General features: G+C 41.0%; 6 protein-coding genes across 11 annotated transcripts; 2 read left to right on the forward strand and 4 right to left on the reverse strand.

The window, feature by feature from the left end:
* Window positions 1–9,819: 9,819 nt before the first annotated feature.
* Window positions 9,820–40,503, reverse strand: mlip (muscular LMNA-interacting protein). The gene is made up of 12 exons (XM_015976381.3): window positions 40,334–40,503; window positions 36,069–36,185; window positions 23,743–23,880; window positions 21,991–23,535; window positions 20,392–20,463; window positions 18,259–18,336; window positions 18,104–18,187; window positions 17,957–17,992; window positions 17,302–17,346; window positions 16,995–17,057; window positions 16,754–16,876; window positions 9,820–10,201 (listed from the first exon to the last, which is right to left on the reverse strand). Exons 1-12 carry the CDS (start codon window positions 40,361–40,363, stop codon window positions 9,980–9,982), a joined length of 2,553 nt encoding a protein of 850 aa, XP_015831867.3. The 5' UTR covers window positions 40,364–40,503; the 3' UTR covers window positions 9,820–9,979.
* Window positions 40,504–54,520: 14,017 nt separating this feature from the next.
* LOC129166752 (uncharacterized) lies at window positions 54,521–55,447 on the reverse strand. Its single transcript, XM_054750012.2, has 3 exons — window positions 55,106–55,447; window positions 54,860–54,937; window positions 54,521–54,754 (listed from the first exon to the last, which is right to left on the reverse strand). The coding sequence occupies exons 1-3, from the start codon at window positions 55,364–55,366 to the stop codon at window positions 54,608–54,610; spliced, it is 486 nt and encodes a 161-aa protein (XP_054605987.2). The 5' UTR covers window positions 55,367–55,447; the 3' UTR covers window positions 54,521–54,607.
* Window positions 55,448–61,920: 6,473 nt separating this feature from the next.
* lrrc1 (leucine rich repeat containing 1) lies at window positions 61,921–89,606 on the reverse strand. Its single transcript, XM_015976377.3, has 14 exons — window positions 89,215–89,606; window positions 77,643–77,760; window positions 76,636–76,714; window positions 75,878–75,967; window positions 73,597–73,653; window positions 73,438–73,501; window positions 72,007–72,081; window positions 71,723–71,867; window positions 70,504–70,622; window positions 69,776–69,859; window positions 67,677–67,792; window positions 67,289–67,461; window positions 66,090–66,232; window positions 61,921–62,599 (listed from the first exon to the last, which is right to left on the reverse strand). Exons 1-14 carry the CDS (start codon window positions 89,371–89,373, stop codon window positions 62,441–62,443), a joined length of 1,581 nt encoding a protein of 526 aa, XP_015831863.1. The 5' UTR covers window positions 89,374–89,606; the 3' UTR covers window positions 61,921–62,440.
* A 1,140-nt stretch (window positions 89,607–90,746) lies between these two features.
* Window positions 90,747–100,014, reverse strand: eloal (elongin A, like). Of its 4 annotated transcripts, none has more exons than XM_015976385.3 (11): window positions 99,880–100,014; window positions 99,046–99,102; window positions 98,856–98,968; window positions 97,883–98,768; window positions 97,709–97,805; window positions 97,473–97,640; window positions 97,306–97,403; window positions 93,593–93,773; window positions 93,037–93,151; window positions 91,962–92,068; window positions 90,747–90,958 (listed from the first exon to the last, which is right to left on the reverse strand). In XM_015976385.3, exons 1-11 carry the CDS (start codon window positions 99,955–99,957, stop codon window positions 90,897–90,899), a joined length of 1,962 nt encoding a protein of 653 aa, XP_015831871.3. In that variant the 5' UTR covers window positions 99,958–100,014; the 3' UTR covers window positions 90,747–90,896. The 4 variants fall into 4 exon arrangements, with proteins under 4 accessions (XP_015831871.3, XP_054605985.2, XP_054605986.2 ...); XM_054750010.2 differs by having other exon boundaries at window positions 93,551–93,773; XM_054750011.2 differs by having other exon boundaries at window positions 97,883–98,771.
* Window positions 100,015–100,964: 950 nt separating this feature from the next.
* On the forward strand, window positions 100,965–104,604 carry klhl31 (kelch-like family member 31). 3 transcript variants are annotated; one of them, XM_070542473.1, is made up of 4 exons: window positions 101,037–101,088; window positions 101,207–101,268; window positions 101,798–102,997; window positions 103,092–104,604. In XM_070542473.1, the coding sequence occupies exons 3-4, from the start codon at window positions 101,829–101,831 to the stop codon at window positions 103,822–103,824; spliced, it is 1,902 nt and encodes a 633-aa protein (XP_070398574.1). In that variant the 5' UTR covers window positions 101,037–101,088; window positions 101,207–101,268; window positions 101,798–101,828; the 3' UTR covers window positions 103,825–104,604. The 3 variants fall into 3 exon arrangements, with proteins under 3 accessions (XP_015831869.1, XP_015831870.1, XP_070398574.1); XM_015976383.3 differs by lacking the exon at window positions 101,207–101,268 and having other exon boundaries at window positions 100,965–101,088; XM_015976384.3 differs by lacking the exon at window positions 101,207–101,268 and having other exon boundaries at window positions 101,024–101,088; window positions 101,801–102,997.
* Window positions 104,605–105,573: 969 nt separating this feature from the next.
* gclc (glutamate-cysteine ligase, catalytic subunit) lies at window positions 105,574–120,961 on the forward strand. Its single transcript, XM_015976378.3, has 16 exons — window positions 105,574–105,955; window positions 106,610–106,722; window positions 110,750–110,932; window positions 111,046–111,159; window positions 111,260–111,318; window positions 111,501–111,637; window positions 111,793–111,867; window positions 112,007–112,123; window positions 114,387–114,525; window positions 114,604–114,716; window positions 114,818–114,910; window positions 114,987–115,091; window positions 115,192–115,273; window positions 115,346–115,455; window positions 120,135–120,255; window positions 120,333–120,961. Exons 1-16 carry the CDS (start codon window positions 105,806–105,808, stop codon window positions 120,512–120,514), a joined length of 1,893 nt encoding a protein of 630 aa, XP_015831864.3. The 5' UTR covers window positions 105,574–105,805; the 3' UTR covers window positions 120,515–120,961.
* The last annotated feature ends 935 nt before the right edge of the window (window positions 120,962–121,896 follow it).

Raw genomic sequence — 121,896 nt, forward strand, 5'->3', positions numbered from 1 at the left:
CTGGACGTTACACTCTCTAATCTCTGGAAACACTCAGCTTTTGGAGCGTATGCGTCTACACTAAACATGGGATGTGGCTGCTTAAAAACACAACTGTTTATAAATTACAAAATAATCACAGGAACCCAAAGCTAGGAGCAACAAAAACAGATTTATCACCTAAGTCCCCCGTTGCAGAAAGCACATCCTGAACATGCGTCTTATCCAGTAGCATCGGACAAGCCTTCAAACTCAGTCTGCTGACAAACTGTTGAAGTCAACAGCTTGTCTTAATATTAACCTGCAGACACATAAAAACACAGATGATCCTCACCCTGAAACATAATTCAGACACATCATGCTACAGATGCTTGTGTTTGCAGTGCAGAGAAGAATCCAAGAAAACCTTTTTTCTTATTCCACCAGGGAGTCGTTCAAAGCCCATCACCTTCAGCAAGTCCTCAGAATGAGTTCCAGTAATGTATCCTTATCTTTTAGAGGGGATTGCCTTTGCTCTTACCATCTCCTGCTGACTAAAACTTCCTTGTAAATTCCAGCAAAGAGCACAAGCAGCCAATTCAATTCAGTCACAGTCCAACACCAATTTCTTTTTCAAAATAGGATTAGCAACCAGCAGCGGAGACAAATTTAGATGATTTTGTTCTGAATGATATTACCTGACTCAAACAATACCTATTTAAATAGCAGTGATAAGTATAAATGTACTGAGGGCGTTTATTTATTTACATGGCAGTAATAATCTGTATTTCTGTGGTATTTTTGGCTGTTTTACTGCAGCTCAAAAATTATTTAGTCTGATTGTGGTTCTGAAGGTTTTGACAGCAGCCCCAAGAGGGGACGCACGAGCATGCAGGGTGCGCAGGAGGAATGCTGCTTTCCTGACATCCTCCAGTCGTTGTTTGGAGTTGAGTCCTGATGACTCTAATCTCAGGTTCATGTCAGTTGAACATGTGTTCCTTATCAATCAATCAATCAATGAATCAATCAGCCTTTATTTATAAAGCACCTTACAGGCATGAGCATGCCACCAAGGTGCTGTACAACAGAAGAATAAAACAATAAAACACATAGCGCCACAGACATAATTAAAACCACAAATAAGAATTGCAAAATATAAAACATTAGCAATCGCTAACCCACAGAATTAAAAGCCAGATAATAAAAGTAGGTTTTCAGCCTCTTTAAAAACCGCTACCGATGGAGAGCGCGTAATGGTTAGGGGCAGTGCGTTCCACAGTTTCGGACCCGCAACAGAGAACGCCCTGTCCCCTCTCAACTTTAACCTGGCCTTAGGAGCCACAAGCAGCAGCTGGTTCTCAGAGCGGAGTGACCGGGCTGGAACATATGGCTGCAGCAACTCCGTCAAATAGACTGGAGCCACACCATTCAGCGCCTTAAACACCATTAAAAGAAGTTTTAAACGAATTCTAAAATCAACAGGTAACCAGTGGAGAGCAGCCAAAATTGGTGTCACGTGTTCATGCTTCCTTTTGTTGTCCAAGAATCTTGCTGCAGCATTCTGGACAAGCTGCAGCCGGTTTACAGTACCCTTACTTGCACCAAATAAAACGGAATTATCACCGCATGTTATCTGTTTACTCTGCATCCTGACATTTTTGAAAGGAAAGTTGAGTTTGAAAGTATAGTGAACATCTCATGCTTCAAATAGCTTTTGTTCTTCAGCATCTTTGACTCCATTATAACCATAAAAAGAGGGAGGGATGGAAGCTGAACCATCCTTTATTTTTTTGCAAGTGGTTTGTAAAAATTCTACATAAGCAAATTTAATTTGTGCTCATTAATTCTTATATCACCTCTGCCATGTTTATCAGTAACCATCTGAGAATTTTTTTTTTGCTCATTTTATGGGAGTCATTACAGTTTCCCTGGCAACAGCCTCTTCTGTCTTCCCCACCTTCTGTCAATAAGTTGCTTATAGGGAATATTGGACTTTTCATTTCACATTGTCAATTTGGGAAAGCCAGTCCCACGGCCAAACTCGTCTGCTGCATTAAACTCCATCTGTATTCTGACTATAAATAATAAATGAATATCGATTTGATGAAAGGGATGTTTAGACACATGGTAAATATGGTGTGAGAACATGTTCATTTGACTCGCATAACGCCTGTTTTTGTTTTTTTTATGCAAACACACACATCAGAGGCACTGATGTTATGAAAGATATATTTTTTTCTTTGCTAGCAGGAAAAAATTGTGAAAGAAGCTTTTTGGTTCAAGTTTTTGGTTTGATGACAGCCCATAAAACACACTCGAGCAGTTGTGAACACTTGACTGATGCTCAAGTTTTGGGAAATTATTTACAAGATGTTCACATCCACTTCTCACACTGACACAACCAAGATCTTCGAGGGTAATCAGAAGTCCATGTTTATCACTCAGAGTTCAGACACCTTCTGTGCTTGATCCGTTCCTATAACCAGAGCACAAACTGTACAAAATCCATTAACAATTGATAAAACCACATTTTGTTCAAAATCTTGTTGTAATTTTGCAGGAATGATGATATCACTTCTTTTTTGCCATTCACGATGGCAGCAAACGCTGTCATGGGTCTTATTGTTTTTCTGACATAAGGTCACTCAGATTATAGCATGAGGCTCGAAGGATGGGGCAGTGGTATTTGACTCAACTTTATCATAAGACAGCAGCTTACCTCCAGAGAAATCAAATCAAAAATAAAAGCCTGCCCTTTCTAAAAGAAGGAGTGATTAGCTAGTTGATGTGTCGTTGCATATTTCAACATTTCTGGACAGAAATGACTTTAAAATGTGAAATAAATGGGTGTGTCTAAATATATTGCATTGGTAATACAGTTGTGTGCATTTTATGAAGAAATGTTTTTCCATTTGTGATATTTGTAGCAATCTGATCTTCATGAAACCATTAAACAGTTGTTCCGCAAGACTTTTCTGCATCTGCTGCCGCTTCATTTTTACCTCTGAAAATGTAATCTAACATAGAATTTTTTTAAATGAAATACAAATAAAAACTGTCTTACAAGGTGACCATTAAGCAATTTCAGATCAAATGCCAAAACAGACATTCAAGGATTATTTTAAACCACTTTTGTAGTTTCAGTTTGACTCGTTGCGTTTAATTAAGATGCCGATGAGTGAATGTGGGGGACCAAGGCTGAAGGATGCTGCAGTCGTCATTCAGGAAACAGTCAGGTAAGACCTGACTGGAACAAACAGCAGCGGGTCGACGAAGGGAAAACTTTATACTGATCCTTTCATCAATGCAAGGTATTGTCTTTGGGAAATCCTTGATGCTCAACATCTTTTCTTGTTTAAACCACCAAATAGTTCCCGGGCGCAGCCACTGCTGCAGCTCAGCGTTCCCTACGGGGATGGGTCAAATGTGGAGATGTAATTTCACCATTGTGCGATGTTGACAAATGGGACTTTAACTTTTATTACTTTTTGTACCTTTTAATGAAAAACCCCCCACTATTTTATGTTTTCAAATGTAGCTGTAGAGGTTGATAAATAAACTGCAAGGACATCATGCAAAAACCAGTGAAGGAAAATGTTTCACGATCAGAGATGTGTGTGTGTGTGTGTTTCCCAATCATGTAGCAGAAACCACAGACAGCTCCATTATATTTCCATTCAACTGTGACTGTTTCTGGGAGTTGAGTACAAGTGAAGTCTGATGTATGAAGGGGTTCATCCACTGAGAGCCTTGAAATTTATCAGTTAGGCTTTAAACTGGATTCTTCAGTGAACTGGGAGCTGATGCACCGGGGCAGGAAGTGTGAAGATGAGCTCCTTTTCCCTTACATAACTCAGCGTCTTTATGGAGTCACCTGTGCTTGAGCGTATGAAAACTCAGTGAGACCTGATGTGGTGCTGTAATGGAGGCAGTTTGTACCTGAATGTTAGTTTTTATAAGATACCAGATTTGAAAGCTACAAATACATTTTTCTACTTCTTAACTGTAGCATCAATGAGACAAAATACAGCTTGTGAAAGTAAATACGCTGAAAATAATTACAAAAAGGAAAGTGAAGATAATTTTGGGTTGAAAAATAAATCATAATCCAACAGCATGCATAAAGATGCAACCAGAGATGACTATTTTAGATTCATTTACTCTACTTCCAGACCACCCCCTTTCAACTCAGACCATCTCTTCTTTGTTTCAGCCAGAATTATTGTTTAATAAATCATTATTTTTCCTTACCTCCGTGTCCTTGCCTGATTCTGCATGTCGTGGGTCAAAACATCAGTAAAAGATCAGAAAAATGTGTTACTAGATTTGCTTATTTAAAAGTAAAATATATGCGTCTTTAATAGCTGCTACAGCTGGCCGTTTGTGCCCTGAGCACTGAGCGCTGCACTCAAGCACACAAGTGTAATTGAAGATGAAGTGTTTGTAATCCAGTAGAGAAACATCTGAGAGACAAATCATCGAGATGATGCTCTGTCTCTGAATTTAAAAACAAATTTTAAATCCTACTTCAGAATTTTGTGTATTTCTGGTGAGGAAACTATTGTATCAGCATTTTACTATTTTACTGAAACTGGATCTAAATCATAATATAGCAGCAAAAATTGTTTAATGCATGAATTTTATTCAGTTTTGTTGTTTAGCAAATCAACTGATAACATACTAAGCTGATATATTTGGGGGCTTTTTTACCCTCTTTTAATATTTAGTATCTTAAAGAACAACCATGAAAGTTTGATTTAAAGCCTGTCCCCTAGGTTGTCACTTTACAAAGTCAGACAAGTCCTCCTGCCTTCACATTATCATCTCCACCCACTGCCTGACCCCTCAACCCCTATGAGGTCTACTCTGATTACTTCTTTTAATCAGTGGGCAGAATATTGATGAGGTAAGTTGCACATACAATGTTTTGTTATCAGTGGGCACCATGGATCCTTAATTAAACTTCCAACTAGAAAAGCTCCTCAAAGTTTGTGTTTATGCAACAAACTGTTTGTGTAACAGCCGTTGTTTTTTTATTTATTGTTTTACCAGGATGGCACAGTTTTTGAAATATACAAAATATACTTAAATACATTAAAGAGGAATTTTACTTATATTTTTAACACATTTGCAGTGCTCTCTAGTAGGAATGAATGCCTCAAGATGTACTCAAAGGAAAAAAAGCTCTGGTGCAACTGTTTGAGGAAAGAGATTTCAGCTGGAGGAGAAAGTAGCTTCAGGCGGCAGAATTTAGAGTCTTATTTGCTTATATTTGGACATCAGCCGTCAGCATTTTTGTCGCACACGGTTGTGAAACCTAAAACTCTGGTTATTTCTGTCCACACAGAAACGCTTAAAACAGGGAAAACACAGATTTTCACTTTGGCCGGAGTTCTTAAAAAAATAGTTTTTGCTGCGTAAATCTGTGTTTTTGTGTGGATGACAGGCCGAATTGTAGAAAAATATCTTAGTTTTGGGAGAAACCCGGCTATGTGTGGTCAAGCCCTAAGTGACAGTGTGACATAGATCTGTCAGGCTTCTCTGAACTGAGCTTTTTTCCATTATCTTCTATCAGAAGGTAATGCAGGAGAAAGGTGTAGGACAAGATTTTGACATTGAGCCTGCATGTTAAACTCAAAGTGACCAATCATTTTCTAAAATAATAAGTAAAAAATGGTTTAGTGAAGCTCCTCTTTAAGGAGCTGCTGTTATGGAAGTCACCCAACAATACCAACAACTGAGCCTTACCAAGAATATTACTCACCAGTTTTAAACAAGGAAATTAAGGCCCTGTACTTACAATATTCCACAAACCAAAGAGCTTTTACTAAGGTTTGACCTTAGTGACATAAAAGTGAAGATAAACCCTAACACCCCCCCCCCCCCAACCAAAAACTATTCCTTCAAAAATGTCAGCCAAAGTGCAGATTTGTGAATTCTCTGTTGTCAGCGCCTGTTTTTGCAACTCAATTAACTGCTCTACATAGTAGACCACAGGCAAACAAAGACTTTAAGGAGAGTTATTGCCCACCACCTTATTGCACGTCCAAGGAAGGAATATGCAGAAAATTTGGGAAGCTACTGCAACCTACAGCTTTGGCATGCCTATGACTGTGCTTCACAATGCAAAGGACTTTTTGGCTGCGGTGGAGTGAACCCACGTTTTTTTTTTTCTAGATGGGCGGGGAAGGATGTTCTGTTTTACAAAATCCCGACTATGTATGCACGTGACCCAAAACTATGTTTTTGAGTCTGGAAAAGGAAGATACCATACCATACCAAATTTATTTATAGAGTACATTTAAAAACAGCATGCCAGCTGACCAAAGTGCTGCACAGGAAAGGGGCACTATGAATTGAAACTGACGAGATTCAGATGCAATCACAGTGGTAAAGTGTCCTGAGACTGGGAGATTGGGGTTCAAATCCCGGTCGGGTCATACCAAAGACTTTAAAAATGGGACCCAATGCCCCCCTGCTTGACACTCAGCTTTGAGGAGTTGGCTTGTGGGGTTAAATCACCCATAGTTCCCGAGCGCAGCCACAGGTGTGGCTCACCACTCCCCACAGGAATGGGTCAAGGCATAGATGGATTTTACTATTGTGTGATGATGACTGGTTTAAAGAGGGACTGCTCACCATCAGAAAATGTAACTCTGCCCTTAATTAAGATTAGAAAAATACCATGAAAGTGGGCATTGCCAGGAGGCACAGAGTGGCATGGCCAAGTGTGGAGAATTTTGAGAGGCACCTGGCTGCAGACCTCCACTGTCAGGCTGCTTCCGGTGGAGGCTCCACTGTCAGGATGGGAAATGCACAGGATACAAAATAAAACGGCAAACGTACTTACGGAAAACGGCGAACATACTTACGCTTGTAATTGATAGGTTTCAATAAAAATATTACGTAAAATCTATCAGTTTTTACTCCATAGTTCATATGTAGTTGTCATTTAACATACTTACGGTTGTAATTTTTCTAAATGAACTAACGAATGGCCGGGGATGGTTTCAACATAAAACGCTAACATATGCTAACATACTTCCGGTCGTCATATTTCTAAATAAAATCCCAAATGCGGTTTCGGTTGAATTGCTCTCCTGAGAAATACATTCATTTTTTTATATTACGTCTTAGATTATGACAGAATATATCATAATGACCATGTTGTGCAACAGTAAAGGAAAACACAAAAAAAAAATGACAAACAAAACTAAGGTTTACTAAATAAATGACAACTGTGTATGAACTATAGAAAAATAATTGATAGATTTTACGTAATATTAAAAAATAAATGCGTTTGCGAGGAGAGCGATTCAACCGAAACAGCATTCGGGATTTTATTTAGAAATATGACGACCGGAAGTATGTTAGCGAATGTTAGCGTTTTATGTTGAAACCTATCCCGGCTATTCTTTAATTCATTTTGAAAAATTACAACCGTAAATATGTTAAATGACAACTACATATGAACAATTCAGAGAAATAATTGATAGATTTTACGTAATATTTTATACTGAAACCCATCAATTACAAGCGTAAGTATCTTTGCCGTTTTCCGTAAGTACGTTTGCCGTTTTATTTTGTAATGTATCCCGTGCATTTCCCATCCTGACAGTGGAGCCTCCACCGGAAGCAGCCTGACAGTGGAGGTCTGCAGCCAGGTGCTCTTGGGAATTTCCATCCTGGGAGGGAGGGGGAGTGGGAGGAGACTGTACCGATGACATGAAATAGTTCCAGCCCCAGTCAATCACAAGTCTAAAATGCAGTAGCCGCTGTTCTGCCACAGGGGGCAGCACTAAGACGTCTTTAGACCTAGATTCTAGATCTAATCAAGTTTACACAAACATGTCAAGAAATGCACAGAAACAGAAAGATTGCATTTGTAAAGACCCAGTTATACATTTAATTAGCAAAAAATATATATTATTTTGGGGGTTAGTTACTCTTTCACTTTAAAAACAAGAAAGGTCAAAAAATGAAGAAAAAAAGACAGAATAAAAGCAGCACATAAAACAAGCACGCACCGTAACCAGATAGCTAAAACCAGAAGCGGGGCACAAAATAAAAAAACACAAAGTTCACTGACCAAAAGCTAATTAGTAGAAATGTTACTTCAGACTGCATTTAAACCACACAAGTGGCGGAGCATGTGTTGCACAAACAGAGGTACTAGAGGGAAAAGATGTAAAATGAACAAACCATAATTGTTCTTCCTCACCACAGTAATCAGGAAACTGCTGCCTTTCAAACTTGTAAGGCTAATCTGAGGGGCACTGAAATACCGTTTGCTTAATTTCCCAGAATTAGCAGAGAATTCATCCATGATAATAATCAGTCATACATTGTCTGCTGCCAGTAGCTTCTGATTTTTACATGTATTTAATAAATGTATTAAAGTTTGGAGTTGCTTTTGCCTTCTCTATCTCCAGCTCCTGTTTAAATGTGTTCTCTGATACATTTTTCATCTTGTTCTTTTTTCCTCACTTGATCCTAAATTGTATTCAACCACAGAGAAAGAAAGCACCCTGTTGCTACTGAGATGAGATGCATCCTGCTCTAATTTTTCCTTCACCTCCTTAAAAATGACTAAAATGAGAATCACCAGTTTAAAATCTGGGGGCTGCTAGTATCAGATATTTCTGTTCTATCATTTCTCTGGTTTGAGATTCACGAATTTCAGGAAATCTTTGGTGCTAATGATGCCGTTATTGTCCTCTCTAACACAAATGTTGGCTTCCAGCTGCTGTAGAAGTGAAAATAAACACAATGCAACAAATCCCACATCCCAGCTGTTAGCAGCGTGGTGCAGGTCAGTTTTAAATGATTCTTTTATTCACAATGCCAGTTTTGTTCAGCTTGAGCAGAATAACGATAAACTCTTCACCGTCAGGACAATGGAAAAGTTTAAGAAACTAATTGATTGTGTTTTTTATGTTTGATTTGAACACAACAGAATTTGTTTTCTTTACTCCAAGTTAAATATGTTGTGTGAAATCAGAGGAAAGTGTTGTGTTTTGATGCCTGTAACAAAAATACCAGACAGGAAAGATTTGTCGAGAAGCTTTTCATGTTTAAAATGCAACACACGTCAAATCACATTTCATTTCTCTGTCTTTATGTCAGCAAATGACAAATTGCTCATTTCTATAATTCCATTGTTCCGCTCTTCAGACATGCTGATGCTAATTGTTGGTGATTTATGTAATCCCACTGCTGTATTTACTCTTCTCAGTACCTCTAATTCTCTTTCCATTAATCTGGCTGTAACTGAACATGTCAAGAGCCACATTTATTACTTAGGCTCGTGTTTAGGTGCTTAAACAAGATGTTTAAGGGCAGCAGTAGCTCAGTAGGTAGAACGGGTTGTCCAGTAATCAGAGGGTTGTAGGATTGATACCGGCTCCCACCAGGGAATGCTGTTGTGTCCTTGGGCAAGGCATTTAACCCGCTTTTTACACTGGTGGTGGTCAGAGGCAGCGGTGGCACCAGTGTTCTGCAGCCTTGCTTCGTCAGTGCGCCTCAGGGCTGCTGTGGCTACATTGTAGATCATCCCAACCAGGGTGTGGACGTGTGTGAGAATGAGTGGATGACTGATTGTGTTGTGAAGCACCTTGTGGGGGGGGGGGGGGGGGGGGGGTGTTGTAGAACCTCAAGAAGGCATGTTACAAGCATATACAGGCCATTTACCATGTTAAATCTCTATTTGAAGCAGGTTAAGTGCTAAAAGGATGTAATTTGATATGCTCAGGATGTAAGGACTTATTGTTTGACTGAGATTATGAAATAATAATTAAACAACATATGTATTTTACAAATAAAATAGTAGAGGGATTCAAAAAATGAGCAAAGGTGTCATTATTTGGTGATCAGATCATTTTTAATCACGGCTTTTGTTAACCACACACAGTTACTCCATTACAAACTCTGACAAGGTGCATTTAAACTTTTTTTTCATCCTTAGTCCAGTTGATCAACAGAAAACTGTTTCCTGGAACAAAAAAATAAATAAAACTCTACTTTAAATACAAGCTTCAAATGCTTCCACATTCTTCTGTGCAGAGCTGAAAGATGTCACTGCTTCTTTTCCAGGAGGACAGATCGGCTCGTCGGGCTCTTTAATGTGCAGTTCACACACCGAGAAAGGACCTGTTCTTTTGGGCGTCATCTCTGCTTTCAGCACTTTTTCTTCTGAGCTTGTAAACAAACGCGTCCGTGCCTCTTCCATACTAACATTTTCCACCTGAAGAAGAAGAGAATACAGGACATGCACTGCCTGGTCAATTATACTTATGTTAAAATGCACCAAGGGGAAGTATACGATATAAATATAAGAGGATTCTTGTACAGTTGGTTATCTTGGGCTGTGTGCAGGATAAGTGTTCACTGATGTCTGAGGCAAGAAAATTAGGCAGATTTTGTTACCACAATGGCTCTAAAAGTAATTTTATCAGATATTCCTGTCGTGTGTGGTGTGTCAGGACCACTCTGGTCTGCTCGGGAGGATGTCAGAACCGCTCCAATAAAAAATCAAAGCTATTAAATTAATGTTTTGGTTTGTTTTAAAGATAAAGTACATTGCATGCTCCTCCCCACCATGTTTGTTTACGCCAAAGTTATGTTTGATCTTCAGATATTTAGCAAGATTTCCCATCTGAACGGAGGGAAATTTGCTAATTGCAGTATTGTAGGTGAAGGTCCTACCTTGAGGCAAAATAGTGCCATTTGTAAGTATTTCATATATTTTGAAACCAGGTAAGGCACAAGTGTGTTTAGCCATATGTAATCTGCTTTTAAGTAGACCTAAACCTGTGATTTAAATATATTCGCCTGTCACGATATGAGGAGGTTAGGACCCAAATATGCAGTAACCCAGGATGACACGAGGCAGGAGATGATGAAAAGTAAATCCTTTATTTTGGAAGGAGGAAACAAAAATAAATCCAGGCAGCGAGCCCAAAGTCCAAAACTACAGAAGCTGAGAAACAAAGCTCACCAAGCGCACAAACGAACGCTGAGCCTAAAATCCAAAACTCCACGGCTGGAGAACACAAGCTCACCAAGAGCATGAGCAAACACCGACAGAATACAAATACAATGGACCGACACAAGACAGACACAAGACAAAGACAAGACAGGGCTTAAATAGACTGGGAGACAGATCAAGGAAACAGGAAGCAGGTGTGTGGAGTGAGGGCTGGAGGGAAGGCAGGTGACAATAATCATCTCAATGGGGAAAACAGAAACAGAGGAGGGCAAATACCTAAACACAAAACTAAACAACAATTACCTAAAGACAGGGGGAAGGGCTCACACAAACTAGCTGGAGGAGGACATAGCACATAAACACACACACACATAACCACACACACTGAGCTGGGGACAAAGAGGCTGGAGCTGACCTGGGAGGAAAGAGTAGAAAAGGTAACAACATAAGACACTAAACTGACACGCAGACAAAGGACACATGAGGGCACCAAAGGGCTACAACATAAGACACATAACAGGGATGCAGACAAGGACACATGAGGGCGCTAAGAGAGCACAAAGGGAGAACCTTGGGTGGAGCACAAGAGGAGCTGGGGAACAAAGGGACACAAAAGGGAATCTAGAGAGGGATAGAGGACACCAGGAGGCACAAAAAAGGAAGGGGCCGATGCAGCCCATGGCATCGCCGTGGTCTCCAGTATAAATAAATGCCTCGGGAGTCGTTCTCTGAACGGGAAAAGCGCTGGCGCTCCGGTTTCAAGAAGTAGAAATTAGTCGGAGGAAAGGGGAGCAGAAAACGTTTGTTATGTGCCGTGGATTTCACATGTGATGTCTGCAAATGTTAAAGACACATTGTGAAGCCTAGAAAGTGTTTATTTTCAAATGAGGACAAAAGTTATTTTAGGTTTTATGTGAAAATACGTCCCGGACTACAACCGCACATCACCAAAGAGTGACCACAGCTAGCCCCAGCTGCCTCAACAATCGCAGAGCGGAACAAGGCCTATTTGGACTCAATGCCCCCCACTGCTCTGGGGGTGTGGTCAAAGCTCTGCTGGAGGTGGGAGTTGAAGACCATCTTCACAGCATCTTGAGGTGTTCTCAACAGACCCTCACTATACGTTTGGGCCTGCCAGGTCTGCACGGCATCTTCCCCTGCCATCTGATCCAGCTCATCACCAGGCGGTGATCAGTTGACAGCTCTGCTCTTCCCTCGAGTGTGCAAAACATACGGCCACAAGTCAGATGATACAACTAAGTCAATCATCGAACTGCGACCTACTGTAGGGCGCCCTGGTACCATGAACACTGATGAGTACGTTCATACGTGTTTCTTATGGCCAAACTGAGACTTGCGCAGAAGTCCAATAACCAACCCCCACTCATGTTCAAATTGGGAGGGCTGTTCTTCCCAATCAAGACCCTCCAGCTCACACTGTCATTGTCTGCACGAACATTGAAGTCCCCCATCAGGACAATGGAATCCCCAGTCGAAGCACAGTCTAGATCTCGTTTCAGGGACTTCAAAAATGGTGGGTACTCTGCACTGGTGCGTAAGCACCTGTTTCCTGACCCAAAGACGCAGCGAAGCTACCCGCTTGTCCCCCAGGGTAAATCCCAACAAACAGGCTGAGAGTTTTGGGGCTAAAAGAAAGAAAACAAAGCTTTTGTTATTATTATTGTTGTTATTATTATAAATGTCTTTTTTCTTTAACATAAGAAGAAACTCTTGCTTTTGAAAAAGAATAAAAAGAACCGTCACGTCTGTAATTAAAGGAGCTTTATGAGGAGGCAACATGGGTAAATTGTTGTGATTTCTTGTTGCATCAGTTGCAAAAGGACCTTTTAAATATGTTAATGAAAGACGCTTAGCTTTCGTTCACAACTCCTAAAAGCTTGAGTTATTTGCAGATTTGTTGTTCACATCTCCACCAGTGGTGTTCCCACTTATTTTCACAGAAGCCATGTAATTTTGAAAACTTCACCACAGTAGCCTGGCAAGCCAGACTAAATAAATGTATTATTTAGTCTTGCAACGCTCCATTGACGACTCTCGGTTGTGGGGCGGGTTCTACCATTGTCTTTCAAATGATCTCCGCATACTACTGGACAATGAATGTGACATACTCTTGTTTCACTCTGTTGCATCATCCCACCCACCAGGCATATAGAGTGCCCTGATTGGCCCACAAAGCGGATAAAGCTCTGTGATTTGTTCACTAAGCAGATAGAGCACTATGATTGGCCCACCATTATGGACCAATCACAGCTCTTTATGTGTTTGAAACCCCTCTAGAGAGCTGTGATTGGCCAGCATGCTGTTGGGGCTGCAGAGGTTCCAGTGGAGCATGCCTAGACCAAACTTTGCAAAGCAAGAATTTGGTCTAGTTCACTAGGCTATCACCACAGAGCATCCAGTGACAAGCAGCAAATGTTTAGATGTGCAGACTTAAAGAAGTAAGAGGATCTTTGAGCATAACGCCAGCTTTAGTGTCTGACTGAATTTTCATTTCTGTTCTTTGTTTTCACTTAAAGAAACTGCAGTCCTATTAAGTCATCATCAAATTTCATAACTTGCTCACACATTTTAAAAGTTTCATCAGTTCCTTGGTTTGTGCCTTGAGATGAGCAAACAGCTTTTGAAGCATTACAATAAATTCATTTAACATGAGCTCACAGTGATTGCAGATGGCTGTGTGCTATAAATAAAAGATGTTAGATTAATTACAAACAGCTGGATAAGTAGCATACAGGCGGCTTTGTCATAATGAAGAGCAGAACGGATAAAAACTCCTCAAAGTCTCACACCGTCTGCATGTTATGAAGTTCATCATGATACTAATTATCAAGCAAAATGTTCTAAAGCTTATTTAAAAAAAGAATAGACCAGCAGTATTGGAAGTGTTGCTATTGTTTGTTTCTCGTGAGATGATTGCCTGCCTTTCATGTGAGCAATCAATCATTTTAGCGTCAAAAGTGTCGAGAAGAAGGATGACTAAATCCTCTTTTTTCCAAAAACATGTCATTTCTGGGACGGGCACATGATTGCATCTCATGTTGAGTTTTCTCAAAGAATCATTTAATCTCTTCTTTATTCTGGTTGGTAAACTTTACCAGTGTGTGTGTGTGTGTGTGTGTGTGTGTGTGTGTGTGTGTGTGTGCATGTGTGTGTGTGCGTGATTGTTTGTCTCTGTGTTGCCCTGCGATGGACTGGCTCTCTGTCCAGGGTGTACCCCGCCTGATTGCCCATTGACCGCTGGAGATAGGCACCAGCCTCTACAGGTCATTTTGTGTTTGCTTTGTTTAATTTTTCAACCTGATCTATTTATGTTTTCGTTAAAAAAAAAATTCCAAGTGATCCTGAACATGTTAGTTGTTTATCAGCAGCACGTTCCCATGGTGACCCTAACATACATGCAAACAATCACCTTGGCTCAGTTCAACTACAACTTTTGGACAGCATCAGGAAGCTGTTAAAGAACCACAGATCATGTTTTAAACTTTAAACTAGAGCTTTAATACTGATCTCGGTGATTGTTGGGTTGGAAACCTGACCACTTTCATATTTGACAACACTCTGCAGGCCTCTGCTGACCAAAAACCACAATAGATAGACTTGTGGAGCAGGTAGGTGTTCTAGGGGGTGCACTATACTTGCTTTAAGGCTGTTAGCTGTAACACTAGCAGTTAGCTTTTTCAGTTCACCAATCATCAATAAAAAGCGCAAGAAGAAGTTTGCTGTTTCAGCTAGCACCATGGCGGAGCCTGGAAGTAAAAGTAATGTCTTTGGAGGGGAGGCAAAAAGCAAAAACAAAGTGAACATCGACACGGCCTACACTAGTTTGAAGGGGCTAAAGTAGGCTACAAAATCATGGAGTGATGGTGACCTGGCTTTGTTGTTACTGGACTTGTAAGTTGTTGTTTTTTGTTTTTTGTCTCTTTTTTTTGTCCAACAGTCTGGATCTTTTTACTTTGTGGTTTATTTTAATAATAGTTGGCTCATGTTAGTGTTAGCCTATTGTTAGCGCTAGCTACAGCAGGGTTGTTTATGACAGTGTTTTTCCACTTTCAACCAGTAGGGTGGAGGAGAAGGAAACTGCTCACAGATACCCTAACTCACAGTGTTGGAGTATCACACTACCATGATGCAGATAAATGATAAATTATAAATGACCCGCACTTGTATAGCGCCTCTCAGAGTAAGGACTCCAAAGCACTTTACACTACAGTGTATCATTCATCCATTCACACACATTCACACACTGATGGTGATGAGCTACGATGTAGCCACAGCTGCCCTGGGACGCACTGACAGAGGCGAGGAAGGTGATGATTTAGCAGAGCCTACATCCAGGGGTGGACTGGCCTATCTGGTATTCTGGCACTGTCCCAGTGGGCCGCTTAGCCATGTGGGGAGCTTGCCCAGTCCCGCTCTCACATTCGGTGGCATAGAGACAAGTCAGCGAGCAGCAGTGCTGGATAAATTATTATAAAATAAGGATTTACCCTTATTGTGCACCCATTGTTAAAATGTGATTTATTGATCACTAAAAAAAGGGATTTTTACAAAGATAAAATCAGTTTCCTTCCGATCATCAACAATCTGGCTTTCCAGTTTCAATCATCTGATGAGAAGGTTGGAAACAACAAGACAGAAACTGAACAACTTGTGAGAGAAAAAAGGACCCATCCTCTATCTCTAAACGCTAGCTGATTTATCTAGAACAAACAAAGGGAAAGAGCCGATAAGACACAGCTGAGGAGGATCAAAATCCCTGAATGACAGTATCCCCTTTCTGTCAGTTGGAATGAAAACAAGTGTCTCTGACTGGAAAATGACATGTCAAGACAAACAGTCACCTAGATGCTTGGAAGGGACATTGGAGAAGTACATTTGTTGATGCAGCCGCATCTGTGATAATGCTCCTCTTTGGGGGTAGGATTTCATTTCGTTTGAGTCTTCTTGACAAAGCTGACATCATAATTTGGTCACAAAACAATGCAATGATGATTTAAACGTGTAGCTTTATTAAAATCACTTCCTTTGACCTAGAATATTTGTATTTAAACTCTAGGAGACGATTTCATGATTTGTCACTCAGATTTTCCATCTCTCTCTTCTCTCGTTCTCTGCCTTTCAGTCTACCTTAAAATGTCCTGTTTTGCCACGTAAGCCCTTCACCTCACACTCGACCTTCTTTCTGCTCATAAAACCTGTCAGTTTGAAAATCTCAGCCAATAGAGAGCCAGATATGACTCTGACATTTACCCCTCCTTGCAGGAGCAATTATTTCAACCCAGTTAAAGATTAAACCAATACTGAGCAGAAATAGAAGGTGAAGACACGCTACTAACCATCTGTGGAGAAGGTGCAACGGTTCAGTGCTTCAGTTTTCACCTTCTTCTTGTTTGGCATAAGGAAGATGGATTTGATTTATTGTTTTTGGCATGCTGCTGCAGTGGGTGGCAGTGGTGCATTGCAGTAAAAAGGTTGCAGGTTCAAATCTCAGACATATTTCTGCGTGGAGTTTGCATGTTCTCCATTATGCATGCTGCTTTTTATTTATTTTTTGTTGCATTTATGGTTATGCAGCAATATATTTAGATTTTATTTTTGTTTATTTTAATGTTTCTAAGAAAATCATTTTTTAAATGAGTAAATTACTGGTAAAATTTTGAAAATTTTTTTGTATCAAAATAAAGTTTCTTGGTTTTTTATCATTTTTATTACAATTATTATTTGTCTTTATTTCTCTATGGGAAACAAAAAAAAATGAAAACAGCCAGACGAATTCAACCTTCCCACCTTTTCCTTGTTAGTCGTCCTCGGCTTTAAAAGTTGCCATGAAAGCTTTGAATAAAATTCCTTTTCCTCCTTCACCGTGAGTCTGGGAATGGCCGTCATCGGGCGAATGAGCCCAGGTTTCCCCTAAGCAAGAACAGTTTGACCACAAAAATTGGGTCATTCTCAAAAAAGGCTTTCAAAGACACACAATCAGCTTCATGACAGCTGCAGCAGAAGTGTGATTAGACAAAAGAACACGTACCTTTTTATGACCCGTTAGTTTTTTATCCTTATTGGCTGACAGGTGCAAGCTGCCCAAAGATGCCTGAACAAAGAAAAAGCATCAAAGGCTGCTTTCAAATACCAACAGGAGAAATCATATGAAGGGTGCATAAAATGTCAGATTTCAAGAAAAAAAACTATTTATTTTTCTTTTTGTGGATATTTTTGTTTAAAAGAATACAATTTATTAAAATGTAAAAATAAAATACATTGTTTATTTTATGTTCTCCTGTCTGGATGAAATTTGTAATCAAATAATGAAAGTAGATGAAAACCTACAAACTCACATATTTGGTTTCACGTCCCAAAGATTTTGACAATGAAGAGTCTAGCTGAAAGAGAAAGAAATATAAAAAATAAACTAAAAACATGTGTTGTACAAAGGAAATAAACACTTAAAATAAAAGACAATATTTCCAAAGAGACAAATGATAAAAGAAAACAGAGAAAAGAAATCCTTGATGAAAAAAACCCCATGAAGGATTTGGGCCAAATTAATTGCTCTTGTTGTTCTGTATCTCTTATCGTTTAATATTTCTACTGGTTGATCTGTTTGGATCGGTTTTCCTCATTATTGATTGAAATGCAAACATTTTCATCACCCAGCTCTTGCACCTGGAGCAGATTCAAAAGCACGGCCATACATCTCGGAGGAGACTTTGAACCGCTCTTGTTTTCTCTGAAAACTGCATGAAAGCATCTCTTTTGATGAAAATTTTACAAACGCCTCATGCTTTTCTGTGCTGATTCTTCTAAGGATTTGTTTAGAAGAAATTCACAGTTTGCAAAAGCAACAAGTGGCAGAATTTACATAAATGAAATATTTTCCTCATTTATCTATGAGGTTTTAACTTTAGGACTAAAACCTTGACCCAGACTTCATCCTAAGGTAACATCTCTATAAATTTGTATTTCTAAACTGTTTGAAGCCAAATGTCTTACCTGGAAACCAGCTTTAGTCGATGACTTGAAGGTCTTCTGTAATTTTAAAGGATGTAGGAACGTTACATTAATTACAATAAATCACATCTAACAATAAAAATCAATAATATTCTATCAACGCTTCTGATGAAAGAAAAATGAACCCACTTCTGGATTGGAGTTTGCCAGTATCTCATCAATCACCGCGTAAAGCTCCTCTGACTTTTGCCGGAGTTCAGCAGGTGAGCACATCTACAGGAAGAGGAAAACTTTTATTTTGAAGCCTTCATATGAAAAACCAGCAGTGATGTGTGCAGCAGAACCTCTGCGTGTGTGTCCGTTTCAGGTATGTCCAGGCTCTTCTTCTGGTTCTGCTCATTCTCCACCTGCTCATCAATCGCCTGTGAGGGACACACACACACACACACACACACACATACACACACAAAACGATCAAACTCATCTGTTTCTGTCGGTCAGAGCGTTCTTCAATTCAGACTCACTCTACTTCAATTAAATATTAAATCAGCGTGGAGTGTTTTTAGTTTTCTTTAAGTTGGGTTTGACTTTTAAAAGCATCATCATCTAACAAATGTGCTATTTAAGTATTTAACACATCTATGGAAGCCCTGAAGGGCCAGCTAAAACTTCAAGGCAGTTTTTTTTTCATACGTTTTACCAACAAGATTTTCTCTTGACTTTATGACTTTTTACCAGCAGGAATTCTCAGATGGGGAAAAAGTGAATAATGAGGGGAAATTATTTAATATGAAAAGCCAAAATGTAGAAACGGATGTCTTAAAGGGTCAAATTTACTCCTAAAGGTGTGGAACAATGTATTTAATTTAGGATTTGAAAAACCTGACAGACCTACGCTGTCACTTAAAATTCACGGGCCCAATCCCAATACTCCCACTTCCACACTTGCGCCCTTCAAATGCACGATCCCGACCAGGGGTGCGAGTGAGTAGGGTGTCCTGATTCTCAAGTGCGGCGGTTGATCACACCCCTTTTGCACCCTTGATCCGCACTTCACCCAAGTCTGCATCGATGCAGACTTGGGTGAAGTGTATTACCCACCATCCATCGCTGCGGGTGAAAAGGTTCAAGTTCCTTATCTGAAAATATGTATTTTCTCATGAAAGTAGTTCATTTTAGGATGATTAGTTGATGCTCTGAAACTTTTAGGCAAAACAGCAATTAATGTCAATTTATTTTGAATAATTGTTTGGTTGTTTTGGTTGTTTATTTGAACGTTGTTAGTAAAGGTATTTTAAAAATCATATCACAGCCAGCACCTAGCATCCCAGCATGTGTTGCGGTCGATTACGCAATGCTCAGTTCACCACATGGCAGAACTTCTTCGGATGAGTGTTCCACACCTTTAATACATTTACGACGTTGTCGCCCTCGGCTGCCCACAGATAAACAGAGAAGGAAGTGACGCCACCAACAGCATCACAGCTCTGAGGATGGCAACAGGAAGTAGCTGAAACATTAGCGTACAAGGTAAAGAACAACTTTTCTTTTCTGTGTTTAAAAGGAACCAAGAAATACAAGTTTTTCTGTCTATTTTCTATCAGTGGGTATTGAAGGAGATAGCGGTAGAGGACTTTTTCACATTCAGCCCGAATTGTTAAACTCAGAGTGACCGGTCATTTTAAAAAATATGTCAAAAATGGTTTCTCAGTGAAGCTGTCCTTTAAATGTCTAAATAGTACTTTTTTTTAAGTACCAGTAAAATGAAAAAAATCAGGCAATATGGTGTTTAAAGCGGATAAAATATGTATGTCTAACTAAAACACCTAGTTCTTTAATTTAGCAGGGGAATTAAATGTAAATTTGGTTAAATGTGGTAGAAGACTTTTTACTTAAATAAAATAAATCATGTATTCATTTCTTCTTTTCTTCTTCTTTCCACTGAGTTCTTGAGAGCTGTCTGAGAGCATCAGGAAGCCCACTGTCAAAGAAACTTAACAGTCCAAATGCTTCAAGGACTGAGATGCTGAGTAGAGACTTGATGAGAAAAGTTATGGTGGTGATTGTTCAACAAGCACCACAAAAACATAGAAATAGCTCCAGGGTGACTCTGGGCAGATTTAAGTATCGGTTCTCCACCCAAACCACACGCAGCACATGATCGAGGGCTCAAAAGGGACACAACTATTGAAAAAACTTGGGGAAATAGAAACATTTTCTCACTATATTGAAACTAAAGTAAGTGTTTAAAGAGGAAATAATTTTTAATTACTGTAAATGAAGCCTACATCTAAAACAAAAACCCTTGCTCCTAAAACCCTTTCAACATTTTAATTCAACTAACTGCCTCGCAGGCACCAAGACAATTTTCCTGATCAACCCGCTCACAAGTTTTCCTCCAGCTTCACACAATCTGTGGCCGTCAAACAAGGGAACCGGATAAAATTGCTGGATCAAAGCTAAACGTGCACACTCACTTGCTGATCCAACAGTAGGGTGTTTGTGGGAATCGCAGCCAGCGATTTGTAGCTCAACTTGATCTTGTGCGTCTGGTGTTTAAGGGGAAAGGGAGAAAAAACACACGGTTAATTAAAACTAATTGCTAATCAAAGTTTTGCTGTTTACCAAAGAATACCAGAGCTGAATGACTTGACTTTACTTCTGAGGAGCGTTATCTGACTATGCTGGAATCTGCCAATAATGCAGAGCAGCTCAGCACACATCAGATGCCCTGCAGTCCAAACAGTTCTGAAGCATCTTGAGATTCTTTCACAGCGCCAAAGGCTGTTTTACTTTGCTGATGGGTTTAAATGTAAACAAAGTTGGACTAAAATGATCTCTTGCTAACTCACATTACCATGTTTGTTCTAAGTTAATTGAAATTCTTAAGAAGAGGGTTCAGAGTTGTGTGCAGCATTGCTCAACTTCTGCCTTAACCCTGACTGTCCACTGGATGAGTGAGCGGTGCGTAACGTGATAGACTCGCTGACCTGCGAGCTCTCTTTCCACCGGGAGCATTTCAGACACGCAACGTCACAAAATCACCAGAGAACTGCAGAACCGAGCGTGATTTGGGCAGTCTGCGTGATAACAAGCAAGGAGAAAGATGGCAACAAGAATCCATGTTCATGTCTGCTTTCTGTTCTTCAAAGGTAATGAGGGACGTTTTTAAGTGAAGCAACTGGAAATTTGCTCTTGACTTTTATTTAGAACGTTTCCAGATGTTTTTGTGTTCAACTTCCTGTCTGGCCTGATCTGAACTTCTGGGCTTTGGAAGACTGAAAGCGTTGTGTTCCGACGGTTTTGGGACGCATTCAAAACATAACGCTTTGCGGTCGGTGGAAATGCACTCATCACCAAATGTGACAGATCATTTGCTGCTGCGGCCCCCAGACTCTGGAACTCTCTCCTCCTGAACCTGAGATCAGTGGACTCAGTGGTCTCCTTTAAAAAGCAGCTGAAAACTCACCTGTTCAGGCTGGTTTTGGTGTGACCTTCATCACCACCATTTCCTCATTCTGCTCTTTCTACTGATTCCACCTTTCCTTATTCATTTTCTCTCCTTTTCCTTAGATGTTTTTTAATCACAATCTAATTTATTTTCTCAATTTTAGCAAAATTTTAATTATTTTTTAAAATCTTTTTTATACTTTAATTGTTTGTTGTTGTTTTCTTTGTTTATGTGAAGCACCTCGTGATTTTATCTCAAGAGGCGCTGTATAAAAGATCGTTTTCTTTCTTTCGCTAATGGCGGCTAGCCGATTAGAACAACGTTTTGCACATTACGTATGCATCTGGTGGAAAGGTCCAGTTAGTAATGCATCCTTACGCTTTAGGGACGCAACCAAAACATGACAGTTTGGAAACACACCTATCCACTATCCAACACAGGCTAACTGATGTGTTCAGCATTTTGCAGATGGTACATGACACTTGAGTGTCCAGTGGAAAGGCCTGATTTGTTCAAAGCTTGTTTTAATTTCAAGATTTGTACCTTGTGAAATTATGTAAATACCTGCTAATCCTCAATCTGCAAAAGACAAGTAAAAAAGGGGGCACTTGTTGGAAGACAATACCTTTCTTTTTTTGACCTCCCAGTCACTGCAGTCTGAAATTCCACTCCCTGGCCTTGGGGAAGGCGTGGAGCGCAGGGACAAGGAAGGAGACGGTGTGAAGTCTCTGATTGGTGGAGCAGGAGAGGGCGTAGGTGTGGGTGAGGCGGAGGGCGACGACCATCCTGAAAGTACGATGGGTTTGTAGCGAGATGGAGACAGGTGAGTTTTGTGAAAGGCCTGTGAAGGCGTAACGCCTCTGGGAACAGAGCCGAACCGCTCCGACTCACTTCCTCCGACCTTGGTGTTCTGTTTTAAACAGGGGAGGGGGGGCGCCGTGTTCGGGCGAACAGGGGAAGGGGTGAGGCGTGACTGGGAAGGCTGAAGTTGAGGAGAGGAGATGGGTGGAGATCTTAGCTGCTGGGAAAGCATCTGGAGCTTTGAGAGGGAGGAATTTGGTCGACGAGTTTCAGGATCTTTGATGTGTTTAAAAGCTGGAGAGACGAGGTTTTTATTGTGGTCCTTGGGGCGGGGGTAGCTTGCATGCAGCTTGGGGTTTGGTGACGACGCTGAAGATGGCTTTTCATGTCTTGGTGAAGAAACTGTTTTGATGTTTGAGAACTGAGGATGCTGAGGAAGCATGCTGCTCGTCACTGATGGAGGTGAAAGCGCTTCCTTCTGTCTGAGGTCGCCGCTTGAGCAAATATGCTTAGAGCATCCTTTCAGCTGAGTTTGAGGATCTATTCTGTTGCAAACAATGGACTTCATCGCTGGAGGAGCTGTGATGCTCCTGTTGGGCTCTCTCCATTTGTTGTTTTGACTGTCTATAGACGTAGTGGAGGAGAACGGAGAAGACAACTCAAGGGGAATAGAGGCTACACTGGAGGCAGCTGAACAAGCATTACAGAAGGATAAAGTCACAGGATTCACAGGCCAGCAGGGGGTGTAAGGCCTCTGCAGTGCTGAAGACAGGACAGGAAGACGGCCCTTCCTGAGGATGGCAGTAAGGAGGGACAACCTGGTGAGAGGAGGCCGGTGCCTCATAGGCGGCGTCTGCGGACAGGCAGATGACAGGCTGTCACAGGAAGAGGAACTGGTCTGAGAGATGTTAACCAAACTGGAGCCAGGAGCCAGAACGTGCTTCTTAATCTGAACTACGGCAGGGGAGAAGACTCCGGAACGGATAGACGAGCAGGGAGAAACAGTACGGCTGAGAGACGTGGGAGAAGTTACAGAGGAGAGCCACATTCCCGACCAACTCCGGTCTTTATCCATTCCCTCTGAGAGGATGGACTCCCTGGATGAAGCCGGGGTGGGGAACAGGTCTATGGAGCTGGTGGGGCTCGCTCTGTCTTCTGTCAGAGACGCTCTGTTTGCAAAGCAACCCAAGCTATCTTCAGAATGTCCAGAGGTATCATGACACCATTGCTGCTGGGAAATGTCCCGGTGTTTATTGGCGGCTGTTTCCTTGGGGACCGTCACCATGGCGGCGTGGTAGGGTGTATTTTCAGACTGAGGGCTGTCTAAAGAAGGATCCCTGTTTTGAGCTGGGCTCGTAGTACCCTCTTTCTGGGGGAAAAGGAAGTTTTATGTTACTTTTCTGTTTGGAAAAAATAAAAATATATAAGAAATAAAACTGGAGATTACAGATTATTGCTTTGATTCAAGAAACTCATAAGAGAAAACCTTTATTAAATCCATGCACACATGTTTAAACCGTTAATGGAACCTGTTGCACTCACCAAGTCGCAGCAAGAGCGTTTTTCGTGTACTCACTTGAGGTTTTGCTTCCAGTTGGATTATTTTTGCCCTTTCTGCTTCCACAAAGTCTCGGATAAAAACCATCTCTGCTTTGAAAATGTCCTCTTCTGACATGGCTTCCCCGGGTGTCCTCTCGTGGGACATGGCTGCGTTCTGACAGGAGAGACGGGAAAAATAAAGTGTTTAGAAAGGAACCCGAGCAAAGCAGAGCTGAACTTCAGGGTGGTTCTCTGATCTGCAGGGGCTGAGCTGGGTTTCACCACACCACATGCCTCCCCACTCGTATTATTCACATGCACGTCCACATGTCCCGCTGACATTTACATAGTGCATGCCGAATCTTCAGCACTGACCCAGTTGTGTACCCCGTCATCTGTGACCCCGTCACAGATGACTTACAAGCATCAAAATAAGAGCATGACTGAATTAAAATCTTTTTTGCAGCTTCACTGTTTAATCATCAGTCAATATTATCTGAAATTTATTATCCACGTGAAGCATTTGCAGGATGTTGATTGGCACTTCTTTCAAAACTTTATCACAGTGTTCATTTTGTTCAAGTTAGCAACTATTTTTTATTGAAACTTGCTAAATCTGCTGTGGTGCATTTTTTAGCAGCTTTAGTATCAACTAGAAGCAGTGGTGCTCCCAGAAAATGTTCATAGGGGGGCAGTGAAAAGCTTAGGAGGCACACCAAATTGTTTGCTGATGGCCTAGACCAGTGGTCCCCATCCTTTTTTCATGAGGACCCCCTTTCCTGTGTCGAAAACCAGCCAGAGCCCCCCAACCTCAACTCCTATCAACAAGTACACAATCAAAAGTGAATCATTACAAACTTCATACATGCAGAATTGTGGCTTTTACAGAGTTTTGATTTTACAAGTGGGTGTGTTATTGGGATTTTAAAAATGTAGTCTTGGAAACCCCCTGCAACAAACCCCAGGTTGGGAACCCCTGGCCTAGCAAGCAGCAGAGACTAAATGAATTTCAGCAGCAGGATGACGACAGAGTGGAACAACTAAAATGGTGCGTGTGAAACAGCTTGGGTATCAACTCTGGACTTGGGATATCTGTAGCAGTGTGTACATCAGTGTGTTGTTCGTTGTCCAATAGAATGTGGAGACAGTTTAAAGGACAACCAAAGATTCCGTCCCACGACTGAGCTTTGTCCATTGGTCGTGGCGAGATATTTATAGGCTTGTCAGACTAGGTTCCTGAGATTTTAGCCTGTAGCTGTGCACTGCATTGTTCGTTCATTCTTTTTCATTAAAAAAAATTAGGCCTAAGCATGTATGTAATAGATTATTTATTGAAAAGTTATTTTCTAATAAATTATTTTACTGTTTCAAATTAATGTTTTTTATTTTTCCTGGGATGGCCATGGCACCCCCTGGCCACGTCTTGGGGGCTCCGCCTGCTACAAGTGATCAAGTATCCTCACCGTGTGTTAAAGCGTAGAAATGTAGAAAGAGTCTCTGTTTGGAGAATCAGGACTGAAACGCTAACATCGAGTGGGAGGAGAACCGAGGCCAAAGTGCATTGATGCCCTTTGAAAAATATCCCATAAATCTCAATTTTGCAAACCATGGTTATTGACAAGCACACAGCAGAAAAATGCAGCATTTCTGGTTGATCCAGACGTTTGATCTGGTATTAATGGTTTCATATTCAGGCCAGCTGCAATTCAAAACTCATCAATTTCACCTTTCTGCAAGTGAGTTTAGATCCTTCCCAGTTAATATGCTCTCGCTGGTGACTTGTTTTCAGTGACTCGGTGACATTTAGGAAAAAAATAACAACTATACTAACATAGTGACCCTAAAACCTCATAAACATCTGGCACGATACTTTAAAATGCTAATAAATGCTACAATTTAAAATGCAAAAACATAATCTTGTGCTTAAACTTGCAGATAGAGTCAGTAGTTCCAGTCAGAAGAAAGCAGCCTGTTTAAAGATGTATTTCGGCATAAAATTCTCATTAATTTTTGAAAGTTTCATTACAAATGGACCAATCAGGCTGCAATTTTCTTCTTTCTTCCCCCCCGTGTCCTGTCTGGCTGTGAAGCAAACAGAATTAATGTCTGAATGCTGGTGACAAGCCTTACAGATTTACTCTCAGGTGGAGCATCAAAGCTTCTGCTTTTAATGTCAAGCCTGATACGTAAAACTTTATTGTTATTGTTTTTTGAATGCTTGTAAATCCGACCGGACACTGAGACAGAGGTGAAGAGACGGGGGGGGGGGGGGGGTCCACAAAGATAAAAAATCAATGATGAACAAGAGTCAAGAGTCTGCTTCTAGGCCTGAAGAAGGAGAAAACACGAAAAGGGACACACAACAATACCACAGGAGCAAACAATCACTGCGCCAACCTGATGAGGAAATATAAAATCAAGATTGTTTTACAGAACAATCAAACGATAATAAATCACAGTGCATTAAGTGCCAACCACAACCTCAAGACATGTGTTGAATGTGCCCAAGTCCATACTTATGAGAGCACCATAGAGCTCCTGACCCCACGTGACTCTCAGTTAGTGGACGCCATTTTGGCATGCAAAAAGGTAAACAAGCACGGATGTAACCATGAACATGAACGGGATCCGCTTGGATTTTACTTCGTCGGAGTTTACTTCACACTTTAAAACAGAAGAAATCGGTTTATATAGTCAGAAATTAAATAGACTAAACATCTACGACCCTTACCGTGCCCCTGGGATACTTTTTAAAAACGCCAGAAGCTGTCGTAGCGGACTTCTTACCGGCACAACACCGGACCTGGCCGGGGAAACCCCTTGGGATTCCCCCGGCCGGAGGAGCTGGGGAGAAGGTCTGGGACTCTCGACTCTACTGCCCGCTCCGACGCCAGAAGCTGTCGGAGCGGGCTTCTTACCGGCACAACACCGGACCTGACCGGGGAACCCCTTGGGATTTACCCGGAGGAGCTGGCTCTGGCGGCTGGGGAGAGGGAAGTCACGCTACTGCCCCCGCAACCCGACTCCAGATACGCGGATGAAAATTGATGGATGGACGGACAAATAACAGATTTACACGTAAGTAGTCTCGGTGAGACAGATAATAGCAATCCAAAGTGCTTTTTATGTGTGATCTGACAATTGATCAACCATTGCTTATAAATTAAATACAGCTTAGCCGGTTAATTGCTGTCATCATAAAACACGGAAACGGCAGCACGCAGAACTCACGAGGCAATGTTTTACGTGATGTTTACTTGCTGCTGTGAGTAATAAGACAGAAAAAGCCACGCCAAAATAAGTTTAGGAAGCCCACTAAGAATCATAATAAAAGCATTTTAAATAAATACCACACACAGTTGAGGAAACATTGGTTTAAGTACCTGATATGAAGTGGTCGCTGCATAGGCGAAAACCTTTACTCTCGGGATCCCACAGCTTCATTTTCGTCCGGTCACTAGTGCGTTTTATTACAATGATCCAACGTTTGCGGCGCTCCGGATCTTGGGGAATCCTGTAGATGGCTCATTCCTTATGTCGTCCGCGTCTGTTCTGCATCCTGGGGCACAACAGGAATCTACCATATTTCCCGTTTGATAGAGTTTTCTGACAATAACAAATAGTCCAGCTGCCGGCTTCTGCATGCCAATATGGCGCTGTTTCGATTTGAACTGTTGCATGCCGGGAGAAGTGATGTCAACTCCCGGAGCTCTATTGGATGTGTGTGTGAAGTGAAACTTCACTCAAACTATCACACCGCTTCCGGTCGGCAACAAGATGGCGCCTGTGCTTGGCTTAGCTGCAGTCACTGGCCACTTTTTCAAACTTTTCTCCACTAACCTCCTCTTTTCCACCTTGCTCTTGTCTGCGATCCTCTTCAGTAGTGTCCCTGCTACCATCTCCTACAATCGACAGACTCTTTTGTCCTTCCATTCGTTCACTATCGCCCAAGACGCACCGAGGACGTACCATCCTGTTTGTTTACCTGAGTGGCGCACTGGCCCGGAGCCAAACGACGGTCCCGAGCTGCGCACCTCCAGCTATGTTTGTCCGGTCCCGGGAAAACGTCGAAGGAAAAGAGGTAAACGAGCAGGAATCTAGGTGAGAATAAGACTTCTCTTAAAGCGTGGTTTATCTAGTAAAAATCGGCGCGATCTTCTAGCTTCTTGTCCTTTGTTTGGTGACCTGAGCGCCACTTACGCATTCCCGCCAGGCCGCGTTGCGACGTGGTTCATCCGTCCAAGTTTTTTAAGGTCAGTTTATCCTCATTCCTCAGTGGTTTCTCCTCCGGTTCCCTCCATAAATTGTTTTTATAAATACCGTGGATCTAACCCCGCTAATTTACGTCCACTAACTCCAGCTGTTTCTGTAGTTTCTGATTCCTCCACCTCACTCAGCATGGCTCTATTAAATACCTGCTCTGTTAACAATAAGTCCTTCCTGCTCAATGATCTAATTCTCTCTAAAAACCTGGATTTTCTGTTTCTGACTGAAGTTTGGCAGCAAACATCTGATTATTCTGGTCTGATTAAACTCTGCCCGAGTGGTTATTCTTTTCTTAGCCAGCCCCGGGGTTCTGGTCGTGGTGGAGGCCTAGCTGTTGTTTTCAGAGACCATCATCCATGTAGCTCTACAACCTCTGGTCGCTTTGCTTCCTTTGAACTGCAGCTGATTAAAGTCGGGCGTAAGGACCCGTTCTACTGTGCTGTGGTCTATCGTCCACCTGGTCCAAACGGTTCTTTCCTTCAGAAGTTTAGTGACTTTATATCCTCCACTGTGAAGCTGTCCAGACTGGTGATTGTTGGTGACTTTAACATCCACCTTGATGATCCCTCTGATCACTTTGCCATGAATTTCTCCAGCCTCATGGACTCCTTTGGCTTTACCCAGCATGTTTCTGGCCCCACACACACCAGGGGGCACACTCTGGACCTTGTTTTTACCCTGAGACTAAATGCTGACAGTGTTTGTCCTGAGGACGTTTATATTTCAGATCACCATTGCATTTTCTTTAACTTGTCAGTTTCTGCGTCCCCACCTCCTGCTCGCCGTATGGTTAGTTCTAGTTTTCTTAATGAGAGCACAGCTAGAAAGTTTTCTGCTGCTTTTGATCCACCCTGTTCTTCTGTATAACGACCCAGATTCCTTAACTTCTCAGTTTAACGAGCACTGCCTCTCCATTCTGGACAACATCTGTCCTGTCAGAACCAGATCAGTTCCTGCAGTGAACCCTACTCCCTGGTTTAATGACAGCCTTTGCAGCCTGAAGCGCCAATGCAGAAAAATTGAGCGCTTGTGGAAGAAAACCCATCTCCACGTCCATCTGCTGCACCTAAAGGATCTTCTGACATCCTTTAGCTCTGCAGTCAGAGAAGCAAGGCTATTTCTCCAACCTGGTGTCCCAGAGCAAAGGGAACCCCAAGGTGCTGTTTAACACCATCAGCAGCATCGTCTCTCCTGCCACTCCTACAGCCTCCATCCACTCTGTTGCAGACTGTGAGAACGTTCTGTCTTTCTTTGTGAACAAAGTCAATAAGGTTTGATCTAGCATCTCTCCTTCAGCATTATCGCTGCCTCTCCCGACTCCAACCAGGCCCATCATCCTAGATAGCTTTGCTCCTGTTTCTTTGCCTGAGTTAACCAAACTAGTTAACTCTATGAAGACCTCTGCATGCCCCCTCGACATCTTACCCTCATCTTTGTTTAAAAGTGCTTTTCAGTCCATCGGTCCCAGCGTGCTCTATAATTACTTCTTCTCTGGTTTCTGGTCAGGTCCCTGCTTACTTTAAGAATGCTGTAATCCACCCACTTCTTAAAAAACCGAGCCTCAACCCCTCTCTCCATAGCAGCTTCAGACCCATCTCTAAACTTCTGTTCATCTCTAAGATCTTGGAAAAGGTTGTGGCTAAACAATTCAAAGCTGCTCTTGATGAACATAACATCTATGATAGCTTCCAGTCAGGTTTTTGTAGAGCTCATTCTACTGAAACAGCCTTACATGGACAAGCACCATCTTACATTGGTGATCTTCTTAGTCCCTTCACCCCCAGCAGGTCCCTGAGGTCCAGTGATCAAAGCCTACTGGTTGTGCAGCACCAGACTAAAGACCAAAGGTGACAGATCATTTGCTGCTGTGGGCCCCAGACTCTGGAACTCTCTCCCCCTGAGCCTGAGATCAGTGGACTCAGTGGTCTCCTTCAAAAAGCAGCTGAAGACTCACTTGTTCAAGCTGGCTTTTGTATGACCTTCTTCAACCCCTCTCTCTTTATTCTGCTCTCCCCACCTAATCACCTTCCTCAGGATCCACTGATTTCCCTCTTTCCTCTCTCTTTCTTAACATTTTTTTAAATCACAATTGTCTATTTTTGCCCATTTTAAATATATTTTTAAACATTTTCTAAATGCTTTTTTTATATTTTTACTTTTTTTGTTTTTGTGAAGCGCCTCGTGATTTTTATCTTGACAGATGCTATAAAAATTATATTTTCTTTTTCTTCTTCACCATGAGAGCACCATATGAGCACCTGTGTGTGTGTACACACACTTGTATATGTAAGGTTTCTCTATAGGAGCGTCCAATAGAGAGTGTGAGGAGCCACAGACCTGCCCCCAAAGACGTGTAGGAGATGGAAGGAGCTCCAAGTCTCAGAGATCCAGGAGCTGCCCCAGAGCGCAGGGATCCCAGGGTGACTGGAACCAGAAAAGCCCCTGCCCCCCTCAAGAGGCACAGAGGATTGCCCCGGGGGACCACAAGCCTACACGCCCGCCCGCAGCATCCAACCCCCAAGCCGGCAGAGCCCAGAACCCAGCGACTCGGGACCCAGAGGCGACCAGCCCCGCCAGGGATCCAGCAGAGCACAGGGACCCAGATCCCACCAGGCAGCCACCAGGATTGATCAGGCAGACGTCAATCACAAGTTTAAAATGCAGTAGCTGCTACAGTTTTTCTACAGTAGCATAAAGAAGTATGACTTTGTTTAGCCATTATGTGAGAAAAAGATTTATTTATACAATTTGGCTCATCCAGCAATTTATAATATAACATAATATAGTATAATATAATATAATATAATATAATGTAATATAATATAATATAATATTATATTATATTATATTATATTATATTATATTATATTATATTATATTATATTATATTATATTATATTATATTATATTATTGGGGCAACGGTGGCACAGGAGTTAAGTGCTCGCCCCTTAATCGGAAGGTTGCAGATTCGAGCCCCGCTCAGTCTGTCGCTGTCGTTGTGTCCTTGGGCAAGACACTTAACCCACGTTGCCTGCTGGTGGTGGTCGGAGGGACCGGTGGCGCCAGTGCTCGGCAGCCTCGCCTCTGTCAGTACTCCCCAGGGCAGCTGTGGCTACATTGTAGCTCATCCCCACCAATGTGTGAATGTGTGTGTGAATGGGTGAATGACTGATTGTGTTGTAAAGCACCTTGAGGGGTTCTAGGACTCTAGAAGGCGCTATATCAAATACAGGCCATTTACAATATAATATAATATAATATAATATAATGTGATATGATATAATATAATATAATACAACGTATAAATGTCTTGCAAAAATCAAATTTCCCTCAAATGCTGCAGCTGTGTAGAGCTGAAGTATTACCCCCTCCTTAGGGTAATAGTGATGGAGGAAGTTCAGAGATTGATGGTGCTACCCCCCTTGGTGAAAAGACCTTTGAAGTTGATATGCAGGCAGCCAGCAGGCTGACTTCAGGCATCCAGCTCTGTGTTGCTGTCCTGATGCTGGATAAAAAACCCATAAGCACTTATTTTCCTTCAGCAATATCCTAAACAGGGGGTCACAATTTGCCCCCAAGAGAGACAGCTTGACACAGTGAGCATTAAAGTACAAGAATCTGGACCCACGTTCAGAAAAATGAGCTTTAATGAACATATTTGAATGAAATTATCTGTTTCTTTTAGGTAATGATTGCAATTTAAAATGTTTAATGCCTTTCTGAGCTAAAGTGGTAAGGAGATCTAATTGGTGTTGATCTATGGTGCAAAGAGATTTGGTGCAAGTGGATCTCCAAAACTGTCTCCAAGTGTATTGTGGGTAAAATTCATCACCAGCCTTCAACCAAGCCATTATCATCATCACTCGTCAACAGATAGCAAAGGTGGATGGCTAACAGAGAAGAAGAAATTGATTTGGTCTCGGAGATTATTTCAGTTCCATTTACAAGACAGACTTTTTCAGAGAAGCTGGACATTAAATGAAATTAAAAATGTATTTGGCCCTTCGTGGAGCGCGAGTTGTAGCAGGATGGGCGGCGATGGGTGGCCTGTGGAAGGCTGATGTCTGAGAACGGACAGACATTTTATCAGAAATCTCGGAAATATTGACTAATAAATTTGCGGAAATACTCAAAATTAGATGTGGTTGTACCAGTCCACTTAAGCAGTGGGTGGGAAGCAAGACATTCCCGCAGCCTGGGGGCTCACCAATAGGTGGGATGGGGGGACAACACCGGCCCTAGAACACACTGGCCATTCTGGGATTCTCCATAATTCACAGCTGGCCAGTCCACCACTGTTGTAACATCATATTAGGTCAGTAAACTGGCACTGAAGGTCCCAAATACATGGCCACCACTGCTACAATCATGTTATCGTGACCTTTATTGATTGGGTTTAAAGGGCCTGGTCATTTGCTCTGCCCTCAGCCCAGCTCTGATTTGTTCCGCTAGTCTCCCACCTATCTTCTGCGTTAGCTTCTGATAGAAAACAGATGGTGCAATGCTAGGATCTGAAAATCCTCACATATATGTCACACAATGAATTTGCATTCATGGCTTCACCCATCTTGGCTTGCAGAGCGGAGAGAGAACAGAGAGTGTCTTGGTGATAGTGACTTTGCAGCTGGCTGACTGTTAGCCAATCAGAAGCAAGGTGTGTACGCATCATTAATAATAACGAACAATCCTGCGATTTTCAGCCCACCTCTGCACCAGCTCACTTCTGCATCTCAGAACAAAGCATCATAGGTTTTTATTAATGAGTCATGAGGAACACCAGAGGACAAATGTATTGGATTAATGAGTAAACCACACCTTGCTGCTCTGATTTTTTTTTGTGGGAATGACCGATTTGACAGATTTTCTTATTATTATTATTACTACAGCCAGTTATTTTAGATAATGTTTGACCCCAAAGATGAGTCATAATGACAGGAAGTCCTACAAATATGCAGCAGGTGAGACTGAGAGTGAACATTTCCTTAGAGCTAAGAACTTTAATCCTTCAGCTTTGACACAATTGATTCTAGTGAATGTGTCTCAATAAATAGAATAATAAAGTGTTCGTGTCTGGATCTTCATTTCAAAAGAAAAGATGATTTGCATTTAAATTTCTATTTTTAAAATTAAATATTACCACAGAATTATTTGGTCTGCTTGAATCAGTCCAAAAAGTCACTATTAAAGCAAATCAAAAGAATTTTTTACACTTTAAGCATTTACTTTTAAACTTGTTTCTATCGTTTTTGAGTCATAAACTTGAGCAACTTTGCACTGGACAGCAGTCTGTAGTCTTCTGCTGAGCAGAAACTGCACTTAACAGTGGCAGTGGTTCAGGTCAGAACACCAGTGGGAGGTCTCTACCTGCGTTAAAATAATAATAATAATAATAATAATAATAATAATAATAATAGCCTTTATTGTCATTGTACAGGATACAACGAAATTGGAGTGCCACTCCCTTGGTGCACAATACAATAATACCTCTAAATATAAAGGTCCCTAAACCAAAACAGTAGTAAGTAACAAAACAATAGTAAGTAACAAAACAATAGTAAGTAGCAAAACAATAGTAAGTAGCAAAACAATAGTAAGTAGCAAAACAATAGTAAGTAGCAAAACAATAGTAAGTAGCAAAACAATAGTAAGTAACAAAAACACTAGTAAGTAACAAAACAATAGTAAGTAACAAGACAATAGTAAGTAACAAAACAATAGTAAGAAACAAAACAATAGTAAGTAACAAAACAATAGTAAGTAACAAGACAATAGTAAGTAACAAAACAATAGTAAGAAACAAAACAATAGTAAGTAACAAGACAATAGTAAGTAACAAAACAATAGTAAGAAACAAAACAATAGTAAGTAACAAGACAATAGTAAGTAACAAAACAATAGTAAGAAACAAAACAATAGTAAGTAGCAAAACAATAGTAAGTAGCAAAACAATAGTAAGTAGCAAAACAATAGTAAGTAACAAAACAATAGTAAGTAACAAGACAATAGTAAGTAACAAAACAATAGTAAGAAACAAAACAATAGTAAGTAGCAAAACAATAGTAAGTAGCAAAACAATAGTAAGTAGCAAAACAATAGTAAGTAACAAAAACACTAGTAAGTAACAAAACAATAGTAAGTAACAAGACAATAGTAAGTAACAAAAACACTAGTAAGTAACAAAACAATAGTAAGTAACAAAACAATAGTAAGTAGCAAAACAATAGTAAGTAACAAAACAATAGTAACAAAAACACTAGTAAGTAACAAAAACACTAGTAAGTAACAAAACAATAGTAAGTAACAAAAACACTAGTAACAAAATAATCGTAAGTAACAAAAACACTAGTAAGTAACAAAATAATAGTTAGTAATATATGCCGACTAGCACACCATATACAGAATAGCAGCTACCATATCAGTTAAAAAAATGGCATTAGAATAGCAGTATAGTAGTTGACGGTGACCTTGACAGTCGCTAAGCAGTTTTAATTGTTTTTATGCTTATTTACTATAGAGATCGCCCTGGGAAAGAAGCTATCCCTGCTTGCTTGACCTGGTTTTATGTGACCTGTACCGTCGACCTGATGGTAATAGTTGAAAGACATGATTGCTGGGGTGAGATTGGTCCTTGATGATATTGCTCGCTCTGCTGAGGTACCGAGAGTTTGCAATTACCTCCAGGCTGGACAGAGAGCATCCAGTGATCTTCTGGGCTGTGTTGATGACCCTCTGCAGTACTTTCCTGTCTGCAGCTGAGCACCCTGCGTACCATGCTGTTATGCAGTACGTTATGATGCTTTCTATGGTGGCTCTGTAGAAAGTAACCAGCAGCCTCTCCTCCAGGTTGTTCCTCCTGAGCACTCTCAGAAAGTGGAGACGCTGCTGGGCCTTTTTTACCACTGCCGTGGTATTTGCGGTCCAGGAGAGATCCTCAGAGATCTGCACGCCCAGAAACCTCATGGAGTGCACCCTCTCCACACAGTTTCCATGAATGTACAGTGGGGCCGGGTCTGCTCTGCCCTTCCTGAAGTCAAAGATAATTTCTTTAGTTTTCGTGGTGTTCAGTTGGAGGTTATTTACTGAACACCACTCCGTCAGTCTGTTGACCTCATCTCTGGAGTCCGTCTCATCCTCCTTCGAGATGAGTCCGACCACGGTGGTATCATCCGCAAACTTTATAATGGTGTTCGAGAGATGGAAAGGGGAGCAGTCGGATGTGTAGATTGTAAACAGGAGTGGACTCAAAACACATCCTTGTGGAGCCCCGGTGCTGAGTGTGATGGTGCTGGACTGGTGTGGCCCGAGTCTGACAGACTGTGATCTATTTGTCAGAAAGTCCTTAATCCAGAGGCAGATGGGGGTGGAGAGTCCCAGGTGAGACATTTTCTATATAGCAATAGTTGTTTACTCTGCTGGTAGCTACCCTGCTAGAAAAGCCAGCATATGGGGTGTTTTGGTGCTGGTTTCGCATGGTCCAGAGTGAGATGCTGGGAATTTTGTGCTAGACCAGCGAAACCAGCACCAAAACAGTGAACATCGTCGTGTCCTGCGCTCTTTTTGTGGTTTGCCTAAAGGAGGCTACTGAATCACGGACTGATGGTGACCTGGCTTTGTTTCTACAAGACTTGTGACTCATAATATTTTTTATCCAACAGTGTTGTTCCCTGGCAAGCCATCCTATATGTGATTATATAGAATAGTCTGGCCACAGCATTCAGAGCAAAATCATTTTGCTTCTGCTACTGTTTGTCCAAATTTCTAGGCCAACAGTGTGGATCTTTTCACGTACTAGCCTATCTAGTGTCCGTTGGCTCGTATTAGCGTGAGCTCGTTGTTAGCGCTAGCTTCAGCTAGCTGCAGCAGAGTTGTTTACGGCTGTTGTAATTTTGCTTTCAACCAGTAGTTGGTAGAACCGAGAAATTTATTCATTGTTGCTTTTAACCAATGAAAACAAACAAAAGCTAATAGTAAACAAAGATGATTTTTTTCAATGCACAAAATAAATGTGTTTTCTGTCAACAATAGCTGCAAAAATCATACTTGATGCTGAAAAAGCCTCAGATTGTCTTGCTTATAGATGTGTTCTGCTGCTGTACCTGCTCTGCTGTCAGTGATTCACCCTTCTTCTCCTTTAGAATGACTTTAGTTGGGAACGTGTGCATCACCGGCACAAAAGTGAAGGCACCATGCCCAGCAGGCACCTCTGCTAAATCCTGCAAATCAGAGAGCAGAGGAATGACTCATTTTTATGCCACTTGCTTGTGCTAAACTCCCCCAGAAATGTCACTGCTACAAAAGTAGCCTAATGACTGTTGAAATAAATAAAAATGGGACATCATCTGATTTGTTAAATGCTTTTCTTTTTTTTTTCTTTTCAGAGCCGTGCTGATGATCCATTCATACACATATACACACACAAATCAGCTAGTTAGGCCGCGCCTCTGTGGTTTGGAGCTACGACACACCCAGTTATCAGCTGCAGTGAAATCAGCTCATGTTCTCACCCGCCTCACTTTCCCACACCATGATGAAAAAAGTCCTGCTGATGGATGTGAGCTGCATTGTTTTATTTGACAGCAAGCGTGTGTTTTATAGAATTTATTTCAGTGGGAGGTCTCTTTCTTTGAAACAATTTCTACAAAGCTGTTTTCAGGAGAGGCTGCTGTCAGGCAATGATTGTTATTTTATTCTTTAAAGGCTTATGGCTCAAATCTGACCAAAATGTAAAGGGAAATTTTATGTTAGAGACTGGCCTTATCTGACCCAAGCATTTCCTAATCCATTTTCTTTTGGCAGATAATGCAGGAAATGGAGGTTGAAGACTTTTTTCACGTTCAGCCTGCAAGTAATACTTAGAACTGGTTTTGGACCAGGAGTTTTTAGACAAATGCAAGATAACCACTTTATTATTTTTGGTTTTATTTTAGAACATTGCTAAGAGGTTTTTGTGTGTGTTTTAAAGAGACAATGTGTAGTTTTTACCATTAATCTCTAGATATCCATTGAAATGTTGAAAAAGAATGAAATGATGCCCAGCTGTTGAAAAATATTGGTGGCTTTGTAACATAAAGATTTTGTTTAAAATACATGGGAGCAGATCTAATTTTCTGGGCGACACCATATTAGACACATTGTTTCTATCTACAGGAGCCCATGAGGACAAAACACATTTACTGATTTGCAACAATCAGTTAGAAAACTTTCACCATTCATAAACACACATTTACCTCTTTGCTCATTGCCAGTGATGAACAGGAGTCTGATGTATTTGTCATTTTGCTGGAGGTCGAACGATCTGACAAAGTACTTGTTCAAAAATTGCGCACCCAGGGATTTTTGACCCTAATGGCTATCTGTCAGTAATGTCTTACTCAAACACAAAATACAGCTTGGTTGCAATGATTTAGGAATGTGCTGATTTGCTACTATTGTAGCATAATGCTCAGTGTTGGGTGCATCATGTTTTTGTCCAAATTTTTACTTTTACTGTAAATGCTAAGGAACAATGTACTCATTTATTTATTTTATCTTTAATGAATTTTATGATACTTTCATTTTATTTACTGGACCAGTGTTTCTGTTGATTCAGTTCATATATAATAAAGAAATAAAATAATATTATAGTAATACATTAATTACCTTGTAAGTATTGATTGTACTTACCCTACTCTCCCTCACCGCACTGCAGTAGGTATTGGGCTGTGTTGTGTAGTACTACCTTTTTTTTTTACTATGGGTTTAATTTTATCATGAGCTTCTTCATACACATTTCTTTACTTGTACTGAATTGTTTTAAACATTCCCTTGTTTCTGTTTGAATTGTAAAGGAAGATCACATTTGAGTTTAAAAAATGTACCTCTTTGGTAGAAAATCACTCTGTTCCTGCAGGAACAACTGAGTATTCAGAGGGGATTAAAGCAGGGACGTAGTTGTCTGGGGCGAGGGGGGGGGGAGGGACACGACATGCCTGACATTGCATACAAGAGCCTCTAGGCTGTAGTTTCATACATATTTTTGTATACTTACTGTAAAGAAACCCCCCGGTCCTCATACCAGTTGTGTGTCCCGTCCCGAAGTAGATAAATAAATGATGTTGCCTTAAACAGAATTATTGTAATGTAGGTTTGCACATGACTGTAATCGTTATTTTAAGAAACAGAAGTGACACATCTCAATTATGTAACTTGATTATTTTAAAGTCTATTATGATAAATATTCAAACCATTGCTTATTTTATAGATTCATAAGTATTATTCTATAAAATTAGACAGAGCAAAAAGCTTGATATTTACACCATACTAAAATATTAGTTTGACACAAATAATGCATAATAAAATATTTTCTTGGGTAGTTTATGATTGGAATGTTTTTTAGCATTATTTGCAACAGTTATGAAAAAAATTACTTGAAGTTGTAAATGTAAGTTACAGTAAATATAAATGTATTATATCCTGAATTTAAAAAACATTCTTGCCTTTTAATCACTAGCTAAATGCATGCTTTCATTCTTTTTTAAACACAGAAACAGTTTTGTTTACCTGTTTACCTGTTTGTCTGCAGAAACTGTTTCTGTGTTTAAAAAAGAACGAAAGCATGGATTTAGAAAGACACAGCAAGAACACACCTAAGACTAGCTAAATGCTTTTTATGTTTTAACCCCTTACAATATTTACTTATTTCCTCTATTTTTAACAGGATTAGTACATTCCTCAAACTTCTGCTCTTTTGAATTATGTAAGTATTCTGCCTCCTTGTGGAAGATCTAAGTATTACGGGAGAAAAGTACCAATTATATTTTGTTATTACTGTTGTAAAGTTTTATATTTACCTACTGAAATACTTTCAATAATTTAACAATTATTTTATTGACATTGGCCTATTAATAGATCAATCTTTGAAAACAATTATCTTACTTTATTTATCAGAAGGATAAAATATAAAATATAATTAAAGAACATACAATGATTTTAGCATTTAAATTGTTCTTCTTTAATATATGTTTATGCATTTTTTTCATCTGTCTGATTTGAAAGTTAAATGCAGACTTTTTTCCTCCACTTTGCTCAGGCAGCTATTGACAAGCTGTCCGTAATGAGGTCTAAATTTAAAATGATCTCATGATTAAAATAATCATGAGTCATTTCCCGAAACTGTTTGTGTATTTATACCAGCACAAAACCACCCCCTCCTCTTGTTTGTGTGGCTTCTGTGATCATAACAGAGTAAGTCTACACTGTCAAAGGTTGCTCGTGCAGCTACTTCTGAACACTGATCACAGCGAGCGATGCCGAGATCATGCCGTCCTCGTGGCTCACATTTCTGTTTGGTTTTGCTTTACTGTGCCAGATGTCCCCCTCCTGAGCACAAGTCCAGGCTCGGTTATTCCGTTTGGCACGTTAGTCTCGTCCCGAAAGTACTGAATCACTCACTGGAAGAGGCCAGTCAGACTGGGGACTCACGTCACCAGGAAGGGACAAAGTATAAACTACTCTCACAATATCCTTTTATGAACTTTCTTATTTTTCTCATATCTGTGCTTGTTATTAATTCATCTCCATAATTGCAGCTTTGAGCTTGAGGCTGCTGTGCTTCATGAAGCCTAAAACCCTCATGAAGGGGGTTGGACCCTGCATGCAGCAGGAGTAAACAGTTTGGCGTGTCACTAAGTAAAGAGCTTAATTACAGAGAGATGCATGACTCCACCTTCCAGAGTAGATAGTGGGTGCAAATTTAGACCAATGGCAGCTGCTCCTGAGCACATTTGGCTCTCTCTGAGGACTATAAACAAATATCTGATGAACAGAAAAAAAGACAAGAATCGCAATGTGCACAAAAAAAGAATAGTAAAATTGTTTTAGTTAAGTACTGATTTATCAATATGTCCTGTCTTAAAATAGCATTTGGAGTAATAACATAGCAGTTTTTATAATGATTAGTTCTAGTTTATTGGAAAAAAGCAGATTTACTATCAAGTCTGACTGTGTGTGTGTTAGTGTGTGTGTGTGTGTGTGTGTGTGTGTGTTAGTGTGTGTGTGTGTGTGTGTGTGTGTGTGTGTGTGTGTGTGTGTGTGTGTGTGTGTGTGTGTGTGTGTGTGTGTGTGTGTGTGTGTGTGTGTGTGTGTGTGTGTGTGTGTCTGATAGAGGTTACATGAGAAGGGGGGGAGGTTACATCAAAGTGTCAAAGTATTCAATTCTGATTGCAGGTATCTTTTTTTCTCAGCTGAAGTATTTTTGAAACAACAAAAGTTTGCCAAGGGCAACAGACAGGTGAGTGATGTAACAACCTTACATAAACACCTAAGTGGGTGTTCTCAGGCTTTCAAACAACAATGCATACATTCATGTTTTTTATTTTCTTACCTTCTCCACACTTTTATTCAGACTTTCCATTTCTGCCTCTGATTCCTCTGACTCGGACTCATCACTCCTGCCCCAGGTTTAATAAACAAGTAGTCCAGACGTCATCAAAGCAGTATTGGGTAGCAGCACTTTTCAGCTCCTCTCATAAACTTCCCTGAGTATTTGTGTTGGTCTGTGTCGTCCAGCAGGTTTCCTTTTATAGATGCCTTATAGCCACAAATAGATTTCAGACGGGAGTCTGCACGCTGGAAACCGACAAACAATTTCCCCATCAGAACCCACATAGAACTGACATTAAAATTTGTGTTTTTTATGGGTTTTCAACACCCGGTGCGTCCTTACTACATGAATGACATAGGTGTGTGTTTTATTTCCCAGTCTTTCATTCTCATCCACAGCTAAACTAAACCGTAGAAAACATGACAAACTTGGCCAGCCGGGCTTACGTCTCCAAAAAATGGAATAAAACTGGATGAAGGACAAAAAAAGAATGGCTAAGGGCATTCAGCTTTCAAGAAAGTTTCTGACTTGATTGTTCTCTTTTGTGTGTGTGTGTTTTTTTTTTCAGGGAAGAATTTAAAAAGGAATTCATGCTTGAACTTGAGAAGAACGCCAGCTCAGTTTGTGCAGCACAGTATCATTCTGAATTGTACACTCTAAAAAATAAATTTTGAATTTGCTCAAAAGTGCAAGAAGTAAGAATATACAGTGAAATAATCACTGAACAGACTAATGTTACAATCAAGTCGGAAGGAATGTTAAAAAAAAGAGTTCTATCCTTAACCCTAATGTCAGCTAAAGAAGGCTAACATTGAGCTAACGTTGAGCTAATGTTGAGCTAACAAAGCTAATGGGGATTTAGAAAGAAAAGTCGGCTCTAAAATACAACAATACAACCAAAGACGTTTGGACCTAGAAAACGTTGACTGGTGTTTAGCACTATCTTGTTTCCTCTGGTATTGTGGGTTTCTGGTGAACCAGTGAAGATACCCGAGGGGGAGGGGAGAGTGTTTCGTGACCGTGTTTGCGTTCAAATCTAGCTTGTTTGCAGATTCACTATAACAGCTTTAAACAGATGTTTAACCTCAGAAGGTGTTTGTTTGACTTCCAGAGGATCTAAATCCTTGAAGTGAAACGTGAAAGAGATGGGTGGTTATTGTTTCCTCTAATGAATTATCTGGCAGCTTGTTGTTTGTGTACCGCCGTATCGACTCCTCCGTTCCCTTATCAGTGAGTGAAAGCAGACCTCTGCTCTAATCCATTACATACACCACATTCTTCATTCCTGTCACAGCTGCGCTTGTCTGTTGTCTGCCGCCTCCCCTCCGTCTCACCCCCAACACGACTGCCACACACAGAAATATTACAATAAATCAAAGCACAGTACAATACTGCCACCTGTTTACATGCACGCTACCTTTGGTGTTAAATTTAAAAACCTAAATGAAGACAGAGGTCCGGAGGCAAGCGGGGGAGGTGAAGTGTTATTTTTAGTTAATCTAACAGAACAAAGGGTGTTTGAAGGGAAGTCTCGTTTGAAGACAAGCTTCAGAGAATGACAAACACATGAACATTTCCTTAAAAAGCTACTAAATGACAGAAAGGTGGAGACATAAACACTAGGGAGATGCACTTAGTTTGGTTTGAAAGCAGAATTAACAACTGAAGCCACAACAAAGAGAAAATCACAAGCAATTCAATATAAGACATCTATCCACAGGAAATACTCTCAACATAATATATTAAATCCGTTCAGGTGGGGGGTTTAAAAAATAGAAGGAAGAGCACCATCTTTAAATTTTTACTACAAACAAGCATCATTCAGAGTTTTACTTGGGAGTGAGCGTACTCAACGGCATTTGGCAAGGGGATCCTTCAGCCTCACCCCGAGAGCTGGTGCCCACTTCCAATTTTAAACTGTACTTAGACACAGAGGGCTGTGGGGGAAAGTGGGGTTGTGTGGTTGCATCAGCTTGTGTAGGCCAGATACCTGCACTGCCCGCTCACCACAGCCATGGAATACACCTCCTCATCAACACGCACTAACGCTGTAATGGAGCAGAAAGAGGGAGATTAGGGGTGTTAGCACACCTCTGTTGTCTCTTGGCTTCCCGGGGCTGGAGGCTAGGAGGGGGAGCTTGCCATCATGCTGGGGTCTGGGCTGGTGGGATGGCTTGCTCAGCGTTGGGCGGGGGTGCCTGCTCATCATCACCCCAGCAGAAAGGAGCGAATTCTGGTAACCGGTGATGGTTGTACCCCATGTGCAGCAGCACCAGGACCAGAGTGAATAGGGTGTGTTTGGGGCATGTGAGTGGGTGTCTAGCGTTCATTTTTGTAAGTCTTAGGTTGTATGTGTATGTGTGAGCATGAGGGAGGGAGTGCGTGACTGTGTCTGTGTATGACTGTATATGTCAGGTGGGGTCTTTGACTCCTCCCCTCTCCTGGGACTTCTTGTACTACTACACATCTTCGCCTACCCACACCCTGCCACATTTGGTGTGGAGTGTGGTGCCTTGGTCTGCCTGAGTGTGGATTAACAACTCACGAGCAGCTCACGATCAGCAATCGTGTGCTTGCACAAAATTCAGGCGTGTTTGATATTTTGCTCATTCCTTGTGAGTCGTTGCACTGTTGAAGCAGTAGCGCTGCAACCCAAAAGTACCAGAAACGCCCACACATCACATGGGTCAACACGACTCGTCAGCCATTTCCCAATCAACACACATCGTTTGTTTTTTATTTGTAGGGTTAGGGTTAGGGTTACCCCAGACCTGGGCATTTTACGGCCCGCGGGCCACATACGGCCCTTTGGTTGACTTTGACCGGCCCGCGTAAGGTTAATTGGATATGACAAAATAAATGTATTTTCTCATTTTACCTCATGCATGGGCTAAGGCTGCATTGCTTTTATTTTGAAGTTGGTTTTTACGTGCACAATGACGCAATACGTATAGCAACAAGTGCCCGCGGTTGACATGGTGATTGTAGCCCCAGAAATGTCCGCTCATGCAAAAAAAAAAAAAAAAAAAAAAAAAGAAAGAAAGATGCCAAATACAGGATTTTCAACAAAAATTGGACTGCTAAGTATTTTTTTTTTTTACTGAAGTCAGAGGCAAAGCCGTGTGTTTGGTTTGCGGGGAGGAGATTGCCGTGTTTAAGGACTACAATTTGAGTCGGCATTACGACAAGAAACATTCGGAAAAATACAAGAACTTGTCTGATGCTGAGAGGGAACGGACGTCCGAAGCTTTGCTAGCAAAGTTGCAAAAGCAGCAAGGCTGTTTTACTAAGCTTCACACATCCAGGGATGCAGCAACCAGGACCAGCTTTGTGATATCCCACAAAATAGCTAAGAACAGCAAGCCGTTTTCGGAGGGAGAGTTTGTCAAAGAGTGCATGGAGGACTCTGCAGCACTAATATGCCCTGAAAAAAAAGGCGCATTTGAGCAAATCCCACTGTCCAGGTGAACCGTGGGGAACCTGGAGCTTCAGCTGCAACGTGAAGTGGCAAGTTTTGACTTTTTCTCATTGGCCTTAGACGAGAGCTGTGATGTCGGGGGATAACGGAGCTCACAGAGGAGCTGGCAGCAATGCGGTCGATGAGAGGGACAACGACAGGGAGTGATCTTTTTACAGAGGTAAATGCGTGCACGGACACTCTGGGATTGAAATGGGAGAGACTGTCAGGTGTCACAACAGACGGTTGTCCAAATCTTACAGGGAAAATGTCGGACTTTTGAAACGCATGCAAGATAAAGTGACAGAAATCGATGCAGATCAAAAATAGGTGTTTTTGCATTGAATTATACACGAACATGTGTTGTGCAAGTCAGTGCTAAAAATCAACCATGTTACTGATGTTGTTACTAAAATAATAAACTTCATCAGGGCACGGGCAATGAATCACAGACAGTTTGTCGCTCTTTTGGAGGACTCCACACAGCTGTCAGATGGCTCAGCCTGGGGAAAGTGCTGAAGAGGGTTTGGGCCTTGAAAGCAGAGATTCAGGATCTCTGCTGGATTTCTACTCTTCTCTTAAGGAGGAGAACTTTCCAAACCTGAGGAGACATGCTCAGAAGATGTTGGTTCTCTTTGGCTCTACCTACATTTGTGAACAAACATTTTCAGTGATGAAGTTTACAAAATCCAGGTATAGATCCTCTCTCACTGATGATCATTTGTCAGCTGTGCTTCGCGTCTCCACCTCAGACATTCAACCTGACTTTGATGCACTCGTTAAAGCCCAGCAGAGACTAGATTACTCTCACTGAATAAGAAAAAAATCGCTTAAAAACACAAAATAAGGTGTTTGGACCACAAATGTAGGCAACTAGCAGTGAACTTGGACACTTTTTTTTGAAACCTCTTTCTCAAGATCACAGTTCAGTGATTTTATTTTACAGACAATACTGTGTGTCTGTAGAATGCTAAGAACCTCTTTCCAACAATATTTGAAACTCAAAATGTGTTTTGGAGTGAATGTGACTGAAACTGCTAACTAATATAAGTCACAAATGTTTAACAAAAACCAAATGCGCACTTTGTTTACCATTGCCTTGGGAAATTTGAATAAATCACATTTTTGTAAGCCAACCTCACTTTTTCCTTTTTGCTCATTTATAACATTTAGTCTACTCTTACCAGCTTGAAAAAACGATGGTATTTACTGCTTTTTATAAAGAAATACCATTAATATTATGCATAATTGACTTCAGCCTTTTGGCCTGGCCCTCCACAATATTTTCTATTTCTCATGTGGCCCCATGGAAAAAATAATTGCCCACCCCTGGGTTACCCCCATAGTTCCCTGTGTGTCCTCCTACATCACGGGGGGCTGGTGGTCTGGGGCTACAAAGAAGGGCGTCGTAGGCCGGACCTGGCCTGCGGGCCGCCTATTGAGTGCCACTGGTCTAAAGAGTCCAAAATGATTTTAAAAAATGTATCTCAATATTAGTTGGAGCATGTAAGTTAATAGAGAAATAATTTATTCCATACCTGCTGGTGTGTTCAAATAACAGCTGGAGTCTATGTACTCAAGAATTAGGTGTGTTGGTAGCACGTGTGTGTGTGTGTGTGTGTGTGTGTGTGTGTGTGTGTGTGTGTGTGTGTGTGTGTGTGTGTGTGTGTGTGCGTGTGCGTGTGCGTGTGGGTGTGGGTGTGGTCTGATAACCACAGGAAAAACTCATGTTTGACTCGATTTTGATTGACATGCAAGACGATAATAAAGCAATTAATAAGTGTAACAGACAGATGATAAGAGTCTGAACAAAATATGAAAAAGCAGAACTCCAAGTTATCTGCAAGGCCGGGTTATAATATGGGCAAACTGGGCACAGGCCCAGGGGCCCACAGCCACAAGGGGGCCTTCCCAAGCAGCAGTCTTTTTTTTTGTGCAGCAGTCTTAACGTTGGAGAAAAATGTTGAGAAGTAATTAAAATTGCGCCCACATTTTCTAAGTTAACACACATTTCTTTTAACAACGGTAGTTTTTGCATCTTTACTGTTCCTGCTTCAGCCCACTCCCCCTCCCCCTGCGCAGTCGCAGCAAACTCACTGATGTGCCTGCAGCCTCTCAGAGTTCCTGCTGCTCTAAACATAGAAAGAATCATTTAATTTTCTGTTCCTCACTTCTGATTACCTTCAACGGTGTCTGTTTGTTGCAACCACCAGGTAAAAAATGAACTTGTTTTTATTTGTCTATTTTTTCTGTCCTGTCTGTTTATTATCTTCCTGCATCTCCTCTCAATCCTAATGAAAAACTGTTACCTGCCTTCATATATATTCACCTCATGAGTTACCTTTGAACTGCAGTTAAAAAAGATCTAATTAAACTGTTTCGCTCCATGTAGGCTAAAAACATTTCACCTGCCGTGGCCCGACCGCTTCTGGTCCACATAGACTTTGTGCGTAATCAAATGTCTCTACAGGTGCTTTCTGAGCTGAAGAGGCTATTCTACCTCAGACAGAGTGCGTCATGCGTCTCCATATTGGAGAAGGGAACAAGCGCTATTCAGCCAAAGTTTCATAATCAGAGAACATTGGGGCAGCAGTAGCTCAGGTGGTAGAGCGGGTTGCCTCATGATCGGAGGGTCATGGGTTCGATTCCAGCTCCCGCCAGGGGTATTCTGCTGTTGTGTCCTTGGGCAAGACACTTCACCCAACTTGCCTGTGTTAGTGGTGGTCAGAGGGGCCGATGGCGCCAAATGGCAGCCTCGCCTCTGTCAGACCTCCCCAGGGCGGCTGTGGCTACAAGTAGCTTACCATCACTAGCAGTGTGTGAATGTGAGAGTGTGTGAAAGCATCTTTGGGTGTCTTGAAAAGCGCTATATAAGTTCAATGCATTATTATTATTATTATTCCAAGTGATGGATCCCTCCGAGAGACAGGGTTTCCAGACCGCTTCAGTGGAAGGAAATCTTACTGCATCGCTGTGGTTCTGCGCTGCGAACCCCTCTACAGATCTTCAGCCCACTGTCCACCGTGTGCGCTGCGAGCTGCTCTGAGCACAGTGTCCAGCATAAAGCTCTGATGTTCTGATGGGAATCTTTTCTTGATTGATTTAGTTACCTCTGCAATGTGCGTAACGATTAAAATGTCAGCTCATCAGTGTGCGTCGGGGTAATTCTTTCATAACAACCAGCATCCTTGAGTTTATCCGTCAAAACAGTCAAATGGAAATATCTGTAACCTGCCATTTAACTGTTTTGCCTTCTTGTGAAGATTGTTGCAAAGAGAAACAATTAAACTTGATTAACCCCAGAGCCATGCGCTCTGCGCTGTACTGACTGTAAATGAGGGGAAAAACTATTTAATCGGATCGTTTTCTTACCTTTTCAACATGGTTTAATGTAAAAATTTCATTGAGTACAAACTTTAGTCTCACCAATCTAACGAGACAAAGCCTGGATTTGTATTATGAACAGTTTAAACATGTTTAAAACGGAGACGTGTGACGCATCTAAAGTTCACACTTACTCAGCTGTTATGGAAATTAAACTAACAAGATGAATAACATAATTATTTCAGGCACAGACAACATCCCCCACACTTTTGAAAAGCTTGCAACACGCCTGCTACCAGTTACTAATTGTGAAGGGGAACGATTTTCACAAATGGCAAGAATAAAAAATGAACTGAGAACAACACTAACTCAACAGCGCCTCAGTGCAATGTCACTGCTGGCAATTGAATCTCAGCTTGTCAGGAATCTGGACTTTGATGACATTGTAAACGAATTTACTAATAGAAAGGCCAGAAAGTAGTTTTTCTGAAGGCAAGAGAGGAGACCAACAAGAGGAAACAAAAAGAAGAGGAAGGAGCCAGGAGTCAAGAGGAAGGAGACAGGAGTCAAGAGGAAGAAGGAGACTGTAGTCAAGAGGATGAAAGAGACAGGAGACAAGATGAGGCAGGAAACAGGAAACAAGATGAGGAAAGAGACAGGAGACAAGAGGAGGAAGGAAACAGGAGACAAGAGGAGGAAGGAGACAGAAGATAAGAGGAGGAAGGAAACAGGAGACAAGAGGAGGAATGAAACAGGAGACAAGGGGAGGAAGGAAACAGAAGACAAGAGGAGGAAGGAGACAAGAGGAGGAAGGAAACAGAAGACAAGAGGAGGAAGGAGACCGGAGACAAGAGGAGGAAGGAGACAGAAGACAAGATGAGGAAGGAGACAGAAGACAAGATGAGGAAGGAAACATGAGACAAGAGGAGGAAGGACACAGAAGACAAGAGGGGGAAGGAGACAGGAGACAAGATGAGGAAGGAAACAGGAGACAAGAGGAGGAAGGAGACAGGAGACAAACAAAAAACATGCAGACATTTAACCCTTGTAAATGATAAATGATAAATGACCCGCACTTGTATAGCGCCTCTCAGAGTAAGGACTCCAAAGCGCTTTACACTACAGTTTATCATTCATCCATTCACACACACATTCACACACTGATGGTGATGAGCTACTATGTAGCCACAGCTGCCCTGGGGTGCACTGACAGAGGTGAGGCTGCCGAGCACAGGCGCCACCGGTCCCTCCGACCAACACCAGCAGGCAAGGTGGGTTAAGTGTCTTGCCCAAGGACACAACAGCAGAATTCTCTGTCCAGAGCCGGGATCGAACCTGCAACCTTCCGATTACTGGACAACCCGCTCAACCTGATGAGCTACTGCTGCCCCAAGCAGTAAGTGTCTCCTTCCTCCTTGTATCAAGATAAGTAAGCGAGTTTTAATATTGACAATGTTATGAAATGTCTAAAAAGTGCTTCTGGGTGGCAGTAATGTTGGGGGAGGCCGGGTGGGGGGGTGGGGGGGGGGGGGGGGGGCTACGCACATTGTGCCCAGGGGCCTCTGCAATGCTAATCCGGCCCTGGTTATCTGTCTGAGTTACTCACTCAATAAGAACCATCCCATGAGCTTAGGTCATCACAGCAAGACCTACTAGCTGTTCCAAGAATAAAATGCTCAACTAGAGGAGGCAGGGCTTTCTCCGTTTTGGCCCCCAAGCTGTGGAATAGCTTTCCACTCGCGGTCAAACAATCACCCTCAATGCCACATTTTAAGAGTCGGATGAAGACTCACTTTTATACCGTGGCGTTCCCTCAGAACGTGAGCTAGCCATATTTCTAGATAATTTAGCTCATTTTTATCCATTTGTATTTTACTTATTTTGTCTTGTTCTTTAACTAACATTCTTTGCTCTTATCTCCTGCTTTTATTTATGCGTGTACAGCACTTTGGTTCGCCTTCTGGCAGTTGGAAGTGCATAAATAAAGGATTGGAAGTACATAAATAAAGATGATGATGATGATGATGATGATGATGATGATGATGATGATGATGAAGAAGAACTTGATAGCAAACATAATGAGCCAGCAGCTTGTCAGATCTTTTCAGGATTGATGTAAAATCTCAGGAATATGTTGTTAATGTTATTTATCTTTGCAGCATTTGTCACTTGTTTGTTTTTTTCTTCTTTCACAATTAAGCTGAACTGAGATTAGACCTGATTTGTTTTCTTCTGTGTGGGATTAACCTCGTTCTTCCAGGATTATGACAGAGGGTGTTGTTAGATTTGGTGTGTGTGGAACTGTGGGAATATTCAGATAAGTCTTTGATCTAATCTAGATTACCCATTTAGCACTTCTTCAACTCTCAATAAGTAACTGTCAGCCCAACAGCCTTTCCCAACCGCTCCTCCTTTGTGTCAACACTCTGGTAAGGAAGGACACCTCAGCTCCTGCAGCTATTGCTGTGGATTGTCAGCAAACTCGAAGAAGCAGAAACCGGTGAACAGCTGAGTTCATTTCCAGTCGAAAGACCTCACATCAACTGAACGTCTCAGTCCGTCTGCCCTCTCTATTCAGCTCCAGAATCCCAATTCAGACTAGCTAGTTGGACATTCTTGACACGGCTTAGCGGTGCAGTGGCACATGTTATTACATTTAGCACATCCTTTACAATACCCAGGCAGCAGCAGGGATGTTTCATCAAGAAACACATTTGAGTGCAGGAGACACAGCTGTCCTCTCATCCCATATTGAAACATTTGCATACTTTTCTCATTCAAACTTGCTCCACTCTGTTTCTGACTCGCTTCTTCCTCCAAAACTGAAGCATTTAGCTGTTTATCTCCCTCTGAATCTTTCACTCCCGCACCCCCATCATCCCTAAAACCATCATGCCTCGCTGTTAAATCTCCTGCTTCCAAAGGGTGTCAACAAATGAGGACAGTCAATCCTGCAGCGCCGAACTTCAACCATCTGGGCTGCTCTCCTTCCAGAAGCAGATTTTTTCATGTTTGCTCTTTCAGCAGAGAGAGGCCCTTACTAGAAATGTTAAAGCACAAGCAGAAATAAACCAGCAGAAGCATAAAGTTCACCCTGACTATTCAGTGACAGTAATGTAAGCATTTTCTCAACGTTTTTTCAAACTTTCAAATCTTTTTTCCTCAATTTTTCTATTTGACATTAAAATCATGGGAATAATACATTTATAAAAAGTAAATTTGATCCTGCCAAGTTTCTCTGTTCGCTGGCATTTTGTTTTGTACTTCATTATAGGCCTTTTTAGTAACAGGATACAATATAAATATAATATTTTACTGCTTCATAAATCATTAACAAGTTTTTGAACATCTTAGGTGTGTTCTTGCTGTGTCTTGTTTCTAATTTCATGCTATCGTTCGTTTTTAAAACACAGAAATGGTTTTGTTACCTGTTTTTTCGCTACGTTTCCCCTGCGGCTGCAGACTTCCTCAGGCTGACGCTGATGGTGGCGTCACTTCCTTCTCCGTTTATCTGCGAGCAGCAGAGGACGTTGTCGCCCTCTGCTGCCCGCTCTCTGCTGCCCGCTCTCTGCTCTCCGACGATGCAGTCCCATGCGTGGTCCAACGTGTACACTCCGTCGTCCCTGTATGAATATATGGAACGCCAAAAATACATGAACAAAACACCCCACTTAGACCAATAGTTGACAGCATAGGTACACCAACATACAACATGGCAAGAGATATCAGCAAAATCATCAGCCCGTTATTAGGGAACACAGATCAACACTGCAAAAATAGCTTAGAACTGGCAAAAGAATTAAAAAAGACTACAATAGAAGACAACGACATACTCATCTCACATGACGTCACATCCCTGTTCACAAAAACACCAACCCAAAAAACCATAGACACAGTAGTTAACAGAATCAGACAGGACAAAACTTTACACAAAAGAACAAACCTCACAGCAGATGAAATAGCACAACTGATAGGACTGGTAGCTAACTCCACTTACTTCACATACTGTATGATGACACAATATACAAACAACTGGAAGGTTTCGCCATGGGTAACCCGTTATCAGCTACCCTGTGCGAGTATTTCATGGAAGACCTAGAACAAAAAGCCATAGCCACTGCCCCCCCAAACTGCAAAATAAAACTCTGGAAACGCTACGTAGACGACATACTGGAAATTGTACCCAAAGGACAAACAGAAACACTAACACAACACTTGAATAACATTGACAACACAGGCAACATAAAGTTCATATGAGTCAGAAACAGAAGGCAGTATAGCATTTATGTACATGAAAATAAGCAGGCAGACCGACGGGACCCTAAACATAAATACACATAGAAAACCAACACACACAGACCAATATCTAATATGGACATCAGAACACCCCACCATACACAAAATGTCAGTAATCAGAACATTATATCACCGAGCAAACATGGTAGCAGAAGAAAGAGACCGTAAACAAGAGGACAAACACATACAACACGCTTTAAAGACCTGCGGATACCCAACATGGGCAATAAACAAAGGAAAACAACAACAGAAAGAAAAGAACCAGAAACCTAGAAAGACAAGAACCAAAACCAGTGATAACCTTACCATACATCAAAGGCATAACAGAAAGAATAAGAGCAACAATGAAAAAAACACAACATAAACACACCAACAAAGCCATACACAACAGTTAGAAACAGACTAGTACACCCAAAAGACAAGATACCAGCTGGACTTAAATGTGGAGTCATTTACGAAATCCCATGCAAACTGCAATAAAACATACATAGGAGAAACCGAACGCCAACTCAACACACGAACAATAGAACATAGAAAGGAGTGTGAGAAAGAGGCAAGTCGAAAACACACAAGAGCAGGAAAAGAAGCAGAAAGCACAATAAAGAAGTCAGCCGTAACAGATCACTGCACAAGAGAAAACCATGTAATGGACTGGGACAGCACAAGGATCATAAACACCGAACAACAGAAATACAAAAGATGGATAAAGGAAGCTATAGAGATGAGGAGACGTGGATGTGGGACCATGAACAGGGACGATGGAGTTTACACGTTGGACCGCGCATGGGACTGCATCGTCGGAGAGGGGAGAGCGGGCAGTAGAGGGCGACAACATCCTCCGCTGCCCGCGGATAAACGGAGAAGGAAGTGACGCCACCAACAGCGTCAGCCTGAGGAAGTCTGCAGCCGCAGGCGAAACGTAGCGAAAAAACAGGTAACGAAACCGTTTCTGTGTTTTTAAAAAGAACAATAGCATGAAATTAATAAGTTTTACTATGCATTAAATAAAAGCAAGAAAGAGACAAAACTCACTAGTTTCTTTCCAAATAGTGAGCCAAATCTGTTCACCTATAAAGTAAGAATGCCAGCAAGTAAGTAAAGTATAATTATACTGTATAGCACCTATCATAGAAAAATAAATATGCTCAATGGGCTTAAAGTGTAGTAAAATTGTCAGGAATGTTTTAATAGCAAATCTTGACAGATTTTATAAAAATGAATGGTTTGGGCTCACTATTTGGCAAGAAGCCAGGCATCATTTGGTTTTTTTACTGAACACAGAATAATAGAGATTTGTTATTTACGTTATTTACCTTCTTGCTGAAGTTTCGGCTACATCTGAAGCTACATCTGTTCCCCCTCGAGAAACCTCTGGACTGATGATGCTATGGTGGTGGCCGCAGTGTGATGGATGTTGAGAAGGTCGGAACGGAGATGAGGACGTGGAGGAGTTGATCCGGCCCTCCAAGGATGGTGAGGAGGCATCAGTAAGGTCAGCAGGAACAGAGGTGGTAAAAAAGACAGCATGGTTAATTGAGGTGATCTTGCCGGTTAGAACTGACAGGTGAGCAGTGGGGGAACCAAAAACAAGTTTAAAAAATAAAATCCTCAAATTCCTTAGGCGATTGGGGTGAGCAGATAACAAGGAATCCACCCAATCCAGAGCTTTATCTTTAGTTTAGTGAAGGATTTGATCATAAGCAGGGAGTTGTGTGTGTTACAGGTAATGGAAGCACGATGGGGGTTGGTCACTTCTCTGGCTGTCATTAGTGTCTGCATTCGGTTCCTTCACCATGAACAGAGTACGGATGCTGTTTCTGTAAAATAGCTCACAAAAAAGTCAAAGGTGCAGTATGTAAGAATATGGTGAGAACTTTACAGTGGGAAAGTCCCAAAAGTTTCAGTCATTTTGGAAGGAAGGTTATACTGAAACACATTTCATATCCAGCTGGCTGCAGAGACTGTCAGTTTTTCTCATTTTAAAACAAAGGAAGAAGGGACGTAACTGCTGCTGACCATCAGTGAGCGTGGGGTTGCCGCATCTCCTGCCTGATACTGCAGCGCCAACCATTGTAATTTGATGACAGATGTTTAAAGTGGTTGCAGTAACCAGATTTTACCACAGGATGTTATTTTTACATCACTTCTACATAATGCACCTGTATTGACCGTCCCATAACCTCTTCATGACTCTCACCTTACAAGCACCATCCATGTGGCCTCAGCCCAAGTACTCATCACAGCATTCTCCATGGATGACAGGGCAGGCCTCTTCGTTTCTTTCTCAAGTCTTGGGTCGATGCTGCACTTCAGGATGTACGAGGAACCGCTGCTGTCTTCTCAGAACTGAATTCAAAATCTTCCTAACATTTCTTGTGCTCAGAGGACTTTCTGCATCAGAGTTGTTTCTGCACAACGTCCAATAACACAAGTACTGTTTGTTATGTTATTTGGAGATGTGTGTAATTTAGCCCTTTTGACAGTTGCAGTATGATGTTAGTGGTGTTTTTTTTTTGTTTTTTTTTTACTGCAAGCACAAAAAATTTCCTGTTGCAGAAGCCGGTGATTTTCATAGAAATGGAAAAGGAAATGTTATAATGAAAAAAGTAAACAGCAAGCAATTTGCCCACTTCCGACTTTGGAACAAATTTAAGGAGATCTTCCTGAAGTTTGTTGTGTTTCTCTATTCTGTCCTTTTTCCTTTTGTGAAGTTTAATCACATGAGCTGTCATTTATCTCACACAGAACTCATGTGAAGCAAGCTCGTCTCAGGACTTGGAAAGACTTGAATTCCCTGCTGTGTAACATTTTTGACAGATTTTTATCACAGTGGAGGCAATAAAACAGCTAAAAACCTCTCACTAGCTACTCACAGCATGTGTCAGTGTCTTAAACACAGCCCTGTGGAGCAGATATCAGTCAAACGGAGTGATGTGTCACAGTTTCACAACAACAATGCTGTTTTGTTTTTAAAAAAAAGTGCTCAAAATCACTTTTCACTCTGTAAAATGTTTATTAAAAACTATTAGCAGCACTTAAATTTATCAAAGAAAAAAGACACCAAAAGTACACATTCGAGTAGTTTTAGAATAAACTTTGGTCATCCCTGAAAAGGCTGCAAGCCAAAACACAGCAAGTAAGGGTTGTGTTTTGGGTCATCAAGGGTTTCTGCAGCAGGCAGCGCTCCAGGGCTGGGATCATGAAGGGTGGGAAGAACATTCAGCATGAGCTCGCTTGTCAGGACCTTCTAAGTCGCGCAGGAGGTCTCTCCCGGGGAGGATCTGTGTTAAGATCTCCACGTCTTCGTCTGAGGTGGAGGGATGAGTGAGGATGATCCGGGGAATCTGTGAGATGATGGCACAGAGGGGTGAAATGAATGAATGAATAAATCAAAAAGGAACAAATTAAAGTTTGAAGCAGCTGGCGTCTACTGTCATTGTGTGTTTCACCCCTTGAAGTGAATCCTTTTTCAACACCTCTGCCTTCAGCTCTGACACAGTTCTGATCCGATTCTTCTCCAAATCAACCTGAAACACACACACACACACACACACACACACACACACACACACACACACACACACACACACACACACACACACAGGATAACATCTAGCTTGAGGCTGATAGTAACACCCAGTCAAATTTTTAACAGTTTGTTCTGTACGTTTTCGCCATTCCACCAAAACACCCACAGAGCTGTTTCCATTGCAGACAACTGTTTCCATCTCCTTGGACAAACACTCCTCTGCTTTCTCCAGCTGAGACCGTTTGCTTCTCTGGCCTTTGACATCCATCTCGCGCGGCTGTCTGCCCGGCAAGTCTGGAGGTCCCTGAGGCACGCCTGGGTCAAACGCCTCTCGGTGCACCGGTTTCTCTCTCAGCACCATCATCCTGATGCAGCTCCCAGCATTCCTTAGGGCGCTGACTGCTTCATGGTGGGCCGCCCCCTGCATGCTGAGGCCGTTGACCTGGAAGGACAGAGGTCATGTCAGAAATTTAGGGTGAAAGCAGCAACTTGTATCGCAGGAGGACACTTAGAGATGAAACATAGGTTTTGCTCTAAAAATAATAGATTATTTTTCCGTCTCAGCTTGGACTTGTCTCTGAGGGAAACAGAGTCGAGCTCTCTCTGTTAGTCATATGACACCCCCAAGTGGAGACATGAAAAACTACAAATTTTAAATCAGTTTTAATTTACACAGGATGTTTTGGAACTTGTTGGTTTTTTTCTTTATGGAAAAGATCATCCTACCTCCAACAACCTGTCTCCCACATGGAGTCCAGCCTTTTCTGAGGGTCCTCCTTTTGCTAGTCTAGAAACAAAAACACCCTGGAGGAGAAAAACATCAAACTCCATCGCCTTTAACGGTTTTCATTCAGGAAGCCAAATACTCTATACTAGTCTAGAAGCTCCTGAACTCACCTCGTCCTGGTCTTTGTAAGGCAGAGACCCTCTCCCACCAGCGATGCTGATTCCTAAACGGCCGCTCTGTCCAGACACTTTGATCTGCAGCTAAGGGTAGAATTTGTTTCTTTGTGAAAAATTATAACTTTATGTTGTTGTGAGGCCTGATAGAACCTCGTTAAGATGACCAGAGAATTAAAAGATGTTATAAACATTTGACACACATGGACACGTTTTTGTTGCTGCATAAAACAGAAAGACAGCAGAGATCATTCGAGATTTTTGTGTGATTGTGCTTACACTTAGGGGTACATGAGAGGTAATCTCAGAAGAGTCAGACCCATCTCTAAATTTCCGTTTATCTCCAAGATCTTGGAAAAGGAAAAGGTTGTGGCTAAACAACTGTAATGTCACGAAATTGCCTGATTTTGAGACCAACAGATCAAGATCTACAGCCAAGTCAACATAACCTGGCTACGACTCCAACCTACAATATTTTCCCTCACTGGAGACTGAAAGTCTGCACGTAGTCCCTTTAAATCAGAGCCTGCCTTCCTCACACCAGCTGGAGTCAGAGCCTGATGCACTGACAGAGATAATAAAATCATAACATTCTCTCCTACCAAGGTCCCTTTACAGAGAAACTCATTAAATAAACTCAACTCACAGACGATCAGAAGAAAAGAAGATTTCAAATTTAAAGATAATCATGAAATAAACGTTTGTTTATTGCTACATATAATAATTATAAAACAATTACCGTAAATCCTCTAATATTAGCCTGTATTTTATTAACTGCCGGGTATCATATGTTGGCCGGTGTCGGAGTCGGCGGAGGTGAATAATGGCCGGTTTTTTATTGTGGCCAGGTGGAATGTGGTAACAAGCAAGTACGGGGGGCGGTTGTGTCATCCGTCTCACTTTTGATTTGCCAGTGATAGACCGCGAGGGTAACTTTAACCATGCGGAGACGAAGAGGAGGCGAAAATTTGATGTCAAGTTCAAAGACAACGTGCTGATTATGCTGCAGAACACTCTGGGGAGCAGTAGCCGGGGTTGTATGAACTAGTCACTAGTCGACTTCACTGCTCTATAGTGACATTTTATGCCTGTCATCGACTAGTCGCTGTCACGTGATAATGACCGGCAAGATGCAGTCCACTGAAAAGACAGCAGCATGTTGTCAGCAGGTGACAAGCTCCTGCGCTCGGGGGGGCAACGCGCTGTGCCAGAGCGTCGGTAGGTACTGACACCCGCCGTAAAACGGACATTCAACCAAATTGTGACGTTTACCCTCTTGCAATTTAACCTTCCCCTCACCCCCATCCTAACCTTAACCAGCTTGCGCATGCAAAGCTCTGATTGTTGACGCGTTCCAGAATCTGCGTCCTGAGCACGGCCACAGTAACATTATCAAATCAGGTGTCGCCACCTCAAAAACTAATTTAACATGCGATTGTTCACGTCAGCTCATTTCCTTTTATGTTTTCTGTCTTTTATTCTTTTATTTGTGCCTGATGCGTTTCGCTGCTGTGGAGCGGGGCGCATCACCTGTTCTGTCCTCAGTGACGCACCGATCACTGATGCGGCCGCCAAGCAGCGAGCACTCCACTGTTTTTGCGGTCGGTAGATCTTTTAGAACTGCAGTTCAAAGGTAACTCATCAGGTGAATATATATGAACCCAGGTAGCAGTTTCTCTTTAGGATTGAGAGGAGATGCAGGAAGATAATAAACAGGCAGGACAGAAAAATAGTCAAATAAAAACAAGTTAGTTTTTGTACCTGGTGGTTGCAACAAACAGACACCATTGAAGGTAATCAGAAGTGAGGAACAGAAAATGAAATAATTATTTTAATGTTTAGAGCAGCAGGAACTCCGAGAGGCTGCAGGCGCATCAGTGACTTTGCGGCCGCTGCGCAGGGGGAGGGGGGAGAGGGCTGAAGCAGAAACTACCGTTGGTAAAAGAAATGTGTTTAACTTTGAAAATGTGGGCGCACTTTTAATTGTCAAAAACTCCAGTGAACCATTAGTTCATTTTGCTCAAATTGAAATAGAGGCCTGCCTCTAATTCTGGTCCTCCTTCCAATAAAGGCCTGGAGCTTGATGAGCTTGAGTCTAATACAGGCCCGGGCCTGTATTAGAGGATTTAAGGTAAATGTTTAGCATGTTTACTTGACGAGGTCATCACCATTTGCACAAAGTTAAGTTAAGTTAAACGCATGACACATGGTTAACCTTTTGCCCAGATTCAGAGCCTCCGAATCAAAGAGGGTGTGTCTCTGAGATTCTTGGTAATATCCCTCAAACTTGTCAACTTTTGGTTGGCTATTTATTCATAACATCAATGTATTAAAACTAGATTACTCTGGTTTTAAGTTTAGTTCACAACAGTTCGAGGGTTCTAGAGAAAAAGCTTCAGACCGGCCGTCTGAGCAAGACCTCTTTAGCCAGCAAAGATTTTTACGTCATCAAAACCTTTTAAAATCTTTTTCGCACCTGCAAAGCTGACAACAAGATAGTTTCCTGCAGAACAAGCTGATTTGTTCAACTCCTTCAGTTATTCTTGAGACACAAACTAGTTCCAACTGTCGTTACCTGGAAGATGACCCTGGACTGACCTGGTCGTACTAGGAGTTAGCCAACGGACTTCGGGCCCAGATATGTAAATACCAGGCCACCCAAATATGTAAACAACCTACGCTACCCGGCCCGGTACAGATGGGAATGGCCCATTGGTGTGACCTTTGACCCAGCTCTCACCCTGGATTCTCATGCCAGTTCTCTTGTTCGCTCTTCCTTCTTCCATCTTAGGAACATTGCTAAGCTGAGTTCCGCTCTGAGCTTGAGACAGTTATCCACACCTTAATCTCCTCACGCTTATGGGCCATTCCCATCTGTACCGGGTCGGCCCGGGCCGGGTAGCGTAGGTTGTTTACATATCTGGGTGGCCTGGTATTTTTCCGGGCCAACCAAGGCTCATTCTCAGTCCTCTTCTCGAGGGGGTCTGCTTCAGGCCGACCAGGGCCAACACACCCACTGCTGACAGCAAATTCACACCTTCCATTAGAGCAAGCCTCTGATTGGTGGGTAGAATCAGCCCACATGGGCTTAAGACAAGGATGTGTGGAATCAACCGGGCCAGGCTGGGGCCGACTGGGGCTACCCGGCCCGGGCCGACCCGGTACAGATGGGAATGGCCCTTTGGACTACTGTAACACTCTTTTCACGTGTCTGAGCAGAACCTCCCTGAACCGTCTACAGGTGGTTCAGAATGCCTGTGCTCGGCTTCTGACCAAGTCCTCCAAATACACCCACATCACCCCGCTTCTCCTCCAGCTTCACTGGCTGCCAGTCAACTTCAGGGTTCATTTCAAGATCCTGGTTCTGGTCTATAGGGCCTTACATGGACAAGCACCATCTTACATTGGTGATCTTCTTAAGGTTGGTTTATGCTTGATGAGTCTGCGAGGTCCGCACGGCTCTGTGCGGAAAAGTTGAGTCATTTTAACAACCACGCCCCTCCACGGCCCAAACTTTCCGCACCGCGCACCTAGGAAATTTTCTAACCACGCGGACGGTCGGACACGGAAAAACATGGCGGACCGGCAAGAACTTGTATGGCAGAGGTTCGTAAATACAGACATTTGTATGATTCAGCTCTCAAAGATCACCGTGATCAACATGTTAATAATTCTTGGAGAGAAATAGCTCGCACTGTCGGAAAAGACGAGGACGCTGTTAAAAAATGCTGGAATGCCATGTTGTAAACAACAGTAATTTTTACTTCTACTACGGTTTAGTGTTGGAGGCATGCCGTAGAGCTCCATGCTGCCCCGTTCAGTTTGAGAGAATATTGGCTCACCGCAGAGACAAGCCGCATGAACCATAAACGCTGCAAGTTGTGAAGCGCATTCCATCCGCGAGCCGCATCACCAAGCGGAAAGTGAATGCGTCAAGCATAAACCAAGCTTTAGTCCCTACACCCCCAGCAGGTTCCTGAGGTCCAGTGATCATAGCCTACTGTTTGTGCATCGCACCAGTCTTAAGGCCAACGGTGACAGATCATTTGCTGCTGTGGCCCCCAGACTCTGGAACTTTCGCCACCTGAGCCTGAAATCAGTCAGTGGACTCCTTTAAAAGGCAGCTGAAAACTCACTTGTTCAAGCTGATTTTGGTGTGACCTTCATCACCCTCTCCTTGTTCTGCTCTCCCTACCAATTCCACCTTCCTCAGGATCCACAGATTTCCCTCTTTCCTATTCCTATCCCATAAGATCACCAATGTAAGATGGTGCTTGTCCATGTAAGGCCCTATAGACCAGAACCAGGATCTTGAAATGAACCCTGAAGTTGACTGACAGCCAGTGAAGCTGGAGGAGAAGCGGGGTGATGTGGGTGTGTTTGGAGGACACTTTGCAATGGTCCTGAGATGGAAGAAGGAAGAGCGAACAAGAGAACGGACAGATCTCTGATATCCAGAAGGAACTCTTGAGTAGCTCTTTTACACATTAGGTGGTTCTAATTTCCCCATTTGTGATGTCACAAAGAGACTTTTAGTTAACGTCTTTAAGCACATAATACCTAAAACCAAACACTGACTAAATGGATGGACATGTTTTTTTCTTTTTATTGGAATGTTTATAGGCAATAGAGACCCACATGGCAGCACAAAAGGATGCAAAAGGTGAGTTTTGCATTTCACTGGTATATTATGCACAGTGGACCATTCCTGCCAATTGTTGAATCTCATCTAAAATAGGAAAATAGCCAAATGGATTTGGTGGAAACCAACAGCAGGCTGCTATCAAACATGAATGTCTAGAACAGGAACTTATGACTAGAAGTGGAAAACAGACCTCCTCAGAAGACTGAATTTTCTCTGTGCTCCTCTCTGAACCGGAACAGCGATCAGACGCTCGACTGTTGGCAGGGAGTGTCGGTGGTCTCCCATGCAGACTCTCCTTGTTTGCCAGCCAGACGAAGTACTGGTTGACCTGGGTTTGGCAACTGGTCCTGGGGGACGGGTTAGTATGATGATTTCTACAGTCCTGGAGATTGCCAGGAGACATCACCTGCTGCTGAAAATTCAATTTTGGTAAAAAAAATAATAATAATAAAATAAAAAACCAGTGACTGTAATAGATCAGTGATGACAAAGTTCATCGTGTTAAAAGATGTGTTCAGCTGTCAAGGGTAGGTATAAAGGAGAAACAGCATGCTCCGTTATTCAGAGGGTATTCTTATTCGTACATCTGGAGGTGGTTAAAACTCTACGAGGCACACAAAAACATTGTTCTCATTACTGCATGCAGAACATGCAGAGCGGACATTGTGCACTATACCAGACACAGAACAAGGAAGAAAGGGTCTGGGTTTTGTTTTAGCCTAAAGCCAAATCAGCAACATTTAAGTTTATGCAGCAATTATTCAACTACTGAGAAATAACATTAAACCCACTTTAAAAATATCAAAACAAATAACACGATGTGGTTTAGTGTTGCACTCGTTTTTATTGATCAGTGGTTAAAAAGTCCCCAAATCTCAAGGCCCAGAGCTGGTTTGAGATCAGTTTTGTGCAGTTTTATCAGAAAATAATTTTGAAAAAAAAGAAACAATATACAAACCAACTTATATGGTTCACTTTAGTCAATCAGCTCAAAATCAAAACATTACAACTCAGCGAGTACCAAATAAAAGAGTAGGATTTGGGCTTAAATCGCAGTTTTTCATCCATCCTTGTGGTACAAAGCTCAAAGTATACCTCTGCACAGTACTCTGTTAAAAAGAAGAATCCTTTAAAATACAATTAGAGCCGTTTTGGCATCTATTTGTAAAATGATAAAAAGCAGAGGAGCACATGAAAAAGAAAGGCTTCTTAGGCGGATGATTTCAGTTTGACGAGCAGGACTCGAGTCTAGATTTTAATAACGACTGAATCAAGATCCAAAATATCGGTGTTGATGTTTGACAAGTGAGCTCACTCAATACCAACAGATCAAATAAGACATTAGTGACTTTTTTTGTTTGTTACTTAGATTTAAAAGAAGAATCGTTTACCAAGGTAGAGAAAAGACGTTTAAAAATCTGCAACAGATTAAGATGAAACTTGCTATACATTTTATTTACATCCGAGCTGCCAAAAAAATATAAAAGTATCAATATTCACAAGAGATTTACAACAATCGAAAGATCAGTAGGTTCAAAAACTGGTTTTGTTTGCCCAAAATGTAAAAATTTTCACCCAGTGTTCTTTTGTTTAAATAAAAATGACAAAAAATGATTTAGAAACAAAGTAATTTAACATTTACGATGATTTATAGTGCTGCTACCCAATGGTTGCTTTTAATAAAACTTAATATATCTTTAAAATATGTGTAAAATGAGAAATTTTGTGCAGATTATTGCTGCAGAACTAGGAAGGCACAGTGGGCCCTGGGTGTTTCCACAGGAGTGGAGGTGGAGTAAGGTCACAGGCAGTCCAAAACATAATCAGACCAAAGGGAGGTCACGCTGGGATTTATGGGTAATAAAATAAAAAACAACAGAGGGCTACAGGGTTGTGCAGGAAAATACAGCAAGACACAGTAGGCAAAAAAAATTAAAATCATTTGTGAGGTAAAAGTCACACAGACGTGGTCACTGTCTCTGCAGCATTATTGACCTCGTTTTTGTTGGAGTCCAGGCCTTTGGCCGCATTCAGGTCATTGCGGAGGTTCTCTACGACTTTCTTCATGGTTTTCAGTTCGCCAGGATGAGGAGTGGCCCGCCGAAGTAGTGTTCCCTATGTAGAGGACACCAATGGGTTAGAGTGGGAACGCCTGCTTTAACAGGGAAGCTCGGGGAAGATCATCAGAAGCACAAAAACATAAGAAACACATCTCAAATCTCCAAGTAGTAACTTCAAAGGACCTTATTGTAGATCAGGATGTAGTCGTGGCCAAAAGTTTTGAGAATGACAAATATGGGAAATGGGAAAAATTGCTGCTTAAAGGGGCATTATGGAAGTTTGACAGCCAAAACATGTATAGAAATAATACATTTCTTCTTCATACATTCTCCTGCAATGCCCTGGTCCTGTAGAATGAGCCCTGGCATTTTTACTGTGATTGCCTGTTTTTCTGTAAAATCACAGGAAAAGAGAGTTGCTCGGGTCGAGCAGGCTGCTTCATGCGCATTCACGCTCAGGCATAGCCCGTAGCATTTGCTATCCGTAGCTTTAGCAGCAGAGAGAGAGGCAGTGCCAACTCAGCGACTTTGTCGCTGTTCCTAACGCCTAGTGATGAATCTAGCTACATTTCTGAGGACCCTTAGCTACTTTCTTCTAGATATTTCCTGCAAATTAGCAACAAAATAGCCATTTTCACTCCAAACCGTTCTTTGAACGTTGTTTTAGCTGTAATCAAGGATATAAATATTACAGATACCAAAGATATCATCGGTGCTTTGGCTCACCTAGTTAGACTTCGGACTCTCACCCGGGTTCGATTCTGGATGTGAACATAGTTTATTTAGAGTTTCCTTTTTACATTAATGGTATATTTTTTACAGTAAGATGCCCAAATTTGTATTTGAGACTCGCCGAACGGCATTGAATTCACAAGATAAAAAAGATGTGGGTTCAACTTTCATTTTGGAACAATTTTTCAAGCAAGGGAAGGGAATGATCTGAGCATGCAGGAGGACTGACCCATCTTAAACCTTTGTCGGCTGTGCTGAAGAGAAAGGACCAAATTATTTAATTAATTAGCTTCGTGTTCTCCTGTCCTCTGGGCCACACACACACACACACACGGGACTGTCTCAGCAGTTATTTTCGTTAAGGAGTGTGCACGTACAGCATGCGCGCCTCGTGCACGAGCCTACTATTTAACGTTACGCTTTTGGCCTGAGGGGGCAATCGCGAGCATAAAAATTCAAAACTCTGTAAGTCCCTTTAAGCTTTCATAATAGTAATTTGCATATACTCCAGAATGTTATGAAGAGTGATCAGATGAAATGCATAGTCCTTCTTTGTCATGGAAATTAACTTTATCCCAAAGGACCTGATGAGATCAATTCAGTAATTGTCTTGTTAACTCAGGTGAGAATGTTGATGAGCACAAGGCTGGAGATCATTATGTCAGCCTGATTGGGTTAGAATGGCAGACTTAACATGTTAAAAGGAGGGTGATGTTTGAAATCATTGCTCTTCCATTGTTAACCATGGTGACCTGCAAAGAAACACGTGCAGCCATCATTGTGTTGCATAAAAAGGGCTTCACAGGGAAGGATATTGTGGCTACTCAGATTGCACCTAAATCAACAATTTATAGGACCATCAAAGAAAGAGGCTCAATTCTTGTTAAGAAGGCTTCAGGGCATCCAAGAAAGTCCAGCAAGTGCCAAGATCCTCTCCTAACGAGGATTCAGCTGCGGGATCGGACTGCCACCGGTGCAGAGCTTGCTCAGGAATGGCAGCAGGCAGGTGTGAGCACATCTGCACGGACAGTGAGACGAAGACTTTTGGAAGATGGCCTGGTGTCAAGAAGGGCAGCAAAGAAGCCGCTTCTCTCCAAAAAAACCATCAGGGACAGATTGATCTTCTGCTAAAAGTATGGCGAATGGACTGCTGGGGACTGGGGCAACGTCATATTCTCGGATGAAGCCCCGTTCTGATTGTTTGGGGCATCTGGAAAAAGGCTTTTCCGGAGAAGAAAAGGTGAGCGCTACCATCAGTCCTGTGTCATGCCAACAGTAATGCATCCTGAGACCATTCATGTGTGGGGTTGCATCTCATCCAAGGGAGTGAGTTCACTCACAATTTTGCCCCAAAACACAGCCATGAATAAGGAATGGTATCAAAACACTCTCTGACAGCAACTTCTTCCAACAATCCAACAGCAGTTACGTGAAGAACAATGCATTTTCCAGCTCGATGGAGCACCGTGCCATAAGGCAAAGGTGATAACTCAGTGGCTCGGGGGCCAAAACGTTGAAATTTTGGATCCATGGCCTGGAAACTCCCCAGATCTTAATCCCATTGAGAACTTGTGGTCAGTCCTCAAGAGGCGAGTGGACAAACAAAACCCCAAAATTTTGACCAACTCCAAGAAGTTATTATGAAAGAATGGGCTGCTATCAGTCAGGATTTGGCCCAGAAGTTGATTGAGAGCATGCCCAGTCGAATCGCAAAGGTACTGAAAAAGAAGGTCCAACACTGCAAAAACTGACTGTTTGCATAAATGGCATGTAATTGTTGATAAAAGCCTTTTAAAACATACAAAGTACTTGTAATCATATTTCAGTACATTACAGAAACTACTGAAACAAAGATGTAAAAGCAGTTTAGCAGCAAACTTAGTGAAAACTAATATTTGTGTCAAGCTCAACACTTTTGGCCACGACTGTAGAAGTTAGTGGGAGAAATCAGGGGCAGAAAACGGCAGGATTTAGAGTTTAACTCATTAATATTCAGGATATCCGGACATCTCACCTTTGATTGGCTAAGAGCAACAGCACTCTTCCACTGCCGCCATTCACTTTGCAACATTAATATTTTATCTCTACACATAACACAAGCCTGAAGTTCTGCCATGTTGTGGAGTTGCTAATGCTAACAGTTAGCTTCCACTAGCTGAAACGTAGTCTGCCGTTTCCTGGATGCTAAACCAACAACAGCTTTCCCCGTTGCGAGTCAAGACAGGTGAGTATATGAATGCTAATTTTCAGTGTGACAAAAATATCCGTTTTTTTTTCTGACACGAGCATTTCCCCATCCATTTCCTGTTGAGAGACCAATGAAGGAAATAAAGATGGAAACCTGTTCCCCGTTCAGCCTGCGTGTGAAATTCAGAATGACTAATCATGTTTTAAAACAAAGCGAAAACAATAAAAAGGCTTCTCTGTGAACTTACTCTTTAAATTTTGGAAAAGTTTATGTGATCCAGACAGAACAATGAAAAGCTGCAAAGTTTCAATCAGCAAGAATGAAAACCATAAGATTGTAGCAATTTTCTGTGATTGTAGCGGAATTATTGTGACTCAGATTTAAATAACGTCTGATTTAACATTAAATTGTTCTAGGAAACTTTATCTGTCAACTTGATTAATAAGCAGCTTTTATAGAAACCAGCTTCATAACTACGGTGGCATTTGATCCCTTCATTTCTCACTTCTGTACGAGTGGATCACAGCTTTTAAATTTTAAATAAATTTTACACAATAAAACACAACACTGCAGGTTGAAGCACGCGTTTCCTTTCATCACATTCATTCTACTCCACTGATCTCACCCTATCATCGTCCTCATCCTCATCTGCATCCACATGGAAGTGAATGACACTGTTTCTGTTGATGGCTTTGTCATCCCACGTGTCATCAGCCATACCATTCACCAGGCTCTCCAGGGCTCCGAAGCGGGCGAGATTGTCAGAGGCTGGAGTTTTTAAAGAGAGAAAGAAATAGAGTTTTAGTCTTAACTGAGCAGAAATTATTTAAAGATGTGTGCCAAAACCAAGAAGAAAAACCTTTCACTGGATTTAAATTAAAACAGTTTTTACAATCAGCAGTCAGAGCAGTAAAAGGAAGCTGCCGCACGCCCTGCTGCTAATAGAGACACGGAAACTGCCAGATCACAGTTTCAAATCCCAGCTTAGTCACAGGCTGAAGGCAACACAATCTCCCCTGCCCCCAACCTCACGCTGCAACACCGGTTTAATATTTGCATTTCTACCGTATGAGAGTGAGAGTGAGAGAGAGAGAGAAAGAGAGAAAGAGAGTGAGAGAGTGAGAGAGAGAGAGAGAGAGAGAGAGAGAGAGAGAGAGAGAGAGAGAGAGAGAGAGAGAGAGTAAGAGAGTGAGAGAGTGAGAGAGAGAGAGAGAGAGAGAGAGAGTGAGAGAGAGAGAGAGAAAATCAAACAGCTAAATATAAACATTCCGTTTATTTAGGAGGTAAAAAATATTTTAAAAGCACCAAATATAACCAGACGTGTGGCACAGGAAGAAAAAAACGATACAAGATGGCAATAACCGAGTATCTGAAAGAAATAATGCCTGCCCTCGGTCGCATCAAGATAACCAGCGGGTGAGTTTTTAACGTCAGTTGGACAGCCGCTGTTAAGCCTCTTTAGCGCTCCAATCCACATCATTTCTGACAAACACAGCCAAGGAAGGCCTGAAGGGACGAGAGAGGGTCAGATCTATCAAAAGGCACTGAAAGCTCTTGCAGGACCTCATAATCGACAGGATCAGAGGACTCCGCCAGCAGATCGTGTGATAATGCCATCAAAGCTGTGGGGCGGTGAATACTCAGACACGATGGAGGAACTGAGCGTTACTCAAATGTCAGAAAGAGAAGGCACCGAGTCAGTAGCTCAGCCTATAGCTGACTGATGCTAATAGACACTTTAAGCTACCAGAAAAACTTATTTGATTTTTTGCTTCAGAGAATACATAATTCTTGATTATTTCTTAATCCTGCAGAACACATCACCTTTAAGGTCCAGTTCACACGGCTGCTGAGGCAGCAGAACGCAGGTGAGGACTTTCTCGCCTGATTCAGGATCCGTGTCCACCTGAAAACTGAGGAGCGGCTGAGACTGGTTTTCTGACAACCACAGGGCCTTCAGCCGCAGCGTGGTCAGTGACATCGGCAGGTAGGAGAGGCTGAACGAAATAAATCACAACAAGGGATGACTCCTGGTGCACAAACACAGGTTAAACAACAAACAGTTTTCAGACTGCAGCTTTCTTTAAAGACAAAACATGCAGCAAAACAGAAAGTGTCTAAACAAATCAGAATAACATTCTCAGGTAACCGTTTAGGGACCGTGGATGTTTGGTTGTCATTCATAGGCTTGCTTTGGAGCAGCTGATCTTACCGGTTTCCAGAGACATCAAGCACGTGCAGCTCTGTGGCTTGCGACAGCTCCGGCGGGATCTTCGTCAGCAGGTTTTCTCGTACACAGAAGACATTCAGACTGCTGCAGCCGCCGATCTAGACGATGATGTGATGAGCATACATGTCATTCACAGTAAAGGAAACGCTGTCAGTTCATTATTTCAGTTAAATCTATTCAAATACATTTAGAAAACAAGGGGTGTGTGTGTGTGTGTGTGTGTGTGTGTGTGTGTGTGTGTGTGTGTGTGTGTGTGTGTGTGTGTGGTGATTTTCTCTTAAGGAAACACAAGAAAGAATAAAAAGCAGGTCACAGAAGAAAGCATCTGTCATCGTGTGAGGGATTTGTTCAGAATTAGCGATCGTGAGGACAAACCAATTACACGTCAATGGGACACAGCAGAGGGGTTGAAAATTAGGAACAATTACACTCAGAAAAAAAAAGGCAATTTGGAAAGCCAGTTGAACTCCTGCTGCAGCCAGTAAATGTTTGTTCATCCCCGCAAACAGTCTACGTCGCATGGACGTGCAGATCACGTCTATTTTGGGTCCGGTGGTCCAGAGCACGTGTGTAGGACATCCTAATTAGGTCTTTGCACAGTGGGTCATGTCTCAAAATGCATAAGAGCCTAAATTATTGCAGCTTTAAATGTAAAATCAGCAGATTCCCAGCTATAAATACATGTTATAAACAACTAACACATAATCAATGGAATCAATGATTTTTCTGACAATGATCAAGCTACTTTAGCAAAGGTCCAATCGATAATTAGGCCATTACAGCATGATTGGTGTCCAATATCGGGTTAAAAGGGACAGAAAAGAGGCATACTGTTGCTTCGTTGTTCGGCCAAATTGTGTTGAACTATTGGTTTTCTCCGCATACTTGCACGCGTCGGTTCTTTAAGATACAGGCGCCTTTTACAATGTTTAAAGAAGCCTTTCAGTTCGCAGCTTTAAGCCAAGCGTGACTTCACTTTAACAGACAAGAGGTTGAAGAAGAATGTTGCACTCTAACACAATGGAGACACTCACAGCACAGCTGAGGCTGAACAAGCAGGAGACTGAGCAGAGAGACAATACAGGACAGGATAGTGCATGGAGGAGCCAGTCATAATTACAGCAGTGAGGCAAAACGTTTGCAATATTAATATATTTTAAAGCAGGAAATTGTCTTTGTAGTCGTTTTGAATATTTCAAGCTGACTTTTAGCTGAGCTGTAGCAAAGCTGCCACTGATGTGTTGTCACAAATAGCAAAGCACTAGAAAATAAAACTTGAGACTTGTCATGCCTTATTTTCTCAAGCTATAATAGTTCTAGGGCGATACAAAATATGCTCATGAAGTTCTTTGCATAAAATCCATCTCAGATTAAGCACTTTCAACCGTTTTATTCTTGACAATTTCAGTACCTTCCAGAATGAGCCTTCTCTGGGCTCTGTTGACACCCCCCCCCCGGCCCACCCAGGCTGCTATAATCTGAGAAGCCCTGATATCCAGGAGAGGCTTGTAGTAGAACAGCTGCTCCTCCAGCAGCTCTCTTGCACCAAAGAGGTGGTTCTTCTCTAATGTTCTCATTTGTGACATCACAAATGGGAACTTTTTGAAATGGCTTGTCTTAGGCACATCAGTCCTAACAGCTGATTCACATGGACTATGGAACTGATGCAGTCCAGTTTCCATATGGCTTCTGGAAGATCTGCCATTCACACAGACTGTAGTCCGTCTCCGGAAATTTGCTCCTGGGAGAGCACCAATTCTTAGGTGTTCAAGCGAGTTCACGTAATAACTACACATATGTAGAGGAAATCTGACACAGTACATTTAGAGATATACGTGTGAAAAACTGAGAACAATAATGCATTGAAAAACTGATATCGCTGTCCTTAAAAGCACGGTCTTTGTTCTTGGAAAAAGCCGTTTACAAATACCAGAAGAGAAGCTGGAGAAAATACCACACTGTCATAAAACGGATGTTTTGTTCTCAAGTATGGATTGTTTATTTATAGAGGCTGTATGACAGCACAAAAGGATGCAAAAGGTGAGTTTAGCATAATACGACCCCTTTAAACTCCTGCTTACCTCTTTAGGTAGTGTTGTCAACCGGTTTCTGTCACAGTTTAAATTGGACAGGTGCTTCAACTTCCCAATACTTGCAGGCAAACTCTATAGGAGTAAATAAACACACAGATATTTTAATAAATACATTTATAAGCTCTTCACACATTTTTGGGAGTTTAGATTTAATAATGAGTTTGTTTGATTGATCAGTTATTTATAAAAAGAACAACATAGTATAAAAATCGTTCATGTTTCAGTGTGATACAATGCTCTCATGCACTGCGTTAGTCACACATCACTACACAAAACAAAAAGCCAATAAAACGGCAGCGGCGGCCATGTCTGCCTCATTTGTCTCTGTACATCCACCCGGAACGATTCCTTACTGATCATTTATTTCACATTTCTGAATTCTAAAAGGTTGTTTAACTCTAGATTTTTCAAACAAGTCATTTTCAAATTCTTATTTGGACTTTCAAACAACATTTTTACATTTGGAGATGTTGTAAACTAGATTTATGTTGATAAAATGTCTAATTTTAACTTTAATTTAATTGAAACTGACTGCATTCATATAAATATTTTAAAGAAATTATTATCTTAAATTAAATGTACGTCACAAACGTGATGTTTTAATAGCTTCATGTCCTGTTACCAGTCCAGCCTCTAAAATAAGTTCACATGTAGACACTCCTACAGGATCCCGGTTACGTTTTTAAGACCAGAAACACGAGTGAGGAAAAACAAACCTGTAGCTGGTTTTCTGTGAGCACAAGTTCCGTCAGACTTTCACAGCTGCCAATGCTCTCCGGAAGAAACATGATGCTATTCTGGTCAGCCTTTAATATAGAGAGTTTACGTAGTTCTCCTGCAGAGAGAAAACATGCATGTTACATATGATAGTTACATGAAACTAGGGCTGTCGCGGTTGAGGAATTCCCCCTGCGGTGATTCAGGGTGGCTTAATATTGCGGTGTGCGATATTATTGCAGCACTTTTTTATTGCAGTACTATCTAAACATAATGTTTACACATTTAAAAAAGGTTAAAAATTGCCGTGCCTTCTTTAATAACACTTTACTGAATGCAGATCAAAGGGCAGTAACAACGCAGATCGCAGTAACGCTTGTTTCTCCGACAGTCGGAGTCCGACTGAACTTAAAAACAACAAAATTCAGGAGCTTAAACTTTTAAATGCAAATTTGGCTGCAGCATCTAACAAATAAGAAACAAGTCCCCATTTTGTTTAGTTGTTTAAAATCAAGCATAAAAAATTACATGTACCGGGCGCGCGCGCCGGGGGGCGGGCGCACTATCATTTCACTTTCACACACACGAATGACGGTGATTTATAGCTCGGTCACGTCCTTGTTACCTACAAGGAAAACCAGCATGTTAACTACTGTTTGAGAGAGGATCTGAGGGGGGCGGCAACATTTGCAGCAACACTGAAAAGCCTCTCGGATGGTGCGCTCGTTGCACTAACACACACGTACTTGCGTGCGACTCTGGCGAGCAAAGGGAATCTCCCGTTTGTTGCTCCACCATGTCACGGGGGTTTTCTTTAGGGTGGATGCATTCCTCCTGCAGGTAGCGAGTGAGCTCCAGCTCGGCTCAAACTCTCTTTGGGACGGCTGCAGAAGCAGTGCTTGTCCGGGACTTCAGCAGGTCTCCGAGCGTTTGTTTATTTATTTATTTGCCGATGGCAGCTCTGTCTCGGCCAAGGACTCTGGCTGCGCAGCAGCTGACGTACTGAAAACCAAAGCGCTCCCACAGGAGCGAAGTAACGTTTCGTTTTGATACCAGTGCAGCCATGCTTCTCAACATGCATCATTGAGTTGAACCAAGTTCAGTAATCGCGGTGGCGCATGATGCAGCGCGGTGGGCTTCTTCATATCGCGATATTTCATTTTTGCGGTTACCGCGACAGCCCTACATGAAACAATTCTACTATCACAAATATCATACCAATGCTTCCTGGAAGAGACTCGATGGAGTTCTGAGACACCAGCAGGTCAGTGAGTGACACCAGGCCTCCCATCTCCTCTGGAAGACTCCCGATTTTGTTTTCAGATACATCCAGACACAACAGGGTTTTAATATCGCCGATCGCCTACAGTTCAGAGTAAAAACAGATGGTGAGAAAGCAAATTCAGCAATAATGCGTGTTTTCTGCACATTTATCATATTTGACCCTTATGAAAAGTTAATAAAAATCTCAAGTGCACACATTAGATGCTTAAATTGCTTACCAGAGGTATTTCTGTCAAGTGGTTTCCATCCAGCCACAAGTCCTTTAAGTTGATGAGACTGCCTATCGAATCGGGCTAAATAAGGTGGAAGTATAGAAATTGCATGGAGAGATGGGAAAACCGGAGAAGAAGGTATATATCAGTTTGTTGTTATTAATAATAATGATAATAATAATAGTAATAATAACAATATGCTATTCAGTTTCAGGTTTCCATTCAGTTTATTTATATAACGATAATTCACAGAAAGATTCGTCTCAAGGAACTTCAAGTAAACATTCCTATTGAGTTCAGTTCATTATAGTCTGGTCTGGTCTGGTATGGTATAGTATGGTATAGTATGGTGTAGTATGGTGTAGTATGGTGTAGTATGGTGTAGTATGGTATAGTATGGTGTAGTATGGTATAGTATGGTGTAGTATGGTGTAGTATGGTGTAGTATGGTATAGTATGGTATAGTATGGTATAGTATGGTATAGTATGGTATAGTATAGTATAGTATGGTATAGTATAGTATAGTATAGTATAGTATAGTATAGTTCTGGAAACCAAAGTTTCCTTTTATTTGTTGTAAAGGAAGCAGGACGACTGATCCGTGTAAAGGAAAGAATGAACGGGGCCATGTATTATCGGATTTTGAGTGAAAACCTCCGCCCATCAGCAAGGGCACTAAAGATGAAGTGAGGCTGGGTCTTTCAGCACAGCAATGATCTCAAACACACCGAGACATTTATATGTCACTCTACAAAACTACAAATACAAAATTAAACAAAAAGAAAAATCTAAATGTATCTTACAGCAAACGCGTGTGCTGCACTTCTATATAAAAAAAAGCTGTGTTTTGGGCTTCTTCCGTGTTCGCAGATCAGTCCGTGCATCGTGACGTCACATGCATGAATAAGTCACTCATCGTCTTTTTTGGGACAGACGATTGGCGGTGGGAAAAATATTCAAATCGTCCAACCCTAGTGGTTTTCTGGACTTTTTTTCTCATTTAGTCTCTCAGGGTTGAGGTATAGCTACGATGAAAATTACAGGCCAGTCTCATATTTTTAAGTGGGGGAACTTGCACAACTGAAGGCTGACTAAATACTTTTTTGCCCCACCGTGTGTGTAAGAACAATATATTCAATAGTGAATACATTTTTTTTTATCAATGAGCTAAATGGTTACATCAATAGAAAAAAGAAAAAACATTCTTGGCAGCCCAATTTTCATTTAACTCTGCAAATGATTCACTGTCTATGAGTTTAAAGATTCACAATTACGACCTAAAACTAAATCTGAAACCAGACGTTCGTCCTACTATCAGCGTGATAAGATGAGACATCTGTTCCTAAACGATGCTTGTCTGCAAGGAATTGCCAAAGACAAGGAAATGGGAAAATTCTTATTCCGAAGAACGGGAAAAAAAGTGAAATAACAACTCACCAGACTGTATAGTTCATTATTGCCTAGGTCAAGTTCTTCAAGTCTGTGAAGCTGAGATAGTGACCTGAGGTCAAATCAGAAAAGGTGGAATTTCTCAAAGTCTTTTCTAAATGTTAAAAAAATAAGCATTTATGTTTACAAAACATATTTCATACTTACTCTGGTAGGAATGTCAACAAATTTTCTCTGAGTTCTAGTGACACCAAATTAGAAAGGCTGCAAAAACAAAAGAAGAAAGACAGATTAAGCAGGTTTTAAATCAAATACTTCTAAAAGACAGCTGAAAGTGGCCACATGGCCTTGCTATCAGATAACGAAGAACAGGAAGTACTTTGAAGGTGTGTCCATCCTATCGAAGCGGCATAATTGCTGCAAAATAAACAGCGGCTGCAGACAAATGACCGGCATCATGTGAGTGGTTTGGACAAAACCAAAGTACGCTTCTGCCTTTCTATGTAAAACGTTATTAAAGCAAATCATGCCATGTTGATTAGGAGCTAATATGTGACAATATTTTGGGAAAAACATCACAAGTACTAGTTAAGCTACCAACCATCTATCAAAACATCCATTCAGAGTATGAAACAAAAAAATAATGTGTTGGTTTCAATCCCATTAGTGCAGCTCTGCAGTCTTCATTCATGTCAGAAATAATGTTTCTCCACACAGAATGAGCAAAGATTAACTAAATCTATGTTCCCACTTTCTTTCAACTCTATGAAATCTCTCTTTAGCCTCAGCTGTGACTCCAATACAGCCGCTAGTTAATTTAGCTTTTTTCTGTTTATTTTTTTCACCGCGGCAGATCTCTAAGCTACCAAACACATTTCCTGTTGGAAAAACCTCCCATCGCTGGAGATAAACGACTGATGGCATTTAACCCCTCGCACATTTATCTTTCCTGCTCCTGAAAACCTGAAACCTTTCACTCCGTCTGTGTTCTGGTTTTCAATACCTCCCCCTCCCCCTGAGAGCAGGCATTCTGTCGGTGCACTCAGAAAAGATAAACACCGGGCATGTGTGGGGAAACCGGTGGTACCAGCGCGCAAAAGAGGGATAAAAAAATCTGTTGCATTTTAAAATTTATCACCGTCAGGTAAACGTTACAATTACTTCCCTTTAAATCCTCTCCATTTTAAAGTTTATTCTTGAAATGCAAATCTTTTACACAAACATCCCCTGTGGCACCTCACAGGAAATAGTTTTGTTATGAAATCCAATTACAGCTGACCCAAACAATAAAAATCAGCTCATGGGATTCAAATGTTGGCAGACTGTATTTGGATTGAATGTCATCTCACCATCTAACCTTTCATGAGCTATGATACATAAGCCTAAACGAGCACAGCAACTCTTGTTTCTGGGAGGAAACTTTTATTTTATCATTACGAATTCAGAAGAAACTGAACCACATGGATGCTGTTTGTTGTTTTGTTTACCACCAGCTAACTTAAGTGTTTAATGCATTTTATGTTCACACCAACGTACTAGCATATTCTATAAATCTATACTGATAGTCATGGTGGATGGCTGCTTATACTGAGCCGGGAATCTCTGGAGGTTTCTTCCTGTTAAAAGGGAGTTTTCCTCTCCACTGTCGCTTTATGCTTGCTTAGTATGAGGATTGCTGTATAGTCACTGACTCGTCAGTGACTTGATGCAATTTGCTGGGTTCCTTATATAGGAAACATTATTTCTGATTGGCTTAATGAACTGTCCTGAATTGGAATGTTTATTATGTGAAGTGCCTTGAGACGACTCTTGTCGTGATTTGGCGCTATATAAATAAACTTGAATTGAATTGAATATAATTTCCTTTATATCATTTATTTCCACTTTCCAGAAATAATCTCTTTCTTTTTCAGTCCTTTGACTGTTCTGATTGTTTTTGTTCTGTTATCTGGCAGAATATGATCGAAGCGTCTTCTGGAGTGCATCATGAGAGGAACACTTAAAATAGGATTATTGGCCTCCAGCACACTTAGCAATAGCTACAAATGCTTGAAAAGCAGTCATTTGTGTGGTGTAGACATTTGTTTTAATGCTATAAAGTTATCTGAATTATCCACTGATCAATTTGTGGCTCAGAACGGAAAGTGTTACATTTTAATAAAGGAAAAAAACTGTTAAATAAGAACAAACAAAGGGAAAAACTAAGTGCTCCGTTTGTTGTTTATTTTGTGGGCGTTTCATCCAAAGCATCTTATAAATGAGGATGTTGTCATTTAGCCTGAACAAGCTTGTTTTGGGTCTGTTGGAGAAGACTGGATCATCTGGAGAAAACCCTCGCATGCATGACGAGAGCACGCCAACTCCAGGATGTAGCTGGGATTTGAACCTGCAGCCTTCTTGCTGCAAGGCAACCGTGCAGTCATCCGACTGATCAGTCAAACAGATATTTCTAAGATGAAAAACAAGCCATAATGAAGCATCGACTTACTTTCCAATGTTTTCAGGGAGAACCTGCAAGGAAATATCGTTGATGGAAAGGCATGTAAGATTCCGTAGCTCCGGAAAGCTTTGAGGTAACCTGGAACAATCAGACAGGAGACAAACTGAAAAGATGAGGGGTCTTAGAGTGTGATTTTACCTCAACATCCAGATGATGAAAACAGCTGGCAGACAAAGGAGGCATCTCTTGTTAAGCTGAAACAGTTTCTTCTTAAAGCTCATAAATGTATATGAACATCAAAAGGTTGGGTCAAACATGCCGGCCCATCTAAACTCGTACACTTAAGATCATTAACAACAGAGCACCCCGAGCCTTTGAACTGGAACAAGACCTTTACTATCATCTAGAACAGGAGTGATGCACAAGTGGAATATTGGATCACAGCGGTGGATAAAACAGAGAAGTGTGTGTATGTGTGTGTAAACACATCGAACAGAAACTTTAACTTTGTAATACTAATCATGGCCGCCTCTCAACTCTAGTTGCTGTAAAGTCATGGGGGGATGCTCATGCTGAGGTGTAAATTAGGTTTGATCTCACCCATTAAAAAGCCAACCATGCACTACCTGCAGTGTGTTAAGATTATAAATGTTCAGAATGGCAAGTATAGCAGCGGAGAAGCAGAAAAAAAGGTGGAACACTTTGTAATTTTCATAAAATGTTCTTATATTTCTTGTACTTTTAAAAATAGTCTGCATCTGAATATGGAGAAAAGCCTCTGTAGAATAAATCTGTCCGTTTATTACCTCGTTATTGGATTTCCACTGAAATCTGCAACTTGGAGGGCTTTGCAGTACGAAATACTCTCTGGAATTTCCACAATATCTGAAACAAGGGAACAGAAAATGTTTAATACAAAAAATTAAGACGTGCATACATGCTCGATGTTGACATAGAAATTCTAAACAAATTTTTTAATTTTCTAAATCAATATTAGTAATGATTTTTAACAGAGAATGTCAAGGGACACAAAAAGTGGAACACTAGTAGAGAAAAGCTGAACACGAACCATTTATGGGGGAGTTGTGGCAGAACGGATAGTACATCATGAACAAGAGAGCATTTTAAGCAAAACAGAAATACTTGAGTGATACCGGTGTTGTGTCAAAAAGTGTGTTCCTCCTTCATAAGAGCGCAGCCTGTGTGAGGCTCTTGTTCACTGATGCCAATTATCCTAATTGAGATAGTTGAGATTTTCCACTTGGTGTTTTATTTTTGGCAGAGTGAATAAATTTTTTTGTCTTTGTAATATTTTCCAGATGAATGAGTGGTTTTGCTGACCATTACAAATGTTTCAAATTACATTTTGCATAGTAGTATGATCCTGCGTTGGACTGGCTCTGTCCAGGGTGTACCCCGCCTACTTGCCCGTTGACCGCTGGAGATAGCCCCCCACCTCCCAGCCCCCACCCCGGCGACCCTGCGTGGACAAAGCGGTTTCAGAAAATGGATGGATGGATAGTAGTATGATCAATTAACATCAGATTAAGCTGCTTAAAAAAAATATTTTCCAGCCACATAGCTTAGGTCTAATGCAAGCCGTTCTTTATTTTTATGCTTGTTTCTTGCATCAGCTCAACTAATGAGGACTGAACCTGTCACAGTGATTCATTTGCTGAAATCAGCTCTGTTGCTCAACTCTCCGTGTTCAGCCAGTTGGGAATAAAACACACAGAAACAAATTGCAACGTTTTAGCTTTTGTCTGAGTGAAACTGGCGTCTTCCTTGGGTTATTTTTTTGGGGGGTTTTTACCGTTTCGAGAGATATCCAGCTCAACCAGCTGGGCAAAGTTGGCAATTTCCGGTGGAAGTCTTTGGATCTCGTTGTCACTCAGGCCTAGTTTTCGAAGTTTCCCCAACTGGAAAAATGGCTGAAAGAAAGAAATATATATGTTTTCTGCACCTCTAAACATTAAAAGAAACAAATCCATGCAGTGTAACATGATGAAGCCTCATGCCATTTTAATTTGCCAATTGCGTTGGACATCTGTTTTTGTCCAGTTGTTCATCAAAACAAGCATTGATAGGGGTGTAACGGTTCACGAGGGAATGTTGAACCATTTTGGTTCGGTCCACTTGCGTACCGTTTCGGTTTATGTTTTCAGTTAAATAATGAATTTTTATGTGTGTGATTTAAGTACAGCGTACAAAAGTTCCTAGGCGAGTTTCCGCATGGACACTGTATTGAGTTACGCATGATGGTTGCATGTGCTTGATCTCCATTTTACAAAATGTGATCTGCTAATTCTGATCAATGCCTCTCAAAGCGGTTCACACCAGCTAGCTGTCACTGCTACTGTGGAGCCTGTAGAGACCCTGAACGGAACGTCGCCCCTCCCTCCCTTCTCTCACACTGTGCAGGCACGCAGCGGCAAAAATGTAAACAAACACGTCTGCTGAAAATTTTCCCTAGGACAATTGATGTAAAGTTTTCATCCCACAATGACAAATATGGCACGGAGGAAGCTCGTTATTTAATACGAGTTTTAAATAAGAAACTCTGGGCAGTGTGAGTTGAGTTTTTAAGGCTCGCTGCAGAAATAAAAACACGGAGCATCAACAGTCAAACAACACTTGTCTGTATGAGAGCGACGCTCTTAGCTGCGCAAATAACCTGTGAAATAATTAAAGACATCACTCTAGATCAGCAGCCTGTGATGACACCTGGTTCTGCTCACTTTAGGAGCCGCTTAGAATAAATAAATAAATAAATAATAATAATATACTGAAAATGAATTGAACCGTGCCCTTCAAAACACTGAACCGAACCAAATACGATTTTAGAGTACCGGTACACCCCTAGTAATTGATGATGTGCGCATTCACTACCTCAGCGGTATCACAAAAGCAGAAAGGCTTAAAGCCCAATGCATTTTTTCACCTCTAGGCGGTGCCCTCCCATTAAAAACTGGATTTCTACTTTAAAGCTGCAAAGGCAAATTTTGAAAACAAATTAGCTTAAAACATTTTTTCATGCATCTTAATAAATTTCTAACATAGCCAGTGATTCCCCTACATAGGCACAGGTGTGGCACTGCAATGAGCCTACATAGGGGAAACACTGCTACGAAACCCACCCCCCGCACGACACGCACAGAAGCAAAACGGTTCTCAGCTCAATAATGTCAGGCAAGGAGAAACACCAGGCTGCTACCACTTCAACTTCAGGACAAATTACCCAAAAAGAAAATCACAATTTGAAGTCATGGTCAACAAATGACATTTGGACCTAAAAACAGCAGCTGGTGTTTAGCTCTATATTGTTTCATCTGGCATTGCGGGTCCACTGTGTCTCAGGGAAGACACCCAAGGGGAGGGGTCAGTGTTCCGTGGCTGTGTTTGCGTTCAAAACATAGCTTGTTCTGTAGATTCGCTATAGCAGCTTTAATAATGAGCGCAAGTAAACACATTTAACTCCTTTAGCTAAAATGCACAGAGAATCACAGTACTGTATCCTGACGTTTATTAGTGAATGAACTTGTGATCGTAACATACACTTTTTATGCAACAGACCAATATCTGTGTTGTTTAGCCGAATGCTAATTTTTGTTAGTCTTGGAGGCAAAGGCCACGATGCTGACATTACAGATAAAAGAATAAAATTTGGTCTAAATTATATTTTTAGCATAAATAAAAAAAACGTAAATAAAATATGAAATAAATTGTCCAAAAAATGTAAAAACTAATTAAATCCTAACTAAATGGAAGACTTTTATTTATTTGATTATTTTATAATGCAGATTTATAAGTCACTTAATCTTCCATCTGTTGGTGTGAAGTAATCCAAAAAGGCAATTATGAGCCTTTTCATTGTTGGTATTTAAAAAAAATCTGATTTATTAAAGCCAAACTGCCTAATATAATCCACACTTATATCAAAATGGCTCACTATGACACGTCACCCCTTTAAAAGTTCGGCTGTATTGTTCTCACATTGGAACGGAAAGCCGAATAAGGAAAAGCGATCCAGGAGGCTGATTTCATAGGCAAAGGTAATTACAGAAAGTTGTTGTCCATGACAACAACAGGCCCGGCTTTCCTGTGTGGCTATACTGCAGGTAGCTAACTTTACTGCTTCGGGTTACAGTGTTTCCCTTACATAGGCGTGCGCCACGCCTACAAGATCTCAAGTTTTATTGATTTTTTTTTTGCACCGTTTCCCGAAGAAGCAGCGGGAACTACTCTGTTGTTGCTTGTGATCACAGTCGGCAGGCAGCAAGGAGGAGGAGGCAGGGCAGGGTGGTTACAGCTAGGGATGAGCCGGATACTCATTTCAGACTAGTATGCGGTTCGGATAAAGCATTTCTGACAAATATACGAGCATGAAACGAGTAAAACTCGTAAATATTTGTAATCGTGCTGAAGGAAAATCCTCATTGGGTCACTGACTGTCTTCACGTTCTGTGATTGGCCAGTCACATAGAGCGCCCGCCCCTCCCTACACAAAACTGCAGCCGGGAGCTCAGTCCGGTCGGCCCATCCACGCACACACACACACACAGTAACGGATCTCTCTGTGCTTGCTTCACTGTTGCTCACATTTCTTCAGTACTCCCTAGGTTTTCTTCAGCTCGCCTCTTTTTCGGTTTAATATTTAAAGTTACTTTTATCGTAACGTACATGGTGCATTTGACAAGACAGAGCTGAAAACAGCTCGTGCATGCATCGGTCACTGCCTCCGCTACGGTCGTTTTTTTTTTATTATTATTATTTTAACTCTCTCTCCCTCCCTCTCTCTTCCACACACATCAGTCAACGTTGTTTTGTTTAACTGTGTGTGGGAAAAATGCCAACAACGTTAGGAAAAAATCAGTTTAATCAAATTAAAATAAAATGGTTCTAGTATTTCATATTTATAGTTCCTACTGCATGAGTTCAGATGTATTAATTCATGCACTTAAATATTAATGTTCTGATTTTACTGAAAAACTTGTTCTGTAACAGTTCCTTTACTATTGTGATCAAAAATATTTAATCTCAATTCTGAGGCTGCTCTGTAAACAGTTTTCTAATAAACAAAACACATAGCAACTTCTGATCAATCCATATCAATTTCAGATTTAAAATAATGTATTGATGTAAACCACACCCACTAATTTCCAAATAAATAATAAGGTGCATTCATCTGTCTTTCTCCTTTGATCCGCATTAGTGATATTTTAAGCACCAGAACAATGAAGCAAAGAAACAGATTCCTGAGTTTGTTAGTAATTTTATTTATTAGGTGCATCTGATCTGTTCTATTTTTCTCTGAAATGAGATCAAATCAGTGCTTCTATGGGTTGTCTCCTCTCTGCAATAGAAAAATGTACTTTATTTATGTTCTTAACAATAAATTAAGTCAAAGATATTGGTCAATAATGCCAAATATGTAAATTTGTGTTTCAGTCATTTTTATACTAGCTTAAAAATACTTCATTAAGTCTACTAAGCAGGGGTGTAGAACGTGTTTAATAGGGCCAGCCCAGTAATGATCTTGGGTCAAAATAAAGGGGGCAGAAGATGTTTTTCCAGACGCCAAGAGAAATTAAATGCTACCCCCCCCCCCCCCCCCCCCCCGCCCCCCCAGTGTGTCACTGAGAGTTTGAAACAAAAATTATTCTTGTGCAAATATTAAAATGCAGCAGTTGCTGGATTGGTGCAGTTCAAAGTGGAGTGCATCAAATAAAACAATATTAACATAAAGGTGAGACGTGTCATAATCGTCATAATGCCCCCCCACCCCACCACCACCACCACCACCACCACAGCTGGAAAAATTCCTAGGGGAAACACTGGGTTACATTAATGTTTTGGGAGGAAATGAAGAAGTCATAGGTTTTCCTTCAGGGCTTTGCCTTTTCTCAGCTTTGCTGGAACGCATTCTTACAACCTGGAAAGGGTTTAACTATTAATGCACCTGCTCAACCTGCCCACTCCTTATTCACTATTAATGTTTTTTAAGTGGTTGTGATTATGAATTTCATTAAACTGCAAAAGGTTTACCCTAAGTTATAAGCTTTGCTTTATTGATGCTTTCATGACCTTCAGGAGGAAACTTCATTATTGCAATGGCGAGAACTTTTAGTCAAATTAAAAGAGTTGCACTAGACGGCTGTTCCTTTCAGTTCTCCTTTGTCTGGCTGGCACAGAGACAAACCCAGCAGCTTACTACAATTTTAAATTAGACCCATGCTTTGAACACATACCGGAAAAAAATAAATAAACACAACAAAAACGATCACCTTTAAACTGAAACTGGCTTCTTTGTGCAAATAGGGATACAAGCATAAACCTCCAGAGAGCCAAAACATCAGCATATTTAATCCTATAATCATTTAGGTGTGAATCTAGTCTGTCATTATTCATGAACCGCTCTCAGATACAGATAGTGCGTTACAATAAATAAAGCCCGAGTCCAAAAGTCGAACTCCACCCTGTTGCAAAATGCATTCCATTCCAACATCTTAAGACAGTTTAAATGGCCACTAATCCTTCTTTTCATTGAGAAACAAATCTGTATGCGATGCTTGTTGGGGATTTTAAAGGCCAACCGTTTTAATTTCACTTTTCACATTTTACCGTGTGTATGCTAATCCGGCCTATCAGCCACGAGTAGCCAGAACAGAATGTGTATTCATCTGACAGATGACTGAACTTGGGTGTGGCGGATGGAATCTGATCAGCCATCAGTTCAAAGATTCAAAACATCCAGCTGAAGAAAATCCTAAGAGGAATAACGAAGGCCTTTTTGGTTTCTGCGCTCATCAGCTATTGACAGTCCTGTGAACTGACAGCAAAACCTGTTCTTCTTGTTTGTGCTGCCCACACCTCACACCACCACCAACAATTCCTCATGCAAGACAAATAAAAACCAAAGCAGGCTGCACCAAGAAGGCATCCTCCATTTTTATGTATGTTTCAAATGTCACCTTCACATTTATAAAGGTTTATTTGAGCAGCAGCTGTTCTGTAGGTTAGGGTTAGCCTGTTGAGATTAAGACTTGCACGGTTAAATAGACCTTTCGTGTTAAGGTTACAAGTAGATCACAAGCATCATGCATACGGTATTACATATCAGAATGTGTGCTGTAGTTAAAACAGTCACAAGCATATGTCACACATTATACAACTGCACTACCTTCCTGTAGGTCACATGGTCACGTAACCAGCAGCATCCAACACCTCACACAGGTCATAAACCCAGCAGCTTCCTGTCTAAAACAGGATATGGTTCCACCACAACCATCACTGGGGTTCACACACTTTTTCCTCTATTGCAAGTTAAAAGATTAGCTCAAAGTGAGTTCATAAAATTTGTTTTGTTCAATCACCAGCTCTGAAAGGGCGTGGTATGTTTTGTTTGCAGAAAGCCGTCGGTCTACTAAATAGATAAATGTTTGATTATTTGTCACATTTTTACAATGTGAACCACAGGCAGATAACAAAACGTCTCCATCCTGCAGTTTCACCTACAGCAGGAGTAGTGGAAACAGCGTTCACCTTTAAACTAGATTAACTGGTGAGAGCATTTTAAGTAACCAGCCAGTCTTGCATGTGCATACTTTCATTTAACAAACCCCCTCGATACACGTCTCCAGCAGATTCCTCTTTGATAAACTACCAAAGCCGTCTGCTCCAGACCTGCTTGCCTCATCTTGTTGGCGTGAAACTCACCTTCTCCGTTACATCCTGCCATTAAAATCTGCCGTGTGCATGTTTTCATCTGCCTGCTGGTGAGAGTGGTTGGTTCAAAGCATGTTGCTGTGGTTGGATCACTCCTAATACAGTTATTAAGAGAACGGTCAGAGTTGATTCAGTAAAACCACCTGATGTTTGAGGCAAATGCAACGAGGCCACAGAACAAGCACTGGAGACTATGGGTGCACCGATTTCAGTCTTTGGCCCATAACCAATATGGCCCAAACCTGACTTGTCCATACCGACTTTGTCTCAACTAAAAGCAGATTATGTCAATGTTTCAATTTCCTTTAATTGAGAAAGCCAATATGAATACTCATGAAACAATACCAGGTTTCAACTGGACATGAGGTAATGTTCTCACATATAAAATAACATATTTAGCATTGCTGTTTGAACAACAAAATCATATTTGTTCCTTTAGAATTTCAATTTTCTAATTTTGAAAACCAAACTTTTGTACCTGTTTTGACTAGGGCTGGGGGTAAACGATTATTTTAAAACGATTTTTCTGCCGATTATTTTATTGAATATTTGATTATTCTAATGACTATTTAGACAATTAATCTTATGATTATTTTTCTATTGCACAGTTAATAAAAACCAAAAAATCTCTAATAAATTCCTCAAAAAATTGATTAATTGTTACTGTAAGAAAATAAACATACAGGCCTTCCATTTTGTATAACACTGCTTTTATTGTGTTGGTTGGTTATGTTCTGGTGACGTGTAGAACTTGGGAGTGCAGGCTGCTGCCTGAGAGGTGGTTGGAGACGGAGTGTCTCCATGCTGCTTTGTTTTGGTCACTTATGTGTGTGAGGCGAGTGGTGTTACGACCCTTCCTGGGGAATTTGGCTTGTGTACAAAAAGGAAGGGACAATAACGGGATTTAAAAGTTAAAATGATGATCAGGTTTATTTACAACTACAAAAAAAAACATAAATCTTTCCATCCACAGGTTGGGAATAATAAAACTAATTCTGCCTGTGGGGAATTAAAACATTAGTACAAATAAGTAGGGATGTCCCACAGGGCAAAGATTACAGGGTTCTGGACCAAAATAATCTCCAAAGGACCAAACTCTAAACTGGGCGGTTAAACCAAACTCAAGGTGATATTTTAAACTAAACTGAAAACCCACAACACTCTAAATGTAATAAAAGGGAGATCTACGCCACAAAAAAGATGAGCTCTAAACCAAAACGTAACAGCATATCCAAACGCAAGAAGCTGTTAGCGAAAATGCTAACAGTAGCTTTACCAACATTAAGTTCACGTTACCAAGTTTAAATAAACCAAAAACACCCAGCAGCAAACCGACCAGCATGGAGGAGAGACTGCTACCACCAAAACAGCTCTCCTAATGACTGAAAGAAGCTCCTTTATGAAGGGAGAAACGCTTGCGGTGATTTTCTACATCTGCGATAGAGACGGAGCAGCTCATCTGACCCCAGAAGTTGTTGTCCGTTGCCGGGAGACAAAGGCGGGCAAAACAGGAAAGGAATCTAGTAGCGGACAGACATTGTTCCGGGTTTTCTGTATTTGGCGGAGATGTTCGTGAAGGCGGAGAGGAGGGCAAACTAGAGGAAAAACAGGCCGATTCCACCTCTATTTACAAACTCCTGGGGAAGCAACAAGTGGGCGTGGTGCATCGACTACCGGATCTGACATCGACAAATTTTTAGAATCGAGCCGTCGACGTCATCGAGGATTCGCTACAGCCCTAATTTTGACACACTTGTCCAAAAAAGTATTCTATATTAATGATTTGCTTTAACTAGGGGTGCACCGATTGCAGTTTGTGGCCAATCAGCAATCTTAGAAAAAAAAAATACTGAGATTGGGCCAATAGATCAGTGCACCCCGACTGGTGACATTAGTTACATTACAGGAAAGTAGGGCTGCACGATATTGGGAAAACCTACGATATTCGATAACAGTGCTTAATATTGCGATATCGATATTACTCACGATAAATGAACAAACACTAAAGTATGCAGTGTTGATGTGGTCTGGCGTGTGACATCTGCTCTGGGTTCAAAGCAAACAAAAACTAATGCATGAATTCCATTACAACATAACAATTTTATTGAAAAAATATGCAGCTGCACCTGCTACTGTATTAGCAGCTGCACCTGCTACTGTATTAGCAGCAAAACAACAAACTGCATGCATGCAGTTTCTCAGTGACTTTAAAACATCACCTCCACCATAAAACTTTTTCTGATGCTCCAAATACAGAAAAACATCCCTTACCAGGGTTTTTGGAATAAATAAAAAAAATCAGAAAATAAGTTTAAATGTTAAATAATAGTTAACATCACTTAAATGCAACAGCAAATTCTCTCATTGCTTCTGAACATTTTCTCCACTTATGTGGTTATGATATAAGGCTTTTGCTGCTATTGGGAAGTGATCTGTGCTGGGCCAAACTGGGAGAATATTAAGATTTTCTGAGGGAAAGAGAAAAACAATTGTCTACCTTTCAGAAGAGGAACTGGCAAAAAAAAACTACATGGAAAATATGTGAAAACGTTTGTTTTTAACCCCAAATTGAACAAGTTTACCAAGATCTTAAAAAGCAGCTCAGATGATGAAACTGCAACTATGATTCTGATAACATGCTAACAAATTGAACTAGCTCCTCTTAAGATAACCGGCTAGCAGAGCTTCTGACTGACAGTTTATGTGCAGCAGCAAATCAACTATCCTGATTAACAAGGTTATAAAAGCTCATAAATGAAAAATCACTTTGATGTGTGGGGGAACTTTTCCAGGCCCTCTTTAGCAGGGTGCGACTGGGAGGAGAGTGCTGCAGCCTTTTAGCTGGAAGCTAACCGGAGCCTGTGGCTAACACTAGCGACATGAAGGTGGGTTGGTTCACCGGCACGTGTCGGAGTCAGCCCGGTAAAAATGAATAACGACACCGAGCGGAGTCATGTTCACGTTTGAAAGCAGCGCTGAATCCAGAAACATCAGCACAAAGTGCGTTCGTTAATCTGAGCCAGCATGACGAACAAGGGAACAGCGCCGCAAACTCTGTTCGGGTGTTGCTATCCAAAAGGGTCTATGTAGGGGGCGGGCGTATTACGTGAACGGGACCATCTGATTGGCCGCATATGAGAAGGATTACATTTGATTGGTCAAATACTTCCGCGTAAAAAACAGAGCTGGTTTACAAAAAGTTGATGTATGACACGGATGGAAATGTTTGAACCAAACATTTATCGCCGTTTTTGCCGTGTTTAGCGATGGGCCTATCGCACGTCCTGTTATCGCGATGGCGATAATTTTTCGATATATTGTGCAGCCCTACAGGAAAGCAATAAAAGTCCAACTTGTTGACATAGATATAATCTGCCACACTCATCTAAAGATGCTTTAAATGTTTGCAAAGTGAGCACAGTTGTCAGTATGAAAGGACTCCTGCCAATCACGTCCCTGCAAACGCCGGCGTCTCGTCCAACAAGTCCAACGTCTTTTTCTGAGGGTTGGTTTACAACTTTATCTGTCTACTTTACAATTCGGGTCATCGACTCACTATGACTTAATTAGAAAATGCCAGCACAAATAACTGTCTGAGTGGGACAACACGATGCATAATGCTGCCTTTGTTACCTGTTCCTGTTCTTCTGCTGACTAAGTACGCACATTGATGGGAGGTGGGGGGGTTCCATATTTAATCCAACTGCCCAAAGCCATCCTTTGATACTTTTAATGTTGTTTTTCTATAAACGTCTGTAAGCTATTAGATCAAAAGGCTATAAATGAAGTTGTACAGATTTTAATGTAAGAGAAAATTGTTGCAAAGGCACAAAAAAGTCCTAAGCTTTTCTTTTGACACAAAGTAGCATTAGTAATAGAAGAGCTTCTCAAGTGGACCAAGTTATTTTACACGTTGTCCACTTGTCTATAGCAGATGTCAACCCAATAAAATAACTGTACTCTGAGACAATTCCTCTGACAAAAAATAAAGCCTCGACAAGCTGAACTAAGAAGGTCTTCTGCAATGAAACAACAAATGTAACTTCTCCAGGTGATGGCTAGGAAAACAACTTCACTTGGCTGTTTTTGGTGAAAATAAAAACAAACCAAGACAAAAATAAAACAATGTTTTAGAAGCAACGTTATTGAGAGAAAAACCAAATAAGACACTCTAGTTTGTCTCCTGACTCCTTAAAGTCTTTCACCAGTCTAGAGTCCTTAGTGGTTTCTGTTAAACAAAAATAGACTCACTGCGACGCAGAACTTGTAGCTACATGTAATTTAGAAAAGTGTTACCACTATCCTGGTATCACTGCAGTAAAAATAACAACATATTTTGTTTTGTTGCTTTTGCACCCGTTTTAGTTTAATTTTGTCCTTTCTCTAAGGATGGAAAATTTCAAAATGATGACAGGATGATTGTGAGTTGATTCAAACGAAAAGTGCAATTTGTGTAAAGGAGAGTGTTTGAACAAATAATTAACCATTGTGCACCAGTTGGGTGGGGAATTCAAGAAATGATCATTAACAAACAAAAACAATTTAAAATTATCCCAATAATTTCCAAATCACTGGTATTTAAAGCTTGTTGATCATAATATTTTCAATAACTTCGTTTTTAGGCCCTCCTTCCTTCAGCTTTCCTGCAAAGATGCTGGTTTTTACAACTAATTTCACAATAAATGTTGATAAATGAAGCTAAATGCTCAAAAATAAACCGTAACGCTCCACTTTTGCAGAGGAAACCAGAGGTAATCCCATATTCTTGCAAAGTGGGAAAAATTGCCAACTAATGCAATAGGAACTCGGTCAATGCAAAAAAAAATAGAAATAAATAAGATCGGAGCCGCTGCACAACTTGAATCTCTTCTTAGATGCAACTCGATTAGAATTGATCAAATGTAAAATAAAACTGTTTTTATTATAAATTCATTTTACGTTAGTATCTTTTACTTCCAAACACATTTGGAGAGTTCTGGGGAGATAATGATGGAAAAACATAATGGAGGAAATCTTCGGCATTTCACGATTCTTAGAACTTTCAGCTAAAATCTTCTGTGTTTGAGTAGAAAGCTTGCTTTATGTTAGACCTATGCTGGGAAACACCTGACAATCACATTAATGCTGTATTTCCTATTATTTCAAGTGTGTCGTTATTGCTTTAGAATAAGAATCTTACCTTTTATTGCTTCATTACAAAACATAAGTCAGTGTGTTTATTTAGACTTTTGAACTTACCAAGCATCATACTCGAGGTAAATATTAGGCGTAGGTATTCAGCCATGTCTCCTTGACAAAAAGGACCCCAGAATCTGTCCAAACAGGTTTGACTCTTTTCTGTCAGAGCCTAGAAGCAGGTTGTGAGTTGTTGTTTTTGAGACACCCGGAATTCAAATAAAAATGTTTATGATCCCACTCTCGACTCCGTGCTCATGCCTTTGGATTACCCTGCGGTGAAAGGTGCAGTTTGAAGGAAATGTTCCACCTACAGAGTAGCTATTGCGTAATTATTGTCCCCTGTTCGCAGCAGACCCACGGGGATGCCTGCTCTGCCCGGTTAGCAGCCTTTAAACTGGGTGGGCTCGTTTGATTTCAGACAAAAGCAGCATGTTTCACCCTCTGAGCCCAACAACAGGAGAGCGGATGTTGTTTCTGCTTACCTTAGGCAAGTCTCGGAGTTGGTTGGCATCCAGCAACAGCTCCTCCAAACTCCGTCCGTAGCGGTAAATCTCATCGGGAACATAGAGCAGTGAGCAGTGGCGTTTATCGACCGTCTCAACGTGACGGTTGCACCGCCACAAGGGTATGCAGTGAAACATCACGGGGGGAGTGGGGAATAAATCTGCGATAAACAGACGGCGGGGATGAGGAAGAAGGGGATGCAACAGATAGCCGCAACGGGACCGTCCTGAACTCAGTTCTCCGCTAAAACACGCAAGAGACGAAACTTACAACCAACTAAACACCGAAACTCAGACTCGATACCGAGCGAACGTTCGTCAGGAGAACAACTCTCCGCCGCTGCCCCACTTTGTAGCTCGCAGTTGGCACCTGTGTTTTCTCCCCGTCTCTCGTAGACACCGGCCGCCTCTAAAAAACCTCTTTCTGGCGCAAAAAGCACAGCTTACGTATCCCTGTTGGAGAGGTTGGCATTCTGTGGATGTTTTTGTAATTTTTTTCCGTTTCGTGCCGGAGTTAATTTCCTCTCCAGTCCAGTTTCTGACCCGGAACATTCACTCCCTCATTCCTATCCTACGTCACCGCTCCCTGCTGCTCCTCCCTCCGGTCCCTCCTCTGGATCGTCCCGTCCCGCGCGGGCCATCATCGGAACACACGCGAGACCCCGTCTTATCTGAAAAAAGATCACGTAAACCGGAAAAAAATACATAATTTCAGGCTGACTTACGGTTGGTTCTAGTAAATAATTTTTATTTTTTATTCCCGTCCCCATCACCATTTAAGCCATCGTTTCCTATACGCCAATTTTGAAATCAAAATTACTCATTTGATGTAGGACATTCTGAATAAATATGCGGGTTAAAAATTAAATCTAAAACTATACCTCTAAATACATTCAACTGACAATCAGAATCAGAAAAATATTTTTTAAACAGCTTAAGTTTTAAAAGAAGTTCTAAGGAAAGACACTGGATTTTCCAGAAAGACTGGACTTTTACCGTGGGACTTCACATCCAGGTGTTCTTCATGAAGAAACAAAACAAAGAAATAGGAGGGTAACTCAATTGTTCACTTGCCCCCTCCCATCAGCTTCACTTATACGCTTTGATTTAATGTCTAATTTTGACTGTACTAAATGCCTTTTCTATTCTACTAGTGTTGGGTGAGTTTGTGAATGTTTAGTCATTACCTGGCTGAAAAGCACATTTCCCTGTAAGGATAATAAAATTAAGTTCAATTGAACGGTTAGCATTTAAACAGTGTAATGTCATTATGCTGTTTAATATTTAATCAGTCCTGCTCACCACCTGAAATAGATTCTTGTTTCATATTCACCAAGTCAATAATTCAGCTTTTTCCATTAATTACTTCATAAAGCATCCTGTAAATCCAGATAGATAAAAATGTGGTTCCTCTAGAGGGAGCCACATTCCATCAAATGACATACACGCAGACTTATTTCCATCTAAACAATCTGAAACACAATAAACCAAACCTTTATGCTGATGTCATATTGTCCATTTATTGGTGAGGGGAATTAACAGAAAAATGCAGTTGCCCTTATTTAAGTGAACAGGGACAAATACAAATTGAAGAGAACATAAGCTGAATGTCTGAAGTTACAATTTCTGTGCATCTCGTCTCTAGAGCAACGTCACAGAGTTTATCTGCGTCCCAGCTGTTTCTTAAAGACCTTTAAAGACTTCGCCATCATTGGAGCGATTTCTGTGAAGAAAAAAATATAGCAAAACACGAGTGAGTATGGAGCAAACATCTACAATTAAACTTTTACACTTCATATGGGATGTGTTTGCAGCGTAACACTTAAATGATTAACAAAATTCAGAGAAAAGGTTTGAATTTTTTGCAGATTTACTCATTCACTCAGATCCTACAGGCTCATGGATTCACCTTAAAATTTACCCAGGCCAATTTCCTTTTACATGAGCATGGACTGAGAAGATGATGACAAAGAAAGAAGCCGCAGACAAACAAGTTAAATGCCGTTTAGAGAAAATGAGCAGATTCAGCAACTACAAAGTGAACGTGAAGCTTCCAAACCACACCGTTCCAACTGCGAAGCATGGTGGGGGTAGCATCATGCCGTGGTCCTGATGCACAAGGTGGATAGACTAACAAAAAACACCTAAAGCATCCAAATCATTTATATGGTTGAAGACTGGACATAGTTGGGTGTTCCAGAAGGAAAATAAATGAACACATCGAAACGGATGGGAAGTCAGCCAACATTGAGCTTCAATGGCTTTGACCTCAACTTAATTAAAACGTGGGAACTATGATTAAAATTCATGTTTGTGTAAAACAAAAAGCATTTAAATGAACTCAACCCAATTCTGCCAAGAAGAGTGATCAACTATAAAACCAGAATCACACCAGCAGCTCGTTAATGGCAAATCGTGTGGTCAAGGAGCAACTCGCCAAGACATTTAACCGAACGTTAGCAGAAACTGATGTGTAATTTTAACCCTGACAGAAATTCACCACACATTTTAAATTTGTGTACTCCATTACTGTTTTTAAGCATTCCACTGTAGAGTAAGGCTTTAAACTAATTCCTAACAGCCCAAAATTGTTAATATTCATACCCATGTTGACTGCACAGCAAATAACTACAAATAGGTTTAATTTACTCCCCACAAAAGTTTAAATATTTCAAACGTGTGTGAGGTAAAAATTAAACAAACATCTTGAGAAACACCAAGCTCACTTGTTTTCTTGCGAGGGTCGTGGGCGTTGCTCCCTGCGGAGCTGGTGCTGCTAGACCTGCTGGGCTCAACACAACTGGACCTCGTTTGATTGTCCTGAGATTTGACGCTGGATAAATAAAAACAATAGTCAATATGTTCAACTCAAAATAATGTTACCCTGCAGCAACAATTAAAGATTATGTTAACCTCTTCTAATTTAATTCAGATGCACCAGATTTAAACATTTTTAATATTCACAAAATCATTTGTTGGTTTCCATTATCAAAGAAAGTTTCATAAGTGGTGCTCTAGTGGACTACTCAGTGCGGAGATGTTTTAATTGCATTCCTATGTATATATTGGAAAAATATTTCGTATGCAGCACAGTTAAAAACTCATTACCTACTTTTACAAACTGTACATGAATCTAGACTTGATTTGAAAACCCAAATGCATAAAACAAAACATGTATGAATGTGCACTGTCATCTTATTTTTATTCTTTGTTCTGAGGACCACATTGTTTTTACAGCTTTATACTGAGCAAGACTCCGATGTTTCTTGGTTTATTATTGAATAAGTTATGTGGTGGTCCAGCTGGCAGCACTGTTGCCTCTTAGTTAGAAGGTTGCAGGTTCAAATCCCAGCTGTGGCCTCTGCACAGAGTTGATGTGTTTTCCCCCATGTGTGCATTAGTTGTTTTACAGGTACGCTGGTTTCCTACCAGACCAAAACATGCATGTCAGGTTATTTGGGGAGAAGGTTATTTGTCCCTGGGTGTTTGTGTGTGACTGTGTGGACCTGTAAGGGACCAGAGACCTGTCCATGGTGTCCACCACCTTTTGCTCAATGATCGCTAGAAAAAGGCACCAGTTCCCTGTACCCATGAGGATTAATTGGTTAAAATAACTTCAGCCTAAAACCAGTTTAACCAGCATATAGCTCAAATTCCTGTTTGCTTCAGCTCACCCCGAGTTCACTTTATTCAGTTATGAAAGAAACAGTTTATGACCTTCAAAATAAAACATCCCTAAAGAAGCATTTGAACAAAAAGAAATGGGCTTTATAAGGATGAATTCAGGAAGCACACGCTCACCTGCTCTTGAGAAGATGTGGCTGCTGAACAGCAGTTCCATGAATTTCCTGCTGAATTCGCACATCTCTTGGTGGCTTAGCAACACTGTGAATAAATGCCATCTTCACCTGCCGTCCTATAAAACAAAAGGACACTGGAATGGTTTTGTTAAGATTATACAATATAAACCTCTACAAAGAGTAGAATGATGGTAAATAATGTTTTTTTTTAAGTTTGGTTCACAATTACAATTTACACGGATGCCAAATTATGTTTACCTACCTGGACAAGTGCATCCAGTGTGGGGTGGCATGTTTATTTACAAGAAATGTCATTTTTAAAATTTTGTTCTAAGACTGATACATAAAACATGAACAGTTTGATTCTGAAAAGGACGTGTGTCCTGCAACCATCTACGTAGCAGAAATTTCTCTTGAAAGGGATTTTTTAAGCTATGCCTCCAGTGCACCTTCAATAAGAGCAACGAAAATCTTAAAATATTCAAGAGCAGCACATATCGATAATGTCACTGTACCTTTAAGAAACGAGACAGGTGTTTTCTGTACCACGCACATACCCTTTGGTTTCATAGACTGTGCTGAGACGATGGATTTCGTCAGTGTTCTGAGCTTCCTCTCCCTCTCCTCAGACAGCCTGACATACATCTCTTTCCATGACTCATATTCCTGAAGTCTGCAGTGTTTAAAATCCCTCTGGCAGTGTTTTCCCCACAAGTCGTCAGTCACTCCCACGTAGATCTGTGAATAGGGGGAAATGTACACTCAAAATCATTTTCCAGAAGTTTTCCAAACCTCATCCAAATTCTACAAATATTAGGTTAATACAGAAAGCATTTCCGGAAAAAGAAAAACATCCAGTCAGATCTTCCAGGTCTGTGATGTATGACAAAATAATCAACAGGCTAGTGCATTTATTTCAAGTTTTTATTTTTTTAAATGGAAATTAGTTTTACTTTTAGAATTTAGTTCCCCTCAACAGCTAACTGAACTGGTCCCACAACACAGATGCTCTGTATAAGAAGGGCCAAAGCCGCCTCTACCTCCTGAGGAGGCCGAGGTCCTTGGGAGTTCATTCCCAGCTGCTAAAAGCCTTTAATCACTGTTGTTGGATCTGTTTTTCACTCTGCTGTAGTCTGTTGGGGTGCAGGCAGCTCTGACCGAGACAGGAAGAGACTGAACAAGCTGGTTAAAGCTAGCTTGGTTCTGGGCTTCCAACTGGACTCTGAGACGAGTGACATGAGGATGCTGGGAAAGATGAGATCCATCCTAAAAAGCCCTCCCACCCACTGCATTCCACTGTGGAGACCATGGACAGCTCCTTCAGAGGCAGACAGACATCAGATGTAAAACGGAACGCAGACGTAGATCTTTCATCTTTTCTGCAGTATAAGTGTATAACTCCTCAGTTTAGTTGTACTGGCATCATCCTGGTACACAATAACACTAGTAATACTCAGTATGTGTTCAATACCTGTGCAATACCAGATTTACATAGTATGTGTGCTGCATAGTTCTGGAATCCGAGAATCCAAGACAAGAGGGTCCTGGCAAAACATATCCACGCTGAACCATGAGTCACACCCCCTGCAGGACGCCCGGTCTGCTATGGAGATCAGCTTTAGTGACGGTGATCTACCCTCTGTGTGACGGAAAGATACCACAGGTCTTTCCTTCCTGGTGCTGTTAGACTCCATAATGGACACTGCTAATATGAAACCTATACATACCACTGCAACTGTCATCACCTTTCAGGATGTGCAGTATTAACTTCTATTGTTATTATGTGCAATATCCTAACTTACAATCCTACTCTTGTGTCATATGTTGTCTCCTACTGCTACTATTCTACTGTATGTGAGCTTTTGCAATAATGCAATTTACCCATTGAGGTAAAAATGAAGGGTTTCTTATCTTTGCTTATCATCAGTGTGTGAATGGGTGAATGACTGTTGTGAAGCGACTTGGGTGGTTGTAGATCCCTAACAAGGTGCTATGCAAATGCAGACCATTTCTAAACTGGCCTTTTTTTAATTAAGATGGAATAATGTTTCAGTAGTTTGAAGAACTTAAATCTTATTCTCGTCTTAAAATATATTTTGGCTTGAATTGTTCCAGCTCAAAAGCGATACCTTGTGGGCCTCGTAAGTTGTTTATCCCAGCACAAGTTAAGTCGTAAATTATAATTAGAGATTTGGGAAGTTATTTAAAGCATAAAGCATAAAAAAATAAAGGTTTGGGATATTTCACCTACTGCATGTAGTGCAATAAAATACCACCATCACATTGATGTGGAAATGGAAACATGTGGAATTACATTATATGCTAAATATTCTTTTTTAACAGGTTGGGATGGGTTTAAAACTGCAGTTTATTTTACATTCTTAAAGCTTGGGTAAGCAGTGTGATGTTATCAAGGAGAGAAGATTTTGAAATTTGAACTACTACAACCCCCACCCTTGTCCCCCCTACCCTTCTGAAATAAGCTGACGCCATGCTTGTACTACACACAAAATAGCCTAGTAGCTCTGACGGACAAGTAATGTTACCGATATCTTCCTGGTCAGTCACACCTGATTCTAATTGCTGAATTATCTTTTCAGCCTTCATCTGGTTCTGCAGGAGTTGCTAATCACTTGATTTTAAAGATCAAGTTCAGTCTTTTGCAGTAGTCTCTGGTAGAATTGACTTGAGCCCTTCTCTGAGGAAAAAAGCTCTGGTGTGCCTGTTTCGGGAAGTAGAAGTGAGCAGGACGAGAAAGTGGCAGAAGATGGCAGGATTTGGTTTAGTATTTCCTGATGATCAGACATCTCTCCTCTGATTGGCTAACAGCAACTCAACTCTACCAGTGACCATTAACATGAATACGTAGATGCCCCATTGGGTGCTGGAGAGCTTAACAGTGTTAACCATATTGGACGGGGGTTCCTCACTCTTTAAAGCCAACTGGCATCCGTGGGCAGCTATGCCCGTCTTTTGTGCGGCCTACAGTTGCAACAACCGGCGCGCCACAGAAAACAGATCCCGTGTGATTACTATTGACTTTTCTAGCCTACATGTTGAGATTTTATATTCTAATTTATTTTGTTTAATCCTATTTATAATTTATTCATGCCATACTATATGCCTGACTTTGTGAAAAAGCATTATAAAGTCAGTTTTTTTTAGCTGGGCAAGCACATTCTTCAGTAGAAATAAATGCACTGGCAGCAAATGGAGACCTATCGAAGATGGTGGCCCCCTCCTATGCCAGCTCCAATAGGCAGCGCCAGTCCATGGGGTGTCTACGTATGACGTCTGTGCTACTGACTGTTTGCTCTGCAAAGTTGATGTTTTATCTCCACAAATGACACAAGCTTGAGGGAGTTCTGCCATGTTATAGTTCAATAGCAACAGTTCTGCTAACTGTTGCTAATGTTAACAGTTAGCTTCAGAGACATGCTTAACGTTACGTGACCGCCATGGAAGCTGCGGTCATGTGATGCAAGTCTGTTCCATTTAACGGTTTTCTTTGGCCAAGGAAGGACAGTGTCCTTGTAAGCAAGGCACCTAGAAATATCGGCTTGCGAGGTCAGGAGCCTTGACATTGAGAAACACAATGGGACTTAGATTGGTCAGAGTTTTCTTAACCGAGCATTTTCCCTGTCTATATACTATTGCAGGCTAGAAAACTATTTTCACGGTCAGCTTGGATGAGAAACTCAGAGTGACTGATCTTTTTTTTTTTTTTTATTTAAATTCTCAGTTAACTTGATCTTTATCCAAATTTGCAGTTTTTAAGCTAGGAAACTTCTAAAATCGATTGGAAACCTGCACTCGTGATCAGGCTAACATAACAGTCCAATGTTGCACAAGGTTGAACGCTACGATATTTGCTCCAAAACACAAAGATGAATCCCTTTAGGGATCATCAATTTTTGAAAAGGCAAAACAGTCCTATTGTGCTCGACCTTAACCTGAACCAAGTGTGGTCTCCAGTGTTTTAGATATTCTGTGTTATTTTGTTCTTGTATTTCTTTAGAGTCAGACAAGATGTCTTGCTTTTAGCAAACTCCTTAGTGTCTGACAAGTTTGAAGGAATTTCTTAACTCTACAGTTCTGGCAGTGATCCAACCTAGGTGTAATTAATCAGTTTTGAAAATGAACTAATGCAATGATGTTTTCCACATAGGGCCAGAATGGTTTGGCTAGGTAATTTAATAGTTTGTCACAGCACTGTATCTAGTAAATTAACCACTAAGTGAAAATAATCTGTTGTAGGTGTCAATCTTACTGGGTTGCATTCCTCTATGCGCAGCAGCTGTTCCGGCGTGCACCTCTCCAGCACCGGCTCAAGGAGATCAAATGGGACTCCACCAGTTTCGTGCAGCACTGAAAAGAGATCCCTGAACCTAAATATAAAATCCACCAAATCGACAAAGTCTCAAGGGCATTACTCACGGTTAATATTGTTCTGGAGCGTGCGGATACACTGCTGAAACAAGCTCATCATAGTAGGGAGGAAAAGGGTTTTGGTACCAGAGTACACTTGCATCTTCCTGTTGAGCCGCTGGCCAGTGAAGATTGCGGAGTCCTCTGAGACGTCACAGAAATCAGGCTCTTTCTCAGCTTTAAAACCAGAGAAACTAGATCAGTGTCAAAACAACGAGAGAAAACATCTACATTTGTTAGCATACCCCTTTTCTCTATGTAGTCAACACTTGAAGGCTTTTCTAATTCAGGCAGAGCAGGTAAAGGGATGTCCATCAGGTGTATTAGAGCATCTGGTGCCATCTAAAATACAGAAATTATTTTCAATAACCATGTATGTCAATCTAAAAGCAAATATTTTCAGATGGTTGTTGGCGTACCTGTTTTGGGACAGGATCGGGCGATGTTACTGGTTTTGTGACAGGATCTTTAGTTGTCTGCTCTTTTGCTGAGATTTTATACGTCTTTTGAGCTTTTTTCACTCCAGTTTGCTCTTTTCTTTTGAAAATATCCTCATCATAATTCAAGTAAGATTCGAAAGACATAGACGGCTCTTCCGGATCACTGGGACTCTCCATTTTGGCCTTTTTGTGTTTGGAATATTTTTTGTTTTCAGAGTCTGGTTTGGATTTTATTGCATCCTGTTTTCCTCTATCTGATTTTTTCCTCTTTCTTTTATGGACATCTGATCTCTTTGATACATCTGAAGACCAATTATCTTTCACCTCTTTTATTTTTTTGGAAGGTTTGTCTCTGGATGAAAAAGACTTTCGGCTTTCTGGCGTCGATTCCTTTGACTTTGAGTCCGATTCTCTTTCCAACTTGAACCTTCCAGCCTCAGAAGTTCTTCTCAGCCTCTCATTTGAATCAGATCTGAATTTAGGATTTTGGCAGTTGTTTTTGCTCCCCAACAAATTATCGCAGCTTTTTTTTTTCTTTTTGGACACACCAGAGTCATCAGCTTGAAATTTAGTGTCACTTGTCAAAATGTTCTTCGGAAGATTTCTGTGGTTTTCTTGCTGATTTTTTAAATTTTCACTATTCTTTTTTCTTTTTTTAATCATCTCTTCAAGTTGTCTTTTTTCTGTTTCAGCTTTTTTCTTCTGTGTTTTAGATGGGGCTTCATCGGAGGTGTCCAGATCTGTGCCGTTGGGTGTTGAGGAGTTACTGTGCAAATCTTTAACTGGCGAACATCCATGGTCGGGACAGCTTAGGTCATCTACTTTCACCAGATTACTCTCAGAGAAAGCTCCATCCTCTCCATGCCTGCTTTAAAAGACAACATAAGACTGAAACGTGAAATACAAATATTACGCAAAATTACATGTTTAAAAGAAAAACAAAATACTTCACCTAGACGATTGTTTAGGGACCAGCGTTTTCCAACCTTTAACTAGCGACTTGGCCACTTCTCCAGCCTGTTTGTGTCTCCGAAAGGAATTAACCGTTTTGCCAATTCCCGTTTCCTAATTTGAAAAATCTAGTTAGTCAATTAAATTGTAACTTGCATTTTGCAGAAATAAAATATATATTTTCAACTCACAGCTAGAATGTCTAATGTGATATCCAGATCCTTCAGTTTCTGCAAAATCTTTAGCACCTGGAAAGAGGGCACATTATTGACAATGATATTGAGATTAATTTTATTTTATGGTTTCCATTCATGCAACTCGTCAGTTTGAAGATCGCTAAATGGCATAATTCACAGAGATACTATAGAAATGAAGGGTACGTTCCAGAAAAAGTGCACAGGCCAAATATGGTATTCCTGGTTTAGATCCCCACAGGTGCTGAGTGGGCATTTAGAGTAGAAGCTATATGGGGCCTCCACACACCCACTGATGATAGTGCTTTTACCACAAATTGCTTTAACTGAGTTTCCTGTGTAGATGTTTTTTATATTTAAAATAAACAAATTTGTTTTATTTTCTGCATTAAAAACCTGTCAGTGAACGGTCTAGCTCTGCACATGTCTACTTGCAGAGTTGCAGAAGCTGATCGCAACCCCCCCCCCACACACACACACACACACACACACACACTGATGGACAGCAGCCATCAGTTCGGCAACTGCATTTCCAATTTTAGCTGTAGGCAGCCCCTCTTGCGTATCAAAGCTCCACTCAAAAACGTTTAAGGAACTCGACCATTTAAGATCAGATGCACAAAACGGGGAAACACCCATCCTCAGTGAATGTCAGTCAAAAATCAGTTTAATGGCAGGAAGTGGCTGAGAGAAGGCTGGGGTTTGTTTAAGCGAGATAAACAAGAGGCAGAACCAACAAAAGGTTAAAAAAACTGTAAATAACAAATATTAACCGTTTTCCGCCTTTACCCCAGCTTATTCATGTCAGAGTGCATAAATAAGAATGTGTACCGTAGTAGGCTCTGTTGTGTCTGACAGCTGAAGTTTGAAACGCAGGATTTTCTTCACCACATCGGATTTTCTGGCCATCACGGAGGTTCACCTGCAACCGCTTGCGCACACCTGGCAGCGCACGCGCGCGTTAATTACCATTAGGCGGTGATGGGCGGGGCAGTTGATGGTGACGATAAAACGATGTAAGCTTGCATTCAAACAGAGAACAAAGGCTTCCGTGAACCAGGAAATGTTTCCATATTTATCAGAAAGAAAATTCGGAAGGCGAAAAACATCATTTATGTGGAAAAATAGTCCAAAAAAGGAATATTTAAAAGTTCTGTTTGTGGGGACTCTTCTTTGTCCTTATTTGAATTGGCACTGCTATAAAGAAGTCAGTGAAATAAATAAACGATTAATAACGCATCCACAAAATAAAAAATAAAATATGTAATGTATGTGTGTATTTTTTCTTGTCTTTTAATTCTCACACTATTTTGATGAGGGGAAAAAATCTTGATAATTTCAAGCAAGGACGTAATTTTCACTTTAGAAGTGGGGGGGGACACGGGGGGGGGGGGTATCTTTACAATATGTTCTAATGGGAAACCTGCTTCAACACAAACGGTTGCTTTCGGCTTGGTCCTAGAGCTCAACCAGTGTCAATTTAATATAGCGTAATATTGTTTTTGGATGGTAAAAAGTGCAGGGGTCAAAACTTGACTTTGGAAAAGTGGGGGGGACATGTCCCCCCGTCCCCCCCCCCAAAATAAATTACATCCATGATTTCAAGATAATAGTGAATCAACACTGGCCGTAGCCTCTTCACCTAAATACATCAACATTTATTATCCCATAAATGAAATTTTTAATGTTACAATGCTCTTATAGCAAAAGGAATATAGGAGAAGAAGACACAAAGTAGCCCAACATAAGCAATCAAAATTTGTAAGTACGGATTTAAAAAATCACATATATGCATAAAACTGTACAGGGATATGTACACAAGTGTGATGTGTGTGTGAATGAGCCTGGACTAGAGATTGAAGGGGATGTCTGATCCCTTCTTTCTCATGAATTGCACCATACTTGATTGGCACTCGCTCCTCCAGAGGAGGAGTTAACGTCATGTCTCTTTCTGCAAGCTGCCTGCTGCTCTCTCTCTCTCCTGCTCCAGTAACTGGAGGCACGAGTTCCTTCTTCATCAGCCTCAAATTCGTTTGTCAGGTAAGTGCAACTTTTCAATGCTGTAGGGACTAATTCCAATGCAGCCTGGATCATGTGTTGACATTTTTTAGATGATAATGTTCACTTTTCCTGCTTGAATATGACAAATAAACTGTAGAGTTTGGACCAAACTGAGCTTCTGTGGACAACTTGGAATCCAGACGACGTTGTGTTTTTTAGGTTAGTGATGATGCAATGCCAAACTTTTAAAGACGACATTGACTACTAATCATTTTTGATGAAACCTTGTTTTGAATTGAGAAGACTGTGAAGTTGTTCTGTTTAAACTCAGACAGTGATAGGACACAAGGCCTGCTGCTCATGCCTTAAAGTCTATAAAAGGAACGTCATGGGAGAGCCACCCAGTGTAGCTATTCCTGTACAAGCTGCTGATAAACTGTGACAGATGCAAGGGGGGGCGTGTTGACGTACTCACACCTTTCAAAATCACAAAACTATGTCTAAAATAATCTCAGATTTCTACAAAAACACTAATGAAATGTAACTCAATGTGAGATATTAGAAAAAGTCAAAGTAACTTCCATGTAAATGCCAGGATGCACTACTTGCTAACGTTGATTGGGATACATAGAAACATGCTACACTCATCACACATCTTCTTCTTTATCTCCTTGGATGAATCTTTTCTGACTATAAATGTCTTTTCTTGCTAATTCTGACATGCATGTGTATATATGTATATTTCCAGAAGGTCTGGGCTGTGTACCACTGCTACAGCCATGGCACCTAAAAAGAACAAGACAACCAAAAAGAGTAAAGGAGACATAAATGATATAATGGTTGAAAACAGTCCCATTAACAAGATCAATGGATTAAACACTCTGATAGAAGCAGGGAATGGGTTCAGCTGCATCTCCACGGAAGTCACCGACTCCGTGTATGCCCCAAATCTCTTGGAGGGTTTGGGCAGCATGAGGCAGGATAGGTTCCTCTGTGACTTGACGGTCACCACCAAATCAACATCATTTGATGTCCACAAAGTTGTCATGGCCTCTTGCAGTGAGTACATTCGAAATATCTTGAAGAAGGACTCAAGTCTCCAAAAGATCGACCTGAATGACCTCTCACCAGTTGGCCTTGCAACTGCTATCACATATGCCTACTCGGGAAAGCTCACCTTGTCCCTCTACAGCATCGGGAGCACAATAGCTGCAGCTATGCTGCTTCAGATTGGCACATTAGTGAAAATGTGCAGCGATTTCCTCATGCAGGAGCTCAGCGTGGAGAACTGCATGTACGTGGTCAACATCGCCAATGCATATGACCTTAAAGAAACCAAGGAGGCAGCTCAGAAGTTCATGCGAGAAAACTTCATAGAGTTTTCAGAGATGGAGCAGTTCCTGAAGCTGACTTATGAGCAGATCAATGAGTTTCTCTCAGATGATGCATTGCAGCTTCCCTCTGAGATCACAGCTTTCCAAATCGCCATGAAATGGTTAGACTTTGATGAGAAGAGGTTGAAATATTCTTCGGATCTTTTGACAAACATCCGCTTTGGCACTATCTCTCCGCAAGACCTTGTGAATCATGTACAGAGTGTACCGAGGATGATGCAAGATCCTGAGTGCCACCGTCTGCTTGTTGATGCCATGAATTACCATCTGCTGCCATATCAACAGAACATCTTGCAGTCACGCAGAACAAAGGTACGTGGTGGCCTCAAGGTGATCCTTACAGTCGGCGGACGCCCTGCCTTGACAGAAAAATCCCTCAGCAAAGATGTCCTCTACAGAGATGAAGACAAAGTTTGGAATAAGTTGACAGAAATGCCAGCAAAGAGCTTTAATCAGTGTGTGGCTGTATTGGATGGATTTCTGTATGTGGCAGGTGGTGAGGACCAGAACGATGCAAGGAACCAGGCAAAGCATGCGGTTAGCAACTTCTGCAGGTATGAGCTAATTTACTGTATTTCTGCTTTGTGTGTATAAGTTGGTGCTAAACTAAAACATGACTAAACAGTTTCTTCTGTTTAAATTTTTTAGGTATGATTCACGCTTCAACACGTGGATTCACTTGAACAACATGATCCAAAGGCGCACCCACTTCAGCCTTAACATTTTCAACGGTCTCTTGTTTGCGATCGGAGGGCGAAACGCGGATGGTGTTCAAGCCTCTATGGAGTGCTATGTGCCTTCCTCCAACCAGTGGCAGATGAAAGCTCCAATGGAAGTGCCACGCTGCTGCCATGCCAGTTCGGTCATCGACGGCAAGATCCTGGTATCGGGAGGTTACATCAACAACGCTTACTCCAGAGCTGTTTGTTCTTACGACCCCGCCACCGACTCCTGGCAGGATAAGAGTAGTTTGAGCACACCTCGAGGCTGGCACTGCGCTGCCACTGTTGGAGACCGGGCTTATGTCACTGGAGGAAGCCAGCTTGGAGGGCGGGGAGAGAGGGTGGACGTCCATGTTGTTGAATCTTACAACCCGCACAACGGTCAGTGGAGCTACTGTGCACCTCTTCACACAGGGGTCAGCACAGCTGGCATTTCTGTTTTGAACAACAAGATCTATCTCCTTGGAGGTTGGAACGAGGGTGAGAAGAAGTACAAGAAATGCATTCAGGTTTACAACCCTGACCTCAATGAATGGACCCAGGATGATGAGCTGCCAGAAGCTACGGTTGGCATCTCATGCTGCGTTGTCACTCTACCTACCAGGAAAACACGAGAGTCCAGAGCCAGTTCAGTTTCATCGGCACCAGTCAGTATATAAAATATTACAATCATCATCTAGTTTTATCTGCCCACAATCTTGGTTTAGACCCTTCTAAATGGAATTCATCTTTCTGTACTTAGGGGATCATGGCTGACAAAGTGATAGTTCCCTCTTTACTTTTTGAAAGCTGGCTACAAGCCAAAATAAATCAAATAAAAAGTGTAAAAATGTGTTTTAAGATATTTTTCTTTGATTTTTATCATAGTTTGCATCACTTAACACCAGCTATTGTCTTCAAAAAAAGCGAGACAGGAGCTAATACATCGAATTTTCTTTCAGGGTCCAAGCTGGAATTTTTATTTTTTTTTTTTGCAATGATGTTATGATTTTCAGACTAGATAACAAATTCACTTGAACAAAAGAAGGTTTAAAACTTTTTTCTGAACATACCAATGGCCCATTTGTGATGATTTAGGGGGATGTGACTTCCACATGCAGGATGAAGGTAGGGTTGGAAGGTGTTGGTGGCACCTACCAGGAGTAGGTGGTTATGATTAGTGTTTAAAAACGCCAAGACAGCTGCGTGCAACTCAGATGCAGTACTTGTGTTATAACGTCTTTTGCCACAGTCACTGTGAGTGTGATTCAGATTCTGTATTTTTAAAAGAAGGTTAAGATTGAATGGGTTTAATTGTGACGTTAGTAAATTATTTTATTTTTAAAAAATGATAATTCAACACTGAAATACCAATCGGAGCCTGAGCTTTTCTGTAAGATCCCTGACTGCTCATGTCTTTTCATTTGTTGTTTGTTTTAAAATTAAATACAAAAAAATTATCTTTATTGATTTCTGTCTTTTGTTCAAGTTTTTTTCTTGTCTTATTTGAAAGTTTATGGTGTTATTTTGATCTCTTGAATGACCTACATAAATTTTTTTCTTTAAAGGATCAAATGACCGAAGTATTTAATCAAGAATATTGTAGACATAATTCACGTTAATCTGGATTTTTACAGTTAATCTGATCTCTTGATTTCAAATGAAACAACAAATATTACCCAGGTATAATTTTTGACAGTAGACATTTAAAATATGCACAAAGTAAAAATTTTCATGACTTGCCTCTCAGATTTGACCAGAGCAAGTATTTTTTTAATTTTAGGCTCACCAGAACGCTGAGTCATGTCTTCTAAAGTGCATCATAAAGATATGTCCTTTGAAAACCTGTGAAACTTTCATCATATGTTTATGATGTATATTAATGACTGTTTCAGGTGTTGTTTTGGTTTTGTGCACGCATCTGCTAGTGTTGAAGGTGTTTTAGAGAACAATAGGTACGCATGACCACTTCCTTCATAGCACCCTCAATAAAAAGACTAGCTCCTTCATAGCACCTGCAGAAAAATACATTTCTGGAGCCGCCTCTGCGTAGCTAATATTATATTATATTATATTATATTATATTATATTATATTATATTATATTATATTATATTATATTAATTTTAGGTACAAGGGGCCAACTTTTGCTGAGTCACGTAGGGATGTACTCGGCTCCGCCTGGATGAATCACGTGCTTAAAAACAGGAGGGCGGTTTTACGTACAACACAGCGTAACAGAGTACAGCGTCAGTCTGGTTAGGGAGCAACGACAAAGTGCTGGTTCACCTCGTTGTCAGTCCACCAGGCTCAGCTCGTGTCTCCGAGCCGAGGCTACCGGACTCTGGTAACACTTGTTCAGTTTAACATCAGCTGTTCGGTGCTGTTAGCGAGCTAACGAGGCTTTAGCAGGTGATGAGCTGGGGCCTGTCTCTTCTGAATGCACAGCTAAGGTTACCAAACGGGCACACTGCGTGAACCGCACCGGGAGTTTCGTTATATTTCCTGCGACCTCTTCCGTGCCACCTAACAGAACGAAACCGTTCCGGTGTTTCGAGAACCGAGACTTTATTTCAGTTCCCTGCGAGTACAAACTAGCTCGGTAGCTAACCCTCGTTTAGCCGGCCGTGAGTCGTCCCTTCCTCCGGGCTGTCTGTGTGCGATGGGGCTGCTGTCACAAGGATCTCCGCTGACCTGGGAGGAAACCAGGAAATGTGCAGACCACATCAGAAAGCACGGCATCATTCAGTTCCTCAACATCTACCACAAGGTCAAAGAACGTCAGAAAGACGTGCTAAAATGGGGAGATGAGGTAAGTGAAGGAAAACAAAAGTCATGCTGCTTTGGGCTGAACCAGTATAGTCAGTGGGTTTGATCTGCCAGTCATGCGTGTCGTGGTGAAGAGCTGTTATTGATGCAGCCTTAGCTGAACCTGCCGCAACAAATCTGATGCCTTTTCCCATGGAAAAATCTGTTTAAATGGCTTGACCTGTCTTCTTTAGAAGCTGCAAGTTCGTTAAATAAATACATCTTTATGATTCATTTTGGATTTAAAACGCTAATCTGAAGCAAGTTCTAACAATTTCCACACACGTTGGAAAAGTCTTCCCTCCTACATATGGAGAGGCGTGGATGTGTAGCAGTTTTTATGTATTTCTTTATTTAAGAATAAAAAACACATTTTCCTGATAGTGGCTCACCAAAACTTCAGTGTGCTACAGCTCGAACACGAGGTCTTCAATTTCAATCGATGTGGAATGCTGTTGTTATAGATTAATCCCAGTTTCAGACAGGGGGATTACACAGAAGCAGAGTCAAAGTCAAGGAAACATTACTGATGAATTGGAAATGATGTGATGGCGTCCCACTCTGGTCTCCGTAAAACCTCTGCTTCGTGCCTGTCGTCTATAGAAAACTTTAAATTTGTATGTCACGTCTATGATGTTTTTGCCTGTCTTCGCTGTAGGTTGAGTACATGTTGGTGGAACTGGATGACAAAGATAAAAAGGTGCGACTGGTGCTGAATGGAAATGCTGTTTTGGAAACTCTTCAAGAGCAGGGTGAAAATATAAACCCCAAGTAAGTTTGATGTCTTTTTTTGCTTCTCGTTTTATCCAAAGAGTTTGGTAACGAGGCTGCACTTCTACCAGATAATCATGTAACTTAAAGGTGTTGAACTCTCGTTTAATCGATGTATTATAGTGGTCTCTAGTAGGAACGAATGCCCTGTAATTCACTGGGGGGAACATAAGCACATGTATCAGCTCGGAAAGTAACTTCAGACAGCAGGATTTGGAATCTTATTTCCTGATATTTGGACATCTTGCCTCGGATTGGATAACAACAACGTGACTCTATCACTGACTCTAACGTTAATGTTTTACCTCCACAAATAACACAAGGCTGAGAGTTCTGCTGTGTGGTAGAGTTGCTAATGCTAACACTCAGCTTCTGCTAGTCCAGACGTTCTCTGTTTCCAGGACGCTAAACCAGCAACATCCTACCCCATTGCGAGTCTAGATGGGTGAATCTGTGAATATTAAGTGACAGTGTGACATAGATCTGTCAGGCTTTTCAAATCCTAATATTTCATCATTTATTTTCTATCAGAAGCTAATGCAGGACGTGGGTGTAGAATACTGTTTTCATGTTCAGCCACCGAGTGTCCAATTAAAACCCAGGAAAGCCGTGTGTGCCTTTTGTGATTGTGCATGCACGTAATTTACACCTGTGTTGAGTGATGAGTTACCTGATCTGACACATGACCCAGTTGGTTTACCAATGCTTGTTTATATTGCCGTCTGACAGATGGATCGTGGATAGATGGGTGTGTCTCAGCGGAGTTTAATTATTATTGTAAAAAGAAAGAGTTGAGAACAAACTCCAGTAATCTGCATAACATTGAAAAATAGTTACTGCTTTCCTGAACAACCACTGTTGGGAGAAATGGTGCCCACATCCAACAGGACTGATGAGCTGATGGTTTAAGGTAGAGCCCACTTCATTGAAAGAAAGCTGTTCAAGCAAGCTATGTTTTAGGCAAAAAAAAAATAAATCTCCAAGGAACATCTTCCCCTTTTCTTGAGGTTACTCCAAGAGTCACAGAATCGCATGTTCACAGAAAATGTTATAATACCAGACAAACGGCCATAAAAACATAACGCTACCTTGTCAACCCATTGTTTGCACCTTTTCTGCTGTAATTCCTAGGGATGTAAGAAAATATTGATCTGGCAAAATATCGCAATATTTTTTACTGCAAATTATATTAATATTCAAAAGCCGTGTATCGATTTTTTTTTGGGGGGGGGGGGGATTTACATGCAAGTATTTGCGTATTTTCTTTTCTTTTGGTGTTTTTCAAAGGCCACCTGCTTGTTGGCAGCAGTGTGCAGTAGGGTTGTCACGGTGTGAAAATTGAACCTCACGGTTATTGTGACCAAAATTATCACGGTTTTCAGTATTATCGCGGTATTTTTTAAAACGCGTTACATTTTCAGACAAATAAACCCTGTATATCAGGGAAATATTCTCCTCAGTTTGTGTCTAAATTTTGCCTAAAATGTGTTATTTTGTAATTATGTTTGTTTATTTGTTTACATTTTTCCTCTTTAGTCTTTAAAATACCAATACTTGCCCATAACTTATTTTTTGTCTGTTTGATGTCATCATTTAAAAAATAGTAGACAAGATTATACTCAGTACTCAAGTAGCCTTTTAATCAGATACTTTTTTTTACCCTTACTTGAGTAATAACCCCTATATCAGGAAAATATTGTCCTTGGTTTGTGTCCTTCCAGTGAGCTTTGCAGATGTGGGAAAATGTCATCAGGCAGTAATCATTGTTAAATTCATAATTATTCTCGGAGAGAGACCAACTCTTATCTGCCCCTGGGAGCCCCGTAATGCATAGCGTCATTTCAACATGGGGGTGTCCGCGACACGGTTTATATGCAGGTAGCGGCGCTGCGGCTGCTTTATATAGCGACTCGTTGCATTCTCCCTCAACCCAAATCCTCGGATCACGCATTTTAGCTAAAACGCTAACGTTAGCTTGCCTTGCGTTGACTGTAGAGTTGTGGGTGATGGTCACGCAGATGTGTCATGAGATATGAAGCGTTGCTGCCTTTCACAGACACTTTTTCTGCACGTGCTGCAAACAGGATAGCCGTCTTCTATCAACTGTCCCTCGGCATTCTTCAAATATCCAAAAACTGCCCATACTTCCCACTTTGTCTTCTTTGAGGAATAATAAATGTCCTGAGCGCTGCCGTCTCCTCCTTTGGCCATTATTTCAGCTTTCGCTTCAAGAAAGTTTTGGTCGTAAACAACAAAGTGCGCATGTGCCGCCAGCAACTTCAGCAGATGATACGGTGGCTGGTAAGTGTCACCATGCCTACACCGCAGCCACGGTAATCCACCGAGATAATTTTTTTTTTTTAAATAGACTGTTATTATTATTGTCAACGTTTTTACCGGGGTTTACCGCTACACCGGTTACCTTGACAACCCTAGTGTGCAGTGGGTTTTGTTTCCACCATTGAAATGTAAATCCCTCTATCATGGTTCAGAAACCTCATGTTAAACATGTTACATATCAGTTTGGACTGTTTGAATTTTCCTACAATAAATTCAGTCTTTAAAAAATCGCTAATATCGTCCGTGATAGCGGGGATGGGGTGGTTGCACTCGTTCCGCTGCTGTTTCTCACCAGTATCAGCTGATGGAGGGCTCTAGTTTCATTGCGCCGTTCGTGTCAGCGGACACGGTAGGGTCGGGGCGGGGGGCGGGGCATGACGCTTAGCCTGGCGGGTGGGCAAACAAAGCCTGGCAGGCCGCCAGGCTTATAAAGGGCTGGGGGAAACCCTGGTGATATCATGATGCAGAGGAGACGATACAATATATGTATCGTATTGCCAGAATTTCACCAATACACATCCCTAGTAATTCCTAATGCATGTACGTAACCATATAACTATTTAGTATGCTAGATAATTCAGTGTGGTGTTTTTCATGGTGAAAAACAAGGCACATTTTTGCTTTATCAGTTTATTTTTAACTTCAAAGTCACAGCAGCTCAGTGCAGCCGACAATCTGGAAAAACCTGACAAACAACTAGTCAAAACTTCCCGAACCTATCACACTCTCTTCACCGTGTTGACTTCGGATACACATGTGTACGCAAGTATGTTGCTCTGCCAGCTGACAAAACACCTGCTGCGCTCACAGACGACAGATCCGTCACCTGTTTTCCAACAAGAACCGAACCAGACTCAAAACAGAACCTGTAAATTAACTCCTTAAGTGAATTCGCCCTATTCCAAATCTTGCCAGCCCGGTTCTGGCTTTACTTCCTTTTGAGCTGCTTCAAACTAAGAATGTGCACATGGAGGGTAATGCTCAGAGACGATCAGAGGGCAATTTGATGGATGAGTCATGGTTCAGTTATGTGAATGATGATCGGATGAGGTTTTTCTAGGATTGTACTTTTCAGACACGATTAAAGTAATCAATTTTTTGACAAAACATTTAATTTATTGGTAGCCATCAATATGCTAAGACCTTTTCAAACAATACAGCAAAATATGTTCCAAATATAACCTCTCCTACTTTATTTTCTAAACAAAAGCACATTGCCTTAAATCACCTCCGGTTATTATATTTTTACCACCTTGCAGTGTGGTGGGCATTTATTAATTTTTCTGTGAAATGGATGGCCATTATTTATGAAAGGACTATTCCCTGCAAAACATCTCCAAACCTCAGTAGCCCCTCTTTAAAGGTAATCAACCATCCAACCGCTGTGAATGTTTTCATTCAGGCTGGAGGGTGTTGTGTTAGCCCACTGGTCATGACGTCAGTGTAAAATCTTTGCTGCTAACTTCACCCAGAGGTAAATACCAGTGGCAGTAACGATAGCAGATCCCGTGCGTTCCTCATTACTGCCCCTCTGTTGCACACATCAGTGGGCCGCCAGGTTTTTGCCGCCACCTCATGAAGAAGAAAAAAGCTGTTTTATCTAATGACTAAGGTCACTGTGATAATGTCACTAGGGCTGACGCAGAAAAAGTCGAATGTTTCCACAACATGATTCATGTTATTACAGTCACCCCACACTTTGGAGACCAGAGTACAGCAAATACATGATCGAGGGAACTCCAGGCCAGCCGTACGGAGGGACGATGTCGGAGTTCAACACGGTAGAGGGCAACATGAGGAAGAGGCGCCTGGAGGCATCGTCTGTCCTCAGTCAGAACCAAACCCTCTGCACAATCACCTCCTTTCCAAGGTGCCGGTGTTCAAACAGCATTTCAGCTTTTTTTATTTCTTTTACAGACTTTTTAGTTAGCTGAAATATAAAATATGATGTGCGTAGTCTCATGTTTGAAGTCCTTTGTTTAGATTAGGTTGTCCAGGTTTTACCAAGCCAGAGTACCGACCCACTCCGGTTGAAAAGGGAGTTTCTAAGTCGCTGTTTTTTCCAGATGAAGCTATTAACGGACATCCAAGATTCAGGTGGGCTTTGTTAGAGTTTTAGAAAACATAAAATTTTCATTTATACCGTTTGTTTTTGGGAGTTTTCTGAGGTTAACTGTCCCCCCCCCCCCCCCCCCAGCACTCTGACAAGAAACATTCGCCATCGAAGGGGAGAGAAAGTTGTAATAAATGTGCCCAGTAAGTTTTTATTTCAAAAATAATGAAAATGCAGAATCTGATTTAATTTTAAAATCACATTAGCTAAAACATTCCTGATGAGTTTAATGTTTCGTCATATGATTCGTTTTCTGGACCTTGTGAGCTTTACGACACACAAAAGGGTCTTTCTAAAGCGATTTTGTTGTATTCTCCTGTTTCAGTCTTCAAAGACCAGCGCACCCCGGCTCCGTTTGTGGAGGAGTTTCCTGAGGACGACGGTGAAGCGGCGCGGGCAGCTCTGCCTGACCACATCTACATGGACTGCATGGGCTTTGGCATGGGCAACTGCTGCCTGCAGGTAGAGCAGGATTTGACCCAGCTGCCAAATCTGTTTATTTTGTTCATGGATGTGGATTATATAATAATTTATAACTTATTTGTGTAACTGCAGCCCTACCGTCATAATAAGTGATTTATAAATGCACTTCAGCCTCATTTGTGCTGCTTTTGCAGGTGACATTCCAGGCTTGCAGCATTGATGAGGCAAGGTATCTTTATGACCAACTAGCAACATTCTGCCCCATCGTGGTGAGTGGCTGTATGGATTGTTTCCTGATCTATTTTTCATCACACCAACTGCTACACAAGCAAGTGATCAGTCCCTTACTATGAAGATAAACCTTTTTTTATGTATTGCTTGCGCTAGATCATGTTTCACTCATTGCAGATGGCGTTGAGTGCGGCCTCTCCGTTCTACAGAGGCTATGTGTCAGACATTGATTGTCGCTGGGGAGTTATTTCTGCCTCGGTGGATGACAGGACTCCAGAGGAACGTGGGCTAAAGGTGAGCTGAAGATGCCAAAGTTCAATTAAGACTGGAATGTTCCTATAGATGATGCATTTTAGATTTCTTATTCTGTTAATTGCATTTAGAAAATGATTGATGTATACTCATTATGATTAAAGATGGTCATTGATGCAAACTTAATTCAGTGTTTGAGAATAGTCCTTTAATAGTCGTACCTCTCAGATTTTGATATGAAGTCCAGTAAATCATGAATAAATCCAGTTTCTCACATTGTACGGCTCACCACATAATACCATATCTAACACGTTTTCACTGCAAAGCTCCACCTGGTTTGACGTCCCAGTTTGAGGTGATTTAAATAACATAAAGTAAAGATAGGATAGTATTTCTTAAAAAAAGCTGCAACTATTTGAAAGTATACAATTCAAAGCTCCAACCCGCCTTCAGGCGTACCTCACTAAGCCCCACCTCCAGAATGCTTATGCAACATTTCCAGGAACAAACAGTGACTCACATCACTGCTGAGCTTCAAACAGCATGTTTATGATGTCTTATTTCCTGATATTTAGGCATCTCTCCTCAGATCGGATAATAGATATGCGACGCTACTACTGACTTGCAGCCAAGGACGGATTAGCCATATGGGCAACTGGGCAATTGCCCAGGGGCCCACGAACTCTAAAGGGCCCAGGCCCAGGGCAGCAAGAGCATGAGCAAAATACTGTATCTGTAATCTCCCGCTTTATATTTAAACTAGGGTGACCATATGTCGTCTTTTCCCCGGACATGTCCACTTTTCACTCTCTGTCCGGGGGTTTTTTTGTAGCCTATTGATGAAAATGTCCGGTTTTTCATCCAGGAAGGAGCAGGGATCGAATTATGGGGGAGCTGGATATCCTACACATCCAGGGGAGCCGGATAAAAAGTTTTCTACCTATATTACATCATTTATGGACTCTTCTGAGCAGAGGGCAGCAGAGCGATGATCGTTGGTGTGCAGTGCTCCAGGCTGCTGCGTCCAGCGCACGGTCCATTCTCAAAATGGCGCAACCAAAAAAAACTATAATTAACACACGATCGTTCATGTCCGCACATGTTCTCTACTTTCTGTCTTATTTGTGCCTGAAGTGCTCTGCTACTGCGGAGCTCATCACCTGTGCTGCGGCGATTTCACCTCACTGACGCAGCATCGAAATGTGCTCTCCGCTTTGCGGTCAGGAGATCCCTTTGATCTGCTCAAAAGTAATTGATGAGGTGAAAAAGTAAGAATCCAGGCAGCAGTTTTTCTGGAGAGTTTAGAGGAGGTGCAGGAAGATGAGAGACAGGACAGGAAATAGTTAAATAAAAACAAGGAAACAAAACTAAGTGTTGAAAAGTAAAATGTAGGTAGATTTATCTCCACTACACGTTTTTACCTGTATAAAACAATAAGTTCTACACGTCATATTTATGCATTTGATACAATTCAGATCACCTTCAAAACTGTCACACACCCAGGGCCATTTCAAGACATTTTGGGGGCCAAGGCAAAATGACCCCCCCCCCCCCCCCCTGCAGACTGACCAATGAAGAGAGGACCAAAGGTTGCCCTGAGCGGGTTACGTGATGTCAGGCATTCAAGTATTGAGTATATTTACTGCATATTACAGTAAAATATTCTGTATGTGACCATTTTATGGTGATCCTTGGGCCATGATGATGGGGCCCTTGAATATTGTTGCCCAGGGTACAACGAAGTGTTAATCTGGCCCTGCTTGCAGCGTGAATGTTTTACCTCCACAAATAACAAAAGCCTCGGGGTCATTCTGCTGAGTGGTGGAGTTGCTAATGCTAATGGCTAGCTTCTACTAGCTGACATGTTCTCTGCTGTTTCCTGGAGACTACACCAACAGCCTTCTCCGTCATGAGCCAAGATGGTTGAGTCCATGAATGCTAAGCGACAGCCTGATGTAGATCTGTCAGGATTTTCAAATCCTAGAGTTTCTCTCCGAAGCTAATGCAGGAGATGGGTGTAGGAGACTATTTTCATGTTCAGCCTGCATGAAAAACTGAGTGATGGATTGTAATCAGAAATAATCATTACAAAAGTGTTTTCAGTGTCCCACAGCCTTAAGCAACTTGGCAACATTAGCAACTCCACCACACAGCAGAACTCCTCCCTGGTTGTGTTGATAAAACATCAATGTTGCAGAGCAAAAAGTCTGTGGTAGATTCCTGTTGAAACCATACAATCCGAGGAGAGATTTCCAAATATCAGGAAATAAGACTCCCAACTGTACCTTTTAATCTTGTTTTTCAGCCTTTGAAAAACAACAAATACAGGATTTTCAAGTCCAGATATGACTCGATTGACAGCTATCTGTCCTGCTGTGGTGAGAAGTACAACGACATTAACTTGATAATAGACGAGGAAATCAACAAGCAGCTTCTCGATGCAGGTACGATTTGTTTAAATCCACCTGGGCATGCTCCTACAGCTGTGAAATATGAAAATGTGTTGGGTTTGGTTTTTCCAGGGATTGACAATCTGCTGGCTCAGCACATAGCTCACCTCTTCATACGAGACCCGCTCTCTGTGTTTGAGGAGAAAATCCACTTAGACGACGAAAACGAGTCTGATCACTTTGAGGTTTGGATTAACGGAATCCATAGATGACAAATAATTGTTAATGTGAAGATTACATTTAATCCGGTCATTGGACTTAATGTTTTTAATCAAACTTCTTGTAGAACCTTCAGTCGACAAATTGGCAGTCGATGCGGTTTAAACCCCCACCTCCGAACTCTGACATCGGCTGGAGGGTTGAATTTCGCCCCATGGAGGTATTTACTACAAGTTTTTAATCTGAATGTAGATTAAGCTACTTGTAGAGACGGATGTTTTGGTTTTGGCGCACAGGTGCAGTTAACAGACTTTGAGAATGCTGCATATGTGGTCTTTGTCGTCCTGCTCACCAGAGTCATCCTGTCCTACAAACTGGACTTCTTAATCCCCTTGTCAAAGGTAACAATAGAAAATGGATACTTCTACCATTTTAACATTCAACCCCGGCGATGGATAATGAATTTTTTTCCACTGATGTGGAATAAAAATATTTTTATAGGTTGATGAAAACATGAAGGTGGCACAGAAAAGAAACGCTGTCCTGGATGGAATGTTTTACTTCAGAAAAGACATCTTTAAAGGTACATGAAACAGGAAGTAGAACTGCATGCAAATCCAGCTGGCCGCTGTTTCATCATTTCTGTTTTGAACAGGCTGCAACCCGGTCTTTGATGGTGCTGCTTCTGCTCAGAACGGCTTAGAAACCGACTGTGGAAACGAGGAGTACATGCTGATGAGCATTGACACAATCATCAATGGAAAGGTGGTTTTTATTAGTTAGTTTAGCTTAATAATCAAGTTCTGATTCTCATTATTATCTACTGACATCTAGTGGTCGAATTGCAGTTTGCAGTCATTTAAAGGATTCTTTCACTGAGAAACGGTGCAATACTTGTTCTTTTTGAAACACAATCGGTCACTCAGTCTTTTACCCTGTTTCCTGCATTAGCAGCAGACAGGATGTGAGTGAGAAAGTAGAGGAAACATTCGGGTCAGAAAAAATCAGTTTCTTTGACTTATGCCGGTCCTCGGGAAGGAGGGAGCAGAGCACAAATCCGCTAGTCAAAACTAACCATTTCCAACTGTTTTTTTGCAAGGTCAAACATTTTAACAATCGCTACAAACATTCCAGTCTTTAAGGAGGAAATACTAGTTTACATGCAAATGTTACCATTCTGGAATGTTCTTTGGTAAATGATCAGGAAGCGGTTCTTCTACTTAGTCTTTCTTCTACCCTCTGAAACAGGAGCACTAGAGACGCACACACACACACACACACACACACACGTTTGATTTAATGATGAATCACTCCTGTACACAGTAATAAAGGCTGGGGAGACATTTCAGCTGTTAGAGTGAGGCGTTAAAAAGACTGAACGTGCAGCGAGGAAATAAGTTTTGCTCTTGGTTCTACTAAATATCAAAGATGATATGATGGATGAAGTACAAATGGAAGGGTATGAACTTTATTTTGTAAATAGAAAAAATAAAAGAGGTGGTGGGGTTGCCCTGTACATTAAATCAGATCTAAAATGTAAACTAGTTAAGGAAATGACAATGATGGAAGATAATGTTATGGAAATTGTAACTGTAGAAATCAGCAATGAAGCTGCTAAAAATACTTTAATTAGTTGTTTATATAGAACACCAGGATCATGTATTGAGATATTTAATGAAAAAATTATTGAATTGGTTGATCACATTAAATACAAAACATTTTTTCTATTTGGGGACTTTAATATTAATTTAGAACATGAGGCTGGACAGATAACTAAGGATTTTGCAGATTCACTGTACAGTGTAGGTTTATTTCCCTTGATAATCAAGCCAAATAGAATTACATCTCTGAGTGCAACAATCATTGATAATATATTCACTAACAATAAGGATGATGTCCGGAAAACTGGGATATTAATGACGGATATTAGTGACCACCTACCTGTTTTCGCAGTCTTCAAATACAAACATTCCATAAAACAAAACATCACCATAAACTACAGAAGAGATAAATCAGTTAAAGCCATGGAGGCATTAACCAAAGATCTTAATAAACAAAATTGGAAGGAGGTATACGTCAGTGATGTCAATGCTGCATACACATCCTTCATGAAAATACTGTTGAAGTCATATGATAACTGCAAATTAATCAAATCTACAGGTAAAAGGGAAAATCAGCCTTGGATGACTAAGGGATTAAAGAATGTGTGTGCAAAAAAGAATAATTTAAATAGAGGAGTTTTTTTTAAATTGCAAACAAGGGAAGCAGAAGATAGATACCGTAATTTCCGGACTATAGAGCACACCTCAATATAAGCCGCACCAACAAAAAAGGTTTTCTACACACACACGCTGCACTCGGGTACAAGCCGCGGCGCAGCAGCCACATGCAGGTCCCCGGCGCACAGCGCATGTATGGCCATAGCATAAGATAATTAGACAGAAAGATGCTAAACGGAGGTTTTTCGTTGTTGTTTTAATTCAACAAAACACATTTTAAACACGGGTGAACGTGCCTGCAGGTTTAGAAAAGAAAACGGCACTGATAGCATTCATATTTCTGGATGGTTATAAAATAAAAACAGAACTGACACATTATTACCAGTAATTTGCATGTTTAGAAAGAACAGCGCTGACACAGCATTAATAAGCCCTGGATGATTAGAAAATAAAAACTGCACACAAAACATGCCTGGTTAGTAAATAAAACACACTTGCCTACCAGAAGTCATTCGCTCTCATTTTCCTCTTGCGTACTAAAGCCATTAAAGTCCTTTTCTTCAGTGTCGGAGTTGAACAGCCTCAGAAGAGCTTCGTCACATACCTTTTCTGTGGCGATGTCAGTGTCGCTGTGCGTGTTGCTGTCATCATCCCCGGGTGAAGCTGGCTTGAATGAGTTCTTCCCGCTGCCGTCTCCAGCGCCGAACCATGGATTCATTCATGCCAAGCTTACATGCGGCAGCACTGTTTCCCTCCTTTACTGCCAGATGGATGGCCTCTAACTTAAATGTGGCATCATATGAACTCCTAGTTACCATGAAGAGGGGGTACGGATTTGAAAAAAATTCTTCGTCGTGCTGGCTGCTTACATGTGCTAAATTAAAATGAGCACTTCCTTCGATTTCCACTTTTGACTTCCACCAGTTTCACTTTCTGCTAAAATGTCCCCTGGCAGGTGAAGGAAAATCTTCAGTAAAGCCGCACCTCATTATAAGCCGCATGGTTCAAAGTGTGGGAAAAAAGTAGCGACTTATAGTCCGGAAAATACGGTATAAAAATATAAAAATTAATTGGTAACAATAATTTGGAAGCAAAAAAAAGATTATTATGGTAATTATTGAATCAGAATAAAAATAATGCAAAAGCTACTTGGGGAATACTAAACAGTGTGACTAATAGAGAGAAAACAAAATCCAGTATTCCAAATCACTGTCAAGGACAAAAAAATATTTATGATGATAAAGAAATCACTGAGTTTAATGTTTTTTTTTTTTTTTTTGTAAATGTAGGTAGGAGTTTGATGGAAAACAAACCAATAATAGAAGATAAATTGACCACAATGATTAGTACTGTCAATAGTATTGTCCTTGACAAAGTAGATAAAGAAGAAATACGAAACATTGTAAAAAAAACTGTGGAAACAAACGATCAACCGATTATCAGGATCTGGACATGATAAAACCATCATAGAATCTGTCATTGAACCATTCACTTACATTTGTAATCTGCCACTTTCTACTGGAAATTTTCCTGACGCATTGAAAACAGCGAAAGTCATTCCTTTGTATAAGACTGGTGATAAACATAGTTTCAATAATTACAGGCCGGTGTCACTGCTTCCACAGTTTTCTAAAATATTGGAAAAAGTATTTGTATCAAGGTTGGATAAATTCATCGAAAAAAATAATATTTTAAACAATGAACAATATGGGTTTAGAATTAAACATTCCACAGCAATGGCAATAATGGAATTAACGGATAAAATATCAACAGCAATTGACAATAAAATTACTTTTAGTGTTTTCATTGATTTGAAAAAAGCTTTTGACGTCATTGATCACTCAAGGTTACTTCGAAAATTAAGTCGGTATGGAAAAAGAGGTGTGGCTTATCAGTGGGTTAAAACTTATTTAGAAAAAAGGAAACAGTTTGCTCAGATAAAGGACCATACATCAAAACTATGTGAAATTAATTGTGGCGTGTCACAAGGGTCTGTCCTCGGACCTAAACTGTTCATTTTGTTTATTAACGACTTGGTAAATATATCTAAGACACAGTAACATTCTATTTGCAGATGATACAACACTGTTTTACTCAGGATCAAATATTGAGGAGGTGGCTAAAGTGATAAATGATGAACTGATTAAAATTAAAAACTGGTTTGATTATAAATAGATTGACACTGAATCTTAATAAAACAAATTTTATACTGTTTAATGATAAAAAGAACAGTGATGTGTCATTGGAAATAGATGGGATTAAAATTCAAAGAGTAAAAGAAACTAAATTTCTTGGAGTTCTTATTGATAAAGAGTTGACATGGAAATCCCATATTAGTTACGTAAAAGGTAAAATTGCCAAATCCTTAGGGGTATTACATAGTCAAGGTTTTAGTGACTAATTCTGGTTTGTTTGTATTGTACAATTCACTGATCGTTCCATACTTGACTTATTGTGTAGAAATCTGGGGAGTAACATACAAAAACTATACACAACCCTTATTTATTTTACAGAAAAGAGCTCTGAGAATCATCAATTATAGTGGCTGTAGAGATCCATCGAAACCATTGTTTATAAATATAAATTACTGAAATTTCATGATTTAAAAGACTGGAAAATCTTACAAACCATGTATAAAGCCAATTTAGGTACTCTGCCAACAAACATTCAGGGGATATTTGAAAAGAGAACTAGTAATGACATGCTGAACGAAACTGATGTGTTTACAAAACCTAGATGTAGAACTAAACTAAAATTAAGGAATGGAATATATCTGTGAATGGTGTTAAATTATGGAATAACCTTAAAAGGGAAATTTAAAAAACTGTCATTTAATATATTCAAAAAATGTACCAAATTGAGTGTACTAAATAGTTATGAAAAAGTAAATTAAATCAATGATCATGATAGCACTGGAATTTAGAACAGGAAAAAGTTTAAAATGAATCTGTATGTGTGTCTGACAAATAGAAATTGTATATAAATTGATTATTTCTTCTGGAAAAGGGGGCAGAAATTATAAGGTTTTTCTTCATTCTGCTCCTTTTCGTTCAAATTTGATTGTTTGTTATGCATTTCTTATTGTTTATATGTTTTATTTGTTTTTATTTTGAATGAAAGAAAAAAGAGGAAAAAATGGACACTAGGTGGTGCTAAAAGCAAATCAAAACTGCCAAGTGTGCAGTTGTAATTGTTAAATTTCTCCCTCAACTTCCTAATCACCAGGAAGGAGTATTTCAGGGGCTAATCCCAATCCTGAACTGCTACCTGGAAAACATGGAAGTAGACGTCGACACCAGATGCACTATTTTGAATTATCTAAAACTCATCAAGAAACGTGCTTCAGGTAAGCTTCTACGTCAGTTTAAATGTCTTTTAGTGTTTAAAGGATCATGGATTCCACCTATTGTTGATCTAAATTAGGTGAGATGATGACCATGGCCAAATGGATGAGGGAGTTTGTCGCGAAGCACCCAGAATACAAACAGGACAGCGTCATCACCGACAAGATCAACTACGACCTGTTTGAAAAGTGCGACAGGATCGCAAAAGGCGAGGAGCAGTGCCCCGAGCTTTTTGGACACCCAGTTAATCGGGTAAAGTGATAAATGCTGCACCGTTTATTTCCAAACACGCATGTTGAGCCACTTTTCCGCCGGTCGTGAGAGCGTCACGAACGGCCATGGCGTTATAGTGGACGGGTTTCTTTCCACCAGCAGCAAAGTGTGATATTTTGGATGCGTCCAAGAAGCAAAGAGATAACTTTTACGCTTCTTAAACACTTCAGCATCTGCATTTTAGATTGAGTCAGACAGGATGTTGAATACAAAAGCAACATCTTTAAAGGTACTTGAAACATCTGAACTTTCAAAATAAAAGTAATGTTCAAATAAACGTACTTCATTTCCGGTAAAAATCCCTCTTAACCAATGTAAACGAAACAAAATAAGCCACCGACCTTTTTGGATGCATGTAGCTGTCTTTTTGCTTATAAATTCCAAAATCACACATCTGGCAATTCTCCCGTGATCATGTGACCTTACGAGAATGGCTGTGTGGGACGCTTTTGCTTCCGTTTTTTGCGTCAGAATCGCTTCTGGTTGGAAGGGAGCTCCCTGGTAAAACGCCTTCGTGTCGTTACACACCACTTTCACGTCAGGTGGAAAAGAGGCTTAAGACAACGACCAAATGAAAGAAGTCCAATCGTAAGAGAGCTTAGCAGCATGTCTGTGTGTATTGTGAAGAAATACACTTGCATCAAATACATGTATATACACTGTATGAGATTTTTATGATTACAGAATTATTTTAATAGGCTGAAAAGAGGGTGTGTAATACAAAAATCAGATGTGTATTTTTGTCTGAAAATTAAACGTGTGTGTGAACCTGTAAATGTAGCAGTTGTACAGTAGGCTGATTTTAATCTTGTATTCTGTAAGTGCTCTATTAACAATAATTTCACTTTCTTTTGCTGAGAAGAACTTTAAAACTGAAGAAATTCCTTTTGTTTTTGTCATTAAGACATGTTTGCTTTGCTGCTGATTTAGTAGTGGGACCTGATCTTGTTGCATTCAGTTGGAAATTGTCAACCAATGTTTGCCATGTGAAAATAAACCTGTACACCAGTCGTTCCTTTGGCTTGATGAGGAAAAATCCAAGATTATTCCTAAATGCATCTACCTGCAGTGCTGTTAGGGATTTCTCAAAACATTAAAAAATGTATTCAGACATCTGATAATTCATAATGTAAGAAAAAATATTTAATCTAAATTCACTTGTAAAAGTCATCCACTAGATGGCGGTAAAGAGTTACAGACTCATGCAACTTGAAGCCGCTGTGACATGGACGCCTCAATCTGAGCTAATGATTAGTCGCTACAACACGAAGATCTACTATAAAAACTGTTAAAGGGGTAAAAATTATACATTTTATAAATTCATATTGCACTTTAAGAAAATTGATCATGCAGCTGCTGTATTGATTCAA

This window comes from Nothobranchius furzeri, chromosome 12 (assembly GCF_043380555.1).
Source record: "Nothobranchius furzeri strain GRZ-AD chromosome 12, NfurGRZ-RIMD1, whole genome shotgun sequence".
Taxonomy (NCBI): domain Eukaryota; kingdom Metazoa; phylum Chordata; class Actinopteri; order Cyprinodontiformes; family Nothobranchiidae; genus Nothobranchius; species Nothobranchius furzeri.

What these genes read in the sequence shown, in the direction of transcription:
- eloal (XM_054750009.2), bottom strand. Translation starts at nt 99,957, where the DNA reads ATGGCCAGAAAATCCGATGTGGTGAAGAAAATCCTGCGTTTCAAACTT. An exon ending in GCATAGAGGAATGCAACCCA is followed by an intron (nt 93,774 to 97,305) that starts GTAAGATTGACA and finishes CCCTATTCACAG; the next exon opens with ATCTACGTGGGAGTGACTGA. An exon ending in ACCTGTCTCGTTTCTTAAAG is followed by an intron (nt 93,152 to 93,550) that starts GTACAGTGACAT and finishes TTTGTTTTATAG; the next exon opens with GACGGCAGGTGAAGATGGCA.
- gclc (XM_015976378.3), top strand. Translation starts at nt 105,806, where the DNA reads ATGGGGCTGCTGTCACAAGGATCTCCGCTGACCTGGGAGGAAACCAGG. An exon ending in GGTGAAAATATAAACCCCAA is followed by an intron (nt 106,723 to 110,749) that starts GTAAGTTTGATG and finishes ATGTTATTACAG; the next exon opens with TCACCCCACACTTTGGAGAC. An exon ending in AGTTGTAATAAATGTGCCCA is followed by an intron (nt 111,319 to 111,500) that starts GTAAGTTTTTAT and finishes CTCCTGTTTCAG; the next exon opens with TCTTCAAAGACCAGCGCACC.
- LOC129166752 (XM_054750012.2), bottom strand. Translation starts at nt 55,366, where the DNA reads ATGCAGGGGGCGGCCCACCATGAAGCAGTCAGCGCCCTAAGGAATGCT. An exon ending in TCTGCAATGGAAACAGCTCT is followed by an intron (nt 54,938 to 55,105) that starts GTGGGTGTTTTG and finishes TGTGTGTTTCAG; the next exon opens with GTTGATTTGGAGAAGAATCG. An exon ending in AAAAGGATTCACTTCAAGGG is followed by an intron (nt 54,755 to 54,859) that starts GTGAAACACACA and finishes ATCATCTCACAG; the next exon opens with ATTCCCCGGATCATCCTCAC.
- lrrc1 (XM_015976377.3), bottom strand. Translation starts at nt 89,373, where the DNA reads ATGTTTCACTGCATACCCTTGTGGCGGTGCAACCGTCACGTTGAGACG. An exon ending in TTGTTGACATTCCTACCAGA is followed by an intron (nt 73,502 to 73,596) that starts GTAAGTATGAAA and finishes ATTTGACCTCAG; the next exon opens with GTCACTATCTCAGCTTCACA. An exon ending in ATAATGAACTATACAGTCTG is followed by an intron (nt 72,082 to 73,437) that starts GTGAGTTGTTAT and finishes CACCTTATTTAG; the next exon opens with CCCGATTCGATAGGCAGTCT.
- klhl31 (XM_015976383.3), top strand. Translation starts at nt 101,829, where the DNA reads ATGGCACCTAAAAAGAACAAGACAACCAAAAAGAGTAAAGGAGACATA. An exon ending in GCGGTTAGCAACTTCTGCAG is followed by an intron (nt 102,998 to 103,091) that starts GTATGAGCTAAT and finishes TAAATTTTTTAG; the next exon opens with GTATGATTCACGCTTCAACA.
- mlip (XM_015976381.3), bottom strand. Translation starts at nt 40,363, where the DNA reads ATGGAAAGTCTGAATAAAAGTGTGGAGAAG. An exon ending in AATCACTGACAGCAGAGCAG is followed by an intron (nt 23,881 to 36,068) that starts GTACAGCAGCAG and finishes CTCTCCTGTCAG; the next exon opens with AACGCAGCCATGTCCCACGA. An exon ending in GGACGACTAACAAGGAAAAG is followed by an intron (nt 10,202 to 16,753) that starts GTGGGAAGGTTG and finishes CTTCTTCTTCAG; the next exon opens with GTGGAAAATGTTAGTATGGA.